General features: G+C 40.1%; 8 protein-coding genes and 2 pseudogenes across 11 annotated transcripts in view; 6 read left to right on the top strand and 4 right to left on the bottom strand.

The window, feature by feature from the left end:
• The window catches only part of LOC143845605 (single myb histone 4-like), a 23,844-nt gene extending 22,101 nt beyond the window's left edge, over positions 1-1,743 (top strand). The window contains exons 5-6 of the mRNA XM_077353984.1: positions 1,082-1,367; positions 1,451-1,743. Of these exons, the coding sequence (XP_077210099.1) occupies positions 1,082-1,367; positions 1,451-1,482 (318 nt within the window). The 3' untranslated portion in view covers positions 1,483-1,743. The remainder of the gene's footprint in view (positions 1-1,081; positions 1,368-1,450) is intronic.
• A 12,279-nt stretch (positions 1,744-14,022) lies between these two features.
• Positions 14,023-14,857, top strand: LOC143891835 (protein IQ-DOMAIN 30-like; annotated as a pseudogene).
• Positions 14,858-15,218: 361 nt separating this feature from the next.
• On the top strand, positions 15,219-15,929 carry LOC143891834 (uncharacterized; annotated as a pseudogene).
• Positions 15,930-23,914: 7,985 nt separating this feature from the next.
• On the bottom strand, positions 23,915-28,496 carry LOC143846962 (transcription factor MYB32-like). The gene is made up of 3 exons (XM_077355583.1): positions 28,165-28,496; positions 27,906-28,035; positions 23,915-24,741 (listed from the first exon to the last, which is right to left on the bottom strand). The coding sequence occupies exons 1-3, from the start codon at positions 28,295-28,297 to the stop codon at positions 24,108-24,110; spliced, it is 897 nt and encodes a 298-aa protein (XP_077211698.1). The 5' UTR covers positions 28,298-28,496; the 3' UTR covers positions 23,915-24,107.
• Positions 28,497-38,414: 9,918 nt separating this feature from the next.
• LOC143847326 (transcription factor MYB12-like) lies at positions 38,415-42,294 on the bottom strand. The gene is made up of 3 exons (XM_077356123.1): positions 42,047-42,294; positions 41,787-41,916; positions 38,415-39,244 (listed from the first exon to the last, which is right to left on the bottom strand). The coding sequence occupies exons 1-3, from the start codon at positions 42,219-42,221 to the stop codon at positions 38,713-38,715; spliced, it is 837 nt and encodes a 278-aa protein (XP_077212238.1). The 5' UTR covers positions 42,222-42,294; the 3' UTR covers positions 38,415-38,712.
• Positions 42,295-75,095: 32,801 nt separating this feature from the next.
• LOC143891833 (uncharacterized) lies at positions 75,096-76,921 on the top strand. Its single transcript, XM_077396344.1, has 4 exons — positions 75,096-75,736; positions 75,861-76,063; positions 76,171-76,748; positions 76,820-76,921. The coding sequence occupies exons 1-4, from the start codon at positions 75,096-75,098 to the stop codon at positions 76,919-76,921; spliced, it is 1,524 nt and encodes a 507-aa protein (XP_077252459.1).
• Positions 76,922-81,351: 4,430 nt separating this feature from the next.
• On the top strand, positions 81,352-87,089 carry LOC143845359 (eukaryotic initiation factor 4A-15-like). Its single transcript, XM_077353668.1, has 5 exons — positions 81,352-81,510; positions 83,346-83,415; positions 83,534-83,640; positions 83,837-84,267; positions 86,190-87,089. Exons 2-5 carry the CDS (start codon positions 83,348-83,350, stop codon positions 86,823-86,825), a joined length of 1,242 nt encoding a protein of 413 aa, XP_077209783.1. The 5' UTR covers positions 81,352-81,510; positions 83,346-83,347; the 3' UTR covers positions 86,826-87,089.
• A 6,277-nt stretch (positions 87,090-93,366) lies between these two features.
• On the top strand, positions 93,367-93,705 carry LOC143891832 (uncharacterized). The gene has a single exon (XM_077396343.1). The coding sequence runs from the start codon at positions 93,367-93,369 to the stop codon at positions 93,703-93,705; it is 339 nt and encodes a 112-aa protein (XP_077252458.1).
• Positions 93,706-94,652: 947 nt separating this feature from the next.
• LOC143893127 (eukaryotic initiation factor 4A-11-like) lies at positions 94,653-111,048 on the bottom strand. 4 transcript variants are annotated; one of them, XM_077398109.1, is made up of 7 exons: positions 110,883-111,048; positions 108,628-108,697; positions 108,389-108,495; positions 107,848-108,278; positions 105,915-106,349; positions 105,316-105,550; positions 94,653-94,893 (listed from the first exon to the last, which is right to left on the bottom strand). In XM_077398109.1, the coding sequence occupies exons 2-6, from the start codon at positions 108,693-108,695 to the stop codon at positions 105,350-105,352; spliced, it is 1,242 nt and encodes a 413-aa protein (XP_077254224.1). In that variant the 5' UTR covers positions 108,696-108,697; positions 110,883-111,048; the 3' UTR covers positions 94,653-94,893; positions 105,316-105,349. The 4 variants fall into 4 exon arrangements, with proteins under 4 accessions (XP_077254224.1, XP_077254225.1, XP_077254223.1 ...); XM_077398110.1 differs by lacking the exon at positions 94,653-94,893 and adding an exon at positions 104,969-105,108; XM_077398108.1 differs by lacking the exon at positions 94,653-94,893 and having other exon boundaries at positions 105,180-105,550.
• An 8,311-nt stretch (positions 111,049-119,359) lies between these two features.
• On the bottom strand, positions 119,360-120,306 carry LOC143845652 (uncharacterized). Its single transcript, XM_077354044.1, has one exon. The coding sequence runs from the start codon at positions 120,192-120,194 to the stop codon at positions 119,550-119,552; it is 645 nt and encodes a 214-aa protein (XP_077210159.1). The 5' UTR covers positions 120,195-120,306; the 3' UTR covers positions 119,360-119,549.
• Positions 120,307-144,179: the final 23,873 nt, after the last annotated feature.

Below are 144,179 nucleotides of genomic sequence, written 5' to 3'. Positions count from 1 at the left end.
GGAACCTAGGATTGAGCATCATAGGAGATCGGCAAATGAGGCGGCCGATAGTCTATCATAAACAGGAGCCCTAAGGGAAGAAATGTTGGTCGCATCTTTTTTGTAAACCCTATTGGGGCTAAGGATTATGATCCTGTTTGTACTCTCGGGGGCGGGGGTGCCTTGTCCCAACCATATTATAATAAATTGTCAATTTTAAAAAAGAAAAGAAAAAAAGAACCAAAACGCCAGGAGGCCTATCAAGGGTGATAAATTCTGTGCAAAACTGAATCCGGTTACTAATAATATCTTTCACCACTACATCACCAAAATGTTGTCTTTAGAAACACGTTTAAAAATTTCAACAATAATCCATCTAATTAATTTACTAAGCGGGTTCAATCTATCTATAAAAATCTGTAATTTTGATGGATCTAGCTTGGGTAACCTTGGGCGTGCTAGCATTGGCGCACCATTAGGGATCATGATGGGTTGGCTAGTTTGGCCTAATCTGGTCCACTTGGGTTCAAAGACTAATGGACAGAGGTTATGGTGCTGAAGCAGGGAATCAAGCTATAATTGACAGAGGTTATGGTGCTGAAGCAGGGAATCAAGCTACGTGTTTCCCTTCACGGCATTGTCAGCCATAGGGTATCCTTTCATCACATCCTTCCCGCAGCTAACGAGACTGCATACTCCCTAGCTTGAGAGGTTGTTTTTGAGTATTGCTATATCACTCCTACCCTATAAACACTATTACAAGGGTCTTGGTGCCCTATCTTACGTTGTCTTGTCCTCTTGCTTGCGACAATCCTGATCTTTGAGCAACTCTTGTAGTTTGCGGTTGTTCGTCTAACAAGCTCTTTGTTACCATTTTGTTATTGCTTTTTTTTTCTTTAAAAAAAAACTGTCATTGATTATTGCCTGAACATCAACATTCCGCTCTTAGCCTCAATTCTGATGTCATAATTAAAGTTCCATCTTGGGTTTCAATTTCCATTAATCTATTTTCGGAGTGACTATAGTCCACAAGTAGCTTTTATAACTGTGCTTGTGCTCATTTTTATTCTTCTAATCTTCTGCAATGCCTTTGATGTAATAGGTCCACAATAATACCTACAGGCTCATAGACCCGTCCTTTGCAACAAAAACCGCCACCCCAAAATCTAAAGATACGGTTCACCGTTCACGGCCAATTCAGAACTCCGGTATTAATACCTCCTATGGCATGGAAGAGGAAGCAGCAATGGCCGCTGCTTACAAAATTGCCGATGCAGAGGCTAAGTCATTTCTAGCATCTGAAGCAGTTAAGGAGTCGGAGAGAGTCTCGCGGATGGCTGAAGAAACAGATTCCATGCTACAGCTAATAGAAGACATATATGACCAATGTAAAAATTACTAACCCATGTTTTTTTTTCTTTCTTTTTCCTCATTTCTGTTTAGTTATACCCTCATTTCCTACATGTTACAGGTTTTCGGGGCGAAATCGTGACCATTGCCTAAGTTGTGGATTTGAATGTGACTCCAAAGTTCATCAGCAAGTTTATGTGAAAAAATGGGTCCTCTAGGCTTGTGAGAAAATCTGTAAAGTTGCCTTTGTTTTGCCAACTTCCCAGTACCATATTTCTCAAAGCATGAATTTGAGGTTGGTGGTGTAGGAAATGTTCCTATCTGAAAATAAGGTAAGCTGTTGTAGAAAGCTGTTCTTTGGTGCTGAAAAACTTAATTCTTACCGTCCAAAAGGGGAAATTCCACGGTTTAAAACCTCCTATTGTCAATTCTTGACTCACCCGAGTGGACTCCCTTTTGCCTTGCCAAGTTTGCGCTTGAGTCCGAGTTTTTCCCAACCAAGTCAAAACTCATTTGACTTGATGTGATTTATGAAAAATTGACTGCATAAATCACTGACTCGCACAAGTTGACTCTGATTGAGTTCTTGTTTGAGTTCGAGTTCTGAAACACTGGGATTTTCAGCCATTGGAAGTAGGGTTGCAACTCGGGTCGGGCGGGTCAGGTTTTCTAGAACCCTACGATACCAAGAAAGTATCTCGGGTTGGGTTATGGGAAAAGCCGAAATTCATAAACTGGACCCTACCCAAGATAGTTTCTCAGGTCGGGTCAGGTCAGATTTTTAATGAAACTTGGGATAGTGGCTAATTCTAAATAGGGTGATAATATAACTGCACCCCCTGTAGGATGATACGCACCCCTTATGACATGGTTTTGACATCAAAAAAGCGTTAAAAGTCTGCTGCAATTCACATTTTAAGGGGTGCGAATTTATCATCTCCCTAACATTGTAGAAAACATCAAATCTTCAAACCAAAAGTTTTTAAATTTTAGTAAGCAGGTGCATAAAGGAAACTAATTTTTCAGGTCACAAATCTGATCACCTCAATAAAAACAATTATATGAATATACTGGAAAATAATTTGTGAGATATTTAAGAAAATCATAGTACACCTATAAGATTCGGGTTTCGGATTTCTGGTTTTCATTTACCTTCAACCTGGCCCGACCCAAGATTGGATTGGGTTTTCAACTTGAAACCCGACCCGACCCAACCCAACCCAAGAGTCAACTCATGATTTCTAAACCCAACCCAGAGTATTTTATGATCTGGTTGATGTAGGTTGGTTAAAACTCAGTCGATGCGGATTGTTTAAAACCCGACCCAAGTTGCAACCAAGCTCTCGGGAGTTCTTTCAAAACCCTCGTGTCCTTTTATGAGGTACCCACGGTATAATTTATTATCTTAGAAGCAGAAAAACTATGACAATGCAAAATGATGGGGTGTAAAAGCTCCAGCCTCTCACAGGCTGCCACCTGTCCCGGAGTAGGTGAGCTCCAGCCTCTCACAGGCTGCCACCTGTCCCGGAGTAGGTGAGCTCCAGCCTCTCACAGGCTGCCACCTGTCCCGGAGTAGGTGAGCTCCAGCCTCTCACAGGCCGCCACCTGTCCAGGACACCTGTCCTGGACACCTCACCAGGTTTTCCCCTATAAATAAGGGTTCAAAGCTTAAACCAACGGTTAATACGAAAAATCCTCTCTCCACCCAAAACTCTTAAGACTAGCTCTGCACTCCTGCTCATACTGACTTGAGTGTCGAAGGGCCTGTCCGGAGTAAAACCCGGGTTGGTCTTCTGACCTCGCTTGCCTTGTGCAGGACTTAGCCCTCATAGCAGGACTCAGCCACTTCGCTCTCCTTCACTCCGGTCTCTCAGGACTCAGCTCTTTTGGTCATCCGGCTCAGCTCTTACGTCACTGTCGTACCTGTTACCGATTTTCGGCCTAACAGATTGGCGCCATCCGTGAGACCGCAGAACTAAAAGCCGTTCTCAAACATCTCACAAAAAATGGCAGGGCGCAAGAATGCGCGGGTACCAGCTGCACGGACTGATCAAGCCGTGCTGCCTCGCAGGACCCGAAGTGAACGAATCGCCTCGCTGGTAGTGGCGGCCTCTGCTACAGCTGAGCAGAGCCCTGCTAGCTTAGAGCACCTGAATCCCTTACCCACTCCGGAACAAGTTCAAGCTCTATTTCAACAGATGACAGCTCTCGTTGGGCAGTACCAGCAACTGCTTCAGATGCCTTCACAACCTCCTCCAGAGGCTCCACAATCTGTCCAAGAAAGGCCAGACATCCATAGGGGAGAGTCATCGCGCCATGATGAGGATCGAACTCACCACTCCATCAGACAAGTCCATCACCCCCCAGCGAGGCATGCTCAAGCAGAACCTCACCGCCGTCAAAGGTCACGGTCCCGCTCCGCACAAAGGCCCCGAGCTCATGAAGACCGTGCTCCACCAGTGAAGTCCCGGTCTCGTCGAAGGAGTCCGGAGAGCCAGTCCGGCTCCGCGGCGAGCCGATCTATGGGAAGAATCAGGTCCGCGGAACATAGAACGGATCCACTCCTACAGAGAATGGAGGAAATGGATCACCGGATAGAGGAATTGGCGAAGGATCAGAGCCGGCCCGCCTCCAGGGCGTTCTCAAGCAGAACGCCGTTCACTGATGATGTTCTGGGTGCCCCAGCACCCAGGGGGTTTAAAATGCCCGCTGTCCCGCAGTACGACGGGACCACTGACCCCGTGGACCATTTGGAGACATTCAGAACAATGATGCTCCTCCACGGCGCATCCGACGGCTTCATTTGCAGAGCGTTTCCAACGACGCTAACTGGCGCGGCGAGAGACTGGTACTCCAGGATCAAACCGAACTCCATCAGCAATTTTGATGATTTCGGAGAGGATCTGGTCCGCCACTTCATGAGTAGCCGCAGGCCGAGGAAAACGACAGCATCCCTGATGGCTTTGCGGCAGGACGACAATGAGCCTCTGAAAGTGTTCGTCCGCCGCTTCAACAGGGAGGCACTTTAGGTGCCCAATTTAGATCCCTCAGCAGCTATGAATGCGCTCCTCGCGGGTGCCAGGTCTAACGACTTCCGTCGGGCTGTAGCGCGACAAAATCTGCACTCACTGGCGGATCTCATGGCCGGGGCAGAGGAGTACATAACGGTGGAGGAAACACTGGCAGCCCTTAATTCAAATCGGAGGATAACCTCTGAAGAGAAAAATCCCCCCAAGCAGCGCAGGGAGGATAAACCTCCCAGAAGAGAGAAGTCTCCACCTCCGCAAAGAAGAGAAGGGAACTTCACACCTCTCAACACCTCCAGAAAACATATATTGGCTGCGATCAGCGAAGAAGAATTCGTAAAGTGGCCTGCTAGAATGATCTCCAAAGGGAACAGGAGAGATCCATCGAAATACTGTCGGTTCCATAAGGACCACGGTCACGACACGGATGAGTGTTGGCAGCTCAAAGAGGAAATTGAGCAGCTGATCGGCCGCGGTTATTTGAAAAAGTATATCCGAACTGACGGCCGCAAGCAAGAACGAAGAGAGAAGAGCCCCCGAGGCCGCAGTCCTCGAAAATCATAGCCGCCCCCTGCTCGCAACAAAACTCCTCAGCCGCCCAGTACACAGCAGGAGGCACCTCGATCTCAGCCAAGGAGGGTCATTGGCACAATCATGGGTGGACCGGCCGCTGGGGGCATGTCCTCCGCTGCCCGCAAAGCGTATGCACGACGGATCAACGCCGTGCACACGACCAGTAAGAAGACAAGAACAGAGAATGAGATCTCTTTCTCAGATGCCGATTTGGACAACCTCATACTGCCCCATGATGACGCACTAGTGGTAACCGTGCTCGTCGCCAACTGGGAAGTAAAGAAAATCCTCGTGGACAATGGGAGTTCAGCGGATATCTTATACTATCACGCCTTTCAGAAGATGATGATAGGTGATGACCGCCTGAAGCCGGCAAGCTCAGTCCTGTTTGGCTTCTCCGGAGAGGTTGTGAAAGTAGAAGGGCAGATTGAGCTCCCAGTCCTTGTCGGAGAGCCACCTCGTCAAGCGTTCGCCATGGTCAACTTCCTGGTAGTAAAGGCCACTTCGGTCTATAATGCTATCTTGGGACGGCCTGGCCAGAACCTGATCCGTGCAGTGGCTTCGGCTTACCACCAAAAGATGAAGTTCATAACGCCTAATGGCGTGGGGGAAGTTCGAGGAGATCAACCTCAATCCAGGGAGTGCTACGCGATGGCACTGAAGGGCAAAAATGCAGTGGAATCACTACCAATCGAACTACTCGATGTAAGGGACGAGCTCAGGGGGACTCAACCCACTGAAGACCTCATCTCCATTCCGCTCTCCCCAGGAGATAAGGAAAAAGTCGCCCTGATCGGTTCCTCTCTCAGCAGCAACATTCAGCATCAGCTCACCGAGTTTCTCCAAGATAACGCAGATGTCTTTGCATGGGTCCGTGCTGATATGCCCGGTATTGACCCAGAGATCAGCACGCACAGACTTGGTGTTGATTCAACTTGTAGACCGGTTAAGCAAAAGAAAAGGCATTTCGCTTTTGAAAGGCGACAGGCAATAAAAGAGGAAGTGGAGAGGCTTCTGAAAGCTGACTTCATTCGTGAGATTCGATACCCGGACTGGTTGGCAAACGTAGTCCTAGTCAAGAAGACCAACGGAAAATGGAGGACATGCGCCGACTTCACCGATCTAAATAAAGCCTGCCCTAAGGATAGCTATCCACTCCCGAAGATCGATCAACTTATCGACGCCACCGCGGGTCACGAATTGTTGAGCTTCATGGATGCCTTCTCCGGGTACAACCAAATCAGGATGTACGAATCAGACATACCGAAGACATCCTTCGTCACAGATCAAGGGACTTATTGCTACCGTGTTATGCCTTTTGGCCTCAAAAACGCCGGAGCTACTTATCAAAGGCTAGTGAACTGACTCTTTCAACACCAGATCGGCCGCAATATGAAAGTTTATGTGGACGATATGCTGGTCAAGAGTCGCAGTGCGCAGGATCATGTATCTGATCTCAAAGAAACATTTCAGGTCCTGAAAAAGCACAGCATGAAGCTTAACCCCACCAAGTGCACTTTCGGAGTCAGCTCAGGAAAATTCTTAGGGTTCATGGTAAGCTAACGAGGGATAGAAGCAAATCCAGAGAAGATTAAAGCTGTGATGGAGCTCACTGCTCCAAAAACTATCAGAGAAGTCCAGCGGCTCACGGGAATGATAGCCGCACTGGGGTGCTTTATCTCCAAGTCCGCGGAGAGGTGCCTGCCTTTCTTTAGTGCGGTCAAAGGACTCAAGACTGCGCCCTGAACGGAGGAATGCCAAACCGCATTTGAGGAGTTGAAGAAGTACCTGTCCTCCCCACCACTACTAACAAAGCCGGAGCCGGGCGAGGAGCTATTTCTGTATCTCTCCATTAGCTCCACGGCTGTCCTCGTCTGCGAAGAGCATCGACAGCAAAAGCCTATCTATTATGTTAGCAAGGTTCTTCACGACGCAGAAATAAGGTACCAGCGGGTCGAGAAACTGGCTTACGCGCTGGTAATGGCGGCCAGGAAGCTAAGGCCTTACTTTCAAGCCCACCTATAAAAGTCTTGACTGATCAGACACTCCGGCAAGTACTCCATCGACCAGATATCTCCGGGCGACTTGTGAAATGGGCCGTGGAGCTAAGCGAGTTCGATATTCAGTACGTGCCTAGGCCAGCCATCAAGGCTCAAGTACTCGCAGACTTCGTGGCTGAGTGCACCATCCCCCAGCAGTTCGTCGATTCTGATGCTGTGCAGCTCCCAGTTGCGGAGGAAGCAGCCCCTGAAGAATGTATAGCAGAGGGAACTGAAACAGAAACCATCCATCCGCCAGCCGAGCAAGGCTCTGCGACCAGCGCACTAATTTGGGAAGTACATGTCGATGGGTCTTCAATCAAAAGTGGTTGTGGAGCTGGCCTCATCCTCACCGGACCTGATGACTTCATTGCGGATTATGCCTTAAGGTTTGGATTCCGCGCATCCAACAACGAGGCAGAATATGAAGCTCTCCTAGCAGGGATGAGCCTTGCAATCCAAACCGGCGCCCGGGACTTAAAAGCATACTGCGACTCTCAGCTGGTTGCAAATCGGATTCAGGGGGTCTACGAAGCTCGAGACGAGCGTATGATCAAGTACATCGCCAAGGTCCGCCAACTCGCCAGCAAGTTTGAAAGTTTTGAGGTTATCAGGGTACCCAGAACAGAAAATGCCAAGGCAGATGTGCTATCAAAACTGGCTGCCTCCGGATATGGAGCATACGCATGGAGTTCCTACCAAGATCCAGCATCAAAAGTAAAGCCGCGGAAACAATGCAGGTAGAGAATGAGCCGTGCTGGATGGACGAGATCATCAGTTATCTGCGCGACGGTAAACTCCCCGAGGATAAAAAGGAAGCCCGCAAGGTGACACAGAGAGCTGCCCGATTCTCCCTCAGCAGTGACATCTTGTATAAGAGATCCTATACTCTCCCATATCTGAAGTGCCTTAGGCCGGGCGAGGCAGCATATACACTCCAAGAGACGCACGAAGGAATTTGCGGGGAACATCTGGGGGGCAAAGCCCTGGCGATAAAAGTGCTGCTCAGAGGACTGTATTGGCCTACCATAAGGCAGGATGCACTGAGTTTGGTTAAAAGGTGTGAGAGGTGTCAGAAATTCTCTCCCACCATCCACCAGCCCGCCGTAGCAATGGCTCCAATCATCAGTCCACTCCCCTTCGCAGTATGGGGGATGGACATCTTAGGCCCTTTCCCACCGGCCTCTGGAAGGCGCATGTTCGTGGTAGTGGCGATCGACTATTTCACTAAGTGGGTGGAGGCAGAACCTCTAGCCCAAATCACAGAGCAAAATGTGCAGAACTTCTTCTGGAAATCAGTAGTTTGCCGATTTGGGATTCCTCGTGCCTTGATAACGGACAACGGCAAACAGTTCGACTGCCGTAACTTCCGGAAGTTCTGCTCTGACCTAAAGATCGAACAGAGGTTCACTTCAGTAGCTCACCCCCAGACCAATGGGCAAACGGAAGTTACTAATAGAATCCTGCTTCAGGGGATAAAGAAAAGACTGGACGACAAAGCGGGCCGCTGGGCAGACGAGCTTTATCATGTTCTATGGGCATACCGCACTACTCCTCGCACGCCAACTAGTGAATCGCCATTCAACCTCTCCTTTGGAACAGAGGCTGTGATCCCGGTCGATATAGGCACTCCGTCTCCTAGAATCACCAGCTTCAACGAGCAGCTTAACAGTGACGGGCTCCGCGCCAATCTCGACCTATTAGAGGAGATCCGGGAAGAATCTCGAATCCGAGTCGCCGCCTACAAACAGAAAGTATCCAACTATCATAACTCCAAGATACGCCCCAGGGAATTTCGGACAGGAGATTTAGTCCTGAGGAGGGCAGCAGTATCTCAACCAACTAAAGTCGGGAAACTCTCCCCGACTTGGTAGGGGCCATATCGAGTAAAAGAAATCATCCGCCCCGGGAGCTACAAGCTAGAGACACTGGAGGAGCACTTGTTACTCTACGCATGGAACTCCAAAAACCGTAGAAGATATTATCAGTAGACACACCACCCGGCTTGACAGGTGATTTTGTTAATTATGTTTATAATAATATGAATAAATAATTCTTTTTGCATATTCAAATTTTCCTCTTAGAACTGGAAACCCAGTTCACAAAACTTGGGTACTCTCTGGAAACCCAGTTCACAAAACTTGGGTACTCTCTGGAAACCCAGTTCGCAAAACTTGGGTACTCACTGGAAACCCAGTTCATAGAACTGGGTACTCTCTAGAAACCCAGTTCACAAAACTTGGGTACTCTCTGGAAACCCAGTTCACAAAACTTGGGTACTCACTGGAAACCCAGTTCACAAAACTTGGGTACTCTCTGGAAACCCAGTTCACAAAACTTGGGTACTCACTGGAAACCCATTTCATAAAACTTGGGTACTCTCTGGAAACCCAGTTTATAAAACTTGGATGCTATCAATCGTCTACAACCCCAGGTTATTAAAACTAGGGGGCAAGCCGGGCAAGTCATTCAACTAAAGCTTATCAGAGACAGGAGAAACAGATATGGACAAATATAATTTCATTCATCAAAATGTAGGGCCTCGAGGACCATTACAGGGATGGCCTTGAAGGCCGCCAAAAAAAAAGAGGAAGAAGAAGAAAAACAACAAAATAAACAAGAGATCCTAGGGTCTCAAAGACCACTACAGAAAGAAGAAAGAAATACTAAGAGGCATCAGGGATGGTGGCGGTGTCAACGGCGGCATCAGCAGCAGTATCGGCGGGGGCCTCTGGCTCCTCGTCAACAATTGTCGGCCTGGAAGGTAGAGACAGATTGACCATCACTAAGTTTGGATTGCACGCCTGGAGTTCTTGGAGGCAGTCGTAATACCCAAGACTATAAGCCTCACTCGACAGGCTGAATAGTTCGGCCTCTTTCGCCTCGACGGCTCCCTTTACTGCCATTTCCTGCCTCTCTTTGGCTCTCCTTCTGTGGGCATCCATGGCTTCGGCAGCCTTATCCAGCTTCTGCTTTTCGGAGGCCAAATCCTCCGCCAGTAGCTTCTTCTCGGCCTCTACCCGTCCGATGCTCGTCTGAAGCTCCTTGACCTCAATGGCCAGCTTTCCGTTCACCTTTTCAGATTTGGTGATGGCCTCGGAGAACTTCTTGCTCTTCTCCTTAAGATCGTTGTAGTACAAACCAATCTGCAGACAGAGACAAGCATCAGTATAGGAAGAAAGCAAAAGACGGACAGAGAGTAAACAAATTTATCACCTGATAGAGTGAAGAGAACACCGCCTCTTCGCCAGTAGCCGGCGGCTCGTGGATAACTTGTTGCTTATCCTTTACAAGGAGACACTTGCTCACAATCTCAGCCGCGACTCGACTCTCGCCCAGTCCGGTGTCATCCTTCTGAACGGCCCAATTGGGCCGAAAAACATTGTCACTCGACCTCACAGGAGGACGGGCTCCAACCCCAGTTCCAATGGATGTGCCATCAGATTTAGAAGAACCACCTCCCTGAGCGAAGGGGCCCACTAGGTTCACTGTGGTTTTTGCCTTCTGAGCCGGGCGTGGCGCAGTGTCTTGTGAGGGGGCCGGGCTCGCCAGCTCAGACGCCTTCCTCTTTTGGCGCTCTTGAAGTGCCTGTTGAGCCCCTTCCTGCGCCCTGGGCTGGGCTCCTTCCCTTATCTTCTCGACCGTCGATTGTTTCTTCATTTCTGCAAGTAAGGAAGGAGTCAGAAGCACATAAACAAAAAGCAGCAGATTTTGAGACAAGTCTAGCTACATACGTGCCGGAGTCGCGGTACTTATACCAAGTCCGACCAGAATATCTTCACTTGAAAAATCCGAATAGTGAATGAGGCCTGTTCGTTCAACCTCCTTCCGCATCAAGGCGAATGTTCTCGCATCTTCACCCTCAAGAAGCGGTTTGCGACTCAGTCCGGTGGTATCCGGAGTGTCCCACACTAAAGGGACCGGCCAGGCCTCAGTGGCTTCCTTATCCTCGACGTAGAAGAACCTATTCTTCCACGTATGTATTGACGAGGGGATGCCAGTAATTATTTTCAAATCAGGGCGCTGGCTAATATAAATCCAGCCCCCCTCCTTGTGTCTCTTCAGATGTGCACAAGCACGGAATAGCGGCAAGGTCACGCTCCTCTCTAGCCGGCCGTGGACAAGGTACAAAAACCCAGTCAGTAACCTCCATGAGTTCGGAGCAACTTAGGCTGGGGCCAGTCCGTAGTATCGGAGCACCGCTGTAAAGAACGGGTGCAAAGGAAATCGAAGTCCTGCTCTCAACGACTCCTCATAGATACAGAGGTCCTGACTCTCATTACAGGCCCTATCTCCTTCTATAGCCGCCCTCAGCTCGAATCTTAGGGGCACACAATATTTATCTCTAATGTCCCCCAGCATGGACTCGGTGAGGTGATTTTCCTCGACTAGAGCCCGCATGTTGTACTTAGGGTTGGCCTCCATCCGTGCTCTAGCGATGACCTCTACAGCCCGGCCAGGGAGAAACGTTGTCGACGCTTCAGCAAAGTCACTACCCCCACTCCCCCCTACTCGGTGGAGAATATCAGTCGGGAGTGGGGTGGCGTTCAGGTCTAATATCACTTCATCCCTGTCCCCGCCATCATCGCTGTCTATAATATCTACTCTAGTGGCCGGACTAGCCATTACAGGCTACTGAAGCGGTCTAAGTTCTGAGCTACTACGGGAACTGGAAGACTCAGAACCGGACTCGACACTCGAACTACTATCAGACATGTAGTAAAAAGAAAGGCTGAGAAAAATACCAGGGAGGGTAGAGAGCTCCTAAGGATCCACGCGCAAACTCCAAACACGAACTGCGAAGACCGAACTCGCAGAGGAGAAAAAGGAGAGAAGAGGGAGAGAAGATAAAAAGTGAAAAGTGAAGAATGAGAGGTAAAAAACCTCATTTTATAACTTTTCAAAGGCAGTGGGGCATTAAATGCGATGCACGCATCTCGAGGGCACTCAAAGGACGCCACGTGTCCCTTATTTATGACGGACACCTTCTCCCAGACAAAAAAAACTGATTGAGCACGCGCGTACGAATACACGTACCTCCACCACCAAAGCACTCCGGACTGAATCTCCGCCCTCCGGACTGGATATAACTGTAGACACCCCATTTTGACCGAACACTAAACCGTTGTTTTTGTTAAAAAAATCCTTTAAATAGGTGAATTTGATGTCCCAAAATCAGTCCTAGCATAGGTCAGGGTCCCATTTAGGTCCCTCTAAAATTTCAGAAAAATCCATCGCGGTTTGCATAGCAAACGAGAGGGGTAGGTAGTGTTGTGTGAATATAGTGTCGCAGAAGGGGTGTGCATTATCCTGACCAGGAGGTGGCCTGGTGGGAATAAAACGTGGGTATTTTGCAGTAGATGGGTGTCCTAGGGCAATTAAAAGAGCACGAATTTATTCTCTTGATTTTCATTTAACTCTTTTCCATGGGCCACCCAACCCATTTAAAACCAGGTTAAAATGTACATGGGAGGGTTGTCCACTCAACTTAAGGGGCTAAAAATTATCCCAATCACCTATAAATAGAGAGCAAGTCTCTCATTTGAGCTCTCTCATTTTCGTTGGAAAATTAGGGCAGAAGAGAGAGAAAGTAGATCTAAGAAATCCAAACCCTAATCCTCTTCTTCTCCGGCAAGATCTCATCGGAATCCGGCCGTTCCGCCGGAGATCCGGCCGTCGGAGTTTCTCCACATCATCTTCTTTACATCCTCTCCACTCCTATGGTCTTCAAAGTGTTAGATTTTTACCCAAGAACTCTAGATCTATGTTATAAACCTTAGATCCAAAACCAAATTCATCTTCTCCGGTCTGAACTATAGATCTCCTTTTACCTTCTCTAATCTCTTTACAAGTCCCAAGTGTTGTTAAAAACCCCCTCAATATCCTTCAAACCCCCTGTTGATTCCAACAATGTTGCTGGAATTTGGGCAATTCTGTTACTTCTTTGTGAGTTTCGGCAAACGTTTGCAGAATCCGCCACAAAACTCCATGGATTCCGGTGGGAAGCTTGCCGGAATTTGATTTCCCAAACCTGTAATCTTGGTGGCTTCTAGAGAGGAGGAGCTAGACAGATCTTTGAGGAGTTTTTTTTTAGAAAGCGAGGAGTAGTTTTTGTTTGGCTGAATATTTAGTCAATTCATTCTAACTCGAATCTTGCTTCGATAACAGTACATGAAAACTCTTTCTACAGCAGCCATGGACATGAGAGACCTGAGATCCAACCTTTAATTTGTTCCTCTCTTCACCATCACCATTGATAATTCCATAGAAATAGAGAACTGGGCAAAGAGAAAGACAGATTCGAGACTGAGAAATGAGTTGGGAGAAAGAGTACGGAGATAGAGAGATCGGAAAGGGAAAGAGCTGAGATTGTCTCCTCCGGTTGAATTTCAGGTGGCCACAACTCGTAGGCCAGTCAGAGCATCTTTTACCATTGCTATCTCTTCTTTTTTCCATTGTCATTTCTACGTTTAAACCCATCTCAAACCCCTGTTATCTCTATCTCTCTCACGCCTGAGTCAGCATCCTTCAAATCTGAGTTACATCGCCATTTTCACATCAATTTCTGGCAATCGCAACTATTCTGGCGAGGTTCGCCATCTCCGGATATTGTGAGAGTGGCAGAAATCCCTGAAGGTTGAAGAGGATCGTTATGCTATAGCAATTGTACTCACAGAATTTTCGTTGGAATCTCCACTGAATTAAACAGAGAAGGGAGTGCACACATGATCCCCATGTTTTAGATGTCTCAAAAGATGAACTGGTTGGGGAATTCTGTTGTGCACTGGAGGGGATGCATTTTTTTTAAAGACAGCACCTGCTGGAGATGATGACCATATCCAACTGGAGAAAGAAAAACATTTACTTGATGAGGCTTTGATGGAAATAGAGAAATCTGGATGCAAAACGACTAATTGTAATAGTCTGGCTGAAGTATTAAAAACAAGAGGACAGCAGTTTCCAACCAGATCCACAAATATATTGAAGCAATTGCAGGCTGTAATAAATCTATTGAAATAGATCCAAGTTACAGCAAGGCATATCGTCGCTTGGGCATGGTTTATTATGGACAAGAGAATTACTGTGATGCTATTAACAAAGGATATCTGAAAGCATTAGAGTTGGATCCAGCTAGCGATTCCATTCGCGAAGACATCCGAGTAGCTGAACAGAAATTGAAGGAAGAGATACAACAAATAGAAAAAGATCAGAACACAGCACCAGATCATCATACAGAGGAATCAGACCTTTGATGCTTGCTCACTAAAAGTCAAGTCACGTTCTCATTGTCATAACGATCGACGCTCCGGTCAGTGGACTTACTGCCATTAGGGGATATTTGGCTTAGAATGTTCTCTGCATGCTCAAGAATATAGTTAAGTTGCAAGCTGTTGTACGCGGGCATTTGGTTCGGTAACAGCCGTGGGAACCTTGTGTTATGTTCAGGCCATTGTCAAAATGCAGGCATTGGTGCGTGCTCGCCGTGTTCGTATGTCACTAGAAGGGTTAGCTATTCACGAGAAGCTTGACAAAAGGTTCAATACAAATAACCAAACTGCGAGCTCCTTGGGGAAAGAGAATTCTGGCATGGAAGCAAATGGAACACATTCTTCCACCAAGAAGTTGCTTGCCAATGGGTTTGCTCGTCAGCTTTTGGAATCAACGCCAAGGACGAAACCAATTTGCATCAATTGTGATTCTTCTGCATCCAATTCGGCATGGCAATGGTTGGAGAGGTGGATGTCTGCATCCTCATTGGATGTTCAGCCGCAAAAACCATAATTAAATCTGGATTCTCAGGAAGAAGAAAGAAACACTAAGCTAGCTGATCTTGAAATTATCCAGGAGTCAACAGATTTGAATTATGCTGGAAACCCAAAAACCCAATAGCCATTTTAGTTTATTATAAGCTTGAGATGGATAGAGAGAAGTCAAAGAGTACTACAAAAAGGTCGGCCTCTGAACAGCTTGAGACTGAGGGCAGGAAGTTCGTGTTTGGGTCGAGGAAGGCAATCAATCCGGCATTTGCTGCTGTCCAGTCAAAATGAATTGGCTGTAGAATCAATTCAAGTAGGTTAGTCAGTTCTACTTATCGTGATGTCGGTATAGGATCAAGGTTGAATTCTCCTCCATCACAGCTTGATTATGTTACAAAGACTAAAGAACTTAGCTTGATGGAAGATTCGATATCTTAAGATCCGAGAATACATATTGGGGGTTCGAATGTGACATTGAATTTTCTATTATTTCCATGCTTGATTCGCCAGAGAGGTCTGAAATTGAAGGTGGGGACATTCTACATGAAATTCGAGGTACAGATAAAGAAAATCCTGATCCAATCAGCACTAGTGTTGATGAATTTAATCATGGGAATCTGGATGCCGTTGTGGATCATATAAAGAAGGATCTCCAAGAAGCCATATAAGTTTTCTCGAGTCGCAGGGGGCACCATCAAGTTAGATTTCTGTGAGCTTTAAAAGGAGCAAATCTGATAACAATAAACCCAAGCGAAGGTCACAGTCAGTAGGCAAGAGGTCTCCATTGAATGAACATTGGGATTTAGCTGCAAAAAAAGTAGTACTGAATTGCCAAAGGAGTAGAAAAATGGGAAGAGAAGAAACTCTTTTGACCATGAGCCAAGAATTAGTAGCAGTAACTCTCTTCCCAGTTACATGCAAATCACGGAATTTGCAAGGGCTAAGGCCCACATGAACGACTTCCCAAATCAAGCCGAGATGTGCAGGACTAGGACAATTACAACAAGAAGAGATATTCCTTACCTGTCGCAAATGGAAAACAAGTTTCCCCTCGAATGCAGCGATCAATGTCACAAGCCCAACAAAATGAGAAAGGGAACGCTGCAAATTCTCCTCATACCGAAGAAGAAGAAAAACTCAGATTCAAGGCAGGTAAGCAAGAAGAAGGTATGTCTTTTGTCCTCATCTTGGTTTTTCGATTTTAGTCTTCTGTGTAGCATTTTGATCTTGTTTTCTGGTTGAATTTTTGCTTCACTACTTGTGCTTGCATAAGACTGATATTGTGTTCGAATCGCTTGATCCATCGCTTGTTTGACTTCCATATGAGATGAGCTCGGTTCTAGAAAGGTGTTATCCTTTGAATTTTAGTTGTTTTAAAATTAAGTTTTTTTTTTTATGCTAAATGAATGGAACCCGTGCTGCATGTCGACCTAGACATCTAAATTTCTAGGATCATTTCTAAATCATGTCTAGATCTTTCAAATTCCATGAGTTTTCCATTTAGGAGACCATTGTGGTCTCATTAGAGAGTCACATTAGGAGATAAGTCTTGTCTCATTAAAAGAGTTAGCCTCATTTGTAGAAACCCCTCTAACTTGTACCCTTTCTTTAATAATACATGCTTAGATGTTTGTATAGGAGTTTATCCTTAGTGTTGTTGTCATTCCTTAGAGAGTTTTGTTAGAGCCTGCCTATTTGAGATCTAACTTTCATAGTGGAGACATTAGTTTACTTGTTTGTGTGCCCTTGCTATTTTTGGAAAACAGGTTTGCCGTCTTTAGGTTTTCTCTTTTAGCCTTAGAGTTTTTACCTTTTGGTGTTTACACTCTTCCACAATTTGGATTACAGAGTGTGTTTTCTTATTTGTCCTCTTTGGCTAAAGGTTTAATCATTTAAACATCAAAAACATTTAAATTTTGAATCACAAAAAACATGGAAACATTTTAAAAATCCAAAAAACATGAGAAAATTTAAAGATTTTAAGAGCGTATAAGGAAAATATATTTTCGAACTACGTTGGCTTGATCCTCTCTCACGAGGTACGTAGTGCAGCTTGAGATTCTTATCTCAGGTCCAGTCAAACCATTGTAAATAAATCATTCAAACTCTTTAAAAAAGTACAAAAATATTTCATAAACCTGTTTTTTTTTTTTTTTAAATCTTCCTCTAGAGTTAGGACTTTGTCCTAGAAGGAGAGTTTTAGAGTTAGGGGTTTGTGTTTGGTTTTAGTCTTTGATTTGTTATGTGCTTGTTTACGTTTGTTTTAGAGTTAAGAGTTTCTCCTCGATGTGTTGTTTGATTGTTGTGTGTGGTTTGTGTTAGAGTTAGGAGTTTGTTACGCCTCCGTCCGGTCAGTCGGCGATCCGCATCGCCGAGTGATGACTAGAGTAGGATACGCTAGTCCACCTTTGGTTTTCCTTAGGAAATATAGCCTAGTTACACATAGGTTGTAGGAACCACCTGCATTAGCCTAGGGCTAATCTGCATTTAGTTAGGGCATATAGGGTGTCCTAAAATCCACAATTCACTGGAATTTAAATAATCATATAATAAACTTTAATAACTAGTCCGGTCTTTTAGATCGAGTCTAGGATAGAGGTCTAGGTGTCTTAGGCATCATAGCTTAGAATAGGCGCGAAGAACTACGTTGCCTTGATTCTCGTGGAGGCGGGGATACGTAGGCTTCTTTGGATGAATACCAGACCATCCGAGGACTCGGGCTAATAATTTAGAGTCTTAGGATTTGTTGTGCAGTTATTATATGATTTGATACGTTTTCTTACTTTTTAGTATTGATCCTATACCTTTAGCTATAGCTTGCATGTGTTTGCACATCAGAATTTAGACACCCATTAGACATGTCACTCATAATCTAGCTTTGCTTAGGTGACACATTTTTCATTTCATTTTGTATGCTTATTTCTTTATCCTCAGGAAATGCATGCCTAGGTAGACGATTCCTGAGAATTGTTCCTATTTCATATGATATTCGCCCGAAACTCTTTGAAGTTAATAATAAATGGCATAAGAGACCAAGTGCTTGCACTCGGACGAATTGGGGGTGCTCTCAGACCTTCTCCATTCGTAATCAGGCACGAACCCATATATATTTCTGGTTATCCATGGTATACAGAGCATATTTTTGTTTAAAGGATCCATGGCCGTATACCGTGGATGGCGACTCTGAGTTTGTTTAGATACGTTTCGAATCCGGACTTGTTCCCGAATCGAGATGTATCTCTTTTATATCGCCACTCGTGCTATGCTATGAGGGTGGCAACCGTTTCAAGAGTTCCTTGGTAAAGCTCTCCTTCACACGTGGATGATCCAAGAGGCCGCTGGGGGCTCGTCCCCCACCTCTCTCCCGGATCGGGGTCCACAATAACGCGTTTCTACAAAACGACAAAAACCAGTCCGGCCCAAGCCGGACTGGACGCAAGACGACAAAAACCAGTCCGGCCCACGCCGGACTGGATATAACGCGTTTCTACAAAACGACAAAAACCAGTCCGGCCCAAGCCTTCCGCCGGACTCCAGACTGACGAACTCCGGACTGTGCCTTCCGCCGGACTCCGGACTGATGAACTCCGGACTGTGCCTTCCGCCGGACTCCGGACTGACGAACTCCGGACTGTGCCTTCTGCCGAACTCCGGACTGACGAACTCCGGACTGGGCCTTCCGCCGAACTCCGGACTGACGAACTCCGGACTGGATTTCCGGTGCACTACTACACGGCGTCTGCCCGTCCAGACAAGCGATCAACCACACTTTCCCAAGTCACTCAATGGCTTGGAAAACTGGGGGGCAACTGATGGGGTGTAAAAACTCTAGCCTCTCACAGGCCGCCACCTGTCCCGGAGTAGGTGAGCTCCAGCCTCTCACAGGCCGCCACCTGTCCCGGAGTAGGTGAGCTCCAGCCTCTCATAGGCCGCCACCTGTCCAGGACACCTGTCCTGGACACCTCACCAGGTTTTCCCCTATAAATAAGGGTTCAAAGCTTAAACTAACGGTTAATACGAAAAACTCTCTCTCCACCCAAAACTCTTAAGACTAGCTCTGCACTCCTGCTCATACTGACTTGAGTGTCGAAGGGCCTGTCCGGAGTAAAACCCGGGTTGGTCTTCTGACCTCGCTTGCCTTGTGCAGGACTTAGCCCTCATAGCAGGACTCAGCCACTTCGCTCTCCTTCACTCCGGTCCCTCAGGACTCAGCTCCTCTGGTCATTCGGCTCAGCTCTTACGTCACTGTCGTACCTGTTACTGATTTTCGGCCTAACACAAAACACTCACTAGGGTTTATATGTACAAAGAATGGGCAACCCTTCATGTGTTATATCAGAAGACATGGAAAGGGATGTTTTTATGCCGGCTACAGTAACCTAAGTCAAGGTGCAATTTCGGTCGGGTTGAGCCTTTATTAAAAACTAGTAAAAACGCACGTGCGTGCAACTAAGGTATTTTGTAATGAAATTAGTATAAGCATAGAAAACTTATTTCGAATTTTATAGAAAATTTCCATTTTTCAATTAATTACAATAAGTTGTCAAGTAATTAAAATAAGGTGATCGAGACAGAGGGGTGCCAATATCCAATAAGGTGATTTTAATACAAGCTTTCTATAATTTTTTGGAGTCACTACTATTATGCCAAAAAAACAAAATTAAAATCCTGCTGCTCTCTACCATATATTGGTACTATAGATCCCAATATTCATGAAACTCCTGATTATAGGGGAAATGATATGTTGCATTCTTATATTTTGATAATGACACTCCTTAGCTGTCATTATTAATTAAACTATTTTTTGAAGCCGTAATTTATCTCGGAACCCAGGGCAGTACCTTTAATTTTATTCATAAGAAAAAATAGTTAGAAGATGACATAAAACCTTGGCTCTAGTCCAACAAGATACATGAAGAGGGGAAAAGAAAACTTCTTTATCCCTCTACACATTATTTATGAAACTTGAATAATGAAAGGAAATTGATATACTGCAGTGCACTCCCATACTATGACGATTACTATGCTTTATTTGTACACTTCTCTAATTGAAGTAGGCCTAACAGCTGCTAAACTCAACAATCAGATAAGGTTTGATACCATGCAATCCAAACAGGGCCTTGTGTCATTCGTATTGATTTTCAAATGAAGTTATCCAAACATGGCCTTGTGTCATTCGTATATACAAAATACCTTAGTTTTGATAGTTATACAATACTTTTTTTTTAATAGGGAGTTTAAGAAATATTTTTTTGGTTTGCTAGCTTTGTCACAAAATTCTTGTTGGAATATATATATCGTGTAAGCCCATGTAGTGAAGTATTTTTCAATAAGCCGGTAGGGGTCCCCACAAAACCCCAGCTTACCTATTAAAAAAGAAAAAAAAAATGTAGCGAATATTTTACGGCCTACACCATAGGATGATCCAAACCGTCCATTTGATCATTCCCATATGATGATTGCATCCCTACAATCTATAGAGGAATGACATATTTTGGAAACCTCGTCACTGTGTTGGGATCATCCTATGGAAATGATTTTTGGCTTACAATCTATGGTGTAAGTCCGTATAGTGAAGTATTTTTTAAAAGTATCGTACGCCCTGTACCATAGGATGATCCAAACCGTCCATTTAATGCGCCACAATATAAATTGGTTGTTCCCAAAAAATCATTTCCATATGATGATCCTAGCCCTACAATCTATAGATGAAGGGCATATCTTGGAAACCTCTATACTTATATTATATTATATTATTGAACACAAGTGGCGGTAATAGAAAGGAGTAATTTGGCTTTCTTTTTTGTCGTATTTGTAGGATCAGCAAAAGAACGTGCCGAAAAAATTACGATTCTCCCTGTTTAGTATAGTAAGGATTGAATTGGAATCAAGCTGTTGAAGCAGACCCGATTTTATGGCAAAATGTTACGTGCCTATGGGTCCCACTTTTGTAGAATAAATTAGTTTCTATTTTTTGGTATTTTCTCTCTCTCACTGTCTCCTCCCATTGATCCATTATTCCTCTGATTTACTTCTATCTGAAGTTGGATCGTGCTACTATGATACAATGAGAGGAAATAGTGAGGGGGGAAATACCAAAAATTACAAACTAATTTATTCTACCAAGGTGAGACCTATAGGGATATAACATAAAAGAATTCCCAAAATTCAACCGAGTTACACCCTTCTAAAACTAGAATGAGTCTAAACCTATTAGATTCCCACTTTTGACTATCCTCTCCCACAATACTAGGAGAGGAGAAGAGGAGAGAAGAAGAAAAATATCTTCCTTCACCTCTTTTAGTTAGTTAATGATACAGTGGTCCCGTCTCTCATATGAATAGAGACAAGACCATGTAAGAAGACTGACTACACTAATGGGGAGGAGGAGGAGATGGCCTTCTTTGGATATGTAACTTGTTATGTGGAGGTGGACTGGGGGTTGGGGAACAAAACATGTAATGACAAGTCAGTCTTCAATTATGGCATTAAGGGCCACTGCCTTTGCTATCAACCCAACCAACTTTCCTTTGCTTCCTTTGAATTTTGAAAATTTGTTGGGAAGTTGTTATCTAATTCATTTTGGCCAAATATTTATTTGTTTCAATCCGAAATATCTTGCATGAGTGTGACGTTTGGGTTAATCATTCGTCACTACTAGGACTGTCAATCGGGATGGGCAAGCTCGAAGCCCGCCCATAATTAAAATGAGAACAAGCCAAACCAAGCTTGGTCAAAAGTTGAAGCCCGAACTCTAATTTAGGCTGAGCTTGATCAAGGGTCGTCCAGCCCGTTATAGGCCCGGGCCCGATAATATATTTACTATATAATTTTTCAAGATTTTTTATGCCCTTAAAAATCAGTAGATATTAATTAAATAGGTTACTTAAACATTATTATCCTATAGGCTATAGTTCGACATTAAATAGGTATTTTTTCTTTCTTAATTTTGCCACTCTTCAGCCCACTCCATATGAACAGTTTGGATCATCATATCCTATAGGCTATTGTTTGACCTCAGATTTATTAAATGAATAAGACAAAATCTGGCAAAAAATCAATCGGTGTGGCTTTTCTCACATGCCAAAGCCAACAAGTTTAATGGCTTTATATGAAATTGGCTTTTCTGTGTTTGGCTTAGTCTTTTCTCGAGCAGAAAATAAGAGGTGATGGGCAAGCTCGAACTCGGCCCGAAGCCCGTTGTGGAGTTTGGGCTGAGTTTGGGCAAGCAAATTTCTAATTTAGTCAGGCCCGAACTCGGCCTGAAGCCCGTTGTATAGACATGGGCTGAGCTTGAGCACCTCAGGCTCGCCCAAGCTCGGCCCGATTGACAGTCCTATTCACTACACATACCTACCTATCCTGTTCGATTATCTCAACCATCCATATAACTCAATGGTGTGAAAACAACAATAATTGAACAATAATTGTAGATTTTGGACTATGCACTTGTCCCGATGGAGGTGAAACAACCTCAGAAATCCATACTATACTAAAAGCGAGAATCACAACTTTTTCGGCACGTTCTTTTCGTCAAATATATACAATGCAACCTCACAAATATATACAGCACGCCTGATTTTGGGAGACCCACTTTAAAAATCAGAAATGGAAGGTAAGTTACAGGTGGAATGCGATTCCTCTAATGTTATTTCTTGGGCCCAAGGTACGACTGTAGGCGCTTGTAGATTGATGAAGTAAAAAAGATTATATAATGCCTTCTCCAATGGCTTAAGCTTTTTGGAGTAATTGGTTGTTTCACATGCTATCAGAGCAAAAGGTCCCGAGTTCAAACCTCCTTAATATCACACATGCAATGGCCAACCGGAAAGAGGGGCCACATGTGCCACGTGTAGGCCAACCCTAAAAAGGGGCGCCGCAAGTGAGGGGGAGTGTTAAAGTAAAAAAGATTAAAAAACGCCTTCTCCAACGGCTTAAGCAGCTTTTGCAGTAATTGGTTGTTTCACATAGATTAGTTAGGTTTTTTGATGAAATTATGATGACAAAATACTTTCCTTTGTCCATATTCCTAGGAACGCCACAGATGAATTGGGCCATACAGGGGCATTATAGGACTCCTTGTATATATGTTTGGCAATCCTTGGCCACCCATTCCACCTGCAATCTTTTCTCTCTTACAATTTAGTTATCTTTGGCTCAATACACACAATAAGTGTGTATGGATTGGATGACTGCTTCTTTCCTAAAAGCACCTTGTTGATTAAGGTTGTAGGAGGATCATCCAATTAAAGTGGGGTCCTTTGTAATGAATAGATTATAACTTTTTTAAATACCCTTGGATGGCTACACAAGTTTGGGGGACGGATGTATGGGCAGCAATGTTTTGATAATGGGGCAAACTCACCTTGTTTTACATGTTTTAATGACCTCTAGAAGGCAATTACAATATTAGAAGAGCTCTCAGCAGCCAATAAGACAAGTGTAAAACAAAGTTATTACACCAATTATCAAAAAATGATATATTAATAGCCTGAGGCTATAAATATTCTCACTAATATTTCGATAATGTGGCAAACTCACTCATCTTTTGTCTTTTATTATTCAATTGACTGCTTTGCTCATTTTGGGAATTGTAATAGCCCTTGATAGGTGGTTAAATAATAAAAGGCAAGTGATCAGTTCGTCCCATTATCAAAACATGTGAGTTCGTCCCATTATTAAGACATATCTGTAGCAAAACAAACTTTACTATTCAACGAAGCAAATTAAAACAAACAAAAAGACTAAAATGAGGTGTGTGAAACATCAGCACCCAACCCTTATTTAAAGCAAAAGGAGTTTATTATGTAAATGCACGAGATAGGACAAGTAGATTAGTCTCCTAATGTTCATGTAATACTTATTTACATATTCTAAATCCGTGATGAGTACTAATCAACCACTAATACACCATTCCCGTTGAGCAAAATTATCACACATACTATATGTTAGAAACAGTGTATGTAAATCTGTAATTACGGGAATACTAAATAGATTGTAATCAAATATTACCTTGTAGATGAAACTACTGAATAGATCCAGTAAGAATAAATCTGTAAATAAAAAAAAAAACAGAGAAGATTACTTATCAAGTTGAGGCACGAAGCGTGTTCGCTATCCTTAAAACAAATATCGCCCCTACTATGAGTAATCAATGGTGCAGATGGGTTTAATGGCGTATGTTTCCAGGATACACTTTTCTTGTGGTGATCCAAACCATTCACTTTGAAAGGCTCCACGAAGGACAAACCATAAAGTAAGCCACAAAGGACAAACCACTAGATGACAAAATTATTCCACCATTTGTAATTTTTAATTACAACTTGGTTTTTCACTAAAGAAAAATCAACACTATATACTCTAATGGAGTTTTTTTTTCTCAATCAAGAAAACAATGGTTGGAGATCCGAAGTGACACAAGTGTGCATGAAATCATCCTCCATCAATTCTTCTCCAATCTTCAATTCTTCTCCAATCGTCAATTCTTCTCCAATCGTCGCATTGCCATGAATCAATAGGAATTGATCGGAAGACGGCAACGAGTAACTGTTCTCACATTCTCCCCTTATCGCATTATCGTGACCGTCTATTTCGCTGCCACAGAGTTGAAAGAAATTGGAGTCTGGAAGGCACTTGATGAACAACTCTCCCATTTCAAAATCCATAATCAAATCATGAGAAGAGTTGTTAACTTGAGGAATTTCATGAGCTTGGGCCATTTCAAAATCCATAATCAAATCATCAGAAGAGTTGTTAACTTGAGGAATTTCATGAGCTTGAGGCAGAATTTCTTTCTGGGTTATTAATATTAGAGCTTCATTGGTTTTAGCCACATTGCTTTCGGAACTTGAAGGTGGCGTTGGTGCCTTCATGACCGGCAAATTCTCCTTCTCCTTGGGCTTGCTTTTGCGTGGTTTCGGAGACTTAGTGACACCCTTCTTTGCCAAATTTGTGTTCCAGTAGCTCTTAATTTCATTATCTGTTCGACCGGGTAGTCGTCCTGCTATGAGAGACCATCTAAACAAAACAAAAGGAAGATGGAGGGTTAGAATCATCCGATGAGAGAGGATTTTGATTCAACGCATAAGATATAGGAAAATGAAATGGAGACCTAGAGTAGGACCTTAAACGGGACCTGCAATGAAAATATGCCATGTGTTAAAGAAAAATTTACTTTTTGATTATTTCCCTAAACTAAAGGGATTGCTCTCGTCACTAGTGATGTTGTGGCGTGAAACAATTTGTTCGGTCCCCTTTTAGGTCCTACTCTCGGTCTCCCTAGCATTACTCTAAGATATAAATGGTTTGAATTATTGAAAAAGTAGGCCCAACTTTTAGTTTTGTAGGCTCATATTTTTCCTTAGGCCCTATTTGGATTACAGAAAATTTCTTAAAATGTCGGAAAGCAAAATATTTCTAAAATTTTCTACTTCTTTACCCACATAAATAGATAACTTGTACCAACCCTATTCCATTTTTATTTAGAGGGACCTTCAATTTATGATGATATCTCTCTAAATAAGCCATAGCCATATCATTTCCCTCCAAATCATGGAAAGAAAGAACTTTCTCAAGAAAAAAATTCCATCAGAAATATATTTCTTACAATCCAAATAGGACCTTAAGGGCATGTTTGGCAACCGTGAAAAATTATTCCATAGATAGTGCGGGCCCAATTGTGAAATTGAAGCTGAGAAGGAGAGAGAGACTTTTGAGGGCACGAGTGGTGAACAAAATGACAGTAAAGCAAACTCTTCATGCTTCCCTCACTCCCAAAATAGAGCTTTAAAAATGTGCTCAAAATTGTTTTATGCACATTTTACATTTGCAGAAGGCTATTGTGCAAAATTATCTACTCTCAAAAAAAAAATATGCTAATCAATTTATAAGAATCCAACAAATGAAAGGTCCAAACAAAGGAAATGACAATAATTAAAGATAGCTTTAATGAAGACATGAGGGTGTCAAGGTTGTACCCCACAGCCTTTTCATTTCTACCAATTTTTCAAAGATACATTTTTTAAGACTTAACTTCCTCTATTATTTAATGAAAGAGGAAATGGTTTGTATGCAGTCCAAAGCATTCATTTGGAAGGCCCTTTCGTCGATAGGGTGTGTACCAAAAATCCGTCCTATAGGATCATCCTAACCCTGTCATTTGTGGAGGGGAAAATGGGTAGAAACAGTGTCTGTCCATTTTCCCCTCCACCTTTGATTGGGTTAGGATGATCCTATAGGGCTGATTTTGGTACACACCTTATTCATGGAAGGATCTTCCAAATGAATGCTTTGGATCCCCAAAAAAATGTGCCCCCCCCCCCCCCCCCAATGGTTTGTGAGCCATGCACAGATAACTTATCTGTGCAGTTGCACACAAACCATTTGCATTACAAAGATATCCCTACTTTGATACTGTGTTTTAAGAAAATGATATCAACACTGCAATGTTTTGATATTTCCGGCCAAGTTTCTTGTCTTTTAGTATTTAAAGGGCTTGGAGCGCTGATATCATTTCCCTTTTCTTAATCAAATAACTATCAAAATATGGCTCACGGGTGACTAATTCAAATAGAAAAAAAGCAAAAATGTTTCTAATTGGAAGTGATGAAATAGATGGTTAAATTAACAAAGGAAGTGTCAATTTTCCATGATAAAATTATTTTTTTTTCAGGAATTTCAGACCACGATTCCAATAAACTCGGATTTTCAGCTAGCCTGGTTACAACTCTTCGATATATTTTGGATGGAGGTATCCCGATCCCGTTGCTAGCAAGTGGGACCAAATAATTTGATGGGAGTAATTGCTACACATACAAGGTGGACCAACTTGAGGGATGATTGAAATCTTATGGCCACACAACTAAGGTTGTGCCACACAACTAAGGTTGTGTTCCTTAACCTTCTCGGTAGTGTTTTTGTGATTTTTTCCATGCGGAGAACGAAAAATAAATAAAATTAAAAACTAGAGATTGGTATTTGCCAACCCTAATTCTGAGTGACTAAAACGGCTGAATTCGGGAAGCAAAGCGGAGTTGCTCCAATCAATTCTCTTCCACCTGCTTTGCCCCATCTAAAAAGCAGAGAATGAGGAGAGTTGGAGAACTATTTATTAAAAATCTAAATTGTCTTGGTGCAATTATTAAAAGTCTAAGATGTGGATTCGCTAGGGACCATCGCAAAAGGCATTTTGCAGAATGACTGTTGCATGAGAAAGCAGCCACATAAGCTTAGATTTCGTCTTATTCATTTAATTCATCTATGGTGGGCAAGAGCCGTTCCCCGAAATGCCATCTACAATGGTCGACCCTAGCAAATCCCATATATAAATTTAAGACATTCTTTGATTACTCCCATAACCATGAAGCATGGAGATTTAAATGATGTCATGAACTAACAATAAACCCTAATTAGCATGATATATCGATAATTAAAATTTATATAGTTGATTTTTATTATTGAATTATTTAAAAAGAAAATATTAATAATTCTCAATTAGATAAGAAACACATTTAAATAAATAAAAATCTAATCTAGCGACTAGGGTACGATTGAATGATTTCATATAACGTGTCAAAATGATTGAATATATAAAGGATAAACTAACCTTAATATTCAAATGCCAGAATTTATATTATTATCATTGAAAAACTACATTTGAGGGGGTTTCCTTTGGTAATTATAAGCTTGTAATAAATAGGGGTGCAACTTGGGTCAGGTCAGGGTTGAGCTTTTGCTGAAAAATGAATTGGAATAAAACCGAATCCGACCCGACCCGACCCGATTCAATTCTAAGGTAAAAGCTCAACCTGAAGTCCAAAAAATCGACCCGATTACACACATAATAATAAATTAGAATTAATGAAAGGAAAATGATAGTGCCACCCCTGTCACTGCATTTCCAGGCATGGATTTAGATAGACCTCAGGACAAAGTTGATCCTATTTTGAGCAGAGTTTTTTTATTTCGTGATTTTTAGCCACACTCTCATTGCTTGGAGACACTATGTTCCTGATTTTTGTTTCCTCATTTTTAGCCACACTCTCATTACTTGGAGACACTATGTTCCTGATTTTTGTTTCCTCATTTTCAGCCACTTCACCAACCTTACCCCTCTCTCACCACTTGGATGAAAAAAAAAAAAAAAAAAAATCATGGTGGCCAAAAGTGCCCATAGAGGAAACCTGTTTCCGAGGAGGTTGTGGAGTTTAATGATGAGGTCATCTTCTGCCTCTGAAATGTTACCCCTCTTTATGTCTGGCTTCAGATAATTCACCCATCGAAACCTGCAACTCTTCCCACACCGATTTAGACCTGCATTACATATGAAATATAGGATAGCTTATATTAGCAACAACTAGTTTTGATAAAAGCACTCCATTCTTGATTCTTATATATCTTTCTCTTGTGAAAATTGTGAAAGAGTATTTGTGTGTATTGCACCAGCTCTTTTGGCGAGCAGCCTCCATTTGCCTTCTCCATGGTCTTTAAGGTAAGAAGTGAGGACTGTATCTTCCATGGCACTCCATGGTCCTCTTTTCAGTCCCTCCTTTCCACAGCACTTACACTTACCCATCTCCACTCTTTCTTTAGGGGGCTCTTTCTGATAACTCCACAGACTCTCTCTCTCTCTCTCTCTCTCTCTCTCTCAACGATCAGAGACACGTTGCTGCTGTTCTCGATCAACAAAAGTTATAAAGGCAGATGGAAAATCAATATATTCACAGGGAGATTTCGATATTGACAACCCATAGTACAAGTGAAGTCACTTGTTCAATGATCCAAAGCAATTATGGACCTTGCTACACATGGGTCAATGGTCATGCATCAGAATATATTACTCCATTTGGATTATTCTAAAACCCAAATTTGTGGTTGTGAATCCAAAACGTCGGTTCTTTGTTTTTTTCACCTTCATTTTGTGGGCTCTACTAATTTTTTTTCCTCTCATTTTTTTGAATAATGCTACGGTGACGGATTGGGATCCCAGAACAGAAACGAACTAATAGACTCTTCATACCACAACTTCCTCCTCCTATCTTTTTTACTCTTTTAAAAATGGCAAAACTATCCCTTCTTTCGCCTTGTGGCATATGGAATTTTTCGGTTCTCGGTTAGGCAGCGGGTTTTCTTAGTAGCTCCATTTTTTCCATTGGCTCCGTTGCTTTCGACTTAAAATGAACGTAATAAAATGAGGGCAAAATTTGTTTTAAGCCCATTCTACGCCAAATGAAACAGAGACTTGAAAATATGTGCATAAATAGATATGAAAACTCACTAGATGATTATATCTTATAATTTTATGTTTGATGACTGTTGAGGTCCAAATCTGATTAAGTGCTCGAGCGGGTCCTTCCTCCAAGCTCTTGAACGTTCAGAGGGTCTGCCAAATGATCCTAGGAGAGGGACATGCGCTCAAAGACAAAGAGTTAAGGTCATCCAGAGTTTGAGAACTCTAGAGGAACCCTTCGACACTCAAGTCAGCACGGGAGGTAATAGATGAAACTAAGGTCAAATCAGGGACTTAGACGTACCTCGGTTACACTTACTCTACTCTTTTTTTCTCTCCCCTCCTTGGCTGTGTACAAGTTCCTTTTATAGGTGAAGTTCCCTTGTATTGTGGGAGTGCCTTGTGTTCTTGTCGAGGGCTATCATTGGTGCCTTTGCCTGCGTTGCGTTGCCGGTCTGCTCAACCTTTTTAGGGTAGCTCTGACCATGGATGGGCCTTTCCAGAGATTGCTATGTGTGGCACTATGATGCGTCTTCCCCTAGGTCTGTCGGTGGCTCTTGATTTGGCCAGTGAGGTGGCGCGTGGCCTTTGGTGGTATCATGCTGGAGAAGATTACTGTGATGGTGTGAAGGGGTCATCATGCTAGGTAGTGACATGTCTCGCCACGTGGCCTCAAGGCTCCTTGTGGGCCCAGGAGCCACGTGGCGCCGTGCGACTGGTGATCTAATTTGAACCCCAACAATGACATTTGTTCTTATTATGTGCTCCCTTTATCAACGCCATGTGGAATTCCTACATGTACCAAGGAGATGAAAGAGATCAAAAGTATGTAGATCTCAAACAAAATTTCATCTAGTACTCCAAGTGAATCAACTTCATTATGTTCTTTGATGTATGAGAAGGTCCAGTTCAAGACGAAGCTCCAAATGTTCTAGTAAAGAGTCATCAAGCCATGAAGGAGAGGTCTTCTTGGAAGATTCTAACAAAGAAAACAAAGATCAACAAACGAATTGTGAAAGTAAAAGAATTCAAGATGTCATAGAAATATAGAAATTTAAAGACTCGAACATGGGTAAAAATTATTGAAATATTGCTGAATTCTTTCTGTCAAGTCCTATGGATGATTGTAGACCTTGTCATATGAAGAAGCGAGACATAATTAATGGAAGAAGATAGATCGGCTCTCAATAAAAGTGAAACGTGGGAATTATTTTCCCAGCCAAATAATGTTGAAGTAAATGGGTCTTCAAAGTGAAGCATAATGCACATGATTTAATTGATAAAGCAACGCTTGTGGCAATTCACAATATGGGATATACTATAAGGGGACTTTTGGACTTGTAGCTAAGACAACAATGGCTTAAACCATAATCACATTTCTTTTTGAATGATGCAATTTTATTAAAAGAAAGAAAAAACACCACGACAGAGAAGGTCAAAAGATTGGAAAAGAACACAAAGAGGATCAACTAGCTACAAGAAAAACAATCATCAAGCGAGTAAAAAATTAAAAATCTCCAGAAATGGACAATCCACTCTAGATCTAACAAGTCGGTCTGCCTCTCCATTATCCGACCTCATGCTGCAAAATCTTGTCTATCAGCTCTGAGAATCTCTGAGGGTGAGGATGCCTCTTATCCAACCATATGACAACATTGAGGGAGTCTCCCTACATGACAAGATTATCCAAATCAGATCTGACTGTCAATCTAATTCCTTGAACCTCACACCATCATCATACTTATGGCATGCAAATGATGGAAACTTTCGCAACTTGATATATGAAGAATGCGTTACCTTATCAGAAGATGGATTGTGAGATCTACATGAAACAACTACCAGGATTTGAAAATAAGAAGTTTAATCCTAATCCAACCCGCCACTAAATCTCTCAACCCATCTAACCCGAAATCGGGTCGGATTGGTTCTGGTTCACATTGGGCCAAATAGAAAAATAGAATAAGACAAAGAAAATCAAGATAAAATTAGAGGACGGGTTCAAGTTGGGTCGGGTTGCCAAGGGCTCAACCCTAACCAACCTGAAATTAAATCGGGTTGGCTTTTCCCAACCCAGCCCAACCTGAGCCAAAATCGGGTTGAATCTGTCGGGTTCAAGTTGAGCCCGACCCAAGTTTTTTTTTTAATCGGAAAGCTGGGGTTAGGCAGGACCCCAACCAGAGTATATTAGAAAAATAAAGAGTTACAATTGCATGTAAGCGAACCCCAGGAGTCAACAGAAATAATAGATACATGATCAGGGGGGATATGGGAAGGATGCATTGCAACTCCTTTAAAAGGGAAGTCATGCTTAGAAAGAAAGTCAGCAGCCATGTTTGCCTCACGCCAGATATGAGAAATCTTCCATTCTAGGAACTTGGACAGAAGGATATTAATCTGAGCTATAGTGGCAGATTTGGTCCACGGATTCGGGAATTCTCCTTCGATAACCTTGATTGCTAATTGAGAATCAGATTCAATCCAGATTATATTCACGCCACATTCTTTTTTCTTTTTTCTTTTTTTGTGACGTAGGGTGTCCCCACCCCCTTTGGAAATAGGACTATTCTCTACGGGGCTATTTCAGTGGAAATTTTGGCTATTTCGGTGAATATTTCATAAATTTCGGTGGACTTTTTTAAAATTTCAGTGGATCTATTTAAAATTTCGGTGGAAATTTTGTAAAAAAGGCTAAAAATGAAATTTCGGTTGACATTTCAGCGTCGCCGAAATCATGTAAAGAAATGACTTGATGTAAATTTCGTTTCGGTCGCGGCAGAAACCGAAATACGTTTCGGCCGAAATTTAAAACCATGACGGCAAGGAGGGAGGGGGCTGGGGTGTCGTGAGAAGAGGGAAGGGGGTACGACAAGGAGGGAGGGAGCTGGAGGTGTCGTGAGAAGAGGGGGAGGGGTTACAGCAAGGAGGAAGGGGGTAGGGGTGTTGGGTTGCCGTAAGGGAGGGGGAATGAAGCTACGGGTTACGGGTGGGGCTAGGTTGCCGTAAGGGATGGATTTGGCTTTGGGTTGGGGCGGTAGATGGATTTGGCTTTGGGCTGAGATTGGTGAGGAGGGCGACGATTATGTCCATAGGGATCAAAACCCTAGGGCTCTGATACCGTGTTGGAGAGGAGATGAATCAAAGAAAAGTGAGTTCAGCGAGCTCCCCCTCACTTATGTAATATATATAAGTAGATGAAATGTACAATGACCATCATACCCTAAGGCTAATTACCCATTCTAACACTACTAAAACATGGAATGAAAAGAGAAATAAAATTACCCTAAATTCATCCAACTCAAAAGATAGCTTCATAAACTTTTCTCAAATTCCTAAATCTTCTACCACTTTTCCTAAAACTTCTCACATCCTACCATATCTAAAACTCTCGGCCAATTTGGAGGAAATTGGCTACATATGAAATTCTAAGAAAACCAAAACCTATGATTTGTGGACACTGACACGAGTGTCGTGTGTCGACACGGCAAACCCCCAAACTTTGAAATCGGGACACGGCTAAAATAGAAAGTATATGTGATGATTTGTGGATATGGATTCGTGTGTCCAGTTTCGACATGGATACGAGTTGTCTAAATGAGGTAAACACAATATTCAATAAAAACAGAATGTCACACTTGACACGGTACAAAAACATGTCCAAAGACCCACATTAAGTCTAACACTTCCAGCAATACAAGTGAAAGTGTCCAAAGGAGTGTTGACACGTGTGTCGTGTCGGACATGGCCAGACACATGAGTCGGCAATAAATTTGAAGTGTCGGCCAAATCAGACCAAAACTAATGGACTTTTGGATCCTTGTGAAACAAGGACCGTTGATTTCGGCGCCATCCTTTATCTTTATAATCTTGCATTGATTGGCCTTGGAAAAATATCATGTGGCATAATCTCCATATCATTCGTCGATCCGTGTTACATGGGCATGATCCGACGGTCTAAAATTGCTCGATCATTGATTTGATGTGCTCGGCCTACGAACGGCGTAGATGCACCTGCATCAAGATCTCCCATGAGATATGGACTGTCTGGGTCACATGGTGACGGCTCATCAAATCAACGGTCCTAATCACAAACACGTGTCATATATACTGTCCTAATCCCTGACTATGGTCTGGGGACATCTTGTCCCCGCCCCCTTTTCTGTATTGATCTTTGTTCTATGGAATGGATTGTTAATTTCCATATATATATATATATATATATATATATATATATATATATATATATATATATATATAGAGAGAGAGAGAGAGAGAGAGAGAGGGAGAGAGAGGGAAGTGTTTCTAGTCGGTCGGCTAGAGAACCTTCTCTAGTCTGCCGACCAAAAACAGTGGGCCCATGTTGTTTGGATGATCCAAACAATCATTTGATGAGCCCTGGAATAGATACGGTGTGTCTAAAAAATCAGCTCCATAGGATCATCCTAGCCCTTCGATTTGTGGAGGTTAAAAATGGACAGCGGAGGTTAAAAGCACAGTAAGCCCACGTTGTTTTGATGATCCAAAGCAATCATTTGATGGGCCCTGACATATATAGGATGTGCCTAAAAAATCATCTCCTTAGGATCATCCTAACCCTTCGATTTATGGAGGTTAAAATGGACGTGTATAAGCTTCTCAACTCTGTCTATTTTTAACCTCCACAAGTCGAAGGGTTAGGATGATCCTATGCAGCTGATTTTTTGGTCACACCCTATCTATGCCAGGGCCTATCAAATGAATGTTTTGGATTATCCAAATAATGTGGGCCCACTGTGTTTTCTGGTCGGCGGACTAGAGAAGGTTCTCTAGCCGACCAACTAGAAACACTTTCCTCATATATATATATATATATATGAGGAAAGTCCAAAGATAGATAGAGTGTGCACAAAAAATCTGTTCCACAGCATTATCCTAACCCTTCGATTTGTGGAGGTTAAAGTGGATGGGTATAAACCTCCACAAATCTGTCCATTTTTAACCTCCAAAAATCGAAGGGTTAGGATGATCCTATGGAGCTGATTTTTTGGGCACACGCTATCTATGTAAGGGCCTATCAAATGAATGCTTTGGATCATCCAAACAATGTGGACCCACATGATTTTTTGAGCTCTTGCTCAGATAACTTATCTGAGGTATCGCGCAGAAAACGTTCCCCCATATATATATATATATATATATATATATATATATATATATATATATATATATATATATTATTGTGAATCGGGGCAACAGGACCTTGCTATTTATCTCTTCTTTTGGTGCATTTATTAGTTCAGTCAGACAAAAACTTGAGAACAGAGTCTATGACTTCACTTGACTGGAGATGATATCCCCATCCTATTGTTTTGATAATGACACTCTTCTATTTTATACATGGGAGTCCTACATGAGCTATTATAAAAGGTTGCAAAGAATGAGGGACGATAAACCTTCCTAACAAAAAAATTTTATTTCATTGGATTGCTTTCTTCTTTTTATATTGGACTTATTACTGCAACTATACTATCTCTCCGCTCTTTCTTTACTTTTGCCACTTTCATTCACTCATGGAAAATTATAAAAGACATCAACTTCTTTATCAAATTGCATTTTGGGAACTCCGAACAGTTTACAAATAAAATGTTTGCAGGGTCAATATGTAGCTTGAAGTGCCTATGGACAACGATCCCAGACACAGGTTGAAAATATATCATATAAAAATACGTATAAGTAATGTCTGAATTTGAACTATATGTACAGGTTATTAAAGAAGTTGTGTCTGTACTGTTAGATGTCTCTTTTCCCTTTTATTTTTGTTTAATTGTTAATTGATGCAAGCATCCTATCTCGCTCTGCTCTTTCTTTACTTTTGCTTGTTTCTATTTTGCTTATTTCCCTTTCCCTTCCGACACATGAATATGAAGCATTGTTAAGTCATTGTTCTGCTTACATCAATGATCGAGTTTAATTTTTATTTATTTATTTATTTATTTTATCTTCTCTTGTGGGTGGGGGGTAGGGGTGGCATGTAAAAGAATACCTATGTATCTTTTTCATTTGTATTTTTAAGTTATAATTTAAAATACCCATGTCTATTTTTCCGATGTTTTTATGCTGTTACTAGATAATATGTGCTGGGGAGGTAGGAAGGATCAACACTGGCATATACTAATTACAATTTGGAGATGAATTCCTCCATTCAAAAAGAAATAAAGAAGACTATCTAACTGTAAGACTAAATATATGGACTATGAATTTCTTGGGTTTTCTGAATTTGATGTCATACAATTTGCAGATGCTTAGTTCATCATTTTAAAATTAGTTCCATGAGTGCTTCCAAATATGGGTATGCAAATATAGTTCTTTTTCTCACATTTTTTTCACCACCACTTATGTTATGAACTTAAATATTCGAAGGACTTTGGTATCTTTGATCATTTTTGCATGTAATTTTTCATCTGTCTGAGTGTATGTGCAAAATTCCCAATGACGTGAAGTTATAAACATGTAGTTTCCAGTATATTTTACTCATTGAATCTACTCCTCATCTCAAATAATTGGAATGCTTGATTGTCATCTCATAAAATTATCTTTTTTAAAACTATTCTGTAGCTAAATCATGCAGGTTGAAATTTGCTACTTTATTCACATTTTTGTGAATTTCAGGTGTTCTTTCCACCTACATCTTTTTATGTGTGTGATCTCTTTTTATATATTTTTTATGCATCTTTTTACGATTTATTTATTTTTTTGCGCCCGGGTTGACCCACTAGTTTATTATAGAGTATTAGACTCTTACCTGTTCTAATTAAAATAGGAATCTATAGCCAAATCTCTTCTTGAACTATCTAAAGTAAAGTGTGAGACCATATAGAATTATAGATATTAATTTACTTAGGCAATCGGGCTACCTAGATTCAATTTAGGGGGCGTTCCTTTTAATTTGTTTCTATTTTTACAGATATTTGTAGGTTTCTAATTGCATTTTTCTCATTTGATTTCTGTTTCTTTTGCAACTATTCGAAAGCTACTTTTTACAACTTTTATTTTGTTCTAATTGTTTCTATTGTCTACAATTATTTGCATGTTTCCTCATTTCATTTTTTGTTCAGAGGGTCATATGTTTTCTTCGGAGTAAACAACTTCGTTTCTATTTTTAGAGTTATTTGCAGGTTTCTAATTACCTTTATCTCAATTGATTTCTGTTTCTAATTACATCTTCTTCTATAAATACAGGTCCAAATCAAAAGCGTTGTGAAAGAAGCAGAAGATGGGTGGAAGGAAAAGGAGCAAAATCAGCGATTTGCCAGACGAGATTCTTCTCCACATCCTCTCTTTCTTGTCTATGAGAGATGCTGTAAGAACCACTATCTTGTCAACAAGATGGAGATATCTATCGACTTGGATTCAAAAATTGGAATTTGATGAATCCAAGTTCTACGGAAAAGTGCGAGAATTCGTCGAGTTCGTAGAAAGAGACTTGTCGCATTGCCAAAAAGCAACCATACAGAGTTTCAGGCTTCATCTCCGCTATCCTTTGAGGGCTGGTCGTGTTTGTGTCAATCGATGGATAGAATTCGCAATCAGGAGTAAAGTGGTAGTACTCGATCTTTCCTACGATGGTCGAGATTTTTGTTTGCCTCAGAGTCGCTATGAGCATGGATCACTAAGAGTTTTAAAGTTTAAGGGTTTTTAGATTCAATCCCTCTGGTGGTATGAATTTTAGCTCTCTGGAAACTCTTTCTCTAGCAAAAGTGACTATGAAAGATGAGATACTTGATCTTCTAATTCGTAAGTGTGTTCTCCTTAAGGAATTGAGTTTAGATGACCTTTTTTGGAGGAAAATTTGTCTCCTATCCTGAGCGGCACCAGAGTTTGATTCCGAGATCATCAGGTATTCCACTCTATCCTGCACGCTCTTACTTAATCCTAAGAGGCACTCGCAAGTTCACTCATTAAATTCCTTCCTAGTCCCCTATCTGGCATAGGGGTGCAACTTGGTGTTAGTGATTTTGGATTTTCAAAATCATGTAATAGTGTTTTGGAAAATGTTTTATGAAAAGCGTTTGGGAAAAAGAAAATGTTTTCTTGGAAAGATTTGCTTTTACAAAAGGATGTAGAAGTGTAGTTGAAAAGATAGTCCCGTACCGGATGAGAGAAAAGAAAGAGAATAGCTTATAAAGCACTACACTTTTCTATTACTTGTTTGATTGCACATTGGGTTGAACCCATGGTTGGACCCGCGGGACGGTGCAACGCACCGTTCGCTCGCACGCGGCGTGGGCAATGGGCTATAGGGCGCATAGTGGCGCTTTATTGGCGCTTTTTTAGGCGCACTTTGCGATCTAGGATCTAACATACAGTCACATCTAGGATCGATCAGGACCGTTCAATATCAATGGGTGCGATCTAACAGTCAGATTTCAAACATTCTGGAAAGGTGCCCTGTAGAGGTGTTTTTCACACTGAAAAGACACCAGGTGGTTTACAAAATGTGCAGAATTCGGTCATTTCATATAGAAAAACGAATTGAAAATTCTGACAGACTTTACACTCTCTTCTACACTCCTACAAAATCCCCAAGTATTTCTACATACTGTTTTTCTTTTGTTTACTGTTCTAGATACTGTTTTTCTGCAGAAACATTATCTAGAAATTTCTCTAAGGCTTGAAATTTTGGAAGGGCATTTCGGGTTTGATTCCGCTAGTGCTACGCGTCATCAAACATTAGTAGGGCTTCCCTACTAGGCTTCATTGTATCTTGGAGGCAATTCGCGGATCCCCTTTGCACACTACTAGTGGGGGCGAATCTTGTCTTAAGGAAAGTGATATCACCCCTTGAAGCAACAAGTTTCTGTTTTCTATCAATAACAGTACCCTCAATTTCCTCAACACTTGGGAGTAGGAACTCTTTTCTCTAAATATATCTATCCATGCATGACAACAAATATTTTGTTCTATATAGGGAAGGGATATTGCAACCCCTTGTTTTGATGTTCACACCCCTCTTCATGTTGAGCTCTCCCATTGGCTGTTACAATTCCCTACAAGCTCTCAACCATCAATGAGACAAGTTAAACAATAAAGTGGAAAGAAGAAATCAAAACAGGGGAGTATAAACATAGCTATTTGCAATATTGAATATAAGGTCACGTTTGGACACCCACACGATTTAGATTTGGATCTAGTTGATATTTTGAACTGGATCAGATCCTTAGATTTCCAAATCAGCTACAACAGTGCAAAAAATTCCAATTTTCAAATCTATACTGTGAGACATTATTTGGAAATCAATATTTGTGGCAACTTCCTTCACCATCGCAGTTCTTCGACGTTGCTCCGGCAGCAGCGAGACACCCCTCCCTCCCTCCCTCCCTCTTAAAACATGATCATGAAGATGATTGATGTATTACGTATCCAAAACTCAAATCCAAATCAAAATACAAATGCAAGAGGTATCCAAACGGGCCCTAAATGCACGAGATAGGATAAGGAGAATAGTCTCCTAATGTTCATGTAATACTTATTGGGCTTTGTTAACGAGTGATATTTTACACATCTTTTAATAATAAATTCAAACAATATGAGCATTTTTATCAAACAGTGTGTAAAATCATTTCCAATGCACCTTAACGGGTGCCCTAAGGGTACCCGTTAACAAAACCCATACTTATTTACATACTCTAAATCCGTGATTAGCCCTAATCAACCACTAATACAACATTCCAGTAGAGCAACATTATCACACATACTATATAATCTAATGGAGTCTCTTTTCTCAATCAAGAAAACAATGGTTGGAGATCCGAAGTGGCACAAGTGTGTATGAAATCATCCTCCATCATTTCTTCTCCGATCATCGCAGTGCCGGGAATCAATAGGAATTGATCGAAAGACGGAAACGAGTAACTGTTCTCACATTCTCCCCTCATCGCATTATCGTGACCGTCTATTTCGCTGCCACAAAGTTGAAAGAAATTGGAGACTGGAAGGCACTTGATGAACAACTCTCCCAATTCAAAATCCATAATCAAGTTATCAGAAGAGTTGTTATCTTGAGGAATTTCATGAGCTTGAGGCAGATTTTCTTTCTCGGTCATTAACATTAGAGCTTCATTGGTTTGAGCCACATTGCTCTTGGAACTTGAAGGTGGCGCTGCTGCCTTCATGACCGGCAACTTCTCCTTCTTCTTGGGTTTGCTTTTGCTTGGTTTTGGAGATTTAGTGACACCCTTCTTTGCCAAATTTGTGTTCCAGTAGTTCTTAATTTCATTGTCTGTTCGACCGGGTAGTCTTCCTGCTATGAGAGACCATCTAAACAAAACAAAAGGAAGATGGAGGGTTAGAATCATCCGATGAGAGAGGATTTTGATCCAAGGCATAAGATATAAATGGTTTGAATTATTGAAAAAGTAGGCCCAACTTATAGATTTGTAGGCTCATATTTTTCCTTAGGCCCTATTTGGATTACAGAAATTTTTTTAAAATGTCAGAAAGGAAAATATTTCTAAAATTTTGCACTTCTTACCCACAAAAATAGATAACTCGTACCAACCCTATTCCATTTTTATTTAGAGGGGCTCAGGGACCTTCAATTTATGATGATATCTCTCTAAATAAGCTATAGCCATATCATTTACCTCCAAATCATGGAAAGAAGAAACTTTCACAAGAAAAAACATTCCATCAGAAATATATTTCTTACAATCCGAACAGGACCTTAAGGGCATGTTTGGCAAACATGAAAAATTATTCCATAGAATAGTGCGGACCCAATTGTGAAATAGGAGCTGAGAAGGAGAGAGGAGAGACTTCTGAGGGCACAAGTGGTGAGAAAAATGACAGTAAAGCAAACTCTTCATGCTTCCCTCTCTTGCAATTAATTAAAGATAACTTTAATGAAGACATGTGGGTGTCAAGGTTGTACCCCACAGCTTTTTTCATTTCTTCCAATTTTTCAAGGATAAATTTTTTAAGACTTAAATTCCTCTATTATTTAATGAAATTACAAAGATATCCCTACTTTGATACTGTATTTTCGTATCATTTTCTTAAGGGAAATGATATCAGCGTTGCAATGTTTTGATATTTTTGTTCAAGTTTCTTGTCTTTTAGTATTTATAGGGCTGTAAAAAGGTTATTACAGTTCCCAAAACGCTCTTAGAAGCCCATTAAATACTAAAAGACAAGAAACTTGCGCGGAAATATCAAAACTTGCGCGTTTTCTTAATCAAATAACTATCAAAATATGGCTCACGGGTGACTAATTCAAATAGGAAAAATAAGCAAAAAAATTTCTAATTGGAAGCGATGAAATAGACGGTTATATTAACAAAGGAAGTGTCAATTTTTCCATGATAATTTTTTTCGGGAATTTCTGACCACAATTCCAATAAACTCGGATTTTCAGCTAGCCCGGTGACAACTCTTCGATATATTTTGGATGGAAGTATCCCGAGTTGATAGCGGGTCGGACCAAATAATTTGAAGGGAGTAATTGCTACACATACAAGGTGGACCAACTTGAGGGATGATTGAAATCTTATGGCCATGCACACAACTAAGGTTGTGTTCCTTAACCTTCTCGGTAGTGTTTTTGTGATTTTTTCCATGCGGAGAATGAAAAATAAATAAAATTAAAAACTAGAGATTGGTATTTGCCAACCCTAGCCTGTTTTTCTTGTTTCTCCAAATCCCTAATTCTGAGTGACTAAAACGGCTGAATTCGGGAAGCAAAGCGGAGTTGCTCCAATCAATTCTCTTCCACCTGCTTTGCCCCATCTAAAAATTAAGCAGAGAATGAGAAGAGTTGGAGAATTATTAATTAAAAATCTAAATTTTCTTAGTGCAATTATTAAAAGGCTAAGATATGGATTTGCTCCGGACCATCGCAGAAGGCATTTTGCGGAATGACTGTTGCATGAGAGAGCAGCCACATAAGCTTAGACTTTGTCTTATTCATTTAACTCATCTTAAGTGGGCAAGAGCGGTTCCACGAAATGCCATCTACAATGGTCGACCCTAGCAAATCCCATATATATATAAGTTCAAGACATTCTTTGATTACTCCCATAACAATTAAGCATGTACATTTAAATGATGTCATGTGAACTAACAAGAAACCCTAATTAGCATGGTATATATATTGATAATTAAAATTTATATAGTTGATTTTTATTATTTAATTATTTAAAATGAAAATATTAATAATTCTCAATTAGATAACAAACACATTTAAATAAATAAAAATCTAATCTAGAGATTAATGAAAGGAAAATGATAGTGCCACCCCTATCACTGCATTTCTAGGCATGGAATTTCGATAGACCATAATGTAGTTGCAAAGTGGTAGCTATAATTTTCCTTGAAAGGGTTGTTTCTATGTGCTGTTCCTTTCTCTATTTTAATTTAATTAAAAAAAAAAAAGTGAGAGAGAGAAGCCATAGACCATGTCTAGCGGCCAGGAATATTTTTTCCATTATAAATCGGTGTATCCAAGTGGTCAGAAAGGGTTGTTTCTATGTGCTGTTCTTTTCTGGTTGATCTTGTGGCTGTTGTGGTTTGTTCTTGGTGTTGATTATCTTTTTGTCTTTTCTGGTTTGGCGCTGAATCCCCTGAGCCTTGTTGTTCGGTTTTGTTTCTCCCTCTGCATGTGGAGGGCGTTCCCTTATCTAATATATCTGGTCGGGGTCTGCCTAACCCCAGCTTACCCATAAAAAAAAAAGAGCAGAAGTGGCTAAAAATCAAGAAAAAGTCGATCCTAATTTGAGTATAGTTTTTTTGTTTCATCATTTTTAGCCACACTCTCATTACCAATTGGATGAGAGAAAAAAAATTCATGGCATGGTGGCCAAACCTGTTTCCAAGGAGGTTGTGGAGTTTAATGATGAGGTCATCTTCTGCCTCTGAAATGTCACCCCTCTTTATGTCAGGCTTCAGATAATTCACCCATCGAAACCTGCAACTTTTCCCACACCGATTTAGACCTGCATTACATATGAAATATAGGATAGATGATATTAGCAACAACTTGTTTTGATAAAAAGCACCCCATTCTTGATTCTTATATATCTTTCTCTTGTGAAAATTGTGAAAGAGTATTTGTGTGTATTGCACCAGCTCTTTTGGCGAGCAGCCTCCATTTGCCTTCTCCATGGACTTTAAGGTAAGAAGTGAGGACTCTATCTTCCATGGCACTCCATGCTCCTCTTTTCAGTCTTTCCTTTACACAGCACTTACACTTACCCATCTCCACTCTTTCCTTAGGGGGCTCTTTCTGATAACTCCACATACTCTCTCTCTCTCTCTCTCTCTCTCTCTCTCTCTCTCTCTCTCTCTCTCTCTCTATTTATCAACGATCAGAGACACGTTGCTGCTGTTCTCAACAAAAGTAAAGGCATATGGAAAATTCATATATTCCGAGGGAGATTTTGATATTGACAACGCTAGCTACAAGTGGAGCCACTTGTTCAATGATCCAAGAAAGCATTTATGGACCTTGCTACATATGGGTCCTGCATCAAAATTACTCCATTTGGACTATTCTAACCCCGAAATTTGTGGCTGTGAATCCAAAACGTTGGTTCTTTGTTTTTTTCACCTTCAATTTAATGGCGACAAGTGGGCTCTACTAATATCTTTCCTCTTCTTTTTTTTAATATTGATATGGTAACCGAGTTGATATGGTAACCGAGTTGGGAGTCCAGAACAGAAATGAACTAATAGCCTCTTCATACCACAACTTCCTCCTATTCTTTTGCTCTTTTAAATGGCAAAAGTATCCCTTCTTTTGCCATGTGGCATATAGGGATTTGTTCAGTTACACTCTCGGTTAAGCAGTCCGTTTTCCATTGTAGCACTCCATTTTTTCCTTGGTCTCTGTTTCTTTCGACCTGAAATGGCTGTAAAATAATGAGGGAAAAATATATTTTAAGCCCATTTTACGTCAACAGAAACAGACTTGAAAAAAATGTGCATAAATAGATATGAAAACTCACAAGATGACTATATCTTATAATTATATGTTTGATGACCGTTGCGGTACAAATCTAATTAAGTGCTCGAGCGGGTCCTTCCTCCAGGCGTTTAGGGGTTCAAAGGGTTTGCAAGATGATCCTGGGAGAGGGCATGCGCACAAAGACAAATGCTTAAGGTCACCCGGAGTTTGGAAACTTCGGGAGAACCCTTCGACACTCAAGTCAGCTCTGGAGGTAATAGATGGAACTAAGGTCAAATCAAGGACTTAGGCGTACCTTAGTTACTCTTACTCTCCTCCTCTTTTTACTCTCCCCTCCTTGGCTGGGTATGGGTTCCCTTTTATAAAGGTGAAGTTCCCTTGGATTGTGGGAGTGCTGTGTGTTCTCGGCGAGGGTTGGGATTGGTGCCTTTGCAGGTGCCGCCGGTCTGCTCAGCCTTTTCAGGGTGGCTCTGACAATGCATGGGACTTTCCAGAGATTGCCATGATTGGCACTGTGATGCATCTTCCCTAGGTCCGTCGGTGGCTCTTGATTTGGCCAGTGAGGTGGCACGTGGCCTTTGGCGGTATCTTGCTGGAGAAGATTACTCTGCTGGCATGAAGGGGTGACATGTCCTGCCACTTGGCCTCAAGGCTCCTTGCAGGCTCAGGAGCCACGTGGCGTCGTGTGACTGGTGCTCTAATTTCAACCCTAACAATGACATTTTTTTCTTGTTATATGCTTACCTCTATCAACCCCATGCACAATTCTTACATGTACCAAGGAGATGAGATAGATCAAAAGTATGCAGATCTCAAACAAAATTTCATACGGTACTCTAAGTGAATCAACTTAATTATTTTCTTTTATGTATGAGAAGGTCTAGTTCAAGAAGAAGCTCCAGATGTTTAAGCTCATCATATCAAGCCATGAAGGAGAGAGGTCTTCTTGGAAGATTCTAGCAAAGAAAACAAAGATCAACAAACCTTGTGAAAATAAAAGAACTCAAGATGTCATAGAAATATAGAAATTTAAAGACTTGCACATGGGTACAAATTATTGAAATATTGCTGAGTTCTTTCTTTCAAGTCCAATGGATGATTGTAAACCTTGTTATATGAAGAATTGAGAGATAATTAATGGAAGAAGATAGATTGGCTCTCAATAAAAGTGAAAAATGGGAATTGTTTTCCCACCCAAATAATTCTGAAGTAATGGGCCTTCAAAGCGAAGCATAATGCACATGATTTAATTGATAAATACAAAGCCAGGCTTGTGGCAATTCATAATACAGGATATACTACAAGGGGGCTTTTGGACTTGTAGCTATGACGACAATGGTTTAAACTATAATCACATTTTTTTTTAATGATGCAATTTTATCAAAAGAAGGAAAGAATGCCACGACCGAGAAGGTCAAAAGAATGAAAAAGAACACAGACGATCAACTAGCTACAAGAAAAACAATCATCAAGGGAGTACAAAATTTAAAAATCTGTAGCGATGGACAATCCACTCTGGATCTAACAAGTCGGTCCACCTCTCCATTATCTGACCTCATACTCCAAAATCTTGTCTATCAGCTCTGAGAATCTCTAGGGTGAGGATGCCTCCTATCCAACCATATGACAACATTGAGGGAGTCTCCCTACATGACAAGATTATCCAAATCAGATCTGATTGTCAATCTAATTCCTTGAAAAATAGCCCTCACACCATCATCATACTCATGGTATGCAAATGGTGGAAACTTTCGCAACTTGATATATGAAGAATGCTTTACCTTATCAGGAGATGAATTGTGAGATCTACATGAAACAATTACCAGGATTTGAGAATAAGAAGTTTTAAAATCATGTTTATCAACTCAAGAAAATACTCTATATATGCATTCAATCAAGCTCTTGGTATGGTAAGTTAATGTTACTTCAAATTCTGCTTTTAGTATATTTTTTAAGGAAGATTTGGATAAACATGAGATAGTTCAATTGTATGCAAATAGTTGGTAATTACATGAGGTAATCTTAAAGAGGTTATAAGGCCTAGGAAAGAGTTTGAATTCCAATCAAGACAAAGAACCAAAAATTTTAGTTATACATGAGATAGTTTGAAGACCTTAGAATATGATGGTTGTGAAAACTCAAGTTAGCGCAAAAGGGGAGTAATGAAATTGTCCTAACTTAAACGAGATTTATATTTAATTGATCACGTTATCTCTCACACACATATATAGGGTTAATAGCTTTTATCCGTACCGAATAAAGAATGGGATTCCTGATCCAATCTCTCTCTTGCATTTTCATCAAAATGGGCTGCTCTGGCGCTCTAGCTCTTTTGGTCTCTTGTGCCTTACAGGCAGTCGAAGAGTGTTTCTGGTTGATCGAGCAGATAAGCTATTTGGTCAATCAACCAAATACAGTTTCCTAGTGTTTGTGTACCCCCTAACGCAAATACTCACCGTTAGGCGAGAAACACTTTTACGAACCAGAACCCTTGCGAGGAAGAAAGAAGAAACCCTGGGGGAGAGCAAAGTATAGTTGATTAAGGTTTTGGTTTTTGCTTTGCTGCCCAAAATGTGAGTTCTAAATTTTTTGCAGAGAAAAGAAATCCATCTTCATGGGAAATACTTACAAATCCATCTAATGGACAGTTTGGATCATCCTGGGTGCGGGCCATACTGTACTTTTAATAAAGTGAGGAGCGCCCTCATCAAAATACAGTAGTGCTGATAACATTAGTTTCCCTATTTCTTTTATCATTTTATACGGGGTAAGAATGTGTTTATAATTTTCCTTAAATACTGGCATGAGCACTTTTGTCATTTTCCATTAAGATTCTGGTCATTTTATATTGGAGGAATGTCACACTGAAAGGAGCCCGTTTCTAAATTGAGATGGAAGTCAACAAGTGTCAAACGTGAGTGTGAGCTAAACGTGAATGTTTCCTAATAATTCTTATAATCTGTCTCGACACCTTAAAAAAGGAAAGGAAATGGAAAATGGCCCATTTTCTATGGAAAATAAAAAAAAGTAGTCGTTTTGTTGCTAAAATCCACGGAAAGTTGCTAAAATCTTCTAAGATTCCATCTTATCAGTGCATAGAATCCAGAAAATCTCTCACGTTATAAATTCCTTCTATAGTCGAGAACCTCGAAAGCCCCAACTTCTCAGCCCCCTTACAGGTGAATCTCTCTCTCTCTCTCTCTCTCTCTCTCTCTCTCTCTCTCTCTCTCTCTCTCTCTCTCTCTCTCTCTCTATAGGACATCAACTATTGGGGATTAATTAGGGTTTCATACATCTCTCTTTTGTCACTGTTTCAGTCATCTATCTCTCTCTCTCTCTCTCTCTCTCTCTCTCTTCATCGTCTCCCTTGTCTCTGTTTTCATATGTAATAAAGATTACTAGTGCATTTCAGAAGTTGGTTTTTTTGGTCAACAATTTCTATGAATATTGGTTAATGTATATGTTGAATAAACCAAGTCTTTCATTATGCTCCTACTTTAGATTGAAGGATACATGTGATCCTTTTATATTGTGCAGGATACATTGTTATATTCACTTGTGTAGGATACATGTGCTCATTAGAATTTCTTATACTTGATTTTTTGCTGCAATGCAATTCTATTTACCTTGGTAGTGGTTTTTTTGTTCCTATGCTCTCTGTCAACTTTAATTTCGATAATGGTCAAATCTCCTTGTGGAAAATTTGGAAACATAGGTTGGATGACCCAGGTATTGAATACTGGTTGGTTTGGGGTATGTTTCATTTTTTCTAGTTATAATATTTGCCTTTTAAATTATTGCATGATGAGTGTGAAGTGGAACACTTAGTAGAGCCGTACATGGCCCGACCAGGGCTATACATATTATTACATGGATTCTTCTAAATGGACTACGTCAAGATTCTCCGAGACTCTTCAAGATCTCTTTTATCCGTTTTTGTCTGAATACCACAACTTTACAATTATCATATGTTTTGTGGTATACCCATCCTAATATTTATTTTTTTAAATGGAGCTAAAATATTAAATCTACATAACCAAATAAAATATTCAATATATTGCTTGTTATAACCATATTACTTTGTAAAATAAAATAAAATTTTAGAATTGATTAAAATATTTTGGTGAACCCACGAATCATTCTTTTTAGGTTTGCCAAATCCGACACTCGATACCCTTTTCGGATTCCGATACTCGTATCTGTATGGAACTTTCTCGGTTCTTTCTATCCAACTTAACACCAAGTTTCTGGCTATTTTCTCTTCCGTTTCTTGACAACTGAAATCACACTGCTGCTGTTTTCTTATCCTTTTCTTTTCCTTTCCTTTTCCATTTGCCATGCCATTTCCTTTTCCTTTCCATCCGAGTGGAGCAATTGAACAGACTCTAATTGCCGATTCTTATTAATCCTATGTGACATCTCCATTTCTCAAAAGTCTAATGATTTTCTCTCCTTAAATTTCTCTCAATTAACTTTTCTCTCTCCCACTCACAATTGCCTTCTTTAATCTTTACCGTATCTTCCAAATCTCTCTCTCTCTCTCTCTCTCTCTCTCTCTCTCTCTCTCTCTCTCTCTCTCTCTCTATTACCCTTGTTATCTTAATTTTTTGTCAATTAACTCTAATCTATCTATCTATCTATCTACAATAAGCAAAGGAACGACGTGGCACTCTCCCCTTTGCCCAAATCCTACATGGCATTTATCCTTTTTTTTTATTAAAAATTCTATCTATTATATAATAGCAATAAGCAAAGGGGTGACGTGGGAGTCTCCCCTTCGCCCTACGTGGCATTTATCCTTTTTTTATTAAAGAGTACAAAAAAATCATTTCTCTTTGTCTCTCTCTTATTAAATCTCCCTCTTTCTCATGTAAATCTCCCTGAACTTTTCAAATTACAAGGTTAGTTAAAGCTTTTAAAATAAAATACCGAATAAGTAGGGCCTTCCTTTTAGTCGGTTTTGGCCTAGAAAGGAGAATTTTAACGAGGCATATGGAGGGTGAACATAAAAAGGGAAGACTTCAGAGTTTTCCTAAACAAGTTTTAGAGCGAGATATATCCCCCTCTTGCGTTCTCTCCTGCAGACCCTCCTAAAATCTCTCTCTCTCTCTCTCTCTCTCTCTCTCTCTCTCTCTCTCTACAAACCCTCCTTAAATCTCTCTCTCAAATTATGATTACATAGCACCTCTCTCCCTCTCTCAACTGTTTGTTTAGGCTTTCTAAATCCGTCTACCATGGTAGGAAGTTTCCATAAACAACATCATGAACTTAAACATACTAGCAAATCCCCTCCTTTTTATAGTCCCAAAATACCTTTATCCTTAGCTTGCAAAACAACCACCCCAACATTTTATGCCTTTACTTTCGCTTATTTTTTTAAATAATTTTGATCTACACAAAAGACGATGTTATTATGTATAGAGTTCATGGGGATTTCCTTACTAAACCCCATCATTTTTAGAAAATTTGAATTGAATAAAAATCATCTCTCCCTTTTCTTCTTGGCAATAAATCGGGATGAACTTCTTTGTATTCATGTAAATCATCTCCGTCTCTCTATCTCAAGCATTCTGCATCATTTCAGTTAAAAGAGGAGGAAGAGAGATGTAGAGATCAAACCCTCAAGAATCCTCCTCCCTAGGTGCCAGAACACAGGCCCATAACGGTTGGATGTTTTTGTTTGGCTTGCAAATTTTTTTATTAAGATATTGTTACAACTTTGTTATTATTATTTTTTTAATGTTGGTATCCATCCATGGTTATTCATTTATTGATTTGGCTGTTGATACAAATTTTGGATTTTTTTTTTGTAATGTCTTTATGAATCACTGGTTTTACATTTTATGTGACTACAAATTTAGGAATTTTCTCCATGTTGGATTGGACATATCTCAAAACCTGACTAATTTTTTTCTTTTGGTAATTTAATTTGTATATTTATATGTTTAGAACTTTTATTATTTTTATATGAATCTTGATCATATAATCAGGATCTATTATAAAATATCTTGGGTTTCAAACCATCAAGATGAGGTAGATTGTAGGCCCAATAATAGGCATATTTGCCCATTAGGACTTTTACGAATTTATTTCCATGTTATTTACCTTTTAAGATTTTATTTCCATGTTTTTAGTTTTAGGGCTTTTATTTTCCATGTTATTTAGAGTTAGGGAAGTTATTTACTTTCCATGGAATTTTATTTTAATTGCTTATATATAGGCCTCATGTATTAGGGATTTTAAGTTTTGATGACTAATTGATTAATTGAGTGAGATTTCTTTCCCTGCTGAGTTCTTCTTCTTCTTCTTCTTCTTCTTCTTACATCTCAAGAAGTCTACGACATTGAATTGTTAGATCAATTATTCAGCTTCATGAGATATTGGTTTTGTAGGAGTGGTGGCGGGTCGAATTTGAGATCAGGAACCATGCTTTGGACATTGCCAAATTTGACTCCATTCGTTCAAGAGTATGTTCTTTTTCTTGCAGTACAAGTTTTTGGTGTGTTCTGTTCTTGATTTGGGTGTCCAATTAGCGAGAATATACTGGAAAACTGGATTCTAAACATTGTTTACTTCTCTTTGAGAATTTAAGACTGCACAAGCAGGATTTTTTTTTGTATACTTAATGCAGGGGTTCATAAGATATATCAGTTGTTTGATGGAAAGCCTGCTAGAATTTAGTTGTTTATTGTTGATATTATATTTCTTGATGTTATTGTTGTTTATAAACTTGCAATGCTGTTCTTTTTTGTTATAAACTTGCAGTGATGTTATTGTTGTTTATAAACTTGCAATGTTATATGAAAAGCTTCCAGAGATAAGAGATCGAAGCCCTTTGATCAAGTGTGATAATGTAGGTATCATTTTGGGCTTCTCCAAGCCATTAATTGTCCAATACATCGATCCTGTGGGAGGGATCTGATGCGGGGGGGGGGGATTGCGGAAGCTTTGATACCAATTGATGTAGGAATGTTCTTGCGGAACTTTAAGGTTAATTGGTGGTCTTATAAAGGTTTGGTTGATGTTTGGGAATCCTACAAGTAATCTAATGAAATATGAAAGGCATGCTAAAGACCCAACTCAGTTGGATTTCAAGAATGGCCTCAAGAAGTATCTAGTGTGGTTAAAGATTGTGAAATGACTTTGAAGAAGATGGTAAGAAGTGGGCTAACAAAAGGCCTGAGAATAGGTATTAATGGGTTGAAGGGGATGAGGAATCCAGGGCTGTTCTGAAGGGTGGTTGGTTGAAACTAAAGGAGTTAGGGACTGATACACAACAATAATAGGGGTGTTAATCAACGGGCTAAGAATCAAGGGAGAATATGGGGTTGGCTGTTATGGAAGCTTACGGATGAAAGGGTGGCCCAGGTAATAAAAGGGAATGGGTTTCTTTGGGTAGAAAGATGGTGAGGGTGAGCATAAACGTGTGAACAGAAGGTTTATTTCGGGGATGTCGCCTATATTATAGGGTGAAGAAAAAAACAAGAAATTGGGGATTAAACCAGTTTGGTGTAGGGGAATATTGATTGGCCAACAAAAGGGAATTCATGGCTGGGTTTGAAGAGATTTGTGGAAGGTGGTTTAGGTGTAAGGAACGGCTATTTTTTGGCATGAAAATACAGTAAGGGTTCTTGGGTTCAGGGACTGTTTTAGGGCTGGAACCTTGTGTACTTGCGGCACAAGAACTCGATCAAGATTGGTGTGGTAGTTATGGCGAATCTTGATTGTTGAAGCAGAAAATGCTGCTTCAATGGATTGGAAGTGCTGTTGGAAACCAAACAAGCAAGTAGATGGATGGGGATGAAGATGATAAACTAGAAACTAACTTCTGTTTTGCAAATTCAATCCAAGGAAGAAGATGGAGATAGAAAGTGGGAATTTTCCCTAAAAACTCAACTTTTATTCAAAATAAAATCCAGCCACTAAAAATGTTTACATCATATGAATTATAAAGATTTCATTGGTTTCCTAATCCTACTAAAACATGGAAAGAAAAGAGGAACAAAATTAACCTAAATTCATCCAACTCAAAAGATAGTTTCCTAAGCTTTCTCAAATTCCTAAATCTTTTTTTTGAAGAAGGCAACAGAGTTTATATTTATATATATGAATAAGCAGAACCGAGATGGTCCTGTCGGAACAATGAGCAAATAAAATAGCAAGACAATGACTCAAGGGGGGAGATAGTCAAAACACTCCATTTCGGCCCGAGAAACACCACTTTTAGCCAGAGAGTCGGCTGCCACATTGGCCGATCTCCGGACATGCTGAAAGACCATGGAGTAGCCCTTTCCTCTATCCTCTATCTCCTCAAAGAAAGGCACAAATCTCCAAGGGGGAGAAGCATCTCCCGAAAGCCAGCGAATAACATTTACGGAATCGCCTTCGACTATCAGACTGTTGCACTCCAAGCGAGGCATGGAAAGAATCCCACTGTGAACGGCTCGAACCTCCGCCTCAGACGAGTCGGCAAATCCAAGAGGCCCTGAATAGGCCCAAATGACTTCCCCTTTGTGATTCCGACATAACCCCCCCACTCCAGCCGCCCCTGGGTTACCGATAGAGGAACCGTCAAAATTGAGCTTCAGAGACCCCGGTGGCGGGGGGGACCATGAGGGTCGAGATTGCACTTTGGTAACCGATTCCATGCATATGGTTGACCACCCTTCCCAAAGGGCATACGCAGAAACAAACCGAAAAAGAGGAAGTGAACGGGCCCAGGAGATGACCGCTGCTACCACCTGTATATAAATCGAATATGGAGACCTGACTTTCCCTTCAAAGACCCGCGCATTCCGCTCTTTCCACAAGAACCACCAGGAGGCTAAGAGACACATCTTCCACAAAATTCTACCTTTCCTCTTCCACGGAGCCCAGTCCCAACTCCTAATAAATTCGGCCATAGAATTGGAAGCAACCCAACTGACTCCAAATCTAGAAAAGAGCTGACCCCAAATATATGAAGCAACCTGGCAATGTATAAATAGGTGGTCGATGGATTCCCCGGCGGATAGACATAGGGGGCAGTGATCAACCAGCCACATTCCTCTTTTCCGTAAGAAATCTATCGTCTGAATTCGTCCCCTGCTAACCGACCACCCAAAGAAAGCAACTCTTGGGGGGCATGCGAGGCGCCAAACCGCGGAGGACGCATGCTCCATTAGATTGGGGATCAGATGGAGATAAAAAGATTTAACAGAGAAAATCCCCGACGGATTCCAAATCCAAATACGACGATCTATGCCCGAAGACTTGATGAAGTAAGAGTTCAATAAGGAGATGAGGGCGCTGTAATCGCTTAACTCCCGGACAAAGAAGGCTCGACGAAACTTAGGAATCCACTCCACTTGCCCTTGGACCCGTTCGAAACATTCCGATACCCAAGCTTCTTTCTGAGAAGATACAATATATAAGTCAGGAAACAAAACTCGGAGAGAATGGGACGAACACCAAGGGTCCTGCCAAAACCGAATTCGATCCCCCCTATAGACTCTGAAGCGAACTCCAGGGGCAAAAACGGTCTTCAAACGCAATATGTCCCTCCATACCGTGATTCCTTTGATTTTGAAAGTATCAACAGAGTCCCAATTCCCATGAGATGAACCATACTTACTGTCAATGACCCGAACCCACAAAGAGGATTGTTCTTCTCCATATCTCCACAACCACTTACCCATAAGGGCCTGATTAAAGAGCTGGACTCTCCTGATACCCAAACCTCCTTTTTTAATTGGAGAGCAGACTAAACTCCATTTAAGAAGGGAGACCCCTTTGGAAGTCCTTGAACCGCCCCACAGAAATCGTCTCTGAATTTGCTCGATGCTCTCAGCAACAGAAGCTGGACAATGAAAAAGGGATAGAAAATAAATCGGCATATTAGAGAGAACAGCCTTTATAAGCACCAATCTACCTCCTTTGGAAACCAAACGGCGCTTCCATGTGGCCAACCGACGCTCAATCCTTTGTATAATAGGAGTCCATAGGGTGTGTCTCGGACGGCCCACCCCGAGAGGGAGACCCAAATAGGTAGCGGGAAAGACATCTAGACCACACCCCATAATTCCGGCGAAGGATGAAGCCTCACTCTCAGATACATTAATCGCATACAACCGAGATTTACCAAAATTGGATCGTTGACCTGAGACCATCTCATAACACCGAAGCATGGCTTTCAGATTGAGAAGCTGGGAGAGGACCGGGGAACAGAACAGGAGGGTATCATCCGCAAACTGAAGCAGCGAGACTTCCACCTTATTTGTCCCAATTAGGAATCCTCTATATAGCCCCATATCACTTCCCTTTTTCAGTATACTGCATAAGGATTCGGCCACTATCAAGAAAAGAAATGGAGAGAGAGGATCGCCCTGCCGCAATCCTCTAGAGGATTTGAAGAATCCTTTTGCTGAGCCGTTAATTAGAACGGAAAACCATGCAGATGATAAGCAATTCCGGATCCACCCTCTCCACTTTTCCCCAAAACCCATACGACCCATAAGATAATCTAAAGCGGCCCAATCCACACGGTCATATGCTTTCTCCATATCAAGCTTACATAAGATGCCGCCTTCCCCTGACCGTCGGTAATAGTCAATTGCCTCATTTGCTGTTAAGGAACAATCAAGAATTTGACGCTTGCCTATAAAAGCACTCTGATTTACCGATATAATGGATGGAAGAACCACTTTGATACGGTCCGCCAGCACCTTCGCAAGCACCTTGTATAGGCTGCCCACCAAGCTAATCGGACGAAAATCTGATACTTTGGATGCTCCATCAATTTTTGGAATAAGGACTAGAAAAGTCGCCCCCGTCCCCTTGTCGAGAATAGCACCCTCAAAAAATTCTAGGAAGAAACGAATAAGATCCGATTTGACTGTGTCCCAACACGTCTGAAAGAAAGCCAAGCAAAATCCATCAGGGCCAGGGGCTTTATCCTGAGCTAGAGAGAATAGAGCGATTCGGATTTCCTCCTCAGAGAAGGGGATTTCCAATCCAGCAGAAGCTTCCAGGCTCAAAGTTGAGAAACAAATGTCTTGGGGTATTGGGCGAAGAAGTCCGTCAGCGGAGTACAAAGAACGGTAGAATGCAATAGTTTCCGCAATAATCCTCTCCCGGTCCGAGATAACAACCCCTTCCACCTTTAAAGATTCAATTCGGTTCCTTCGTCTGCGAGTACTGGCTATGGCATGGAAGAAGGCTGTATTTTTATCCCCCTCCATCAACCACTTGACTCGGGATTTTTGCCGCCATGAGATTTCTTCAAGCCTTAACAACTCTTTATGTTCTTGGATAAGCCTGCCTTGTTGCTCAAAATCCTCCGCCGTTGCCGATCCACTATCAGCCAATGAATGGATCTCCAACAATCGGTCCTCAAGGACCCTCTTCCTGCCGAGGGTAATCTCTTTCTGCTCCTTATCCCATGCTTTTAATTTCCCTTTGATGAACCTTAATTTTTTGCCAATGACGACATCACTGGGTCCCGAGAAGGCACAGTCCGCCCACCAACGGACTAATTGAGCCTCCAACAGGGGATTTTCCAGCCAAGCTAATTCAAATCGGAAGGGAGGGGGGCCCCAGGACTCCATTTTAGGGGACAAAAGAAGAGGGCAATGATCGGAGACAGAATGGGGTAATGCCTGCTGGTAAACTTCTGAGATACCTGCCAACCAGTCGCCCGATAAAAGAAACCTATCAAGCCGGCTCCGGTTCGTACCTCTTGCCCATGTGAAGGATGCACCGCCCAACGGTAAATCGACTAGTTCGTTGTTTGCGATAAAATCAGCAAAATTTCTCATACCTACAGTAATGCGCTGACCCCCAATTCGATCTCGTGAATCTAGAACTTCGTTGAAATCCCCCCCAATACACCAAGGAGCGGAACATAGGCCACGCCTCTGATTTAATTCTTCCCAAAAAGAATACTTGTCGGAAGGGGACAAAGGACCATAGACGCCTGTGAATAACCATTCTGATTGATCGTTACATTTGCGGAAGGCTACAGATAGTGAGAAGACCCCTCGCCAAACATCCGAGCTGGCCCACAAGACTGTATCCCATGCCACCAAGATACCCCCTGAAGCTCCTTTAGATGCTACGAAAGTAAAATTCCAATCAGAGTTGAACCCCATGCTACTCATATCTATGGAACTGATTTGCTCCATCTTAGTTTCCTGTAGACACACCACCTCGGGTCGCCGGTGTTTAACTATTGCTTTTATTTGAATTCGTTTCTCTCGAGAGCCCAAGCCATTGATATTCCAGGATAGAATCTTCATCAACAACTAGAGTGCGGTTAGATCCTCCCCTCCCCAACTCCAATTTTTCTTCCTTTTTTCGTACGCTTGAGACCACTGCTATGCGAGCCAGAGTCATAATTGATATCTGAATGAAGCCGTATCAATTCTCTCTCCGTACGTTTCAGATTTGCGTCGGATATAGGTGCAGGAGATGACACTACATCGACCTCCCTCAATTCTGCCGCCTTTATGTTGGATCGGTAATCTTCAGCCGGCCCCGGATAAACTAGGCCCAAGTGGGAGCTGATAGACACTGTATGATCCACCATCAATTCAATCACCTGATGGATAGTAACTGGGCCTGAGTCAACCCGAGAAGAAGAGAGTGATGGGGCACAAAGCAGGGGCTGGAGGACTGCCTTGCTACACCATCTTGGAGAAGGAGGATGGGAGTAGTTGCCGATTGAAACCTGGACCAGGGAACAAAAGGGCCGCCCCCTAGGGGTACCGTAGAATAAGGAACTCATATCACCCCAGCAACGATTGTCAAATAGCACCACCCTTTGTCCCACCCGGCACTGAAGGGAAAAACAGTCTTCTCTAGGTAAAAAGAAACATCTGCTGGTGGGATTTATTGTCTTAGGTCCTCCCAATTGGCTGACCCCAGTCTCCTCTGCTGTCGCATAATAAGATCGATTGTTACCCGATATACTGAAATTGGAAATAAGATTCATCTGGGTAGAGCTCAAAGCTGCCGAAGAGGAGGGGGTGAGTGAGCCAGGACATACGTGATGAGGCCCGAAATCCCTCTCCCCTTCCTGGGACCCAAGATCCGCCAGCGAAGAATCCCAGCTGACTTTGTCGCCAACCCCTTGTGTATCAATTTCCTCGCGCTCCGAATCGAGCACGAGACTAACACCCACTCGAGAGGAGTCTCTTTGATACGGAGAAGATAAGATGGATAAAATATCTGCGTAGCTGTGGACCTGGGAGTACGGAGAATCGGAGTAGGGAAGTCCCTGAATAGGCCGATCAGCACTGTGCCACCTGATTGCCTGTGTGGGACCCTCTGTTTGAATTGGAACATTTGCCTCAGATGAAAGGTGGAGATCCGGCAAGTCCTGCTGAACCCGAGTAGAGGCGATTGGAGGGAGCGCGGAATCCACCAGTCCGGGGTTGGTGACATTGAAGGCTGACTCTGAGAGGATCTCTGTGACGACAATGGGTGCATTAAATGCATGCTGGACTTCATTGATGAACGGTGGGTCTTCATTGATGGCACAATGATGATTTACCTCCTCCTCCTCACCCGGCATCTCATCTGTAGCAAAAGCTGGTAAATTGACAGAGTGCTTTTCACCTTCATCAATTTCCCGGGAGGCGAGAATCCAGCGAAGGGTGCCATCGATAGAGCTCTGTATAGATAGTTCATTTCCAGGGCGACCTGCAGTTACGATCTTCAACCTTCCCACCCCATATCCGGAACCAGCATAGCATGAGACATCCACCTCCACCACCTGGCCTAATTTTTTACCGATGCGCCGAAAATTGTCTGCACACCAAGCTTCAGGCGGAACGCCTTCTATTTTCCACCAGGCCGACTTCCCCCCCTTAGGAAATTTTATATCCCAAATTTGCAGGTCTGCCAAAGGAGAATCGGAGGAAGAACTCCAGTCTCTGATCAAATTCGAACGATTAGCACCTGCAGGGATGGCAATGTGTAGTTCAAGAGGAGCAATTTTATACACCACTGCTTCACTTCCTTGACTGCTATTCTGAACAAGCCATATCTCCAAGGCTTCCAGATCACCATCCCAACCCTCCTTCATCTTCCCCCATAACCCCAAATCTGCATTACTGATAGATTTAAGGGGGACTACCTCAATGTTGAAAGCTACCCCTTCTGAAGTCGCAGGAAGCAAAAACTCCGATCTAACTGTCTCAGCAGGGAGCTCCTGTGGGTGAGGAGGAAGCGGACAACTCACCACCGGAGCCGCTCTCTGTAAGTGTCGTCCGGGAAAATTGAAGTCCAAACTGGACCAAGGTTTGTGACATTTCCAGCAGCTGGCCCTCCTGCTAAAATTCCGGAAAGTACACCTGTGGCATCTCCAGTCTCCCAAGGCTCGACTTTGTCTTCGGTGGAAGGCATTCTCCAGACGTCTGTTTTTCCTGGTTCGTACGGGAATCCAAGCCGCCTCTTCAGCTCGGAGAAGCCGGAGACTCACCTCATCGGTCGGCCCCGGCCGTAACGGATGCCCAAAGTCCGTCCGGGCGCCCAAATTACTAGGTTCAGGTTGGAGTCTCCGGACTCCAAGCGGGGTTAGATTCGCCCCAGTGGCCCATCTAGAGTTCGCCCCCACTCCACGGTTGATCCCGCCGGATTTCATATAACCCACCACCCAGCAAAATTTGTCGCCCTCCAAATATTGTGAAACCGCCGGATTCTGAATCGGATCCCCAGAAGGAAACCGAGAGGGAGGAAGACACCGAGTCAGAGGGAACTGGAGACGAAGAGGAAGATGATACAGAGGAGGAATCCAAAGATGCCACCGTCTACAAGAATCCCTGTACGGAACTCTGATCCCGGAATCTAAAGCAAATTCCGGCGATCCGCCCAACGTCGTGAGTATGCTTGCCGTCTGGAAATCACCGGAGTTGAATCTACGGTGCCGGATTCAGAAACAGGGCCCGGATCTGGATGGAATCTCTTCGCCGGAGAGCACCTGCCGGATGCCGTCGCCGGTGCTCGGAGCGACGAGGCCAGATCTCTCGGTAACCTGTCAAGCCTTCGTGACTGACATGGCAGTTGAGGAGATAGATGAGGAGATATTTCCTGCCTCAGATCTCTGCACACGTGTGGTGGCCTCCGGCGCCGGTGATGGATGTTGCTCGCCTCGCCGTCGATTCTGCCGGAGATCCGGTTGCCAGTCACAGAACCCTTAAGATCTATAAGATCCTATGACGATTTTTCATCAGAGAGATGTCAAAAAAGGATCAAATCTCGCAGATCTGAAACTTCCGACTACTTTTGGCAGCTCTGGATCGTTGAAAAATCTGGCCGATCTACAAGATTCTGCGACGATTCATCAGATCGGGGTCGAAAAAGGATCAGATCTCTCAGATCTGGAACTTCCGAATACTCTTCACAGCTCCGGTGAACAGTCAGATCTGAAGATTCCGGCAGGGAAAGGCACCGATCTGAAGATTCCGACAGGGAGAAGCAGGTCGACGGGGTAACCTCATCGCTTCCTTTCAGAAACCTTACTTTGAACTGACATTTCGTGGATGGTCTGTTTCCTGATTTTGGATGTTGATCCCTTGTTTTTTGGAAGAACTAGAATTGACAGCTTGAACCAACCAATTTGAGTCCGATGATAGGTTTGGGGCTAACAATCACAATCTCAAACGAACAGGGCCTAAGCTTTCTTCTTCTGCTTCATCTGATATCTTCTCAAAACTTCAAATGATTTCAGAAATGAAAACCCTAGAGAAGGAATGGAGAGATACGAAGAAGGTTTTGGTTTTTTTTCGCACGAGGTGAAAATAACCCTAAATCTTCTACCACTTTTCCTAAAACTTCTCACATTCTACCATATCTAAAACTCTTGGCCAATTTGGAGAAAATCGGCTATATATGAAATTCTAAGAAAACCAAAACTAATGGACTTTTGGATCCTTGTGAAACATGGACTGTTGATTTCGGCGCGGTTCATTATCTTTATAATCTTGCATTGATTGGCCTCGGAAAAAATATGATGTGGCATAATCTCCATCTTGACTGTCAATCCATGTTACATGGCGTGATCCGGTAGTCTAAAATTGCTTGATTATTGATTTGATGTGCTCAGCCTACGAACGGCGTAGATGCACCTGCATCGGGATCTCCCATGAGATATGGACTGTATGGGTCACATAGTGATGGCTCATCAAAACAACGGTCCTAATCACAAACACGTGTCATATATACTGTCCTAATCCCCGACTACGGTGTGGGGGCATCTTGTCCCCTCTTTCTGTATTGATCCTTTTTCCATGGAATGGATTATATATGTGTGTGTGTGTGTGTGTGTGTGTGTGAGAGAGAGAGAGAGAGAGAGAGAGAGAGAGAGAGAGAGAGTAAAGTGTTTCTGAGATTGAGCTCAGATAGCTTATCTAAGCTCAAGCGTCAAAAACTCATGTGGGCTCACATTTTTGGGGTGATCCAAAGCATTCATTTAAAAGGGCCTTACATGGATAGAGTGGCTACCAAAAATCAGGTCCATAGGATCATCCTAACACATCCAAAAGTGGAGGGAAAATGGACAGATATTGTTTCTCACTTTCTCCACAGATCTGCCCATTTTTCCCTCCACAAATGGAAGGGTTAGGATGATCCTATGAACCTGATTTTTGGTAGGCACCCTAACCATGTAAGGGCCTTTCAAATGAATGCTTTGGATCACCTCAAAAATGTGTGCCCACATGAGTTTTTGAGTTCGAGCTCCAAAACACTCTCTCTCTCTCTCTCTCTCTCTCTCTCTCTCTCTCTCTCTCTCTATATATATATATATATATATATATATATATATATATATATATATATGTGTGTGTGTGTGTGTGTGTGTGTGTGTGTGTGTGTGTGTGAGTTAAGTGAAGCTACACATACGTGTAGCTAACTTAGCTACACCGACGGCTTAAAATACAGTGGGCCCACATTATTTGGGTGATCCAAACCATTCATTTGATAGGACCTCACATTGATAAGGTGTGCCCAAAAAATCAGCTCCATTGGATGATCTCAACCCTTCAAACTATGGAGGCAAAAATGGACAGGTTTGTGAAGGTTTTTACACGTCCATTTTTGCCTCCACAAATCATAGAGTTGGGATGATCCTATGGAGCTGATTTTTTGGGCACACCCTATCTATGTGAGGGCCCATCAAATGAATGGTTTGCATCACCCAAACAATGTGGGGCCCACTATATTTTAAGCCATCAGTGTAGCTAAGTTAGCTACACTTCTCTCTCTCTCTCTCTCTCTCTCTCTATATATATATATATATATATATATATATATATATATATATATATATATGAGGAAAAGGATTGTACGCTCGACCGTACCTAAAGTTAGGTACGGTAGAGTGCCAAATCACATGGGTCCTACATTTTTGGTGAGCATCTAAACCATTCATTTGCAAGGCCCCATCATAGATAGGGTGCATACCAAAAATCAGCTCCATAGGATCATCCTAACCCATCCATTTGTGGAGGCCAAAATGGACAGACAGTGTTTGTCCACAAATCTGCCCATTTTGGCCTCCAGTTTTGGAGGGGTTAGGATGATTCAATGGTGCTGATTTTTGGTATGCACCCTATCTATGATGGGTCCTTGCAAATGAATGGTTTAGATGCCCACCAAAAATGGGGGACCCATGTGATTTGGCACTCTACCGTACCTAAAGTTAGGTACGGTCGAGCGTACAATCTTATTCCTCTATATATATATATATATATGAGTTAAGTGAAGCTACACATACGTGTAGCTAACTCAGCTACACCGACAGCTTAAAATACAGTGGGCCCACATTGTTTGGGTGACCCAAACCATTCATTTGATAGGCCCTCACATTGATAGGGTGTGCCCAAAAAATCAGCTCCATTGGATGATCCCAACCCTTCAAACTGTGGAGGCAAAAATGGACAAATTTGTGAAGGTTTTTACATGTCCATTTTTGCCTCTACAAATCGTAGGGTTCGGATGATCCTATGGAGTTGATTTTTTGGGAACACCCTATCTATGTGAGGGCCCATCAAATGAATGGTTTGCATCACCCAAACAATGTGGAGCCCATTGTATTTTAAGCTGTCGGTGTAGCTAAGTTAGCTACACGTATGTGTAGCTACACTTTTCTCTCTCTCTCTCTCTCTCTCTCTCTCTCTCTATATATATATATATATATATATATATATATATATATATATATATATATATATATATATAGAGGAAAGTGTTTCTAGTCTCTCCCCTAGATAAGCTTATCTACTCCTCCCTTTAAAAAAACACAGTGGGCCCACGCTGTTTGGATGATCCAAAGCATTCATTTGATAGGTCCTAACATAGATAGGGTGTGCCCAAAAAATCAGCACCAAAGGGTCATCCTAGAACTTCATTTTGTCTGGCAAACTGTGTCCAAAATGGACGCATATAAACGTGGACGTTTATATGTGTCCAAAATGGGTACCACAAGGCACCACAAAACGAAGTTCTAGGATGACCCTTTGGTGCTGATTTTTTGGGCACACCCTATCTATGTTAGGACCTATCAAATGAATGCTTTGGATCATCCAAACAGCATGGGCCCACTGTGTTTTTTTAAAGGGAGGAGTAGATAAGCTTATCTAGGGGAGAGACTAGAGACACTTTCCTCATATATATATATATATATATGAGGAAACTTATGGTGAGCTAGCTTGCCCAATCACATGGGTCCCACATTTTGGGGAGTGATCCAAACCATTCATTTGCAAGGCCTTATCATAGATAGGGGGTGTACCAAAAATCAGCTCAATAGGATCATCCTAACCCCTCCATTTGTGGAGGACAAAAATGGGGCAGATTTGTGTCTGTCCATTTTTGTCCTCCACAAATGGAGGGGTTAGGATGATCCTATGGAGCTGATTTTTGGTACACCCCCCATCTATGTAAGGGACTTTCAAATGAATGGTTTGGATCATCTTAACAAAGTGGGCCCCCATGTGATTGGGCAAGCTAGCTCACCATAAGTTTCCTCATATATATATATATATATATATATATATAAGGGGGCGAGGTTTCTGAGCTCTAGCTCAGCCTGAGCTAGAGCTCATAATACACCATCTCCCATAGTTGTTTCACTCATCCAATCCATCATCCTATAGGACGTCACATAGATAGCGTGCTCCTAACAAACCATCTCCATACCAGTTTATGAGATATATATATATATATATATATATATATATATAGAGAGAGAGAGAGAGAGAGAAAGAGAGAGAGAGAGAGAGAGGAAACTCACCAAACTTATGGTGAGCTAGCTTGCCCAATCACATGGGGTCCCACATTTTGGGGAGTGATCCAAACCATTCATTTGCAAGCCCTTATCATAGATAAGGGGTGTACCAAAAATCAGCTCCATAGGATCATCCTAACCCCTCCATTTGTGGAGGACAAAAATGGGGCAGATTTGTATCTGTCCATTTTTGTCCTCCACAAATGGAGGGGTTAGGATGATCCTATGGAGCTGATTTTTGGTACACCCCCCCCTCCCCCCCCCCCCCCCCATCTATGTAAGGGACTTTCAAATGAACGGTTTGGATCATCCTAACAAAGTGGGCCCCCATGTGATTGGGCAAGCTAGCTCACCAACAGTTTCCTCATATGTATATATATAAATATATATATATATATATATATATATAGACACACACACACACACACACACACATATATATATATATATATATATATATATAGAGAGAGAGAGAAAGAAAGAGAGAGAAAAGTGTTATTTTTTGGTGCGCTTAAGTGGTTATAACGCCTCCCATTCGTTTAAATGTTTGGGTCCCACATACAGGAATCAATGAGAGGCGTTATAACCACTTAAGCGCACCAACGTTTTTCTCATATATATATATATATATATGAGGAAAAGGATTGTACACTCGAGCGTACTAAGCTTATGGTACGCTCGCTCGAGTGCCCAATCACATGGGTCCCACATTCTTTGTGGTGATCCAAAGTATTCATTTGCAAGGCCCTATCATAGGTAGGGTGTGTACCAAAAATTAGCTCCATTGAATCATCCTAACCCCTCCAAAAGTGGAGGGCAAAAATGGGCAGATTTGTGGTCTATCCATTTAGCCCTCCACAAATGGATGTGTTAGGATGATCCTATGGAGGTGATTTTTGCTACACATCCCATCTATGTAAGGGCCTTTCAAATGAATGTTTTGGATCATCCTAACAAAGTGGGCCCACATGTGATTAGGCACTCGAGCGTACCGTAAGCTTTGAATGCTCGAGCGTACAATCCTTTTCCTCTCTCTCTCTCTCTCTCTCTCTCTCTCTCTCTCTCTCTCTATATATATATATATATATATATATATATATATATATATATATATAAACAAGTCCTGCGCGCGAGTGCAGAAAACAAGGGTGAGACCACATTTTTTGGGTGATCCTAAGCATTCATTTGAAAGGCTATCATGGATGGGGTGTGTACCAAAACTCAGCTCCATTGAATCATCTTAGGGTGTCCATTTGTGGGTGAGAAAATGGACAGATACTGTTTGTCCACAAATCTGCCCATTTTTTCACCCCACACATCTAAGTGTTACGTTGATCCAATGGAGCTATTTTTTGGTACACACCCCATCCATGATGGGGCCTTTCAAATGAATGCTTAGGATCACCCAAAAAATGTGGGCCCACCATGTTTCCTGCACTTGAGCTCAAAATAGCGTACTTGTTCTTGAACACATGAGTTGTTTCCATTATATATATATATATATATATATATATATATATATATATATATATATATATATAAAGGTTTCTGAGGTCGAGCTCAGCCTGAGCTAGAGCTCAGAAACCCCATCTCCCATAGTTGTTTTAGTGATCCAACCAATTTAGTTTATAGCTTATAGTTAGGGTTATGGTTATGGTTAGGATTATGGGTTATGATTTGTAGAGGTTTAAAATGGATGGCTAGAAATTAAGCGCCTATAGATCGAATGGTTAGAATTATGGTATGGAGATGGTTTGTTAGGAGGACCCTATCTATGTGAGGTCCTATAGGATGAATGTGTTGGATGACTGAAACAACTATGGGAGATGGTGTATTATGAGCTCTAGCTCAGAAACCTCGCCCTCTCTCTCTCTCTCTCTCTCTCTCTCTCTCTCTCTCTCTCTCTCTCTCTCTCTCTCTCTCTATATATATATATATATATATATATATATATATATATATATATATGTGTGTGTGTGTGTGTGGGGGGGGGGGGGGGAGATTTGCTAAGGTCCAATGCAAAAGGCTTTTCTCGGCTGGTCTGTTGCACTTCATACCAACCACCTCGTGAATGGAGACAACAGCTTTTGTCTTCATTCATGAGGTGGCTGGTCTGACGTGCGACAGACCAGCCGCGAAAAGCCTTTTGCGATGGACGCTAGCAATTCCCTATATATATATATATATATATATATATATAGAGAGAGAGAGATAGAGGAAAGTGCTCCTGAGCTATAGCTCAAAAACACATGTGGCCCCACATTTTTTGGGGGATCCAAAGCATTTATTTGGAAGGCCCTTCCACGGATAGGATGTGTACCAAAAATCAGCCCTATAGGATCATCTTAACCCTGCCATTTGTGGAAGGAAAAAATGGGCAGAAACATGACACACATTGTCTGTCCATTTCCCCCTCCTTTGATTGGGTTAGGATGATCATACAGGGCTGATTTTTTGTACACACCCTATCGGTGGAAGGGCCTTCCAAATGAATGCTTTGGATCCCCTAAAAAATGTGGGGCCACATGTGTTTTTGAGCTATAGCTCAGGAACACTTTCCTTACACACACACACATGAGGAAATGGTTTCTGTGCTTGACACAGAAACAGGGTGGGGCCACATTTTTTATGGGATCCAAAGCATTCATTTGATGGGCCCTTTCATGCATAGGGTGTCCACCAAAAATCGGCTCCATTAGATCACCTTAGGGTGTCCATTTGTGGGGCAAAAAATGGACAGATTTGTGCACAAACAGTATCTGTCCATTTTTTGCCCCACAAATGGACACCCTATGATGATCCAATGGAGCTGATTTTTTGTAGGCCCCCCATCCATGATGGGGCCTTCCAAATGAATGATTTGGATCACCCCCCAATGCCCCCTCCCCCCTGTTTCCACTATTTGAGCGCAGGAACCCTTCTCTCTCTCTCTCTCTCTCTCTCTCTCTCTCTATATATATATATATATATATATATATATATAGAGAGAGAGAGAGAGAGAGGAATAAGAGCGTGCGGTCAACCGCACCTAAGCTTAGGTGCGGTCAAGGGCCTAAACACATGGGTCCCACACTTTTTGTAGTGATCAAAACCATTCATTTGCAAGGCCCTATCATAGATAGGGTGTGTACAAAAAATCAGCTCCATTGGATCATCCTTACCCCTCCAAAAGTGGAGGGCAAATATGGGCAGATTTGTGGCAAACGGTGTCTGTCCATTTTGCCCTCCACTTTTGGAGGGGTAAGGATGATCCAATGGAGCTGATTTTTTATACACACCCTATCTATGATGGGGTCTTGCAAATGAATGCTTTGGGCCATCCTAACAATGTGGGCCCACATGAGTTTTTGGCCCTCGATCGCACCTAAGCTTGGTGCGGTCGAGCGCACACTCTTATTCCTCATATATATATATATATATATATATATATATATATATATATATATATATATATATATATATATATATATATACTGTTCATAAATTATTGTGAATCATGGCAACAGGCCCTTGCTAATTATCTCTTCTTTTGGTGCATCTATTAGTTCAGTCAGACAAAACTTTTGAACAGAGTCTATGACTCCACTTGAGTGGAGATGGTATCCCCATCCTATTGTTTTGATAATGGCACTCCTCGATTTAATACATGGAAGTCCTACATTAGCTATTATAAAAGGTTGCAAAGAATGAGGGACCATAAACCTTTCCTAACAAAAAAATGCATTTCATTGGATTGCATTGTTCTTTTTATATTGGACTTATTACTGCAAGTCTGTAACTATACTATCTCTCTGCTCTTACTTTTGCTGCTTTCATTCACTCATGGAATATTATAAAAGATATCAACTTCTGCATCAAATTGCATTTTGGGAACTCCGAACAGTTTACAAATAAAATGTTTTCAGGGTCAATATGTAGCTTGAAGTGCCTATGGACAACAATCCCAGCCACAGATTGAAAATAAATCATATAAAAATACATATAAGTAATGTCTGAATCTGAAGGTGACAATAGGTACAGCCATACAGGTTATTAAAGAAGTTGTGTCTGTACTGTTAGATGTCTCTTTACTCTTTTCTTTTTCTTTAATTGTTAATTGATGCAAGTATCCTATCTGGCTCTGCTCTTTCTTTACTTTTTCTTGTTTCTATTTTGCTTTATTTTCCGTTCCCCTCCGACACATGAATATGAAAGCATTGTTAAGTAGTTCTGCTTACATCAATGATCGAGTGTTTTTTTTTCTTAGAGGGAGGGGGAGCCAACATGTAATAGAATACCTATGTATCTTTTTCGTTTGTATTTTTTAAGTTTTAATTTAAAATACCTATGTCTCTTTTTCCGATGTTTTTATGCTGTTACTAGATAATATGTGTTGTGGAGGTAGGAAGGATCAACACTGACATGTACTAATTACAATTTGGAGATGAATTTCTAAATTCAAAAAGAGATAAAGAAGACTATCTAACTGTAAGACTAAATATATGGACTATTAATTTCTTGGGCTTTCTGAATTTGATGGCATACAATTTGCTGATGCTTAATTCATCACTTTAAAATTAGTTCCATGGGTGCTTCCAAATACAGGCATGCAAATACAGTTCTTCTTCTTACATATTTTTTTCACCACCACTTATGTTATGAACTTAAATATTCAAAGGACTTTGCACGTATCTTTGGTCATTTTGGCATGTAATTTTTGCATCTGTCTGAGTGTATGTGCAAAATTCCCAATGACGTGAAGTTATAAACATGTAGTTTCCAGTATATTAATCTAATTGAATCTACTCCTCATCTCAAATAAGGGAAATGATATCCCCCCGACGCCCACTTTAACGTTATTCGTTAAGTTTTAAAGGCAAAGAAAAACGTTAAAAGGAGTGAATTTATTCTGAAGTAGTGAACCATTCTCACAGAAACCTCTGTGTGTGTGAGAGGGGGGGGGGGAGGGGGGGTGGTTACGTATCATTTCCCCTCAAATAATTGGAATGCTTGATTGTCATAACATAATTGGAATGCTTGATAAAGCCCCGGGACCTGATGGGTTCCCAATCGCGTTTTACCAAAATTACTGGGACACCTTGAAAGAAGATGTTATGGCAATGGAGACGGAGTTCAATGAAAGAGGTATTCTAAACTGGGAAGCTAACACCAATTTTATCACTCTTATTCCTAAAAAACATGGAATAATCAGTCTAAAGGATTTCAGACCCATCAGTTTAACCCACAGTATATCCAAGATTATTTCCAAAATACTAGCTGGGCGACTGAAGACAGTGATGGGCAATTTGATATCGAAGTTTCAAGGGGCCTTTGTAGAACGGTGTTGAATTCTTGATGGCGTGCTGATTGCTAACGAAGTCATTGATTCCGTTAAGCACAGAGGGAATACTGGCTTGCTTCTAAAAATCGATATCGAGAAAGCATATGACCATGTGGATTGGGATACATTGTCATTCGTAATGAGGAAAATGGGTTTCGGTATGCGGTGGATAGAGTGGGCCAAAGCATCTATCACAACCGCATCTTTTTCGGTGCTTGTAAATGGGTCTGCTGAGGGCTTCTTCAAAAGTAGCAGAGGATTGCGGCAGGGAGATCCTCTATCTCCGTATCTTTTTATCATGATAGTCGAAATTCTCTGCCTTATGATATCAAGAGCCGAGGAACGGGGTTACATTAAAGGGTTGAAGCCATGCCTAAACTCCAAAGCAATCACTCATCTTCAATTCGTGGACGACACTCTACTCCTTACTGAAGATAATTAGCAATATATTCAAAATGTGAAAAGGTCGTTTCGATGGTTTGAAGCTTTTTCGGGTTTAAAAATTAACTTCAGCAAAAGTGTGATGGCTGCGATCAACATATCAAAGGAAAGGGTTGACATGTTTGCAGCTATTATCGGGTGCAACTCAGAAGAATTCCATATCTCTTACTTGGGCCTGCCACTGGGATATGGTATTCCGTCTGTCGCTCAATGGGATCCGGTAGTGGAAAGGATTGAGAAGAAACTTGCTACGTGGAAGAAGAAATACATATCTTTTGGGGGTAGGATTACCCTGATAAAGGCGACCTTAGCAAATATGCCGGTCTACTTTATGTCTTTGTTCAAAATCCCATCTCAAGTCGCTAAAAGAATAGAGAAACTGCAAAGGGACTTCCTATGGGAAGGTAATGGTAAATCTCAAAGATTTAAACATCTCATTAATTGGAAGAGGGTGTCAAAAATGAAGAAGCTGGGGGTCTTGGCATTGGGCAACTGAAACTACGTAACAAATCCCTAATGGGGAAATGTCTGCGGAGGTATGGGGAGGAGAAAGGGACTGTATGGCTTTCGGTCATTGGAGATAAATACGGGAGGGAATTGGGTGAATGGAATGTGAAGAACCCCCGAAATGGAAAAGCATCGGGTGCTTGGAGATCATTCACATCCAGCAAGTGGGAGTTTGAAGGTCTAACGCGATTCCGAGTTGGTAGGGAAAATAATGTTCGTTTTTGGTCAGATTTATGGGTGGGTAAAAAGACTTAATGTGAGGCATTCCCCTCTCTGTTCAACCTGGCTGTAAACAAGGAGGCCATGGTCTCTGATTACATGTTAAGGAACCAAGATGGTGGGCGGATTTTCTAGGATATAAGGCTTCGCAGAGATCTGGAGGAAGAAGTCAGAGCCTGGCTGAGATGCTTCACCTTTTACAAAGCCAATATTTCTCACCCTCCAATGCCGATGAGAGAATATGGATACCTGAAGCTAATGGGGAGTTCACCGCTAAATCATTCTTCTCTGAATTGAACAACGGCGCAAAAAAGGCCTCTCGGCGGGCTGTTATTTGGAAATCTGTTGCTCCACCGAGAGTGAAAGCTTTCGCTTGGACGGTGGTTCACAAAAACATTAACATGTGCGATCGTCTCAAAAGGAGGACTATTCTGATGGCTAACTGGTGTGTGATGTGTAAGAAGGCGGAAGAGACGATGGATCATCTGCTACTACATTGCTCTTTCATGCACCACATATGGATGGGAATTATCAGATCTTTCGGTGTCAAATGGGTCTTTCCGAAATCGATCAGGAGATTGCTCATTAACTGGACGGGTAACGTTTTTGGTGAAACAGGTAACCTACTTTGGAAACTACTCCCATACTCTGTTATATGGAATGTGTGGAGGAAAGAAATAATCGCATATTTGAAGATAAATCCAAATCTCTGGATCGAATTTGCATTAAAATTAAGGTGGAATTGATTTGATGGGCCAAGAATTCTAAAGGTGGTATTTTCACAGTGGGGGAAATACTGAGGAATTAGTTCGCAATAATTTGGGAAAGGAAAGCTAAGCATCGCATAACTCCAAAATGGAATCCTCCACGGGCGAGATGGATTAAGTTGAATTTCGACGGAAGTTCCTTTGGAAATCCGGGTCCGGCTGGTATTGGCGGTAGTTTTCGGGATGAAAAATGGAGTACGGTGATGTCTTATTCGGGACCGATCGGAATTTGCGACGCTAGCGAGGCGGAAGCTACTATTTGGAATTAAGTGGTACTCTACTTTTTCTTCTAAGTCGCTGATTGTAGAAGTGGATTCGTCGAATGTCATCGCATGGGCTTCGGATAAATCAAAGGGTCCTTGGCGGCTTTGGAACTACATTGCGGAAGTAAAAGATCTACTTCACTCAATTCGGCCAACTATAAACCACAGACGGCGCACGACGAACGACGAGGCGGACGAGTTGGCTAAGCGGGGAGCCACCTTAGAATCGATATGTATTAACATTTCCTGGAAATGTAATGGGGGAAGGGGTTGAGTAGATTTTAAGTGATTAGTTTGTAATTCCTTCTGTAATGGCCATGCATTAATAGGCCTGGGCTATGTGTTGGGGACATCTTGTCCCCTTATTTGGGTTTCTGATTAATAAAGTCATCTTTCAAAAAAAAAAACTATTCTGTAGCTAAATCATGAAGGTTGAAATTTGCTACTTTATTCACATGTTTTGTGAATTTCAGGTGTTCTTTCCAACTACTTCTTTTTTATGTGTGTAATCTCTTCTTCAATTTTTTTATGCATCTTTTTATGTAAAGTATAAGACTCTTACCTGTTCTAATTAAAATACGAATCTATAGCCAAACCTCTTCTTAAACTATCTAAAGTAATGTGTGAGACCCTATAGATATTAATCTACTTAGGCGGGCTACCTAGATTCAATTTAAGGGGAGATCCTTTTAATTTGTTTCTATCTTTACAGATATTTGCAGTTTTATAATTGCATTTTTCTGAATTGATTTCTGTTTCTTTTGCAACTATTTGAAAGCTACTTTTAGTTTGTTCTAATTGTTTCATTGTTTCCAATTATTTGCATGTTTTCTCATTTCATTTTTCGCTGAGGGTCATATGTTTTCTTCAGAGTAAACAACTTCTTTTCTATTTTTAGAGTTATTTGCAGGTTTCTAATTACATTTATCTCAATTGATTTTTGTTTCTAATTACATCTTTTTCTATAAATACAGGTCCAAATCAAAAGCGTTGTGAAAGAAGCAAAGATGGGTGGAAGGAAAAAGAGCAAAATCAGCAATTTGCCAGACGAGATTCTTCTCCACATCCTCTCTTTCTTGTCTACGAGAGATGCTGTAAGAATCACTATCTTGTCAACAAGATGGAGATATCTATCGACTTGGATTCAAAATTTGGAATTTGATGAGTCCAAATTCCACAGAAAAAGGCGAGAATTCGTCGAGTTTGTAGAAAGAGACTTGTCACATCGCCAAAAAGCAACCATTCAGAGTTTCAGGCTTCATCTCCGCTATCCTTTGAGGGCTGGTCGTGTTTGTGTCAATCGATGGATAGAATTCGCAATTAGGAGTAAAGTGGTAGTACTCCATCTTTCCTTCGACGGTCGAGATTTGTGTTTACCTCAGAGTCTCTATGAGCATGGATCACTGAGAGTTTTAAAGTTAAGGGGTTTTAGATTCAATCCCTCTGGTGGTACGAATTTTAGCTCTCTGGAAATTCTTTCTCTAGAGAAAGTGACTATGAAAGACGAGATACTTGATCTTCTAATCCGTAAGTGTGTTCTCATTAAGGAATTGAGTTTAGATGACTGTTTTGGAGGAAAATGTGTCTCCTGTCCTGAGAGGCACAAGAGTTTGAGGTTGAGATCAGGTGTTCCAAAAGAACTCTATGCGGCAAGCTCTTACTTAATCCTAAGAGGCACTCTTTCCTAAACTCATTCTCGCAACTTCACTCATTAAATTCCTTCCTAGTCCCCTATCTGACATAGGGGTGCAACTTGGGCTGGGCACGTCCCGAACACTGTCTGTTCAGAGAATTATTGGGTATCTGAAATATATGATCTTTTTAAAGAATTCAGAGGATTATGTAGCTATGCTTGACAAAAATACCAAAAATCTGATGGGATCACCATAGCTTTCTTGTTTTTTCTTTTATTATTATGTAAAGCATTTAATCATTCAACAAGAAAAAAAGCATTTAAACCTTTTGGTGGCAATCACCCTCAGAGATTACAAAGCCATGAAAGCATGTCTGCCTATAAAATTACATACAAAGAGTGAAGGAGTTGCTACAATAAATGTATATTGCACATGGTTCCATAGTTAGCGAAACTCCGTTTTAAATGGCGTTTTTTTTTTTTTATAAAGAAAACGCCATTTAATTGGTGTGCTGTTTAAAACTTTTACAACGAATAAAACTCCATTTTTTAAGGCCAACGTTTTAAACATGTTTTAAATGTTTTAAACACATTTTTTTGGCCAACTTTCCAATTTTACGCCCACCATATTTGTAAATGACAAAATTCTAAACTCATTATCTTGTGTTTCCGTTTTTTTAATAAGTTTTTTTGAACCAGTGCCGTATTAAACTCGAATTTTTGCCGTCCTGTTTTTTTGCCGAATTACATTTTGCTAACTATGCATGGTACATATTATTGGATTTGCTAGCCCGTCAGACCAGCCACCTTACTAGCAATTCCCACATATTATTTACAAAGTACTATATGAGAAATTATATGGTGCCCGATTGGGCATGCTCATGTAAGGAGGAGCCGCCCTTGATACTTGATCCAACAGCAAACCCTTAATGCTCTGTTTGGTTGCTGGGTTTTTTTTGTTCCCAGGATTTATGTGGGTAAAGGTTTAGTGGTCACATCAGCTTTTTCTTGCTGACATCAGCAAAATCTTGTCTTGAAAATGGTGTTCTCTCTCTCTCTCTCTACCCTCTCTCTCCACTCATCATAATATCTTTCTCTAATTAATGCTTGTCCCCTCTTTTGTCTCCTACCTTTACCCACATAAATCCCAGGAAAAAAAAAAAACCCGGCATCCAAACAGAGCATAAAAAGATGAGAAAGGGGGCTGTTGTTGGATAAATATCAAGGGCGGAGCCTCTTGCATGACATGCCCGATCGGGCACCAGATAAAATCTCGCACTATGTGAGTTAAGATGTGTTTCCCATTCCATTTATAATACCATCATATGAATAATTGGGATCATCTGACCAACAAGCCATGTACAGGGGTGATGTGTAATGAACCCAACTCAGTTCATTGGGCCCAAAACAACACAGCCTACGTAAATAATTTCACTAAGGGTGCATTTGGTTCTCTGGATCACTAAGGGTGCATTTGGTTCGCTGGAATCGGGTATCGGTATCTGATACCTGTTTAAGCAATTCCAGACTTTCCAGTGTTTGGTACTTTGGTTTCGTTTAACAAATGGAATGGGAAACACATCTCAACTCCTATCGGAAATAACACGGGAGTTTTGGAGTTTTGGGCGCATTTTGATACCGGTCGTAAGGGGTGGTATTCTGATTCCCGGAATCATAGCGAGAAAAAAGGCGTGAAATCTCTCCGTATTAGCTTCTGTGTTTGCTTCTTAAACTTCGATCTCTCGTCTCTTCTTCTCTCAACACCAATCTCTCCTCTTTCAACCTCCTATACTGAGCAACCAGGTTATGCATCTCTCTCTCTCTCTGGTCAAAACCCAAATAGGGGGTTTTCCCCTCTCCGTCTCTCTTTCTTCATTCTGGAGTAATTGCTTGTTTCATAGGTCATGGCGGCCGGCCATCTCAATTAGAATGGCCGGACGAAAAATTGCAGAGACCTCTGAGCTCATTCAATGGCGGTGATTTGGAGGCCGGCCACCTCGAATAGAACGGTCAGAGCAAAATTTGCAGAGATTTGGAGGCCGGCCATCTCGAATAGATCGGGCGGAGCAAAATTGCAAAGATTTGGAGACCGGCCATCTCGAATACAACGGGTGGTGGAAAAATTGCAGAGACCCCGAGCTCATTCAATTGCGTCAGTGATTTGAGAGGGTCTCTCTCTAATTATTGACGAAACAGAGAACGGTCTCTCTCTATCTCCATAGCGTGTCAGTTTCAATCTTAGCCCTAATTAATGCCCATAGAATAGAATTTTGATGGTGGCTAGAATTTGTTTATAACCATCCATTTGTAGCTAGTCCATTGACTTGCTGCACTATTATAGAACATTAAAATAGAACATTGTGAAGTAGGAAAAGTTAGATAGACGATTAAGCCTCTGGCTCAATGGTCAAGGTTTTGGTCTTCAATCTAGAGGTGGGAGGTTCAATCCCAGCTTACCTACCAAAAACAAATAGTTAGAGAGAAAGGAAGCAGAGGTAAGAAGAGGAGCTGGGGTAGGAATATTCAGTTGAATTTATTTCCCACAGGCAATGGGCCCCAAGCCCTATCTAAAACTAAATGAAGGCATATAATGAATAGACAAATGACTCCTTTGGGAGTTCATAAAAACAAATATTGACAGTTCTAGCAATCCTAACGAAGGTGCCATATTTCCTAAAAAATTGGAACATGGATAGTTTTTGAATAAAAAAAGGGTGATGATATTTCCAAACACCCGAGGGAGGGGGCATTACTTGCACTCTCCCCTTATAACGTGATTTGACATAAAGTTGCCCACTTTTCACGTCAAATCAGATTATAAGGGGAGCGTGAATGTAATGCAGGGGGAGTGAAAATATCATCTCTCTAAAAAAATTGATACTGATTTTTACCACCTACGGCAAAATTAACTTGATCACAATTACAAATGTATCCGGGAATTAACTACCCATCAGCTCTTTTCCAAGTAAAATGATGATCAGCCACAACATGCTTTACTCCATCACATGGTTTTAAATTTCGGTTTTGGATTAAATTTATTTCTATATTTTAAAAAAATTCAGTTTCTCAAAATTTCAGCCGAAATGTTCGAAATTTAGGAATTTCGGTCTGAAATTCCGAATTTGGTAAAACCCAAAATTTCGGATTTCGCCAAATTTCGGTTTCGATCTCAACTGAAATCCGAAATTTTTGGATTTCGGCCGAAATTTAAAGCCATGCTCATGTGAACGTGAGTCACCACTGACTCTCTTGAGTTTTTAGCTTTTGGTTTTATTTTAAAAGTAGTCATATATTAAGGGAGTGATAAATCGACTCCCAAATATGATAAATCGACTCCCCATGTGTCTTTCTCTCTCCTATGGGTTAGAGAGAGATAGACACATGGGGAGTCGATTTATCATTTTGGAGGGTCGATTTATCATTATGGATATTATTAGATAGGTATTAGGAAGAGTTTGTTTTTAAGTTGGTTTCTTTTATTTTGGTTACCGATTCACACAACGACTTGATATATATAAAGAAGTTGAATACGAGAATAAAAGTTAGAGTGCAGCTATTACGTTCTTGAAACGGAGTCTCTTTAACGTTCTTTTAATTCTTCTCTCCCTTGTTTATTCCAATATTGTTTTTCTTCTTCATGAATACCAAAGAAGGTTTACAAGTGGTATCATAGCAAGGTATTCGATCGGAATACCGGTTTGTTCTTGGATCTGCTTCGAGGGGGATATCGAAGTGGGAATACCGGTTTGTTCTTTGGTTACTTCGAGGTGATATCGAGGTTGGAAGAAGACATGGCGGAAAGTGTTGCTATGTTAGCTAGGATTGAAAAGCTCAACAATACCAATTGCATCTATTGCAAGTCGTGCTTGGAGTCGTATCTTCAAGGTCAGGATCTATGGGAGATAGTGAATGGCAACAACACCGAGACACCAGAAGAGGGAGCGGATACGCTACGGAAGTGGAAGATCCGTGCTGGAAAAGCGTTGTACGTATTGAAGGCGTCAATACAGAAGGAGTTGATTGAGCATATTAAAGATGCGAAAACTCCGAAAGAAGCGTGGGAGGCACTCTCATCTCTCTTTTCACAGGCGAACGATGCACGGTTGCAGTTCTTGGAGAACGAGATGGGCTCATTAACACAAGGTAATTTATATGTTTCTGATTATTTTATGAAAGCTAGAAACTTGTGTAGTGAGATATCTCAATTAGACGAGGAGTCTAAGATTAGTGAAAGCCGTATGCGGAGATTGATTATCCGCGGCTTGAGGCTCGAGTTTAGCGGATTTATCACCGCTATACGTGGCTGGCCAATGCAGCCGTTTCCCCTGGAGTTGGAGAATCTCTTAATTAATCAAGAGATGTTGGCAAGGCAGATGGCCGGATTGTCTGTGAAAGAAAGTGAGGAAGCGCTTGCGGTGAATAGCAAGCGGAAGTGGAATAAAAATAAGAAGCCAAAGGATGGCTATAAGAGAGATGATCGGGCTAATAACAATGAAAATTCACAAAAAAAAAAAGTGTTTTTATTATTATGGATGTGGGAAGCGTTGTCATATTAGAAGAAATTGTCGGACTAGGATTGAGACCGATGATGAGAATGTTGTCATCGAATCCAAAGACAAGGAGGAGGATGACATTGGTGAATGGGACATGCATGCTTCTTTTGCATGTGATGTGGCAGTGGAAGAGACTGCTATGGAATTTGACTTTGAGGGAGAGATTTCTTTTGCACTGAATGTTGCAGAATCTCCTGTTGTGAAAAGTCAAGTGTGTGCAATTAGTTCTTCAAAAAAGAAGACTATTGATTACGAGAACGATTGATTGATTGATTCTGGTTGTTTGCACCACATGACTGGAAATCGAAATAAGTTTATGCGGTTGCGAAATATGATGGAAATCATGCGGTTGTCACGGCGGATAATTCTATCCATGCTGTGAAGAATGTGGGCGATGTGACAGTTACCTCATGGTGTGGTGAGGAAAATAGCATCCTCAAATATGTGTATCACGTACCGGGTCTGACGAAGAATCTAGTGTCGGTAGCGCAGATCACATCAGCAGGAAAATATGTGCTATTTGGACATGATGATGTAAAGGTGTTCGAGAAAGTGGATGTTTCTGGCAATCCGATCATGCGTGGGAAACGAATGGAGACGATGTACGTATTATCAGCAGGAACGACGTATGTTGATAAAGCTCGCCGTAATGAAACACCCGAGTTGTGGCATGTGCGTCTTGCTCATGTCGCATATGACAAGTTAAAAATTATGGTGGAACGAAACCTTGTCAGAGGTTTACCACTTCTTGAGAACGGGGGGGATACGGTTTGTGCTGGATGTCAGTTTGGAAAAGCACACCGTCAACCTATTTCTCGATCAGAGTTTCACTCAAAACGACCATTGGAGTTGGTTCACTCCGATGTATGCGGTCCAATGAAGCAGAAGTCTGTAAGTGGAAATCGTTATTTTCTTATATTCGTTGATGATTTTTCGAGATATGTATGGTGTATTTTCTACAGGAGAAATCTGAAGTCTTTGAAAAGATCAAAGATTTCCGTGCACACGTAGAAGCCGAAACAGGATTTAAGATCGGTTGTTTGAGAACCGATAATGGTGCATAATACACTTCTCAGATTCTTTCCACTTATTTGAGGGATCACAAAATTAGAAGGCAATTAATTCACTTGTCCTGAAACTCCACAGCAGAACGGAGTTGCAGAAAGAAAGAGCATGCACTTAGTTGAGTCGTGCCGGAGTATATTACATGGGAGGAATGTTCGTCCTCAATATTGGGCGGAGTGTATACGCGCGGCCGTATATGTAACTAATCGTCTTCCGCAACAACGACTTGGTTATGAGTCGCCTTATCAAAAGCTTGCTGGTACGAGGCCGTCTGTTAGACACTTTAAAGTGTTTGGTTGTGTTTGCTATGTGCTTGTATCAAAGCAAATGAGGACAAAGATGGAGAAAATAGCGGTTCGAGCTATGTTCATTGGTTATGATGAACAAAGGAAAGTGTGGAGATGCTTGGATCCATGTATGAAAAGGTATGTGTCAAGAGAAGTGGTGTTCAATGAAGCGCGATCTTGGTGGTTCATGGAAAACACCGCAATGCCGGACTCAACAGATTTGATTGGCAGTTTGAAAGAGAGATTGGATTCGATTGTGCTACCATAGGAAAATCATGGTGTAGCAAATTCGGATTCGATCCAAAGGGTGAAAAGCACAGCTAACCTCTCACAGATGGATGGAGATGTGTTAGAGCCAGAACAGGAGGCCATCGTAACTTGAAGATTTTGAAGAACGTGAGTTTAGTGCATCTAAACCATGGAGATCGACGCGTATTGCGAATCCGAAGTTCACAAATTTGGCTTGTTTTTGTAAGGCAGAAGATTTAACATATTTTGAAGATACAAAACGTGTAAAGGAGTGGCGAATTGATAGATCGCGAAAATTTTCTCGGAAGGAACTTAGCGTGGCTTGTGAAGAGTTAACGCTGAAGGGGAGTGCTAGAGTCACTGATGTCTCGTGCACGGCGTCGGAGGGGTCGGGCCGATGGGGTTGATTCATAATGGGTTTGAGTAGTTTGGCGAGCCGGTGTTGAGGGGGAGAATTGTGAACGTGAGTCACCACCGACTCTCTTGAGAGTTTTTAGCTTTTGGTTTTATTTTAAAAGTAGTCATATATTATTAGATAGGTATTAGGAAGAGTTTGTTTTTAAGTTGGTTTCTTTTGTTTTGGTTACTGATGTTGACTTTTTATGTGAAAAAGTCTTTCTGTAATTCAAACTTACAAAGGGGTGTTTTTAGTCATTATATTTGTCCTTCTTTGGGACTTACTTCATGCTTTTGGGCTTGTCATACAAATTATTTGGGCTTCCCTCCAAAAGGACTAAAGTCATGAGAAAACTTTAGTCCTAGATAGGAAGTGTGAGAGGATGAGAGTGGCCATATATATACTTTCACTCTCTTAGCCTTGTCAATGAGCAAGAGGTCATGGGGATCCTACGCGCACGGATCGCCCACTTGGGTCAGGCGGGCTTTAGGTCTGACCACACACGCGCGCGTGGGCCCAAGGATTTTTCTTTTTCTATTATTTATTTTCTTTTAATGGTTCAAGAGTTTATTTATTTTGTTTTAACTCTTTTTACCGTTTGAGATTCCTTAATTGTGGTTTAATGACCGTTTGGGAAACGTCTCTCGCGCACTAAAAGAGTGCGACGTTTCACCCTAACGTGTCGATTGGTTTTCTATAAAATTGGTTTTAGAGAAAACAGAAAGATATCCTTGATAGATTCTTCTTCTTCTCTCTTTCTTCTCTGGTTTTCTGATATTTTTCCCCAAGCTTTTTTATCAAGGCTTTTGGCACATATAAGCGAGCTCTTAGGCATCCAGGCTGCGTGAGTGCACACCCCTGGAGCAAGAGTTGTTGTATCCTGAAAGCATACGCCGAGACGCCCATTTGCACCATTGATTCGTCATAGTGGGGGCAAGATTTGCCTTAAGGACAACGAAGATCCTTCGTGCCTCAATTCGATAAGTGGTCTAACTATTTCTCTATTTTATTGCAATTGATTATTGCAGAATAGTTACTGTTGATTTTTGTCTTCTCAAGTTAAGGAGTTAATTCGTTATAAGGTATTCTCGAATCCTAAATTACAGATTTGCAAATCATTTTTCTAACAACTGATTCACACAACAACTTGTATATAAAGATGTTGAATATTAGAATAAAAGTTAGAGTGGAGCTATTACGTTCTTGAAACAGAGAGTCTCTTTAACGTTTTTTTAATTCTTCTCTCCCCTGTTTATTCCAATAGTGTGTTTCTTCTTCAAGAATACCAAAGAAGGTTTACAGCTCCTGCTTGAAAAACTGGACATAAGCAGTTTGATGTACTTTGGTTCACAATGAAGAACACAATCTAGAACTTGATATTGAGTAAGAATATGGGATTTGATTTTAGCTTCCAACTCTTTCCTAAGTAAAATGGCGATGAGATTCAAAGCGGGTGGTCGATTCTTCTATCTTCCCCGAGCATATTAGAAGCCGACAGACTTGAATAGAGTGCCTGGAGCTCTTTTATTTTCTCCCTCCTTATAGTTTAGTTTTGATTGTCTAGCAGCTGGTCTGTCGCATGTCAGACCAGCCACTCGTGAGTTGTCTCCATTCACGAGGTGGCTGGTCTGACATGCGACAGACCAGCTGCGAAATGCCTTTTGCGATGGACCTTAGCAAATCCCATCTCTTGTATAGACCACCTCGGTTGCAGCGCTTCATCTTTTCCACTCTTATTAAGCTGTTATATCATTGGAAAAAAATAATTTAAACATTCAACCGATCCAATTAGGATCAAATCCACTGTGTGTGGTTCATGATTTGTTTGGATCTTATCCGGATCTTACTTTTAGTGTACGGGTCATTATCCATTTTGACTCAGACCTTTCTATCGGGATTGTCTTAGGTCCTACCTATGAAATACAAGGTTATAATTATGGAAAAAGTTAGAATGCTCTGTTAATGCTTGTAAGCAGAGGAATTAATTTGTGATTAATTTAAATGTCTAATTAAGTAAGATATTGCTTGTAAATAAAGGAATTAATTTGTGACTGGTCTAAATGTCTACGCAAGTAAAATAATGCTTGTGAACAAAGGTACTAATCTAAATTGCATATACCTATCCTCTGGGCTTAGATTAATGCCTAACGGGTTAGATTACTCACAAAATAATGGTTAGATTACGCAAGTAAAATAATGGTTAGATCTCTCTCTCTCTCTCTCTCTCTCTCTCTCTCTCTCTCTCCATTTTCCTTAGGGGCCGTTTGGATATGCGGATTTTAGAATTCAGGTTTTTAGTTTGAAAAAAGTGTAAAAGAGGGTTCATGATCAAGCTGTTGTATGCTATTGTATGCTTTCCTGACAACGTTTCTTGGATTTTAAGTGAGAAAATCACATTTTAAAAATCTCTCCTGCATCGTGAGATTTCTAAAACCTTGAAATATGGGAGGCTCTGCTACTCTTTTGCTGACGGAAAGAAGGGCGAGAAGTAAAAAACGACGGCTGGTCCGCTTCTTCTCTTGTCTCTTAGCTACAAATTTGAAGAAATCTCTGATTCTAAAATCCGCGTATCCAAACGGCCCCTTAGCCTCCATTTGGTCATCTCTCCTCACTTTAATTTCCTTTCAACCAAGGGAAGCAACGAGAAGGAGCCTTGCCTAAAACATACGATGATCTTTTAAATAGAGAATTAATTAATTATAGTCACATCCCATAAATTTAGACTATAAATTAAAAGAGAAAACAGTTTCTACACACTAGTGTAGATAAATTATCTACACACTAGCTTAAAAATACAGTGGGGACCACATTGGTTGGGTGATCCAAAGCATTCATTTGATTGGCCCTCACATTGATAGGGTGTGCCCAAAAAATCAGCTCCATAGGATCATACCAACCCTACGATTTGTAGAGGTAAAATGGACGTGTATAAACCTTCACAAATCTGTCCATTTTTTGCCTCCACGGTTGTAAGGGTTAGGATGATCCTATGGAGTTGATTTTTTGGGCACACTCTATCTATGTGAGGGCCCATCAAATGAATGCTTTGGATCACCCAAACGATGTGCCCCCATTGTATTTTAAGCTAGTGTGTATTTTAAGCTAGTTTCTACACTAGTGTGTAGAAACTATTTTCTCGAATTAAAATATTTTAAAATTTCTAACTAATCAAATGCAATGTAACATTTGTTCATCCTACTATAATGCAATGCCTATTATACCATACATGTGCAACTTAATTTGGACCATCCACTTAGTAGGCCCCAACATAGATTAGAGGTCTTAGCCATGTAGTTTAGACCATGACCTCTATTTTCTTTCTCATCCACTTAACAAACTCTAATTTGAACGGTTAAGATCATTTCATTATATCAAAATGTTGCACCACAACATAATGTTAGTTCAACTTAGATCCACCAATAGGTACCATAGATCAATTATAGTCTCGCAATGAGTCCCCCCTTTGAGTGGTTTCTAGGGTTTGGAAGGGTTCCAAACACTTTCTTTTTTTAATATAAATATTTAAATTCAAGGAAGAAATAAGTCAATTTTTACTTTATTGGCGTTTTCTTTTGTCTCCTCTCTTCTCTTTGCAAAAGAAAACTCTCCGAAGTTCGAACCCTAACCCTAATCAAAATCTCTACTACTTCATCAGGTGATTTTTTGATCCTTTTTTACTTTGTATCGATTTCTGATGGTTGATATTCGAGATCTTTTTTTCTTTGTAGATATCAGTTTTCTGATTATTTCCTGATCATATACTTTTAAATCATGGATTTCTTTTGTAATCTAGAATTTTATTGTTCTTATCACTTTGTACCCCTGGTTTCTGCTTTTTTTGCTGTTTCTAGGGTTAGGTTAGATGTTTTTTTTTTTTTTTTTGTGTCTGATTTTTCATCTTGCAAGGGTTTGATTCTGTTATCAGCATATTGATCTTATCTTCGAATCCTGTTTGTTACTTCATGTTTATGTGATTGGATTCGGATTTTCATGTTTGGGTTCGGTGGGGATATTAGAATTTTAATTTTTTCTCTCTATATGTTGGCCTTCTGCTTTATTTTAATATGCTAGTGTTAGGTGCCTAATCAATATGCCCTAGGCCCCTTTAAACCTGTCCCATGCCTGGTCGGGCCCTACGTAGTTCCATACCTTGGGTGGCCCCGATTTAGGACCGTAACATTCCATCACTCTTCCACATCTACCTCGGGGGCCCACTCTATGGAAGCTTTCACTTTGGTCTTTTCCAGATAGCCCTTTCTATAGGTCACCCCTTCCGCGGTGGCCCACTGTGTGGTAACACTCACTACACTACCTAACCAATACACCAAAAGCTCCAGAGTAGATGGAACACATTAGGCTAGGCCCTTTACACCTGTCCCATACCAGGCCCCCCAAACCAAGCTGGGTCCCACCTAGGGAATACCTAGTCAGGACCCTGTACACAAAAGCAAAAACTCTGCAATGGTGTTCTTTTAGACCATATCTTTCATCAATTACTGGTATTTAGTTATGTATGGAGTATTTTCTAGTGAGAACACTCTCTATGCTTAAGAATAAGGGAATTTTAAGGGTCACTTGCAAAATTTATTCCCATTAGTCCTTGAGAATCACGATTTAGCCAAAAAGTATTTACTTTTTGACAAAATTTCCATTAAGTTCCTAAATATTACTTATGTTACATATATTAAACATTGAAGGTTCTTTTTGAAAAAATGCAGACCCCAACTAGTTTGGGACAAAGGCTTTTTTGAGTTGAGTTGAGTTTATTCTCTGTCCCTATGAAAATCTAGTTGTTTTTCATATTAGAAGCAGTTAGACTAAAATAATTTTAAGCAAAAATTCATGATTTTGGAGTTCCTTGACATTTTGTAGACAGAAGTTTGGTGTAGTATTTAGTAGGGACATTTTGATTTATTTTTTTTCGAAAACTTTTTTCCTTTGGCCTTTTGTCTTGATTTTTGAGGATCAATTGGGATATAATTTTAAATTTAGGAATTTATAATTAAAAGAATCCTGAGAATATGTAGACATCCTTGTTTAAGTGGAGCATGAATGCCTGTTTGAGTCTGCCTTCTTTTTGGCGTAAAGCCTTTTGTTTTATGGTTTACGGATTGGGTTAACAACATGGTTAGAAACTCATTAAATTGACTTGGTTTTTATTTAGACCTGTTACCTCCATTGAATGGGAGCAATGTTTGGGTTGTTGGTTTTGAGGCATTGTGAGTTTCTTTTCTAATGGGGATTAGGTGCTCATTTGATACATGCATAATTAAAGAAAGTTTATTCTGTTGCCACAAACCCATGTTGATTTATTGGCATGCATGACTTCTGATAATTTATAAGAATTGAATGCAGTCTCACTCTTAACATGCTTCACTAGTACTCTAGAGAAAATTTTATGTCAATATGGCTACAATTTTTGTAGGCTATATTTTGTAAAAGCTTTTGTCACCCTGTTGTTGATAACACATTTTCTTTTCTTGCTCATAGCCATGGCAGGATCAGCTCCAGAAGGTTCACAGTTTGATGCTCGTCAGTATGACGAGAAGATGAATGAATTGTAAGATGCTTTTTTCATTATCTATTTGTTTTCTTCTGAACCTTTTTTTTCTTTCCCTGGTTTAACATATTAAATAGCCTGTTGTGATTTCTGAGGTATGGGTGTCTTGTGAAAATAGGCTTGCAGCTGAAGGAAATGATTTTTTTACGGAATCTAATGAGGTCTATGATACTTTTGATTCAATGGGTTTACAAGAGAACCTATTGAGAGGCATCTATGCATATGGTAAATATCCGTTTTTTTAATGTTTGGACTTATTTTTATGAAGTTTGATGATTACTTTGTTGCCATTTTTATATGCTAGGATTTTTTATGTTTGGACTTATTTTTATGAAGTTTGATGATCACTTTGTTGCCATTTTTATATGCTAGGATATGAATACGTGCATGAGATTTTGCATTTTTGTTTCTTTTTTTGAAGGATTTGAGAAGCCCTCCGCAATTCAACAAAGAGGAATTGTGCCCTTCTGCAAGGGCGTTGATGTAATTCAGCAGGCACAGTCTGGTACAGGAAAAACGGCTACTTTCTGTTCTGGAATTCTTCAGCAACTGGATTATGGCTTAGTGGAATGCCAGGCTTTGGTCCTTGCTCCTACTAGGGAACTTGCGCAACAGATTGAAAAAGTTATGCGTGCCCTTGGTGACTATTTGGGCGTTAAGGTTCATGCCTGTGTTGGTGGGACTAGTGTTCGTGAGGATCAGAAGATCCTTTCTAACGGGGTTCATGTTGTTGTTGGTACTCCTGGTCGTGTCTTTGACATGTTGCGAAGACAATCCCTTCGCCCCGATTATATCAAGATGTTTGTATTGGACGAGGCCGATGAAATGCTCTCAAGAGGTTTCAAGGACCAGGTTTAGTCTTTTTTGCCTTTGTTTCTACATTTATGGTTTTTTTAATGGCTACATTTATGGTTTATGTTACTGAGATTTGTGCTTGTATTCCTTTGTAAGTGATATGGTTCATGTTGTTTGGTTGAGACAATTCGTCGTTTTCTACGTTTTCCCTTTCGTGACAACCCATTTTTTGTGAATGTCATTTTGTTACACTCTTTGCAAATTCCAATTTCTTGAGTCCATAGTACTTCTTTTACTTATCCTGGAGGACCTGTGCACATTGTGTCCGAAGTGTTTGTTGAATTCTTTTTGAAGGAGTTTGTGGAATAAGTGAAAAATCTATAAAGAACTTATTGGTCTACTTTAACGATCATATGATTAATGTTTCCAGATTCTATTGACTGACCTGCTATTTAGGCATTCAATATCTGTTGTTTTGTTTGTTTTTTGTGGCTGAATTAGATGTGAATCCTGAGATGTTGTACAAGCTACGGGGTATGAGTTCTAATTGGATTTTTCTGTTTCAAGGAGCTGCAAAAAATTCTATGCAATATTAAATTGACTTAATGTTTCATTCTACTTTTAATACTTGAATGCTTTTCAACGGGGATAGAAATCCTTGGGATTTGTTTATGTGGTGGTTAATAAGTGAGATTTGTGATGCTAAATCATTTCAGATACTTTGAGTAGCCAAGAATGACCCAGTTGGTATTGGTTGGGTGGGTAATTAGCTGAAAAGGCAAAGGGCTATTGAAAAGAAGCTGCCTTTAGGTCTATTGACACCTATTTCATTAAAAAAAGGTGCATCGACCCCGGACACTGAAGAAAGTCGTCAATGTTCTTTGTAAAAATAATTAATGTGTTTTAAACAGCATAAGTCTCCACTAGTTCGATCGAATCTTAAACATGTCACATGAACTTCTTCATAAGTTTATTGGATTTATTTCTACGAGTTGTTACGTCATTAAATATTAATTACAATGTTTCTTAGATTCACTGGAAATGGTTGTTGTCATGAGAACCAGTCAAGGTTTTATTGTCAATCGTTTGGACTTGACATTTGTACTTGTTGATGCCTGGTCTGTGATTTGCTTTTTTAAATTGCTACAAGATTATCACAAGAGGTGTTAGCTTGGATGCTTAGATTACAACGGACAATTGCCTGACTAAATGGTTTTTGTCCACTGTCCACACTTTTATCACTTCTGCACTTCCAATTTATTATTTGAAGTTGCAAACTTCGAATGAAATAGGCTTCATACAAGGTTTCTATTTGTTACCTAATTGTTTGGCTACTCAGTCCAGCATTATGTTTTGTTGTTGATATTAGACTACCATAACACCCTTTTTTGTTAGATATAATCGGTTGGTATCCATCTTCTCATTGAGGTTTGCAGCATGGTGTGCAATTGCTTCATTTCCTGTGCTGTGTATTTGCTCATCCTTGTCGGTCTACTTTTTTTACATTATTTTGCATTTAATTGATCTAGTCCATGATGCTAAAGACATGAAAAATTCCTTAATTTTGGGCATCAACAAACCTCAAGGTTATGTGTTACTATTCATAATTGATGTTATGCTGATAGTTTGTGCTTGATCTAGTTCATTTTTTGTCACAATGCAGAGCTCCGTACTTTCCTTAGCTTTCTTCCTCTCGACCAACTTTGAACCTCCAATATCATAATGGAATATATGTTACAACCAACAAAAATAAAGGTTTCTAAGACACTCATATTTTTCATACATCTATACATGTATGTATGCATATATATTGCATTCCCCAATTATGTGAGTGGTTTTGGTACTGCACTGTGTTTCATTGAGTTTTTCTGGCCATATCCTATATGATGTCTATGGGCAAGGGAAACTTACCCTTCTCTTTGAGCACAAATTTAGATATCTTATTTTCCTTTTCTTCCTCTTTTTTTGTTTGCTTTCAGATCTATGATATTTTTCAGCTTCTTCCAGGGAGAGTTCAAGTGGGGGTTTTCTCTGCCACAATGCCACCCGAGGCTCTTGAGATTACTCGCAAGTTCATGAACAAACCCGTGAGGATTCTGGTGAAGCGAGATGAGCTTACCCTTGAGGGAATTAAGCAGTTCTATGTCAACGTTGAGAAGGAAGAGTGGAAGCTCGAGACACTCTGTGACCTCTACGAGACATTAGCTATCACACAGAGTGTCATCTTCGTAAACACCAGGCGCAAAGTTGACTGGTTGACGGACAAGATGCGGAGTCGGGACCACACAGTCTCCGCTACCCACGGAGATATGGATCAGAATACAAGGGATATAATTATGCGTGAGTTCCGTTCCGGTTCATCACGTGTGCTCATCACAACAGATCTCCTTGCTCGTGGTATCGATGTTCAACAGGTCTCGCTGGTCATAAACTATGATCTCCCCACGCAGCCAGAGAACTATCTCCACCGTATTGGGCGTAGTGGCAGATTTGGGAGGAAAGGTGTTGCTATCAATTTTGTGACGCGTGATGATGAGAGAATGTTGTCTGACATTCAGAAGTTCTATAATGCGGTGGTTGAAGAGCTGCCTTCGAATGTTGCCGATCTGCTCTGAAGCGGTGGAGGTAATTTGTTTGTTTGTTAATTAGTAATTAATGGAGTTGTGTTTTGAAGTTATAGGTTTTTTATGTTGAGGTATCAACTCTAGTTTGTGCCTCTGCTTGTTTTTGCATGGGCATTTGGGATGATCCCACTATTGCAAATTTTGTATGGGTAGAGATATTTGTATCTTATGGTGGATCTGTTGATCAAAGGAGGCATTTTGACATGATTTTAGTTTTTTTTTCCAGTTATATTATGATTCTTATCTTGAGTTTTATATTATTTTTTTCAGTACATTATATGCTATTTTAGTTTTATTTTAGTTTCACATGTTGTCTTAGAACATCAGACAACTCATGCAGCCATGGGACGAAATAAACCCTATTGTCCAATGAGAGTTAATTTATGCAAAATCAGTGTGAATGCAGTTTTCTTTGATAGCTAGGATTATTTTCAATCTCAAATTAGCTTTCCATACAAAAAATTTGCGTGATAGATCTTAACTTCCTCACTATCTGAATTTTAAGATCTGTTTTCCTTGAGATTTTTGCATTTTTTTTCAATCACAGATCAGCATTGCATAAAAAAAACTTTGTTAAAAAACTTGACTTCCTCAGCATCTTAAATAGTGAGATACTGAGATCTGATCTAGTGTGGAAAATGCTCTCTTATCAGAGTCTTCCAACCTTAGCTCCTATTCATCTTCTCTTGAATTTTTCAAATAATTGATTTGCCCCTTAATCTATGAAAAAAAACGCTTGTTTTAGTCACTCCTATGCAAGGATCAAAGAGTGTCTGTCCAGACTCGAGCAAATTTTTCCTGTAATTTTCCTACACATCCTTTTTATGGTTTTCCACTGGAGATTTTAACCTACAATCTGCGTCGATGTCACGAAAATATGCCTCGAAAATTGTAAACCCCTGCTTGTGGTGAAAATCTAACTTGATAACTGTTGCCAGACCTAGAAAGTCTAAAATCCGCCACTGAATTGAATGAGTATCCTCTGATTGCTCTCAACCTGTTGTCATTGAATGAGATTTCTACACTAAGATCATCCACGACCAGTTGCCCTAGGAACCCTTTGCCCAAATTGCATCTTGAAAACCGGTGGACAACAGGTGGTGTTCGGAAACATTTTCTGGTTGCATACACATTAGTGATTTGCTTCAATTCTTTTCAGGTCTACAGGGAGGCCTTTCTATGACAAAAAAAATCACATCCTCAAGCTTAATTGAGCTAGGTATCTATCAAGGTCTTCCTTAAGACATTAAAAGACTGATCTACTTTTAGTTTTATAGTAATAAATATAATCAATTGTGTTTATTATTAGTTGCATATTTTATGTAAACTAAGACCTGATCTGCTATCTCAATGGAGAACATCTTTTCCCTTAAGAAGGTCCCATAAGTATGATTTCAGGGCTAAATGGATGGTTTATATATTGTGCCCATGTTCCAAATTAAAGTGTGTCTCCTCTGCATTTGTCTGTGCTGCTGGGGAATTAGACAAGAAAACGAGAATCAATTCGATTCGTACCTCGTACACATTTGGATTGTGGAGGTGTATTACTGATAAACACAACCCAAGACAACAACATAATTGACTACTTAATCTAATTTTCCAAGACAACAACATAATTGAATACTTAATTCTTATCTCATCTATTATCCCTATTATTCTATGATTTAACTGTATCTATCTAAGCAATTTTGTATCTACCTTACCAACTTTATTAATCTAAACATTAATCCTCTCCCTACCATGGGTTTAAATTTTGACCGGTGTTTCGGTGGGGAGACCGAAATCAAATCTGTAATAGAATCAAACCTGTAATACCCCGAACGTTACATTATTTCAACTGAAATTTCGGCGGTAATTTCGACTGAAATTTTGTATGAGATAAAATATTGTATTTTATTGTTTCATCAGCTTTCGGCCGAAATTTCGGTTTCGGTGAGGATCGGAATGCATTCTGAAACCGAATTTTGAAACCATGCTCCCTACAAGCTGACAGATTATCCCGGGCGGGTGGTAGGCAGAGAGGCTCTTCGGATTTTTTATTATTGTTTTATGTCTTGCTTGTTCTTGCATTTGGTTTTTCATGTTCCATCCACCTGGTCGTGGATTGATCTCATTTCTCTTAATAAAGCTTTCTTTACCATTCAAAAGGGAAAAACTCTTTCCATATGCAAGTAAGGGAGAACAGTTTCAACAAAAAAGGAAAGTGTTTCAACTCTAGTTTGCCATTTGCTGTTTTAAATTCTAGCTAAACATGACAACAACAAACAATAGGAACCCTGTTCAAATTTTACTCATCACCCTAGGCTCTTTCCTCAAAAAATGTTTGACGATTCGTATGTCTCACATCATATATTCAGCCACTCTTGTAAATTTTCCTCACTTTCCTAATACAATTTCTTCTTTTTACCATTAAAACAGAGTATGGTCACTGATGCAGCCCAACAAGGCCCAAAAGAGAATAGCAACAGAAATGGACAATGAGAGACGATAGATAAGAAACGGGTACTTCGGATGCCTTAAACGTAAACTAAGGCCATGTTTGGCAACCTTGAAAAAAATTTCAAATGGAATATTTGTGGGTGCAATTTGTGAAAGATGGGAAGAAGATGGAGAAAAACATCAGGAAAACGAAAAATCAATTTCAAATGGTTAATTTAGGGAAATATTATCAGCACTATTGTATTTTGATGAGGGCACTCCTCACTTTATTAAAAGTAGGATATGGCCCGCACCATAAGATGATCCAAACCGTCCATTAGATGGGCCATTAGCCTAAACAGGTTGTGCCTCAAAAATTATATCCATAGGTTGATCCTAACCCTCTGATCCATAGAGGGTTAGGATAAACCCTCTAACATTCAAATCGGAGGGTTAGGATCAACCTATGGAAATGATTTTTGATATCTTTGAACGATGAGTGTTCCTTGAATCCGTCGGTGTACTTGATATCCCGGCTACATACTCTAGAATCCGGTAGCATTATTAGCCAAAAGAGATTAATGTCGTCGTTCTCAACCAACAGAGATGTAAACCAGAATCCTGGAGGATGTGGGTGCGCCACGTGACACCCCCTCAAAAAATGTAAAACTCTCTCTATAAGGTGATATATTTGGATTGTAGAAAAAATCTTACCATATCCCACGTTTTTAGCAAAATTGTTTCTATTACTCAATATCCCACGTATAATGCCAAAATTGTTTCTATTTATTCTAGAAGAAATCTCAACTATGTCCCATGATTTTAGCAAAATTGTTTCTATCTCTCAATAACCTACGTATATTAGCAAAATTTTGGCGAATTAGTTATATTTTGCTCCGTGCACTGTTGTCCACTAGTATTCAATAACCAAACCAATAACGTAGCCGGTTTTGCCCAAAAGATAAGTGAGAAATAACTTAAAAGATAATGATTGACGTTGGGTTGTGAATTTGTCAGGAATGACAACATACGAGGACTCTGTTGATGTCAGAAGGGTATTGGGGTCTTTTTACCACCCATTTTTTTAAGAATCACCCGTGTTTGATGCTAATTTTAAAAAGTAGCCCTAATTTCTAGAAACTCGTGCCCCATTCCATACTTTTCTCAAAAATAAAAAATAAAAAATCTGAAGGTCCACATGCGGCTATAATTGTTTATTGATTGTAGGGTTCGGATCGTCCTATTGAGAAGACATTAGGGGCAGTTGTCCATTCATGGTGGGACCTACCTGATGAATATTATGGATCACAAAAAATTGTCTACTGATCTTAGGGTTAGGATAATCCAACTGAAAAGACATTTGGGGGGCGATTGTCCATTCATGGTGGGACCGGTGGGTCCGACCTGCTGAAAATTATGGATCATTTAAGTGGCTGTATTATTCAAGAAATATATTCTGAGGAGATATTTGCAATTGTAGATTATGATTAGAGGGCAGTCATTATCACCGGACTATTCTTCTCCCTTTGGCCAATATTCAAACTTCATGAATTTGCCCAACTCCAATATTCAAATTCCTCTCTTTACAAACTCGTTTTCAATTTTAAGCTTCTTCTGGTCCAAAGAGAATTTGGATCATGATTTAATCTTTGACCACAGCTAAGCACACTCATGCTTTGCTTGTGGGCCCACTGCACACATGCCCCAATTTGTCCAATAATCGTGGCCATTGATCTAGTGGGCCACCACCACACTATAGGAAGAAAATCAGTCCCATTATGCCAAATGGATAATCCTAAACCCGTGGTTCCGACATCATTTTTATCCAAAAAAAAAAAAAAAATCTAAAATCTTTTGTTGATATTTGATAGACTTGATCGAGTGGACCGGATCTCCACATGGGGTCGTAAAATCTAGTGGTTCCCCTACTAGATCAACGGCCCCGATTACTGGACAAGCAAAAAACGTGCCAGCGCGAGTGGGTCCTCCGTAGAATTGGGTGTTCCCTGCCCATTGGCTGCTGAGGGTTTTTTCCTAACCACTGATTGAGCTTTTTAAGAGAGTTAATAATACTTGGTACTGATTTTTAAAAAAAAACACATATTGGCCTGTGATCAGGTATGGTGTCTCTCCCACCACTACCATAATTATAAAGAAGCCCACCGGTGAGAATGTCTATTATTAGGGAATTAACTTCATCTTCAATCCTTTTTGGGCAAATTGACTCTAGGGAAAAGAAAAGGAAATTGATATTTCCGCTCCCCTTTTAGACCAATCCACTACGACTTGGAGTGGATTGGTCTAAAAGGGGAGCGGAAATATCGACTCCCCTATGCTTTGGATATTTCTGCTCCACTTTTAGACTAATCCACTCCAACTTGGAGTGGATTAGTCTAAAAGTGGAGCGGAAATATCAGCTCCCAAAGAAAATTATGGAAAATGACATTTTCCATAGAAAAAAGCCATGGAAAAATAAAATTCCAGGGTATAGTTGGTTTTCAGTTTTCCTTGAAAACAAGAAAAATGTTTTATTTTGGAAAAACATTGCATAGAAAACGAGTGTACCAAACACTAGAAAATTCATTTTCCATGGAAAAAGTTTTGAAATTCTTTTCCCTACATCCAAACAACCCAAGAAATGACAAAGAAGACTACAAGAGGACGGAAATGCTGCAAGAGGAGTGGAAATATCATTTCCCATGTCTATATTTATGTTTGTTTATTAACTATATTAGACTTGTATACTTAGAGTTTGGGTTCATTAACCTTTTACCTTGTGGTAGAAGAAATTCAAAAAGCTAATTCCACACTCAACTCCTTCTAATTGGATTTGTAATATCAAAAAATCAAGTTAGAGTTTTCGTATTCAACTAAAGTAATAACTCTTAAATCAACTTTTCTTTTCTAGCTTACCTCCCTTTTATTTAAGGAAAAATTGCCAATGGGTGACACCAAAATACAAGAATTGTGAACGGGGGTCCAACTTTTGAGAAGTTGTTAGAGAGGGACGAAATGGGGGTTATCTAGTCTCTAAAAGGGGGTTTCCAACCCTCAAAATGGGGTTATCGAGCTCTCAAAAGGGGGGTTATCAACCCTCTTTAACAATTTTTGAAAAGGGTGTCCCCAGTTCACAATTCTTGTATTTTGGTGTCCTCCGTTGGCAATTTTTCCTTAATTTAAATCAAGTGCAACTCCTCGTTTTTTCTTTTGTTTAACTGTTTTACTCTCTTTTATTTACTTTTTTCTTTTGTTTAACTGTTTTACTCTCTTTTATTTACTTGCCTTCTTTGTTTAACACCATATTAAAACCAAAAAAATGATAGAAAAATCAAAGTAGGGCGCAGTTACACCTAGAATAAGAAAGAGAGGAATGCCGAATTTTCTTCCCACCTTCCAATTTCAATTCTACCATAGTTTCTTGGTCCAACTTTCCAACCTAGCAGTAGCCCACCCAATAAAAAAAGAATTTAACAAAGTGAAGAAGTACCATCATCAAAATAAGGGAACATGTCATTTCAAAGAAACAGCTAATGTAATAAAAAAAAAACACTACCATGTTTTGATAATTGCACTAACCCATCTTGTCTTTTATATATTAAACAGCTGTCAAAGGTTATTACTAGAAAGGAGATATTATTAAAACATGGTAGTGCCAATATCAGTAACCAAGACAGCTTCGAACATTATGATATTGGCACATGTTTTAATAATTGCACAATCTCAGCTTGTCTTTTCTTTTTTTTATTGGCTTATATTTTCCTGTGAACTGTAATAACCTTTGACAGCTGTTTAAATAATAAAAGACTAAGATTTAGTGCAATAATAAAAATCATCGTAGTGCTAATATTAATTCCACCCAACCTCCTCTCAAAAAAATAAAATAAAATAAAAATTACAACCGCACTCTTGATATGGATTTTAACTTTTAACCCTCCAAACTCTCCCTTCTCTCCACACACCATTTTATTTTAGCAACAGCACAATAGAGTCTACAAATCCCCCAGAAATAAGAAGACCAGGAATAGGTTGTGCTGTTTCCAATTCAGGAGAAAAAAAGCCCATCACCTTTCCTCTATCTTTTCCTTTCACTTCTCTAGAAATCTTTCTGGTTTTCATGGAAGATTTCAGATCAAAGTCATATAATGATGGGTGGATGCAGATGGGAAGTTATAAAACCATGCCTGTTTCTGGTTATGATCTCAGAAGCTACAGCACTTCTTATGCTTCTGCCCAACAAACCCATATCCCCAAACAGATAAAGCTCAAGAAAGTGAAAACCACTGGCAGTTCTTCTTCCAAAATTTGGAACCTTAAAGACCCTGAGTTTCAGAGGAAAAAGAGGGTTGCAAGCTACAAGTTATATGCTGTGGAGGGAAAGATGAAGGGTTCTTTTAGGAAGAGCTTTAGATGGCTCAAGAATAGATACACCCAGATGCTCTATGGATTTTGGTGATTTTTGGGTATTTCTAATTTATGCATGCCTTCTCTCCTTTCGCCTATATTTGGGATTTTGTTTGTGTTTGAGATCTTTGAAGTTGATATATTTAAATCATAGACTTCTTGGTCTTCCATGATATGGTGATCTGGGTGTTTGATGATGATCTTTTTGCTTTGTCAAGTTACTTACTGAAAGTTCTGTGAATTTGGACATCTCTTTTTTGAAGATATATACCTTTCTTTCTAGGTTGTGGGTTTTTGTATATGCTTGATATTCAATCATAAAAATAATCCAAGTTTCTTGGGGTTTCTTAATATTGGGTGGTTATTTGGTAGAATTTTTTTCTCTGTAGATTTGGTTATTACAGTTGTTATGAATTTGGGTTGTTTAATTATGTATTGAGTTGGTGGTTTGGCCATGGACATATTTTATCTTAGTTTGTTGAAGGATTTCTGATTATTGAGCTTCTTTAATCCGAAAATTCTTCTTTGGAATTGTTGAATTCTTGGTTACTTCTTTCTAGGTTTTAGATCCCAGGAGCATTCTCTTCCGCCGGATATTCACACTGGTCGATTTGTATACGTTTTCTTTGGGTTATGACAATTAAAATTTCGTCTCAGGATGGGATTTGGTACTAGTTTTTGTCTCTACTTCCTAGGATCAGTCTTTTACCATTTCTCCTCTAAAGTTTGAACCAAGTTTCTTCTGGTGCTTAAGTCAGGGCTAGAAATGTTTGGCCTCCTTCCTCCTTGAATTTTTTTGAATGGTTCCTTCCCCCTTGATAGGGCTCTTTTTTTTTCTGTCCTTTTAGTTTTATGTCTGTTCTTTCTTGAGCTTTGTATCTGTGATTATCTTCCTTTTGTATTGCTTGGTTGACAATCACTGTCTTTCCTTTATTTATCAATGAATTTTGCTACCATTAAAAAAAAGAGTTTTTTTTTTTTTGAAAGTTGACATATTTGATTAATTACTAAAAAAGCATTCGGGGCCAGAAGTCCCGGCCTGCTATACAAGAGTTTCTTCTGGTGCTTATGCAGATACAGTTGTTATATGAATTGTTGTCCATTATTTTGTTATTGTGCATGCAATGAAAAAAAGGTGCGTGTACCGGCCATAGTTGTAGAACTTTCTCACGTCATCGTGGACTCCGTGGACTACCCTGAATCAACTCCTTTTTACCTTGGCCGTGTTCTGCGTTTTGCCCTGCGTTTTGCCCTGCAGAGTCAACAAAAACTCCTTTGACTCTCTTGAATTATGACCGCATCAACTCACGAGTACCAGCATCACAACATATATATAGAGAAATTTGCACTTGATATGTTAACCTTTAAATTAAGAGAGGAGGATCCTTGCGCCACTGCAATGTCTGTGGCGTAATAGTGTTGAATAGTGATTGGTTGTATTTCATAGTCAAAAAAGGATTTCGAACATCTGTGTAATTGGTAGTTCTGTTCTCTTACCCAAGCATTTTTTGAATCTGAGAATCACCTGTATCCATACGAATCATTTATTCACCAAACAATTTTAGGTGTTTCTTCATGGCCTTCACATTCTTTTTACAACTCAACATAGGATAAATGAGATAATGCTCTAGAGCTATGGGTGACAGAGGATCGGCCTGTCGGCTCAATTATATATGATGCTTTGACCTTTTCAACCTGATCTGTTCCACTCGGACAAATTTTATTGGTTGTCTAAGCCATCTTTTAGCCTTTGAAAGGTTGCACCTGCTCAGATGTATTTGTCTAATTGATTGAACCTGGTTAGCACTCATCTGGGACAAATGATTGGGGTTTATTGGACAAGTTCTTAGCTTCTAGGCCAAATGTGATCTTTGGCATTTCGTTAAGATTGTGTATTGTGGAACTTAAGCAAAAACATTGCAAGAGATCCTCACCAATGATCCTGAGAACTTTCATTTCTAGATTGATGAATGGTTGATTAGTGATGTCGAGAGGTATGGTGTTGAGCCCATGCAAACTTGATTCAAGGGATGTGGCATCATCATTCACAATGGATATTAACTATTACTTATTAGCAATCACTTTTTATTAGGATTCATTCTTATGAGTTGTGTTTCACGAAGACCTTAAATTAGAAAGGCAATCTGCACATTGTGTGATAGCTTTTATGGGATGCTTGAACAAATTCATTAAGCATGTAATGGCCTTGCTCTTGATTCTCTTCCATTTTGAGAAACCTAGGCAGGAGTGAACCTTGCACTAACCTCTAGAACATCTTATTCCCATCTTAAAGAAGTGGCATGTGGCTAACCACGCGATCCATGGTTTCCTCTGCTAGTTTAAACAACAAGGTCAACTTTGATTGGGGGTACGGGTGAAAGGTAATATGAGATATGTTTTTTATGGAGGCGTGTTTAATCATGCTGGGATTGATGGCAATTGTTAAACATGAAAGCTCTCTGGATAATGCTCACTAGTACTGAATTGGGACTTCAAATCTGCATTCCTATATTGATGATGGAGACCCGTAACCGATCCCCCTTTCTTAAGATGCTTTCTATCTTTGTTTTTTGGCATGATACTGGGTTTATCACCCAATTAATAAGAAGAATGACTGACACTGACATGATTGACTCAATTTTCACCCAATGCATGAATAATTCCTATATTGAAATCCATTCCCTACCAACCACATCACAGTGAATTAGAGAGATGAAATTCTGAGGGAATAATACCCACCAAATAATTCCCTGGTTCAAGCACACCCCAATTAAGATGGGTTTCAGCCTCAAATTCCATGATTCAAGTGTGATTCCAACAATCTAGAGTGGTAGTCCTTGGGGTGAGCATATATTTTGCTTATATCTTTCCAATGGGAGAAAAGAGAGTAAAAAAGCAGGTGCTTTCATGTTATATCCATTTTAATGCTTTTATTTTTTTGTTATGAGTCTCATATCCATCCTTGGCATCCATTAAACAAAGAATTGTACAAGCCACATCATAGGTTGATCTAAACCGTCCATGTGATGGAACACAACATAAATAGGTTGTGCCCGTAAAATAATTTCCATAGGCTGATCCTAGCCCTCCAATCTATAGAGGTTTCCATAATTGTTGTTCCTCTTAAGGGGCCCAGAATTCATCAATATTTTTACACATGTCCTGCATTCGTAATATCAAACTTTCCGTAATTTGACCCGCACATAATGAATAAAGAAAAGTAGTTCCCGATTTCCAACCCGACTGGGTTCAACCCGACCCAACCTGATTTGTAATTTCCTCAACCCGACCCAACCTGATTTCCAATTCGGGTTGGGTTGCGTTGGGTCGGGTAGACCCGATTTGATATGGTACCAATTGTTGACCACCTCAACTCAAGCCGGGTTGTTTTGGATTTTGAGAACCAATAGTGAGTCACCAATAATCAGTTTTTAACTTACAATCGGTTCTCAAAATTCAAACCAAACAGGGACTAACAATTAACAAAAGGAAATGTTATCCGCACTACTATATTTTGATGATCACACTCCTCACTTTATTAAAGTACGGTATGGCCCGCATCATAGGATTATCCAAACCGTCCATTGTGGATTGTGGAGACTATTTCAATGTCGTAAAAGAAAAACACATAAAGAACTTCTTCAGATGGAACCCAAATTCGGGTTTCGGGTTGGGCCGGGTTGCCCGACAGCCCAACCCGACCCGACCTTATTTCCAATTTGGGTTGATTTTTTCCAACCCAACCCAACCCGATTTGCGAAAAAGCTTAACCCGACCCAACCCAAATTTGGGTTGAACCCGACCCGCTGGGAACATCCAAGTAACAACGATGGTTTCAAATTATATATAGTGCTAATGTCCTAACTACCATATTTTATAATGGCACTACTCACCGTATTTTGGTGATCACACTCCTCACTTTCTTAAAATGTACGGTATGGCCTGTACCATAGGGTGATCCAAACCGTCCATTAGATGGGCCACTACCTACATAGGTTGTGCCCCAAAAATAATTTTCATAGGTTGATCCGAACCCTCCGATCTATAGCGGGTTATAGGTTGATCCAAACCGTCCATGTGATGGAACACAACATCAATCGGGTGTGCCCGTAAAATCATTTCCATAGGTTGATCCTAGCCCTCCAATCGATAGAGGTTTCCATAATTATTGTTCATCTTCAGGTGCCCGGAATTCGTCAATATTTTGCAAGTGTCATGCATGAGTAATATAAAGCAGTTCTTTCGTCATTGTCATATGTCTTTACCTCTTCTTGGTAGTTTTCTTTTCGTAATTATCACAGACAGGTACCCAGGTCAGTACTTTTCGTATGTAGATTACGATTTTACCCTCAAATAATTTCTCATAGAGATAGATGTTAGATATCAGCAAAGGGGTTAATGGTAAAAGAGTAATGCTGATGTGTAAATCTCACAGAAAAAGAAAAGAAATTCCTTTTTTCGATGGAACACAACATAAATAGGTTGTGCCCGTAAAATAATTTCCATAGGCTGATCCTAGCCCTCCAATCTATAGAGGTTACGATAATTGTTGTTCCTCTTAAGGTGCCCAGAATTTGTCAATATTTTTACAGGTGTCCTACATTCGTAATATCAAACTTTCCGTAATTTGACCCGAACATAATGAATAAGGAAAAGTAGTTCCCGATTTCCAACCTGAATGGGTTCAACCCGACCCAACCCGATTTGCAATTTCCTCAACCCGACCCAACCTGATTTCCAATTCGGGTTGGGTTGGGTCGGGTTGACCCAATTTGATATGGTACCAATTGTTGACCACCTCAACTCAAGCCGGGTTGTTTTGGATTTTGAGAACCAATAGTGAGTCACCAATAATCAGTTTTTAACTCACAATCGGTTTTCAAAATCCAAACCAAACAGGGACTAACAATTAACAAAGGGAAATATTATCCGCACTACTATATTTTGATGATCACACTCCTCACTTTATTAAAGTACGGTATGGCCCGCACCATAGGATTATCCAAACCGTCCATTGTGGACTGTGGAGACTATTTCAGTGTTGAGAAAGAAAAGAAAAACTTGTACAAACCACATTATAGGTTGATCTAAACCGTCCATGTGATGGAACACAACATAAAAAGGTTGTGCCAGTAAAATAATTTCCATAGTCTGATCCTAGCCATCAAATCTATAGAGTTTTCCATTATTGTTGTTCCTCTTAAGGTGCCCAGAATTCATCAATATTTTTACAGGTGTCCTGCATTCATAATATCAAACTTTTCGTAATTTGACCCGCACATAGTGAAGAAGGAAAAGTAGTTTTTTCGTCAACATTAGGGGTGCAACTTGGGTCTCAACCCGACCCAACCCAACCCAACCCGATTTGCAATTTCCTCAACCCGACCCAACCCGATTTCCAATTCGAGTTGGGTTGAGTCGAGTTGACCCAATTTGATATGGTACCAATTGTTGACCACCTCAACTCAAGCCGGGTTGTTTTGGATTTTGAGAACCAATAGTGAGTCACCAATAATCAGTTTTTAACTCACAATCGGTTCTCAAAATCCAAACCAAACAGGGACTAACAATTAACAAAGGGAAATGTTATCCGCACTACTATATTCTGATGATCACACTCCTCACTTTATTAAAGTACGGTATGGCCCGCACCATAGGATTATCCAAACCGTCCATTGTGGACTGTGGAGACTATTTCAATGTTGAAAAAGAAAAACACATATACAGAACTTCTTCAGATGGAACCCAAATTCGGTTTCGGGTCAGGTCGGGTCGCTCGACAGCCCAACCCGACCCGACCAGACCCGATTTCCAATTCGGGTTGATTTTTCCCAACTCAACCCAATCCGATTTGCAAAAAAACTTAACCCGACCCAACCCAAATTCGGGTTGAACCCGTCGGGTTCAGGTTGAACCGGACCCGCGTGGGAACATCCAAGTAACAACGATGGTTTCAAATTATATATAGTGCTAATGTCCTCACTACCATATTTTATAATGGCACTACTCACCGTATTTTGGTGATCACACTCCTCACTTTATTAAAATGTACGGTATGGCCAATACCATAGGATGATCCAAACCGTCCATTAGATGGGCCACTGCCTACATAGGTTGTGCCCCAAAAAATATTTCATAGGCTGATCCGAACCCTCCGATCTATAGGGTTATAGGTTGATCCAAGCCGTCAATGTGATGGAACACAACATCAATCAGTTGTGCCCGTAAAATCATTTCCATAGGGTGATCCTAGCCCTCCAATCGATAGAGGTTTCCATAATTGTTGTTCCTCTTCAAGTGCCCGGAATCCGTCAATATTTTGCAAGTGTCATGCAAGAGTAATATAAAGTAGTTCTTTCGTCATTGTCATATGTCTTCGCCTCTTCTTGGTAGTTTTTTTCCGTATTTGTCATAGAGAGGTACTCCGTGTCGGTACTTTTCGTATGTAGATTATGATTTTACCTTCAAATAATTTCTCATAGAGATTGATGTTAGATATCAGCCAAAGGGTTAATGGTAAAAGAGTAATGCTGACGTGTAGATCCCAGATAAAAAAAAAGAAATTTATTTTTCCTCCCGTTGTAGTAGATACCATTCACTTGTGGTTGTGAGTTTTCAATGTAGATTGGTCCTGATCAATGGTACGTGTCATATAGTAATGATCACCCTCTTTTGATCCATAATAGACCGCTAGTGTTCTACAACATACTACGCCTGCCCCGGCGTGTGTGCGCATGGTGGTTTGTATCATCCTATGGCCCAGCAATTTGTAAAATAGGAAGATAAAATTCTTACAGGCCCAAGGAATTTTAGTGATTTTATTAGAATTTTTTTGACATTTTTCAAATACTTTAAAATTTGTAAAACAACACTCAACCTGAATAAATTTAAAACCGAATTACTTAATAAAAAATATAAAAAATATCTCAAAAATAGTATTTTCTATTAAAATATGAAGGTAAAGGTATGGGATTTTAAAATAAATTTTGAGAATTTTTATTTTTTAATGATTTTGAGAATAAAAAATATCTCAATTACAATAAGACTGCACCAATGATCAACTCTAAGCCCGTATCTTTTTACGCTAGTTATGGATGAACTTATAGAGGGTATTTAGGACGAGGTGCTGTGGTGTATGTTATTTGCAGATGACATAGTATTAATTGACAAAACCAAAGCAGGAGTTAATGGTAAATTACAGTTATGGAGAACTACTTTGGAATCCAAAGGTTTTAGACCGAGCAAGACTAAGATAGAGTATATGGAGTGCAACTTTTGTAATGTAAGGAGGCAGGGCGAGGATGTAGTAAATATGACTGGACGGGAGGTACTTAAGAGGGATATATTTCGCTATCTTGGTTTAATCCTACAGAAGGAATGAGAGATTGAAGAGGATGTTAACCACAGAATAACAGCAGGTTAGTTGAAGTGGAAGCATGCTTCAAGAGTTTTGTGCGACCGTAAAATACCTACCAAGTTGAAGGAAAATTTTTATAAGACAGATGTGAGGCCAGCCATGCTGTACGGCTCAGAATGTTGGGCCACCAAGAAGCAGTATTATGCGAATTCTTAGATGGATGTGCGGCCACTCAAGGTTAGATATAATAAAAAATGAAGACATCTGTAAAAAGGTGGGGTGGTACCAATTAAGGAGAAGATAAGAGAACACCGCTTAAGATGGTTTGGGCATATCCAACGTAGGCCATTTGTATGCTCCAGTGAGAAGAAGTGACTCGTGCCAAGTTGATGGAGTAAAAAGAGTTAGGAGCAGACCGAAAACAACTTGCGTAGAAACTGTGAAGAAAGACTTGATGGCCAAGAGTATAACAGAGAACACGACCTTAGATAGGAGAGAATAGAAGAAAATGATCCATGTAGACAAACTCAACTAGTGTTAGGATTAGACTTAGTCAATTTGAGCCGGGTAGATACTTTCACCTTCTTCATGTAAATTCTCTAAAGGATTCGTTAGCCAACCCCAACTAGTTTGGGACAACGGCTTAGTTGAGTTGTAGAATGACTTTTCCGATTCGATGTTACCTTGTTAACCCGCTGACAACTCTCAAAAAGCTCTCTATCAAAACTTAGTCGTGAAAAAACCATTCTATTGAAAGCTATTACAATTCCCCGAAAGCTATCTATCATAACATGGTTGTGCTAATATAATCTATTCTCATAAAGGTGAGCGCACTCGGCCGAGTAGATAAGCTTATCTACTCGGTCGGGTTAAAAACAGTGGGGGCCCACATTTTTTGGGTGATCCAAACCATTCATTTGAAAGGCCCTTGCCTAGATCGGGTGTCCACAAAAATCAGCCTCATAGGATCATCCTAACCCATCCAACAGTAGAAGGAAAAATGGGCAGATTTGTGGACAAACTGTGTTTGTCCATTTTTCCTCATTTTTCCCTCCACATTTGGATGGGTTAGGATAATCCTATGAGGCTGATTTTTTGTAGACACCCTATCTAGGTAAGGGCCTTTCAGATTAATGGTGGGCAGATTTGTGGACAAACTGTGTTTGTCCATTTTTCCCTCCACATTTGGATGGGTTAGGATAATCTTATGGGGCTGATTTTTTGCGAACACCTTATCTAGGTAAGGGCCTTTCAAATGAATGGTTAGGATCACCCAAAAAATGTGGGCTCCCACTGTTTTTAACCCGACCGAGTTGATAAGCTTATCTACTCAACCGAGTACTCTCACATTTCCCTCTCATAAAAGTGTAAACACAATGTGTAGTACCAGTATTAATCCCACTAAATAATAATACTTACATCTTAAATGCGAAGAAATCGGGAGGAAAGTTTATTCACAAGTCACAACAAACAAGTGGTTTGGATGGTAGAACAAAGTGGGAACAAGTGATTTTTTTTTAAAAAACAAAAACCTACACTGTTTTTTTAAGGGAGATGATATTTTCACCCCCTCTGCAGTACGCAAGCGCCCCCTGTTAAGTTTTAACGTGATTTGACGTCAAAAAGCGTTAAAATTACCCACTGTTCACTTTATAAGGGGGCGAATGGGTACTGAGCAATGGTAAATTCGCACCCCTGGAGTACGCATACGCACCCCTTATAACGTGATTTTGACGTCTAAAAGCCTTAAAGTTGAGCCTGTTCATGTCAAATCAGGGTACAAGGGGTGCGTATGCATACTGCAGCGGTGCGAATTTATCATTGCCCTTACTGTAGTACCTTCCAGTGATGCTAAATCAATCAAAGACAACTTTAATAATAAAATATTATTAATAAAGGTAGTAGAGTCTTAATTCCCACTATGTTTTTGTTTTTTTGTTTTTTTTGGGTAGAACCAAGACAACTTTATGTAAACCGAGGAAAATGATATTGCCACTCTTATTCCACAAATGATACTCCTTTTATTTTACACTAGTAAAAATGCACGATACTCCTTTTATTTTACACTAGTAAAAATGCACGTGCATCCATTTAAAATCCTACAGACTACATCATAGGTTGATCTAAACCGTTCATGTGATGCAACACAACATCAATAGGTTGTGCCCATAAAATCATTTCCATAGGCTGATCCTAGCCCTCCAATCTATAGAGGTTTCCATGATTGTTGTTCCTCTTAAGGTGCCCAGAATTCATCAATATTTTTACAGGTGTCCTGCATTCGTAATATCAACATTTCTGTAATTTGACCCGCACATAATGAATAAAGAAAAGTAGATTTTTCGTCATCGTTAGAGGTGCAACTTGGGCGTCAACCCGACCCAATTCGGGTTGGATTGGGTCGGGTTGGGTTGACCCGATTTGATATAGTACCAATTGTTAACTACCTCAACTCAAGTTGGGTTGTTTTGGATTTTGAGAACCAATAGTGAGTCACCAATAATCAGTTTTTAACTCACAGTCGGTTCTCAAAATCCAAACCAAACATGGACTAACAATTAACAAAGGGAAATATTATCTGCACTACTATATTTTGATGATCACACTCCTCACTTTATTCAAAGACGGTATGACACGCACCATAGGATTATTCCAACCGTCCATTGTGGACTGCGGAGGCTATTTCAATGTTGAAAAAGAAAAACACACATATACAGCACTTCTTCAGATGGAACCCAAATTCGGGTTTCGGGTCGGGTTGCCCGACAGCCCAACCCGATTTCCAATTGGGGATGATTTTTCCCAACCCAACCCAACCTGATTTGCGAAAAAGCTTAACCCGACCCAACCCAAATTCGGGTTGAACCCGACCTGCGTGGGAACATCCAAGTAACAATGCCGGTTTGAAATTATATATAGTGCTAATGTTCTCACTACCATATTGTATAATGGCACTACTCACCGTATTTTGATGATCGCACTCCTCACTCTATTAAAATATACGATATGGCTCGTACCCTGTGTCGGTACTTTTCTTATGTAGATTACGATTCTACCCTGAAATAATTTCTCATAGAGATAGATGTTAGATATCAAGAAAGGCGTTAATGGTAAAATAGTAATACTGACGTGTAAATCCTAGACAAAAAAAAAAGAAATTTCTTTTGGATGGGCCACTTCCTACATAGGTTGTGCCCCAAAAATAATTTTCATATGTTGATCCGAACCCTCCGATTTATAAAGGGTTATAGGTTGATCTAAACCGTCCATGTGATGGAACACAACATCAATCGGTTGTGCCTGTAAAACCATTTCCATAGGTTGATCCTAGCCCTCCAATCGATATAGGCTGATCCTAGCCCTCCAATTGATAGGCTTTTCCATAATTGTTGTTCCTCTTCAGGTGCCCGGAATCCATCAATATTTTGCAAGTGTCCTGCATGCGTAATATAAAGTAGTTCTTTCGTCATTGTCATATATGTGTACCTATTCTTGGTAGTTTTTTGCCGCAATTGTCATAGACAGGTGCCCTCTGTCGGTTCTTTTCGTATATAGATTACGATTTTACCCTCAAATAATTTCTCATAGAGACAGATGTTAGATATCAGCAAAAGGGTTAATGGTGATAGAGTAATGCTGACTGGTGGATAAAAAAGGTGGGACACAAGCGGAAATAACGGCAAATGACACAAATGCCCTTACATGTAGGATACAATTGGAATTATGGCAGTGGGACACAAGCGGAAATAACGGCGAAGGGTGGAAGAACTTAACCCATCATTTTGCCTTTATCATAGTAGTTAGATTAGATTAGATTAGATTAGATTAACCAGCCAAAAAATAAAAATCAAACAGCGGGTACAATGTAAATAAGATCAGCTAGTTATAGCAGTAGTTGAACATAAACCAACCACTTTTCTCTCACAGAAAGAAGAGCAGAAGAGCAGAAGAGCAGAAGGGCATAAACAGTCTGATCAACATAAAATCAAGAACCATGTTCTCTTTTAAGCATAAACAGAGCCCTCTTGAAAACCACCATCAATAATCAAATCTCCTGCTTTCAGGAAAGAAAAAAAGGCATCGAGATACAAAACCTACCTGCTACCAAATTTGCAAACATAAGATTTCATATAGGCCCATCTGAAATGGGCACAAAAAAAAAACCCACATTGCAAATGTGGTGCAGCCACCCAGATCACTTCAATAGTAAGAAAAGTTTAACAATGTCAAATAAGATCATGCTAAAACTGAGAAAGAACAATTATAAAATATAATAATAATTACTAAATAAAAAAAGCATCTTACCTCAATAAACAAAAGGAGAAAAAACAAAACCTCATCACAGGAGGTCGGCAACATTCGATGGCAGCTCCTCAACGACCACATTGTAGAACTTTTGGACGTCAAAGAGCATTCTCTCGTCATCACGGGTCACAAAATTGATAGCAACACCCTTCCTTCCGAAGCGCCCACTACGCCCAATACGATGGAGATAGTTCTCAGGTTGTGTCGGCAGATCATAATTTATAACGAGCGATACCTGTTGAAGTATAAATGATTAAATAAGACCAACTCATATAGCTTAAGCTTTATAACAAGTGATGCCTGTTGAAGTATAAATGATTAAAAAACAACAATGCTAATAGCTTAAGCTTTTGGAGTAATAAGTTGTTTCACATGGTATAAAAGCTCGACAGGTCCCAGGTTCAAAACCCACCAACTCCTTTATATTAAAAACCCACGTGTAGGCCAACAAAAAAAAGAGGAGGCCACATGTGAGGGGGGAGTGTTGAAGTATAAATGATTAAATAACACCAACTCTAGTAGTTTAAGCTACCTTTTCGAAAAAAAAAAAAAAAAAACTCTAATAAAAGCTTTTGGAGTAATTGGTTTTTTCACAATACCTGCTGCACGTCAATACCACGGGCCAAAAGATCAGTGGTAATGAGCACACGTGAGGATCCAGACCGGAATTCACGCATGATAATGTCCCTTGTGTTCTGGTCCATATCACCGTGGGTGGCAGAGACTGTGTGGTCCCTACTCCGCATCTTGTCGGTCAGCCAGTCAACCTTGCGCCGCGTATTAACAAAGATAACACTCTGTGTGATGGCCAAGGTCTCATAGAGGTCACAAAGCGTCTCTAGTTTCCATTCTTCCTTCTCTACATTCACATAGAACTGCTTGATTCCTTCGAGGGTGAGCTCATCTCGCTTCACCAAAATCCTCACAGGCTTGTTCATGAACTTGCGAGTAATCTCAAGGGCCTCAGGTGGCATTGTAGCAGAAAAGACCCCCACCTGAACTTTCGAAAGGAGAAGTTGGAAAATATCGTAGATCTGAAATAGGAGACCACACTTTGCAAATTTAGAATATGTAAATATCTGGATATATTGTCTCTTAACTTATAAGCCTTATCACAGATAACATATCAAATTAGGAAAAAAAGAAAAAGAAAACAGACACACTGAATACACGAGTGGGACTGAGCCAATAAAACCGCTCACGCTCCAGAGATATGCTCAAAAGCCAACCAGCAAACATGCAGGTATTGGAACATATTGCCTTTTTTCAGCATCAGGGATTCGAGAATCAAGGGATAGCTGGAGCATATCCCTGAATTATTGTGCAGAACAGGACCACTAAGTAAAACTAATCAAGTTTTGTAAACCCCACAAATCAAAACTAGCAACAATATGATAAAATAAAGCAGTATTATCACAACATATATAATAATATAGTAAACCCCACACGGTCTGCCAGTAGAAAACTAATCAAGTTTTGTCCATGTGCCGGTGAAGTTTGAACATCTCAAAAGATGGATGAAAAGGTCTCGATCACAAGACAAAATAGTATAATCTCAGTACTTCAAGCAGGAATCTTGATTGGTCACCTTTAGAGAGAGCCCTTACTTCCACGGGGCAAGAAAAAATCTGAACACGGGTTGAAGAGTCCTTGTCCACAAGGGATTTTCTGTTTTTTTCAGTCAATAGATAAGGACAACATGGAAAATATCAAGCACAGCAAGCAGAAGAAATCTGTAGAGTCCATTGGGACCGATTGGGAGAAATAAGGTTAAGGCCACTATGGATGGGGAATCAGAATATCTAGAAAGCAGGACAAGGTCGAGGTCACAAACAACACCATGGTTTCAAAGATAAGAATTTGGAGTCAGCTTCTGCAGATTTTTGTCTTAAGCATGTCTGTAGGTGGTACATACAGTACAAATCTAAAGCCTCTTGAGATTAACATTAGCATATCGAAGCTTAAGAGGAATGCAGCTTTCGGCTTTAGATGTCAAGAGCTCAATTGGCAAGGAACAAAGAGTTACCATCAGGTTTAAAGACTTCCCACTCAGAGGCTTAGCTATGGATGAAGAGATCCAAGAGCCTCCCTCCGAAATTTTCACTGGAAACCAGTTGGCAGGTGGTCCTAAATCAAGACGGAGCGGCAAAAGAAACCTAAATAATCTACTGCAGCAATGCCAGATGTTTAGACTCTGAAGGAGCTATTATAATGTGTTACAAGAGGTTTCTCTTGCCATGTTGCATTTTGTTCTAACTTTTAAATGAAAGTTTAACGTCAATGGATTAATGTGCAAAACAAAAATATATGCCGCATACACGATGAACTATAGCATATACTTTAATACAATGTCTCTGCTTCAATGAAATCCACATCTAACAAGCTTTAGACTTGAAAGAAGGCTAGTTCTAAAGTTTTACTAATTTATTTCAAGAGAAGAATACAGCACCTCAAGGACATGATATAGTTAAGAAAGCTGGAAAACAAGCAACATAAAGTTGAGGAATATAGAGTTACAGGTTAAGTGAGGACCTGATCCTTGAAACCTCTTGAAAGCATTTCATCAGCCTCATCAAGCACAAACATCTTAATATAGTCAGGACGAAGAGATTGTCTTCGCAGCATGTCAAAAACACGACCAGGAGTGCCAACAACAACATGAACACCACTTGAAAGAATGCGCTGATCCTCCCTGACACTAGTACCACCTACACAAGCATGAACCTTGACACCCAGATAATCGCCAAGAGCCCGCATAACCTTTTCAATTTGCTGGGCAAGTTCTCGGGTAGGAGCAAGAACCAAGGCCTGGCAATCAACCAGACCATAATCAAGTTGTTGCAAAATTCCAGAGCAGAAAGTAGCTGTTTTCCCAGTTCCAGATTGTGCTTGCTGGATTACATCAAGTCCCTTGCAGAAAGGTACAATCCCCCTTTGTTGGATTGCTGAGGGCTTCTCAAATCCTTCAAAAGATTAAAAAAAAACACATCAATTCAATATTCCCCCCTTCAACATTAAAAAACGAAAAGATCAAAAAGAAAGAAGAGGATAGAAGAGACAGGCATCCATTTACCATATGCATATATGCCTCTCAAAAGGTTCTCTTGTAAACCCATAGAGTCAAAACTTTCGTAAACTTCATCATATGATGTAAAGAAATCTTGTCCGTCAGATGTAAGCCTACATCCATTCATAGGTCAAGGTAACCATTGCCATTGCCGTGGAAAGCAAAGAGCAACATATTTAGATCACAGCAGTTTATGCTTAAGCAATCACACAAAGAAACAATGCAAATCAAAATATCAAGCTTACAACTCAGTCATTTTGGCATCATATTGACGAGCATCAAATTGTGATCCTTCTGGTGACAATCCCGCCATGACTGTAAACAGCACAGTAAGATACACATAAGAAAATATAACGTCACACAAGATTCATTCAATATAGACAGGGAGGACAATGTGATGATGGATTAGTACCACAGAAATATATCCAAACTGAAGAACAAGATTCTACTTCCCACATCTTAGAGAAAAAAAACGTGAATTGGAAAAACAGGGGAAAAAAAGGCAGGAAAAAAGTGCTAGATCAATTGCGATATTTTATGATAAGGAACTGAAAATAACGCTATATTTCTGACTCTTCTTCTATAGAACCAAAACAGTGACCAAAGCGAAGCCCTACAAAGGATCCTTCCTTTCTTCGCCCAAGGTGTATAACATCAGCTATCCAGGACCAGGAGGTCAGACAGCTGGCGAAGGAAAACCCATGGCATCCCAAATCTCCCAAGAATACAATACCATACCTCTTTGAAAAACTTAGAGCAATAGAGCAAATGGTCTACAGATCAGATTCACCTGCCTCCACAAAAGAGAGCAGTGAGCAATGATCGGGATGCTAGGGTTGCATGAGTGATTAACCATCAGAATCTTATCTTGGAAACCAGTTCACTCAAACGCGCACAATCTAGGAGGTGCGGGAATTCTCTAGACTCTAGACATTAGCGATGACAATGGGCTAGAAGCAATATGGAGATAGGAATTTAAATTGAACTTCTTAGATCAAGTCCAGATTCAAACCCTTTTATCACTCTCACTCTTTTCAATATAAAAAGAATTGAGGATATGTAAAAGTTGAGCCACTCTGTCTACCTCCCTATCAAAGAAGTTACAAATGAAGTTTATCTTGTATGAGAGCCGGCGCTCTACCCTCTCAAAGCAACCCTTGTACAAATGTCTTCGTTGGATACCACACCAAATACGTCGAGGAACAAAACACTTAGAACTGTACCTGAGCATCAATGATTGTGTCAAAACTTATATGTTCCCTTTGAAAACTCTGAAACTAATGCCGTCTGCCGACAAGGACACCGATTCCACATTTTTATACATTGATGTCAGAACCCTCCCAACCGTCCACCCAAAGAAACTAAAATGCATTGTACGCAACAACCAGACCATCTTGAAACACTTAGCAACAAAGACTGTCCCTCATATATTAAGGCAATAAAAGTATCTAATGGATGACAGATACATAATGTTCATGCAAGGATGAAGGCCTAGCAAAATCGTTATATACCCTACTTTTAAGGAGGAATATGATCTCATTAACAAAAACAAAAACAAAATTATATTGTTGAAAAATTAGCCCTCTATGAGAAGCCACAAACTTCCTTTTTACATAAACTGTAGAGAATTGTAGAAAATGTAAACAAGATAAACAAGCATGAGAAGAAAATATCAATAGATGCAGTTAAGGCAACTCACAAAACACAAAGCGATATATAGGGATGCTTTAAATTTCTTTTAAAGTGGTTGAATTTTGAACTATGGTTGTTTTGCCTATACATTGAGATCAACCCGCAACCAATCTCAACAAAGAACACTCATTATCATATCATACAATATCAATGTGGAAATCAATCATTGTAGAGGTTAATGGACAGCCCATAAGTTCTAAATTGTAGTTAAGAAAAGCTCCTCTTTTGATAGATTGCCAACCATCTAAAGAAAACAACACATCTCTTCTGCCCTATTTCAGTTACAATACCAACCTTTTTTCAAAGGAAATCTCTAATCAGACAAGTTCACACAGACTACTAATTGCTTCAAGCCTTACACTATATAAAACAAACAAAAAAGCATACACAGACACCTATCCAAACATAAAACTCCTCAATTTACCAAATAAGCGTACAAACATAAAACTGACAACATCACACAAATCCCCAAAATCAATTCAAACATGAAAACCTAACCCCGAATCAAAACAAAACCATACAAAAAAACACAAAATCTAAAACCTACACCTTAACAACAAACTACAAACCCTAGATCCACTCTTCACAGAAAAATCAACTTGTAAGCTGTTCGATCAACCAATTACCGAGAAATATCCGTCGAAACACAAAAAAAAAAACAATATTCAGAGACTTAGTAAAAACAATAATCGCAAATTATCCATTAAAAACCACAAATCTGAACAAATAACCAAAAGAGATCCAAGAAAAAATAGAAGATAGAATGCAGAAAAAAAAAGGAAATATAAGAGCGAGATTGAGAAATCACATTTCTGTTATGAATTAGATGAACGATCTCAGAGAAGAAAAACAGAAGAGCGACTGAGAGAGATGATTAGAGTTAGGGTTTTGTGAAGAGAGAGAGAGAGAGAGAGAGAGGGTTTTCTCAACTCCTCGGAACTAGGCCGTGGAGTTGAAGGACGGAGATAGAATAGGAAAGGGGGCGTTTTTAGTTTGGTAATGATATTTTCACCCCCCCTGCAGTACTTGCACAGCCCGCTTATAGCGTGATTTGACATAAAGTTGCCCACTTTTCACGTCAAATCAGGTTATCAGGGCGGTGTGAACGTAATGCAAGGGGGTAAAAATATCATCTTCCTTATTATTAACAGTGCTTTGTAGAATTCCGATTTTACCCTTAGAATGAAGCTCCTTGGAAGGAAAGTAAGCTGGAGAAAGGAGGTATTTTTGGTATTATACAATATCTTGGAATTCCGAATTTACCCCTGCATTACTTTCTTTTAAAACAAGTTGGCTTCGTATAATCGTATGTGATCTCCTTCTAAGTTTAAGGGCAACGATGAATTCGCACCCTCTGTAGGATAATTCGCATCCCTGTAAACGTTTAAGGGTGTTAAAGTCTGCCACATACCCTCATTTAATGGGTGCGAATTATCCAAAGGGGGTGCGCATTTAGCATGAGTTTATCTGCCCTCATATTTTTGACCTCTGATGCGTACGGTGTACCAACCACGTGTACATTATTCCTTTGTTGAAAGGTATTACACGTGGCAGATCGATATAAACTCACGTGGCATGGGCACCACATATTCTTCTAGGAATGACACGTGTCAAGTGATTTTTGGGGCTTATGCAAATAGTTCGAGCGTGGATCAGGAAGAAACATGTAAAAACACTTGTTCCTATGTCTTTACTCATGAAGCAATCTAGATGGTTCAATTAGCTGCCCACCATGATTAAGGGCTAAGATCATGTCCAGACGAGAAGAGTAATTAGGTCGTTTTGGTAGCTCTCTAATTGTCTATTCCTGAGCTCTTTATGTGATGCCGGTATGTCTGCCCTTATTGTAGTGGAGCCCACCTTGTTCGAAGATCCAAACCATTCATTTGTTAGTCCGACCTGTAAGAAGTTTCTATACGGTGATGTCTCTTTGCAAATAAGATGGTTAGGATGATCTTAGGCAATGATTTTTGTAGACAACCTATTTACTACGTCTAGGGCCAACAAATGAATGCCTTAGATCTTTGAACAAGTACGGCTCGTTGTATTTTTTAAAAGGGATTTGCTAGGGATCATCGCGGAATGCATTTCACGGGAGAGATGTTGCATGAGAGTGCAGCCACATAGGCTCAAATTTTGTCTTATTCATTTAATTCATCTGACGTGGCTTCACTCTCCTGTGTTGCTGTTCTGTGAAATGCCTTCTATGATGGTCCGTAGCAAATCCATTTTTAAAATATATACAACTATGTGCGGACTGTTGGGAAAGTTGTCATGTCTCCTATCTAACCTGGGATCCTCCACCTTATAGAGAGAGACTTCCTTTTTATGTTTGTTTCCTACTCGCACAACGAGAGAGTGAGGGTAAAGGTTTCTTTTATGAGACAATACCACACGGATAATTTGTGGTGGTGCTTGAGAAGAGAGAAAGAGAGAGGCTCTTCTTAGGTTTTCTCTGGGTTTTTTTTTTTTTTTTAGTTTCTCCTATGTACGGTCTTGGTTGAGAAGCAAGGGAAAAGAGTAGTGGTTTGAAGGTCTGCACGTTAGTCCCTTGTAATCCTTGTATTTTTGCTTTCTCATAGTGGAAGATCATGTTCTCGCCCGTAGACATAGGCATCTTGGCCAAACCAAGTAAGAATCTCGGTGCTCATCTTGTAGTTAGCTTTTATTTCTACTTTTTCATTTGTTTATGCACGATTAGAATGGATTTGCCATGTGGATTTCTCAACTAGTGATATCAAAGTTATGGTTGTTATTTTTTAACATTACTTCAATGATCCCACTGGATCTTTGGAAATGAAAACAAAGAAAAATTCAAATTCAATGAAATGGGTTTGTAGTACCTTGTGCCATGGTTGTGCTTGAACGTGTGTAATCCGAGCAATTTTTGTGGCTTTTCCGAGTACGACATAGACCCAGAAACGCCTCTCGAATCTTCTCTTCCTTAGCACACCAATCAGTCTAAGGGAAACCTCTCAAAGATGAACTCTCACTCTCTCTTATTGAGTTCTCAAGTTATGGTGTGTAGAAAAAGAGACCAATGATCTCCTTTTATAGGCAAACTCCCATAGAACTTCTATTCTAATGCCCAATTTGTTTGGCTATTTTACACTCCAATTAGCAAGTGTAATTGAGTTAACTTTCCTTCTCTAAACATTTCTAAACTCAAGGAATTACCCTATGAACATGAAAGGTTCCTAAATATGCAAGGCCACAAAACTTTGGTAACTCTAGAACATGGAAACAATAAAGTTTAGAAACTCTAAACTTTAGAAACTTTCCAACAATGGTTTGAGCAATCAGGGGTGTTGTAATTGGATTGCGGTTATAGTGATCGTTTGATGCATGTAGAAAGATTGTCCGAGAAATTCTTGTTCAGGGTGGAGCTTTCCATCGACTATGGCCAGAGATGACGGTAAAATCAATTTCTACCGAATTAGACATCGACAAGTTTAACGGAAAGGGTAGTTTGGTAGATGAGGGTGAATGACGTTTGTGTTTAATAAGACATGGCTAGGGTGTTGAACGAAAAGGATATGAAGCTGAAGAACATGATGGATATCAAGGGTGACAGATCATATCGTCTAGTTGGAGACACAATGACTAGATGATGTGGACTAGATTTGAGGTCTTAGCAAGGAATGAAAGGAAGTGAAGGAAAAGAGTCTTGAGAGAGTGGCATAATTGTAATAAGTCTCTAATGGATAGCATCATTTGTAATTCTTTAATTTAGTAGGCTGTAATTGTAAGTAGGGTATAGTTATAATAAGTGTGAACTTGAAGATCCTTGTAAGGGGAGGTGAATTAGAATTGGACACCCACTACCTATGGGTATTTCACTTGAAATTTAGGGACTTCTAGCTAAATTTGAAGAATCGAATTGTAAGCTCCAACTTGGAGAAGAACTTTTGATTGTAAGGAGTACTTGGTGAGATGTTGGAGAGGAATTCCTATAGATTGAAGGCATCTCCTCATCCTCTCAGCTTGAGGTTTCGGCTGAGCTAAGAATCCGCTTGTTGTGTTTCATTACAAATAGAATAAAATCTCAATTTCTACATATGTGCTCTTGTTATTGATCATCTTGCTTTTTATTTTTTATCAATTCTCAGATAAATTCCTATATATTACTGCTCATACCCTGTTTCTTGACTTAATTGTTATTTTGTGATTGTTTTTGAGTGGTTTTGCATGCACTTTTTTTGTTCTTATCTGTTTCTAGCTCAAATCTTTCAATTCTTGATTAGATCTACATCAATTTTATATCATTAATTTTCCTATGATTTCAATGTCTAGTTGTAATCTTGCAATGAGGAAGACAGATTGAGATCCCAATCCAAGGTTGATTGGATGAGTCAACGAGTTGGAAACTAAACATATAGATTGGCCTTGTTGATTGTGGAGTTAGAACCAAGATGATTTAAGGGTGTATAACTGGTACTTTAGAAGGTCAATGGTGATTTTCAAAGACAACAGACCAATGGAGACATCAACAGAAATTCATCAAGTGCCCGGGAAACATGCTAAGGTGGAGAATTTTGGAAAAGTTGCCTTGTTTCCCATTCCACATGGGATTCTTCACGTGAGAGAGACTTCATGTAAAAAAAAAATGACCTCATAGGTGGGTAATCATCGGCCATTACACATTTTCCGTGAGTTAATCGGGCATGAGAACATCTTGCATAATGGGGCTTACGCGATTCGAACCCGACGTTGAGCGTAGATTGAACGGCTTTCTACCACTAAGCTACCGCCTCAGATGTCAACAAAAAAAATGAGTAGATATACTTATATATATTGAATATTACCAATAGTCACTATTCAAATTAATGAGCATTGACACTATTTTACATCAGTATTCATATTTACTATTCACAGTAGGACCCACCAAGTACTATTCACAAGCGGCCCCACCACAAGCGGGTCCTACCACCAGCGCGACCCACCACAAGCGAGTCCTACCACTAGTGGGACCCACCACAAGTGTGGTTGCGCAGAAAGAGAAATGATATATGCGCCAAGTGTTTTTTATAAACATGCGCTCCACTTGTTTATCGTGTAGTAGTTAAAGGGATGTCAGAGGATATTACGGTTCTCAAAAAGCACTTAAAACCTATAAATGCTAGACGACAAACAAGTGCAGCGCTTAAAACCCGTTAAATGCTAGACGACAAATAAGTGGAGTGAATGTTTATCAAAACACTTGGCGCAGATATCAATTCTCTTTCTACATTTGTGCAGTTCAAAGTTAGAGAAATTTGTTATTTTTTATTACCGGAAGAAACATGTAGTGTTCATTTTTTTTTTTACCATTACATAAACGGTAAACCTTTCATATTTTGAACCGGGTCAATTTTGTTAGATCTTAGACGGTCCATTATGAGTGGGGTTGGATCCAAATAACTTGGATAGGACCTGGCGAGGATCCGAGTAGATGGTGGTGACATGGGCAGCTGAAAATCCTAATTATTTTAGGCTTTTCATTATCTTATAAAATTACATATGGGAATACGTAATAAATCTATTATATAAGGACAGGAGGATCGTTACAGCTTAGATCCAAATCTGTATCACGAAACTCCCTCTGTAGCCCACTAGTACTCCGTTAGAATGATTAAGTTGAAGAAAATTGTTGGGGTACACCATTTTATCAACATTTGAAATGATTTTTGAAGGCTTTAAGGACTTTTCCTGTTTTCCTTTGACGTGTTAACTACTTCAAAAAATGATCTTATCTTACTCATTTGGTTTTTGTCAAAAGGTCGCAATCGGTAGATATTTGTAAAATATCTGTTTTAAATTCAAGATATCATCACCTGCCACCACTACTTGGGAAGGTTTCAAGCTGCATCGAATGCATGGGTTGATTTGCAAATTTACGCAAATTGATGGTAATTATAGAAAAGAACATTTGAAAGGGTTTTAGGTATTTAAAATGTAAAAGACACCTTGTGGATGTCAAAAAGGGCATGTTTAAATAATAATATATATTCCATTTAATATATGTGGTGTCCGGCTATCACTTATGAATCGAGGGTGAGAAATGGCTAAAAAACAAGAAACAAGTCAATCGTATTCTGTTTCCTGGCTTTTCTTGCCCTCTCCTCACTCGGTCTCTCTCATATCTATCCCTCTCCTACCGTCCCTCACCATTGGGTAAGCAAATACTTTAGGAAAAATAACTTCATGATAGCCAAACGTGATGGAAGTAGCGTGTTTTTTCACTTTTTTTTTGGGATTTAATTAGAGATTTCAATTACCGGATTTTTTTGCATCTTTTCTTCATTGGAGAGGTCATCTCCGGGATTATGTTTCCTGATTTCTCTCCAATTTACACTTGGAGATTGCGATTTGTCAGGAAAACATTTCCTGGCAGCCAGATGTGCCCTTCGAAAAATTGGAAGGGGCATTGATTGGGCAATTCACTTTCTTGGGTGATATAAAACCTTGATTCTCGATGAGCATGAGTGGTTTGATTGGGAACCATACTAGGCGACGAAAGTGGCCTCCTCAGTGCCAATTGGGATACGGATTCCAACTCGGCTGAGTTGTGACTCGCAATGCTAGGGTCAGATTTTGGGTTAGTTTGGAGCTTGAGCCGCTAATTATGGAAGGAGACTCCAAGAATGTCATCTCAACTTGGCTGAGTTGTTGACTTGCAATGATAGGGTTAGAATTTGGGTTACTTTGGAGCTAAGGAAACTCCAACATTGTCATCTAGTGGCCAAGACACCTTGACATGGTGGAGCCAGGAATTGACACTTGGGGGGGCCAGATTAATTTACACAATGCATGCATTGGTCATTTGGGGGGGGGGGGCAACTACTTACTAAATTTTTGTTATAAAATAGATTTTTCAATAGCCTCAAAAGGAGGGTATTGAAAAAGTGGCATGGAGATTCTTTGAATTTGATGGACGAGGTAAAGAAGAGGACCTCTAGGAAAGACTTCTCTTTTAATCATCCATGTTTGAACCCATGTCTGAGCGTGTACCCCACACGGCTTTCGTAGTTTTGGACGAGCATTCAGATGGCCAACTAATTGGATTAGGATGGTCTTTTATGCTTTCCAAAGTCCCTTGCTCTATGGGTCAATGCTAGGTGGTGGCCCCACTACTCTTCAATGGACCAATGTGATTCTTCACTGGTCTCTATAGCTACCTTGGTGTGTTTGTTAACCATTCTCCTTGGGGCTTCTCTAATTTTAGCCAATGGTCCAAAAATCAAGTCAATCAGCCAATGTTTGCACGGTCCATCTTGTTTTTTCTTTTCTAATAATAACCTTATGACAAACTCTTTAAATACTAAAAGACAATATGTTTTAGTGAAAATATCAAAATATGATAGTGCTGATATCATTTCCCTAAAATTATATATCCAATTGTAGTGGCTGTTTGATATCAAACATACATAGGGCCTATGAGATGGACAGTCCACATTAACCAAACGTGGGGCCCTCCTTGCCTAAGAGTAGGCTTATCCCATTGTACTACAAATCTACAATGAATAAGGTCGCACCCTACTGACGGAGGGACAAAATTTCCCACAACTGCATCGATGGAACAATAGGTATTTGCTTGTATACACCGACCTTTAGTGTATATCTCACAATTAAAGACTTTTTCGTGTTGCATACGGCAAAAATGCATCATCGTTAGGTGGCACGTCCATTTCGTGGTGTAATCTTTTGTCGTGCACTGCCTAGACAATGGTGATGGTTATACAAGGAACTACAGTATATAATTCGCGCAGGCAAAGTTAATTATGTAGCTTCCCAGTGCCGTGACTGATGGTTCTATAGCAGGTCCGGTCCATGGTTTTAAATTTCGGTTTCAGTCCCGGCCGAAGCCCGAAATTTCAGACTTCGGCCGAAATTTAAAACCAAGGTCTGGTCCCATTGAGCAGCCGACAGGGCAGTCGAGACGGGTTGTACACTAAAGTTTGGTGTGTACTCTTACAAACTTAATTAGGTCTAGAAGGATTGTACGCCAAAATTTGGGGTATAGTCAGCAAATTTAGATACTAGAAGATATTCGCCACAAATATTAAAAATCTAAACGCCACAAAAGAATCAACGACTCCTGCAATTTTTTTTCCAAAATAGAAGAGAAAGACAACAACAAGGAGAAGAAAATGATGTTCATACCGACTTGTTTTGAAAAGTGCACTACACACTTTATTAATAGTCTTTTTATTAGCTGTTAGCAATTTTTATGTTGGGGATTGTAATGTAGTTGAGTAACAGCTTTTAATAGCTAATTATAAAATGATAGTGATATTGACACTACGATGTATTGATAATTGTACTAACTCATATTGTCTTTTATTATTTAAAACGGTCCCGAAAAGCTCACACAAGTCCACTAGAAAAGAAAAGACCAGCTGATTTTGTGCATTTATTAAAACAGAGTGTCCCAATATCAGTAGCCTTATTATTATTTTTTGAAATGGTGACTCTTTCATAAAATGAAGCAACAATGAAAAAGACGTTCAAGGAATTAAGAAATACAAACAAAGGAACTGATTAAAATATAGACTTCCCGGAAAGGAAATAAAAAAGTTCTAGCTACTCTCTAACCACTCCTACTCCTGCTCATGATCCGCCTCTCCATTGGCAAACCTTGTGACATGATAAAGCAAACCAAATGACCCTCAACCCGATCCAAGATCGACCTTCTAACATGATGAAAGGCAACAAAATGACCCTCAACCCGATCTTGGATCTGATTAAGGAACTCCAAAAATCTATATGGTGAGGGATAGGCCTACCAACCATCTGATGACATTCAAGGACGTTTGGCAATTATGAATTTGTTTTATAAATTGATTTCTCCAACTGGAGATGAGGGTGAAGTCGTTAAAAATCAGGAAACCAGATCCCGGCAACCCTGACGATTAGATCTGGCTAAAAATAGGAAACAAAAAACTATACTCAAAATCGGATGACCATTCCTGATTTTTAGCCACATCTAATGGCCAGAGATACTAGTTTCCTGGATTTCGTTTCCTGAGTTTTACCAACTACATCCTCACCTCCACTTGGAGAAACCGATTTATAATGAAAACAAATTCATTTTAGCCCCTTAGGAATCACCCTACGCTATGAGATTGTCTATTTCTCTTTCCGACATCAACCTCATGCAGGATTGTTTCTTAGTTCCTGTTAGAGTAGCATGAGCCTTATAAAAGAGCAAAATAAAGAAAAGAGTGCTATTAAAAATGATGGAGTGTGGGCATCAATTCCCTTAATAATAATGCAAATGGTTAGAACTTAGAAACTCTAGACTACTTGAGATAAGATGTATTTTATATCATCAAAGAAAAGAAACAAAAAGAAAAGAAAAGGAAAGAAAATTCTTCCCCCGAAAATAAACCTTGAAATTCTATAAAAGTAAAGTATAATTCCCAACAGCATCAAACACTTAACTCTTAAAAAAAAAAAAAAAGGACCAAGATGAAAGAGAAAGGGAAGAAGAGCCTCACTTTCCTCTATTAAGCATATCCTTGTACCTCCCAAAGGACGCGATCCTTTGCAACTTAAGCTGCTGCCTGAACTTGTTAATAAAATCATCTGCTTTCGAATCCACCTCATCATCGCCGGACGTTTTTCCCTCCCTCATCGTCGCCGGCCGAGTCACCCCCGCTTCCTTCTCAAAACTCCCCGACGACTGCGACCGGTAACTCGCCGACTTCTTCATCTGAGCAATCTTCACCGTCATTTCACCCAACATAGGATTGATCGTCTCCGATGCGCTCCTTCCTAAATGATGTTCTACGTTTTCCGTCACCGTGTCTACGTCTTCCGTCACCGTGTCTACGTCTTCCGTCACTGTTTCTACGTTTTCCGTTACGGTTTCTACCGTTAATTCTGCGATGGGGTTTTCAAGCAAGGTGGTTATGGGGGGAATATTAATCTCTTGGGATTTGTTTCGGAAAAGGTTGATGGATTTGAGTCTTTCCAAGAAGGAAAGAGTACGTATGAGTTGAATTTTCTCGGTTATTTCTTCTTTTTTGGTTGAGAAAGCTATGGTTACGACTACTGCGTTGATGAGGACGAAGAGAACTGTGTGTGTAAACCAACTATAGATAAAGGGCCAGATTGCAGGAAGGGATTCTTCTAACATTTTTCAGGTTTTTTTCCTTCTGAAAAATGAGAGGGTTTTGGGGGAGAAGAGAAAAGGAGAAAGGAGGGATTAGAGGGGTATGGGTGCACTGAGAGATGGGGTGTGTGTGGTTTTTATCTGCAGGATATTTTTTGTTTGTTTCTGTAATTTTGTGAAATTTTTTTGAAGAGATATCGAGACACACATGTTATACGTCGTAGATGGGCATGTCGGAGAAGCGGACAAGATGTAGGTTGGGGTAAACTATGGATGAAGAAGTTTTTCTTTGCTAGCGTTCACACCCTACTTTTTATGAAAAGGATATGGATAGTTTTGGAATTTTAGAATCGATTATGGTTTCAAAAATTATTATTGGACTTAAGGCCATGCTTGTTTTGGATTTTGAGAACAGACCCATAGACATTAGGGGTGCAACTTGGGTCGGGTTGACCCAAGAGACACATTTTTCCAACCCAAACCCTATCCGACTTGATTTCCATCCCGACAAGGTTCAACCTAACCCGACCCGAGGAACTCGTTTTCCCAACCCAACCCGAGTTCAACCTAACCTAACCTGAATTTTTAAGCTTACAAAAAAAAATTTTCATACAAAATGTCGGGTTTCACTCTAGTCGGGTTTCCCAAACCCTCATCTTGAACCCGACCTGAAATCAACCCAGCTTGGGAAAACTCAACCCGAACCCAACCCAAACTCAACCTGACCTGATCCGACTTTTTTTCAAGTTGAACCCGACCTGAGTTGCACTCATACCCATAGTTAGCGCGCAAAACATGATTCTGCAATAAAACTGGATGGCAAAAATTCGAATTTAATACAGTTTTTGTTAAAAAGATGTAAGTAAAAAACGGAAACACAAAAAAATGCATTTAAAATTTTGTAATTTACAAAATATAGTAGGGGTGAATTTGGAAAGTTGGCAAAAATCATGTTTAATACCTTTAAAACGGGTTTAAAATGTTTTCCTTTGCTGGACAAGTTTTAAACGGTGTTTCTTTTTTGGGCAAAAAAACTCCGTTTTTGCTAACAATCAGCCAACCGTGAGTTCAAAATTGATTATTTGATTCAAAATTAAATCTAATAATAAGTTTTGTTTTCATTTGGTACCATAATCCGTTTTGGGCCCTATTTATTTTAGGGGATTTGCTAGGGACCATCGCAACAGCCACTGGGCCGACCGGATTGGAATGGGGACTAGAGGGGTTCGGGAATGAGTGTTTTTATCTTGTTGGGACTAGTAAGAAATGCACGTGTGACTAAGGTATTTTACATAGTTTAATATACCTACGAAAGACACTTTTTTTCTATGAAAATCATCATTTTATTAACCAACTAAAAGGACAACTACTATATAAACTAATGTAATATATAGTAGTTATAATCCAAACACTACCAAAAGCACAGTGGGCCCACATTGTTTGGATGATCCAAAGCGTTCATTTATTGGGCCTTGACATAGATAGGGTGTGCCCAAAAAATCAGCTTCATAGGATCATCCCAACCCTTCAATATGCGGACGAACCGTCAACTGAGGGGGTCTACCTTACAGAAATTGAAACCACAGGGGGTCTACTTGTAACTTTTTAAACATTAGGGGTTAAGTTGAATGTGTCAAAAACCACAGGGGGTCTAAGTGTATTTTTCCCTAAGCTAATTCATGTGACTTCAATATCTACATTTATGTTGAAGGTATATGAAGAATTATATGTATTCACTCTTGAAATGGAATCAGCTGAGAAGGAAAAGAAAAAAAGAGGGCACAAGGAGAATTTTAAAGCAGAAAAAGTGTTGACGGTATATGAGGAATTATATGTATTCACTCTTGAAATGGAATCAACTGAGAAGGAAGCGAAAAAAAGAGGGCATAAGGAGAATTTCAAAGCAGAGAAGTGCGAATTCAATCAGAGTTATGATGGGGAAAGAAACCTATTGACTGATAAAAAAGTGAAGACCCGGGTCAAATTTTGATCGTTTCTGCCACAAGAAAAGGTGGGGAGAACTCAGTTATCAGATGAAAAGAAGCTTTGTAAAATCACACAAAACCAGTCTGAATTAGGGATTGGGTCTGTAGTTCAATGGTTGAGGCTCACTATCTCAACCTTGAGTTCGCAAGTTCGATCCCAGCTTAACTACCAATAAAAAAACCACTCTGAATTGGTTAGTCTTGGTTTTTACGCAAACCACCAATCTCACCATAAATTTATTATTGATCGAAAAATTAAATTAGGTTTTAGGAAGAAAGAAAAGAAATCTCAATGCCCAACAGCCAATAATAATAGAACTGAATCACGGCAAACAAAACCTATAGAAGGAGAAAGAAAGAAATCCCAATACTCAATCATGAGAATGCCCAACATCAAATAACAATAGAACTGAATTACAACAAACAAAAGACGTAGAACTAATCTTTAATTAAAGCACCATCATAGAGAAAGATCGCACAAAGAAGCTTCATTTCAATGAAATGAGAAAGTTGTGCATAGAAATAATAATGGAAGAAGTCAGCTATTATATCCGACTGTTGGTTATTTTTCCATAAAGCAAAGAGAGGGATTTTCAATGCCCCAGCGGAACCAACCCTCAGAAGAAGCTAGCTTACATCGTTTTTGTGAAGGAGCTAGGGTCCTCCTTATATTGTTGTTGAGCTCCCTAATCAGCTCTACATTTCGGCATAGATTGTTTAGGATATTTGACTTGTGGTTCTGGTTAATCTCATTGATCATCTAAGATGTTTTAGACTTTGAACAAAGCTCTTCTGAAAGGTCTGTAACACCTTGTTATCCATTTGGGTTCCATTGCCAAGGCCTAAATGTATCCCTTTCTATTTTTCCAAGTGAAAGTCAATCCAATCAAAACCAATCCTCCATAAATAAAAAACAAAAGAGTGGAAAAAAGGTTAGAAATAAGGAAAAATGGAAGTTACTCAGTCAGCTTTGTAGTGGGTACCCCTCATTTTATCAGCAGAAATTGAACAAAACAATTAAACTATATAAGTTACAGAAACTCTTTATCCCTGTAAAACAACAACAATAACAACAACAACTAAATAACAACAAGAACGGGAAAAAAAGAAGAATAACAACAACAGTCCCCACATCAAAAAACCAAAGGAAATTGCTTATAAAGGGGCTTTACCAAAACAAAGCCATGGTTTTTTTTACTCATTTGAGGTTTTTTCTTTTCTCCTCAGGTATACAATTTTTGTTCACAGTTGTCCTCTGCTTTACTAAATTGAAGCCATGATTTTTTTGACGAATTTGAGATGCTCTTGCTTCTCTTTTCGGGTAGACAATTTCTGTTCACAGTTTTTCCACCATCTTCCATTGTCTTTTTCCTCGTTCAATTTCTTCTTAAGAAGAGAAGAACGTGAAGAAGTGAATGAAATAAATAAAGCCCAAAAGAAGGTGGGAAGAAATCCTAAGTAGCAACTTTCATGAAAGAGTAGGACAATAGAGCGATGTGCGAAGAGGAGGAGGAGAGCCGGAGCAAAGGAAAGGATATTAATGTTTTTATCACTTTTTACATTATCCTAAGAACTTTCCAAGCTAATCAGATGATCAAGAATGTGATATGGTTATCACATCAAGTCTAGTATTTTATAACAAATAGTGGAGCCCACTTCATAGGATGATCTATGCGGTTCATTTGTTGGGCCACAAAGTAATAGACAGCACCGCAAGATAATTTAGATAGGATGATCCTAACACGCCGATCTATAGGCTTCAGTCCCTCTACATACCGGAGGATTAGGATCATCCTATCGAAATTATCTAGGGATGCAGCCTATTTACGTTGTGGCCCAACAAACGAATGGCTTGGATCATCGTATGAAATGTGCCCCACTGCACGTTTTTGAAAAATACTGAACTTCATGCGCAAACAGCATTTAAAAATTCTTCTTATCAATACTAATTGGTGATGAAAATAAAATAATAATATTTCTAACCAATTTTTTGCAGTTTAAATATGTACTTAGGTGGGGCACTTAGCTAGATTTGTTCATAGATAACAATTCAAAATTTTCTAATTAACTCATGATATACAGATTTAGATTGCAAGAATGGATTTGTTGGATTATTAGGACGAAAAATCCAGTAAATTTGATTTATCCATATTAACTGGGCCCCACTTTTGCATTATTTACACAATCAGATCCGTTGATCGAAAGGGAATCATAAGTCCAACCAAATGCGGTTTAGAACACCTTGATTGGATTATCATAATTAAGCCCTTGATCTATCAAGCCTTATTTGGGTTCCCCTAAGAAATGTTAATCTCCAAGCTATTCATTTGTCGAGGCCACGGTGTAAATAAGCTGTAAACTGGAACCCAAAAATCATGTCCGTAGGATGATCTTAGTCCTCCGATCTATAGTGAGACCGCACATTATAGAAACATTTATAGATCGGAAGGTTAAGATCCTCCTATGGATATGATTACTGGCTGCAGTCTATTTACGTCGTGGCCTAACAAATGAACGGTTTGGATCATCCTATGAAGTACTGGATCCCAAGAAAAATACTTTAAATTATAATACTTAAATCTGTCACCAAGAAATTCACCCCTTTGAAAGAAGAATACACCCCACTGGGAAAGAAGAACACGGGGGCTGTATTCTTCTTTTAAGAGGCGAATTTATCACTGCGTATATTATTGAAAGAACGCTCAAGAAAGACCCAAAGAAGAACCGTTCCTTGACTTATTGAGCTGTGCACAGTGTCGGAGAAGCGGACAAAGACTTAGGTGGTTGGGGGTACTCGAAGAAAGAAACTACTGATGGAAAAGTTTTCTTTGCTAATGTTCACACGCTACTTTTTATGGAAAAAAAAGGCTACCGATGTTGCAACTACCATGTTTTGATAATTGCACAAGCTCACCTTGTCCTTTATTATTTAAACAGTTGTCGAAAAGTTATTACAGTTCATAAAAATATCTCGGTTGCCAATTAAAAATAAAAATCAAACTGAGTGTGCAATTATTAAAACATTGTAGTGCCAAAATCAAAAGCCAAAAAATATCGATAGTTTTGGATTTTCACCAGCGATTACAGTTCCAAAACTGTTTATTGGACGTAAAATTAAGGTCATGCTTGTTTCGGATTTTGAGAGCCGAATTGATTATTCAACTCAAAATTAAATCTACTAATAAGCTTTGTTCTCATTGGGTCCCATAATCGATCTGTTTTGGACAAAATTGAAGATTCTCAAAATCCAAAGGCTATATTTATTTTGGATTTTGAGAACTGATTCCAGTAGAAACTGACTGTTGGATTCAAATTTACGTTTAATTTTGAGTCCAATAATTAGTCGCCCTCTTTTTAATAAAATTTGCTACCATTTCAAAAGGAAAAAAAAAATTGAGTCCAATAATCAGTTCTCAAAATCTAAAACTAACAGGCCTAAGGATGCTTGGGGATGTTACATGGTCATACGGATCAAAATCATAGGAATGTTAATGAAAAGGACTTGAGCACTCTACTTGGATCCGAACCGAACCATATGCATTGAATCTATATCTTAAGGTCCGAGATTGTTTAAAATAATGATTCAGACAGCCACAAAGTCCAAAGGAGTGTCACAAATCCGAAAGAAGGTGTGAATGTACAAAAGACCTTGCATATTGTCATTCATTTATACCTGTTTACGAGGGGCTTTGTTAGGAATTTAACCGGGTAGAACTCACCCCTAAAAGCTAGCCTTTAAAGGGAGGGCCCATTCCCTTATAACCCATCCCCATCCATTTCACTTATCCGATGTGGGACTTGCTTTTTTGCGTGGAATTCCAACAATCTCTCCCTCCACACGGAAGCAACGTGGACCATCTCGCCCTTCCACACGGTGGCAAGGTGGGAACCACGAGATAACTACACTGGGGTTTTCGAGATCTTCCCCGAAGGACATTCCCACCCTCGGAGGCAAACCGGGGTTACCACGTCCTAAGCTCTTATACCATTTGTTGAATTTAACCGATTAGAACTCAACCCTAGAATGCTAGTTTTAGAGGGAGGGTGCCCATTCCCTTATAAGGCATCCCCATCCATTTCACTTATCCCATATGGGATTATTGTTTTTTTCGTGGAACCACAACAGGCTTCTTCCTAACATTTAAATATCTTACTAAAAATGACAATAACATTTTATTCTCTCATTTTTTTCAGTTATGATTTCCCTCAACTCTCTCCCCTCTCTTAACACTAAGCCATAATTGTCTATTCAACATAGGTAGGACCTAGGATACTTTGATGGACAGGTCGATTTAAAAGAGAACGTGACCTAGATTCATACAGTATTAGTCAATTTGAGATGGATAGATTCTTTCACCATATTCATGAAAATTTTCTAAAGGATTCATTAGATAACCCCAACTAGTTTTGGACAAAGGCTTAATTGATCAGTTGAGCTGAGTTGAGTTGAGACCTAGACTCATACTGTAGGATCCTTTTCCGAAAAAGAATGTGACCGATAAAGTAGTTGAATGGATCATGAGCTAGACATAGGTGGATTCTATTTGAATTTGATCCATTTACACCCTCCCTTATGGACGTACACTTACAAATTGCAATCTTGATCTTCTGCTTGCAATTTGGGAAGCTTATTGCAATTTGGGTTTAATTACAAAAACTTCTTAAAAAAGATAACTAAGAAATAATTATGGGGAATGGATATTTCCAACCCCATTGCAAATTTGCAACATTTCCCCGTCCTTTTTCTTAGGGAGATGATATTTTCACCCCTCTGCAGTACGCATTCGCCCCCTTGTAGTGTGAAAAGTGGGCAACTTTAACGCTTTTTGACGTCAAATCACGTTACAATGGGGGCGAATGCGTACTGCAGTGGGGGTGAAAATATCATCGCCCTTTGCTTATCCTAGAAATGGTTGGTTTCCACTCCTTACTTTTTGACTTTTCACGAAAGACAAACACTAGTGGTATATAAATCTGGAAAAGTGGGTGAACTATCATTTCCCTAATTATGTTGCTATGTAGGGAAAAATAGGGTGACGATAAATTCGCACCCCCATATAGGATAATTCAAACCCTTCTAAGTGATTTGACGTTACAAAGCGTTAAAGTCAGCCACATTCCCTCCTTTTTACGCTTTTTTGACGCCAGTATACGTTGAAGGGCCACGGATTATCCTACAAGTGGTGAGAATTTATCAACTCCTAAACAATATTGTTATCTATAAATCCAGGAAATTTTCACAAGAATATTATTGTTGGGGATCTACTGGGCTCGATCGCAGAAGGCATTTCGCTGCTGGTACAGTTACCAATGGGATCGCCATTTAGAAAGAATGCGGTTACTGGGCACGCGGCACACGCAATATGCTGGGGCGAGGGTTGGTTATGACCTGGCGGAATATGGAGGTACTTATGGCAGAACGGGCCGATCTGGTTCAACGTCTGACTGTGGTGGGGTGCTTGCTTTAGGTTGGGAGGCATGCCTTCCTTGCCTGACCGACTAGTAGCACCTCGTGAATTGAGACAATTTGCCTCGAAATGCCTTTTGCGATGGACCCTAGCAAATCTCTTACTGTTGAAGGCCTATTTTCTAAGAATTAACAAGAGGAAATTATCACAAGGATATTATTTTTAAGGAATTTGCTAGCGTCCGTCACAAAAGGCATTTCGTGGATGGTTTATTGCATCTGACAGCAGCACACAGGCTCACTTTACAGATGTGGCTGTTGTAAGATGAAACAGACCATCCGCGAAATACCTCGCACGTTGGGGGCTAGAAAATCCCTATTTTAAAGTCTCTGTTCTTCAACCTTGGGGTCAGAGGTTCAATCCCAGCTCACCTACAAAAAAATTCTTAAAATATCTAGAAGATATTTCAGATGTATAAATGTAGTAGAGTCTACGCATGGATTCGTGTACATTCTAAGGACCACTCAATTTTTGAATAAACACAAGTATGAATATAGACTATAGCCCTTCCCAATGTCACTTACCCATGTCGTGGGTATTCCATCCGAATACACTGTACTTATCAGTGATAAAGTGACCCCTTTAACGTTTTATGTTAGGGCGATGATAAAGTCGCCCCTTCCAGAACCTATTCCCCCTCCCCCTACAGTCAATTTGTCAAACACCGTACATAGGCCCAACAACTAAATGTGAAATGATATATTCAATTGCCCCCTGTTTTTACTTTGGATAACCCCTTCTAGCCTAAAAGAGAAGAACTATATACACTAGAGTAGCCTGTCCCAGGTAAAAAAAAGGTCGAATCTTTGAAAAAAAGGTAGATTCACCCCCTTCTACTTGGGAAAGAGAAGTCCTAAATACATTAGAGGGTGCTGTCCCAAGTAAAATACGGGGCAAATATATAACTACCCTTTGGATCTTTGAAAATGTAGACCCCACTGTCGTTTTAAAAAAATAGGTGCATGTGGAGATCAACTACTTGGGCCACTCTGCTCTCGAAATCCAAACCATTCATTTGTTAGACACCAATGTAACTACGCCTCGCTCATAAAATCATCTCTATAGGATGATCCTAACCCTCTGATATATTGACAGACGACATCATATATAAATCTCTATAGATTGAAGAGTTACGATCACCCTATGGAAATGATTTTATTGGGAAGGCTTATTTGCATAGGGCCCATCAAATGAACGATTTAGGTCTTCGAAAATGGTAGTAGTGCTCAATAAATTTTCTAATAAATACCCATTATACAGTGCCCATACATCACTTAGGGCCACTTGTTCGAAGATCAGAACGTTAGGATATATTTTTTAAATAGAAGATAAAATGCACTAGTAATTCGTGAAATCATTCTTAATGCAAATAATTGACTATGCAAATTAGTTTCTAGATGGCAGGATAATGAAATATTTTGAGATTGTAATTATAAGAGCATGTATCAAAAATGAAATGCGGACCTCTTTCTCCCATCCATCCATTAATTTCTTAGTGATAATCCGACTAATTCACACCGAATCGACAACCGTAGTGAATCCAATCCCTTTAATCTTCTGCGCTAGTCTCCGCTTTAAGTAGATGAGTTATCATAACTGCCAAATGGAAATAAATGTAGAAATAGAAATTTACCATCAAATTTATTCAATTTCTCGAACTCAACAATAGGAAATTTCATACTGCTTTTTACCATTGGATTAAAGAAAATACAGATTTAAAATTGTTGGGAAATAAGCTAAAGAAGTAAACAGATTTGAAAAATGGTGGTGATGGGAGGAATAAAAATATAATAATAATAATCAAATTAAGGGCAAGACACGACACTTAAGGTACTGTCTTTAAGGCAGAAGATTCCTCCACAAACAGATTATATCTGAAATTATAAATGCGGTTGGCTCTTAGGATCTCTGATCCTGAGATGCAATGCCCGACACACTCTTGTAAAATCAATGGCCGCAATCAATTGATTCACAATGAATCAATCGCCTAAAAACAAGTAAAAAAATGATATTGGTAGGGATAAAGTCAGCAAGAGCACTAATAATGGGGTGAGAATGAGATAGAACATAATTAGGGTGGGGCAACTCTAACAGAAGGAGCATATCCTTTTTGAAGTATTTTCTTCTTCTAATTTTCAATGATTTCCAGTCTACTCTATTGATAGAATTAGAGTGTTCTCCCACAGATTCCTACAACTCTCCTCTTTTTTTCCATCACATCTAGGAGAGGAAGTTATTGGTAGTTAAAGATTTTTGTGAGCACCATTTTCATCCATCATGTGAGATTCCCCATCAATGGTTGAGATCACCCATAATGAGGAGAAATAATTCAAAAAGTTAATTCTTTTGAGACTTGCTCAAAGACCTTTAATATAGAAAATCTAATTACTTACCATTATACACAAATGTTTTTCATGAAAAATCAAATAATACTATTAATTTGAAAATACCCTAACACAAATGGCAAAGGAGGGTAATTTTGCCAATTTAAGGAATAAAAGCTAAAAATCAAGGGAAAGATTGCTAGGTTGGAAACACTTAGGGCATGTTCGGCAACACTTCTCATTCTCGCCTAAAGAATCGGGTGGAAACGGAGTGATGAGAAATTTTAGAAACGGTTATTTATCGCTTCGAGGAATCCTATATTTTAGTCGAAAAAGTAGCAGAAATTTTGGAAACGGACCTTAGCGGGTCACGCAAAAAGAAACCCATAATTAAAATAAGGGAATCTTAATACTACTATAAACCATACTATAATGTGGTCAAGGCTTTATTTTTCAACCTAGAGATCGGAGGTTCAATCCTAGCTTACCTACCAAAAAAATACTTGCTAAAAAGGAAGTTGGCTCTAGGCCCATCCGTATCACGTATATATAATCCAAGTCATTGATATGATATGCAACTACGAGTCCAAAGCCATGATTAGATGATTCTAGAACTTTTATCAAAAAGATTAATTAGAGACTTACCAAAGCTAAGTCATCCATATTTTGTAGGCAGTATTCAGCTGCGATGTCCACGGGCGTAGGACTAAGACAATATGTCAACTCATAGAGACCAAATACATGTGCTAGGATTAGGCCATCAGGGTGTCTTTAACGTCTTCTTTTTCTTCTCTTCTCATCAAGTATTAATGTGATTCATGCCTTCGTAGCTTGGACCCAGTTTAACGTCTCCAATTCTTGTAAGAGATTTGATAGGGAACACTACAGAAGGCATTTCGCGGGAGGGCTGTTACATGAGAGAGTAGCCACCCACCCGCGAAATGCCTTCTGCAATGGTCCCTAGCTAGCAAATCCCTTATTATAATACCATATAACATACCTCAACAACACCTGTAAGCAAGGTTTAAAATTTCAGTTTCGGTACCGGTTTCGGACCTTGAAATTTCAAATTTTCGGTTGAAATCTGGTACGAAACCCGAAACTAATATTTTATCCAATATTAAATTTCGGTTGAAATTACCGAAATTTTGGCAATTTCAGTCGAAATTTCTGTGAAATATTAAATTAATATTAAAAAAAAAAAAACAGATTTTTTGGGGCAAATTTCGGAAAAACCGAAATTTCGGCCGAGATAAAAGACCGTTCCGGTTTTTATGGATTTCGGTGTCGGTCTCCACCGAAATCCAAAATTTCGATCGGATTTCGGTTGAAATTTAAAACCATGCCCGTAAGAACCTCACATTTACTTAAAATGCTTTCAAAATAGCATAATAACCCTTGAGGTTATACCTAAGAGGTTTTTTTCCTACCTCGCAAAAAGTAGCCCATAATCCCATGTATCAATTCCGTTGTAACCAAACACGGGTTGCATTCTAATACGCGAAATAGTTAGTGTGAGATGCAAAAGGAGATGAATTTAGACCGAAGAAAGGTTTTGATGAATCCCCAAGATTAGGAGAATATATTCCTCTATTTACTAACGCTTGTCTTATAATTGGAAAATGAAACACAAACACATACTATTTTTTACATTTTTAATGTACAGAACTGCTAAAGTCAAGGGCACCCTGGCAAAAACCAGCTACAAGGGGGTGCAAGTAATGCAGGGAGTGAAATTATGGGGAGTGATAAATCGACTCCCATATATCTTAAATCGACCCCCATGTGTCTCTCTCTCCTCTTTCTTAAATCGACCCACATGTGTCTAATCCAGAGGAGGAGAGAGAAAGACACATAGGGAGTCAATTTAAGATATTTGGGAGTCGATTTATTGCTGCCCTATTTTATTTGTTACTATCGTAAGTGACCTAAGAGTCTACCTTAGTGAATTGGTTAAGTACCCAACATTCGGTATCAATGGCAACACTACTTCTTGTGCTCGAGTCATGAATTAAAGGGGTGACTTGTGAAAATAAATAGCTACTCGGAGCAATTAGAGTGAAAGTCGTCTCCGTGACTTCAGCTGCAGTGCAGGTGCACTGTTACGATTTTAAGTAACTTAAAGGACGAGCTTTGGCGGATTGGTTTGCCGTCTCACATGAATACACACAATAGAATAAGGTAAGTGATATTTACGCCCCTTTTCATCACAGGGACACCCAGCGTCAGTGTATCAATGGCAAAAAGGGGGCTCATGTACTTTATGTCAGAAAAATCCAGAGGCTTTGATCGCACAGTACACTGGTGGCGAATGGGTGTCCCTGGTGATAAAAGGGGCGTAAATATCATTTCCCTAGAATAAAGGACAAAAAGAAAAAGTGAAAAATACAATATATTTAGGGCAATGATAAATTCGCACCCCCTACAGCACGCATACGCACCCCTTATGCCATGATTTGACGTGAACAGTGCTCAACTTTAACGCTTTTCGACGTCAAATCATATTTTGTAGGCAGTATTCAGCTGCGATGTCCACGGGCGTAGGACTAAGACAATATGTCAACTCATAGAGACCAAATACATGTGCTAGGATTAGGCCATCAGGGTGTCTTTAACGTCTTCTTTTTCTTCTCTTCTCATCAAGTATTAATGTGATTCATGCCTTCGTAGCTTGGGACCCAGTTTAAACGTCTCCAATTCTTGTAAGAGATTTGATAGGGAACACTACAGAAGGCATTTCGCGGGAGGGCTGTTACATGAGAGAGTAGCCACCCACCCGCGAAATGCCTTTTGCAATGGTCCCTAGCTAGCAAATCCCTTATTATAATACCATATAACATACCTCAACACCTGTAAGCAAGGTTTAAAATTTCGGTTTCGGTACCGGTTCGGACCTTGAAATTTCAAATTTTCGGTCGAAATCTGGTACGAAATCCGAAACTAATATTTTATCCAATATTAAATTTCGGTTGAAATTACCGAAATTTTGGCAATTTCAGTCGAAATTTCGGCAATTTCAGTCGAAATTTCGGTGAAATATTAAATTAATATAAAAAAAAAAACAGATTTTTTGGGGCAAATTTCGGAAAAACCGAAATTTTGGCCAAAATAAATGACCGTTCCGGTTTTTATGGATTTCGGTGTCGGTCTCCACCGAAATCCAAAATTTCGGTCGGATTTCGGTTGAAATTTAAAACCATGCCCGTAAGAACCTCACATTTACTTAAAATGCTTTCAAAATAGCATAATAACCCTTGAGGTTATACCTAAGAGGTTTTTTTCCTACCTCGCAAAACGTAGCCCATAATCCCATGTATCAATTCCGTTGTAACCAAACACGGGTTGCATTCTAATACGCGAAATAGTTAAATTGTGAGATGCAAAAGGAGATGAATTTAGACCGAAGAAAGGTTTTGATGAATCCCCAAGATTAGGAGAATATATTCCTCTATTTACTAACGCTTGTCGTATAATTGGAAAATGAAACACACACACATACTATTTTTACATTTTTAATGTACAGAACTGCTAAAGTCAAGGGCACCCTGGCAAAAACCAGCTACAAGGGCACCCCCATTGGACAATCTCACCGAATTACATTTATAGAAAAATATAAATTAAAAGAATATTATTAAACGCATTTTGGTGAGATTGGCGCCGTTGTAGCTGTTTCTTTGCAAGGGCACCCTTCAGTCTAGCACTCCTCAAAATAAGAGGTATTCTACAGTGGAGGTATGCTAAACTGAAAGGTGCATTTGCAAAAGTCCAACTGCAAGCTAGGGCACCCCATTAGATCCATGTTGCCTAACCACGTTTAAAATGACAGTGCAAAATGAAAAATTAAAGGAATGATAAAAGTGATTGGGTGAGGTCGATCCAATGATAACCCTTGCTTCTGGATTTTTGCAAGGACACCCTTCAGTCTAGCATTCCTATTAAAATAATATCACGGGACACTTAATAATTTTAACTAAGTAAAACTTTTTTTGTGATAAATGGTAAACTCAAAAGCGCCCTTGTAAAACTCAGGTGAAAGGGCACCCCCCATTGACTGCACTTCACCATACCCTTTGACTTCAGCACTATTAATTCACGTTGGTGACATGCCACCATTGGGGGCGCCCTTTCACCTCATTTTTGCAAGGGTGCGTTTGAGTCTAGCATTCCACTTTATACAGTCATGTTGGCAAATCTATAGAGACATCACATGTAGCAAAAGCGTAACAGTCATAATTAATAATTTTGCTCAAATTTGTTGCCTGATTGTGATATAAGATTGTTTTCTATCTTTCTAATAAGCAACTAATATGTACCCAGTGAGGCATCGGAAATCTTATGAAAAGATGACTAAGAGCACGTACAGAGTAAAACAATGCATAGTGATAATATAATTGGTATTATTTTAGGGAGATGATATTTTCACCCCTGCATTACATGCACACCGCCCTTATAACCTGATTTGAGGTGAAAAGTGGGCAACTTTATGTCAAATCACGTTATAAGGAAGGGGGCGTGCAAGTAATGCAGGGGGTGAAATTATAGGGAGTGATAAATCGACTCCCATATATCTTAAATTGACCCCCATGTGTCTCTCTCTCCTCTTTCTTAAATCGACCCCCATGTGTCTAATCCAGAGGAGGAGAGAGAGAGACACATAGGGAGTCGATTTAAGATATTTGGGAGTCGATTTATTGCTGCCCTATTTTATTTGTTACTATCGTAAGTGACCTAAGAGTCTAGCTTAGTGAATTGGTTAAGTACCCAACATTCGGTATCAATGGCAACACTACTTCTTGTGCTCGAGTCATGAATTAAAGGGGTGACTTGTGAAAATAAATAGCTACTCGGAGCAATTAGAGTGAAAGTCGTCTCCATGACTTCAGCTGCAGTGCAGGTGCACTGTTACGATTTTAAGTAACTTAAAGGACGAGCTTTGGCGGATTGGTTTGCCGTCCCACATGAATACACACAATAGAATAAGGGAAGTGATATTTACGCCCCTTTTCATCACCAGGGACACCCAGCGTCAGTGTATCAATGGCAAAAAGGGGGCTCATGTACTTTATGTCAGAAAAATCCAGAGGCTTTGATCGCACAGTACACTGGTGGCGAATGGGTGTCCCTGGTGATAAAAGGGGCGTAAATATCATTTCCCTAGAATAAAGGACAAAAAGAAAAAGTGGAAAATACAATATATTTAGGGCAATGATAAATTCGCACCCCCTACAGCACGCATACGCACCCCTTATGCCATGATTTGACGTGAATAGTGCTCAACTTTAACGCTTTTCAACGTCAAATCACATTATAAGCGGTGCGTATGCGTGCTGCAGGGGTGCAAATTAATTATTGCCCCATATTTAGGGCAGTGATAAATCGACCCCCAAATGGGGGGTGCTTAAAGAGAGAGAGACAGAGAGAGACATGGGGGTCGATTTATCACTGCCCTATACTTAGTGAAATGATATCAGGGCTGCAATGTTTTGATATTTCTCCTCAAGTTTCTTTTCTTTTAGTATCTAAAAGGCTTATAAGAGCTTTTTGGGAAGGGTGATAATAAATTCGCACTCCTGTAGGATAATTCGTACCCCTTTTAACATGATTTGACGCCAAAAAGCATAAAAAGTCCACCACAACACACATTTTAAGAGGTGTGAATTATCCTACAGGGTTCGAATTTATCATCTCCCTTTCAGGAACTGTAATACCCTCTTCACAGCCTTTTAAGTACTGAAAGAAAAGAAACTTGAGATGAAATATCAAAACATTGCAGGGCTAGTATCATTTCCCTATGTTTAATATTGAGTGAAGGAAAAATTGGTCCTGCAGTTTGAACCTACATTTATTTATGGCTACCTTCATGTTTTGATAATTGCACTAACTCACCTTGTCTTTTACTATTTAATCAGGGGATTTGCTGAGGTCCATCACAAAAGGCATTTCACGGCTGGTCTGTCGCACGTCAGACCAGCCATCTTGTGAATGGAGACAACAGCTTTTGTCTCCATTCACGAGGTGGCTGGTCCGAGGTGCGACAGACCAGCCGCGAAAAGCCTTTCGCGATGGATCTTAGCAATTCCCTTTAATCAGCCTTCAAAGGTTAATCATAATTTCTAAAAGAGTTCGCATAAGCAAATCAAGAAAGAAAAAGACAAGATGAATTAGTGCAATTATCAAAACATAGTACTGCCAATATTAGCAAACATCTAAGTAATTGATTTTTGGGACATACGGAGAGTAGGGGTGCAACTTGGGTCAGGATCAACCCGAACCTAACAGGTTCAACCCGATTTTGGCTCGGGTTGGGTTGGCATTTCCTCGGGTTGGGTTGGGTTGGGTTAGGGTTGGGAAATGCAAACCCGATTTAATTTCGGGTTGGGTTAGGGTTGAGTCCTTAGCAACCTAACCTGAACCCGACCTCCGTCCTCTAATTTTATTTTATTTTCTTTGAGTTATTGTATTTTTTCTATTTGGCCCAAGGTGAACTTGACTCAACCCGAAAACCCAGCCTGATTTCGGATTAGATGGGTTGGGTTCGGGTTGAGAGCTTTAGAGGCGGGTTGGGTTAGGGTTGAGCATCTCAACCCGAGGCTCGGGTTGGGTAGGGTTAGGGTTGAGGGAATGCTATCCTGGGTTGGCTTAGGGTTGGCCTCGTCCCGATCCAACCTGACCAGAGTTGCACCCCTAAAAGAGGGATAATTGAGTAAGGGCAAAGTAGTAAAATTAATGATAGAGAGCTTTTTTTTTTCTTTCCAAAAAACATCTTCCAACATTTCGCTTGTGACTGCAGTTACTATATAATTCCCGCCATTTTTGTGTACTAATCAGCAAAGCATAAGGTAGGTAACTTCTTTTCTGGTGGGTAAGCTGGGATCGAACCTGCGACCTCAGGTGAAAGAACATGGTTCTCTACCAGCTGAGCTAGCGGCTCAACCCCAAGGAGTGATAACCATAGTAAGCAAGAAGTGTTTCGGAAAAAAAACGACGGGACGTAAAAAATTCGAATTTATTACGACATTGGTTTAAAAAAAAACATATTAAAAAAATGGAAACACAGGAAAATGAGTATAGAATTTTGTCATTTACACAGGATGGTCGGAGTAAAATTCAAAAGTTGGCTAGAAAAAAAGTGTTAAAAAGTAGTGTTGAAAACGTTTTGCCTCGAAAAAACATGTAGTTTTTTCAAGGAAAAATTATTAAAAAAAAGCAAAGTTTTGGTTATATTGTAAACAAAGAGTAGACGTTTCAATTTTATAAAAAAGGGACTGTCAGTGACAGAATATGGCTTTTAGGACAAATATACCCTCTTGCTTTTTCCCACCACTTTTTGTAGTTCTAATCCCTATGTTATTCACCTACCCATTTGACCTTATTCTTTCTTCTTCCCTAAGCTTTCCTCCTTCCAACGTGAAAACTCCATTGCCATACTGGCTACTCTCTCAAGAAACTCCACCCACGAAATGCCTTCATGAGAAAGTCCCTACCAAATCCCATATTATAGTTAGACAGACGGTGGAGGATCTGAGGAAAAAAATATAGTGGGGCCTGCTTATTTTAGTGATCTAACCATTTACTTGCTGGGCCCTTTCATGTAGTGCCATAAAATCTTCTCTACATGATGATCATAACCATCTGATTTGTTAACGGTGTTTTTATCTGATCCATTCATTCTAACCCTCTATAATCCTAATGGTTCAGATCATCCTACGGAGACCAATTTGGAAGCAAGTCCTATCTATCTACACCAGGGCCCAAACAAATATATGGTTTATGTTCACTTGGCCCCACCTGTGTCCCACCTAAGAAATATGGGATCCATAAGTTTGATTAGATTATCCTAGACCCTTAATCAAACAAGTGGTTCATCTAAGTTTGTTCCAAAAGATCACATCTTATACCCTGGAACCACTAGGGAACAACATTTTATACCCCGGAACCACTAGGGAACCACATCTTATACCACAGAACCACTAGGGAACCACATCTTATACCAAGGAACCACTAAGGAACCACATTTTCTACCCCGGAACCACTAGGGAACCACATCTTACACCCCAGAACCACTAGGGAACCACATCTTATACCACAGAACCACTAAGGAACTACATTTTCTACCCTGAAACCACTAGGGAACCACATTTTATACCCCAGAACCACTAGGGAACCACAATTTATACCCCGGAACCACTAGGGAACCACATTTTATACCTCAGAACCACTAGGGAACTACATCTTATACCACGGAACTACTAGGAAACGACATCTTATACCCCGGAACCACTAGGGAACCACATTTTCTACCCCGGAACCACTAGGGAACCACATTTTATACCCCGGAACCACTAGGGAACCACATTTTCTACCCCAGAACCACTAGGGAACCACATTTTCTACCTCGAAACCACTATGGAACCACATTTTATACCTCGGAACCACGAGGGAACCACATCTTATACCCCGGAACCACTAGGGAACCACATCTTATACCCTGGAACCACTAGGGAACCACATTTTATACCGCGGAACCACTAGGGAATCACATTTTATACTCCTGAACCACTAGGGAACCACATCTTATACCATGGAACCACTAGGGAACCACATTTTATACCTCGAAACCACTAGGGGACCACATTTTATACCCTGGAACCACTAGGGAATCACATTTTATACTCCTGAACCACTAGGGAACCACATTTTCTACCCTGGAACCACTAGGGAACCACATTTTATACCCTGGAACCACTAGGGAACCACATTTTATACCCTGGAACCACTAGGGGACCACATTTTATACCTCGAAACCACTAGGGAACCACATTTTATACCCCGGAACCACTATGGAACCTCATTTAATACCCTAGAACCACTAGGGAACCACATTTTATACCTCAGAACCACTAGGGAACCACATTTTATAACTCATAACCACTAGGGAATCACATCTTATACCACAGAACCACTAAGGAACCACATTTTATACTACGGAACCACTAGGGAACCACATTTTCTACCCCGAAACCACTAGGGAACCACATTTTACACCCCAGAACCACTAGGGAACTACATCTTATACCCCGGAACCACTAGGGAATAGGGCTGGCAATTTCACCCGAAAAAACGGGGATCCGCCCCGCCTCGCCCCGTTTGGGGCGGGGATTCCCCGATTTGAGAGGGGAAGGGGATTTTAAAAATTCCCCGGTGCGGGGAGGGGAAGGGGAAGGGGATGGAGTTGTCCCCTCCCCGCCCCGCCCCGCCCCGCCTCGCCTCGCCCCGTTAATCAATGCCATTTTTTTGTATATTTTTAAGTGTTTTGTTTTTTAGAAAAACTACTAGAAACTCTGTGAATCGGCTACAAGATTCCCCCAAACATAGAGTTAGCTTGTCTTTTCCTTTTAATTAGCTTCTGAGAGCATTTTGGGAACTATAATAACCTTTTGACAGATGTTGAAATAATAAAGACAAGCTGAGTGAGTGAGTGTATGCAATTATCAAAAAATCGTAGTGCCAACATCGGTAGCCAAAATAAATTGCATTTTATTATTAAAAGTATGGTATGGCCCGCACCATACGATGATCCAAACCATCCATTAGATGGGGCACACCCTAAATAGGTTGTGCCCCAAAAATCATTTCCATAGGTTGATCCTAACCCTCCGATCTATAGAGGAATAGGATCATTCAGTACCTCTACAGATAGGAGGGTTAGGATCAACCTAAGGAAATGATTTTTTGGGCACAACCTATTTAGGGTGTGCACCATTTAATGGATGGTTTGGATCATCCTATGGTGCGGGCCATACCTTACTTTTAATAAAGTCAGGAGTGCGATCATCAGAATACAGTAGTGCTCATAATATTTCCCAAAATTAATGATCCAAAATGGGGTTTGGATGTTGGGTACTTTAAGTGGCAGGCCATGATACCACTTGATCTAAAATTGAAGTTGGATCGAATCCAATTAGCAATGTGCGGAAATCCCATCATCCAACAACAGCTACTGTCGGTCCAATGGGTCCATCCATCCATCGTCCACACACAAATACCGAATATGGATCTGCCCTCTCTTATTAAATCTTCAAGTAAAAAAACATTGCAAACAAGTGAAATCTGGACGTTCGTTGCTGCCCAGAATTTCAATCAATATATAAAGAAGAGAAGACAAACTCCTTATACTAATCTCTTGCTAATTTAATTAACAGCTAGCCTATCGATTGTTAGTTTATAACATTTTTATATATTGAAGTTGCATCAAGTTGATTAGGGACACCCAGCATTAGTGTATCAATGACTAAAGAGGGGGTGATGTTGGGGCGGGGTGGGGATTTTGTCCCCGAAGGATGCGGGGAGGGGAAGGGGATTAGATATTCCCCGCGGGGAGGGGAGGGGGATTCCCCACCATCCCCGCAGAGGGGAGGGGGGAAATTCCCCGCAGAGGGGAAGGGGTAGGGGACCCCAACATCCGGCCCCGACCCGCCCCGTTGCCAGCCCTACTAGGGAACCACATCTTATATCTCGGAACCACTAAGGAACCACATTTTATACCTCGGAACCACTAGAAAACCACATTTTATACCCCCGAGCCACTAGGGAACTACATTTTATACCCCGGAACCACTAGAAAACCACATTTTATACCCCCGAGCCACTAGGGAACCACATTTTATACCCCAGAACCACTAGGGAACCCTACCTTAAACTCCGAGTCAGAAATTCGAACCAATGGTCGGACTTTCGAATGGAAGCCAGTAGAAATGGCAAATCTACTGGTTTCCGTCAGAAATCCTAAGGTTGGTTCGGACTTCCGAGTCGAAAGCCCCGAAACAAACATCGGAAATTCAACAGAAACCAGTAGAAATGGAGCTTTACACGTTGGCAATGGAGTTTTTCTTTTCTTTTCAAAACTACAATGGTAATGAAGCTTTATCAGGTTGCAAATGGAGTTCTTTTTCAACACTACAATGGCAATGGAGTTTTTTTTCAAAACTATAATGGCAATGGAGCTTGGAAACGTTGTCAATGGAGTTTCACGTTAGAAAGCCTGTAGAAGGTTTAGGGAAGAAGAAAACAGAAAGGTGATGTGGGTAGGTGAGAAACATAGGAATTAGAGCCACTAAAAAGGGTGGGAAAAGCATGGGGGTATAGTTGTCCCAAAATCAAAATTTTCGTACCTGACAGCCCCTACTTTATGAATTTGAAATGTCTACCCTTGATTGACAATAAAACTAAAACTTTGTATTTTTTAAATAATTTTTCCTTTTTTCAATTGTAAAAATTTTAAACAGAATTTTCAACGGAACACCAATAAAACGTCCTTTTTCCTAAAAAAAATAAAAATAAAACGCCTTTTAAAACGGAGTTTCGCTAACTACGGTGAAAAGTGAGTTGGGGCAAAACAGTAAAATGTGTGAAAGACAGCTTTTTTTAATCCTGAAAAGCGTCTGCCGACATTTCAAGACGAACAGACTGCTTCGTCTGGAAGCAGTTACTATACAATTCGCGCCATATTTACGTCCGTGACAGGGACTACCCGCCACGTCAGCTCACAAAAAAAAAAAGAGTAATGCCAACGGAGCCGTTTCCCTTTACCGAAAAGAGTTTTACCACGCCTGTCAGTGCCTTTCGTCCTACGTGGCAAACATACCTAGCCACGCTGGCACTCTCACTCTCTCTATTTATTCGCCCCCCTTTTCACCCTTTAACCTCTCATTCGTTACACCCCGCCCTTTTTCTCTCTTTTGTTTCTCGTGCTTTTTTTTTGGGTCTTTTGTAGAGAATGGAGGAAGTGGGCCATAGGAAGCGGCCGGAATCTGACTACGCCGCCGGCGAGACTGAGAAGAGGGCAAAGATTCCGGCGATATTCGAAGAGGTGGAGATAAATGTGGGGGATTTTCCTATAGAGGATATGATGTTCAAAGACGTGATGAAGAGACTAGAGGACGAGATTAACGGCGTGGATAAGATATCATCCGTTTTTAGTGTTGTCAACGGTGGCGATGATACTTGTGGGCCCCTCGTGGATATAGGTGGGCTAGATAGTTTGGATATGGTGGGACCCGTTGCCGGTCCGGCAGTGACGACAACGGCAACGACGGTGACCGTAAACAATACGGCCGAGCCGGTGGCCGGAGAGAAGCTTCCGTTTGTTTTGGAAGAGGAGGAGCTTTTCTGGCCGTTGGATGATATTCCCGGCGGTGAGGTTGTTGGTGAGCCGGAGGACGGCGATTGGATGACCCGTGTCCTTAGTGGGTCCCCCTTTGTGTTTGAGGAGTAAAGCCATAGTGGGCCCCACCTTAGGCTCTTAGGGTTTTGCCTTTTTGAAGTATATAATATGAAATGGGGTTTTTTAATCTTGTTAGTTACTGTTGTTGTGTGTTGTTTTTTCACAGAAGGGGGGAATAGACAGTTTAATTTTGGGTTTTTTTTTTTTCTTGGATGTCTTTTGTCGGTGTTTTCTCTTGAAAGCTTTGAATGCTTTCAGCTTCTACTTTAAAATAGATATTTTTCTGCTTGTAGCTTCACAGTATTGTTTCAGAGTATTTCCCTGTTCTCTTTTGCCATTTTATCAGGTTTTATTAGGGACATGATATTTCACGCCTCTGTAGTACGCATTCGCCCCCTTTTAACGTGAACACTGGGCAACTTTAACGCTTTTTGACGTCAAATCTCGTTAAAAGAGGACGAATACGTACTGCAGAGGGGTGAAAATATCATCTCCCTTTTATTATTATGTTTTGGTGGGATTTTTTGAGAGAGAAAAAGCATAATTCTCTAGATATCCGGGCAAAGTCTCACCATTTTTTATAGTTTTTTACTTTGATTTTATAGCGAGGAGATATGGGTTACACATCAATAGACATGCAATGATTAACTAGGAGGGAGACATTCCCGTTGGTCTCAGGGATTTCAATGCTACTTTGCAACCAAACAAGGGTTTTGTTAACATGACACCCAAATGCAAGTTTTTGTGCAAATAAACATATCCTAAGGTTAAGGTTGGGATAGGATCCGGCTTAGATGTAGTTACAGAATCAACATGAGCATCCTATAATCATGGTTTTAAATTTCAGCCAAAATCCTAAATTTCGGCCTGAAATTTCTGATTTCAGTTGAGACCGAAACCGAAATTTAGTGAAATCTGAAATACTGAGTTTTACAAACTTCGGCCAAAATTTGGTAAATAATTTATTTTTAATATTATTACCGAATTTCAACTGAAATTTTGGGATTTAAGCCGAAATTTCCGTTTTGGCAAAGGCTGACATAAACCGAAATTTAAAACCATGCCCATAATCTATTGGAGACATCTAACCTGTTAAACCGATTATTGGACTGAAAATTAAGTTTAGGCTCTTAGACTGTGACAGGTTGACAGCCAATTGTGAGATCCAAACCAATTATTGCACGGCCTCAAGGTCAATCGACTATGAGTCTAAAACAATTATTGCACTCAAAATTAAACAATTAAGCATAATTTTGTGTTCAATAATTGCTTTTGGACTCAGTTGATTGTCATTACGAATAGGGGCTTATTAAATAATTGGTTTTTGACTAACAATAGGTTCTCAAAATCTATAACTAACATGGATGTATGAAAATATCAAAAGAATTGACTAGAGACCATGGTTTGAAATTCTGGTTTCGGCATATATTTCGGACCTAGCTGACACTAAAATTTCAGCCAAAATTCAGTAAAGACGTGCGAAATATTGGTTTTTTGGGCTGAAATTATTGAACTTTCGTCCGAAATTTCAGTATTTTCGGCTGAAATTTTTTAAAGGAATAAAAAAGGGAAAATTATTTTAAAAATGTGAAAAGTTGCTGAAATTATGAATCAAAGGCAAACTTCTCAAAACCATGAGAAAGGGGTGTCAAGTACATTAGAAGATGTTTTAGGACAAGAATACCCATCTCTGTCTTTTCCCTCCACCTTTTTAGGAACGGATCCTAATGCACTTCACCAACCCTTTTCACCTTTTTATCTTCTTCTTCCCCAAACTAAAACTCCACTGCTGTTGTCATTTACAGTGCTCTCTTTGTTTGCTTACATGTTTGTTTTGACCTCTCTCTCTGGAGTAAAACTCATTTTTAACCTACACAAATGGTAGGGTTAGAATGATCCTATGAAGCTGATTTTTTAGGCATACCCTATCTATATGAGGGCCTATCAAATGAATGCTTTGGATCATCCAAACAATGTGGCCCACCTATGTTTGTGAGGTCTAGCTCGTA

Source organism: Tasmannia lanceolata, unplaced genomic scaffold, assembly GCF_043159265.1.
Source record: "Tasmannia lanceolata isolate RefF3 unplaced genomic scaffold, GAP_Taslan_0.1 ptg000015l, whole genome shotgun sequence".
Lineage (NCBI taxonomy): Eukaryota > Viridiplantae > Streptophyta > Magnoliopsida > Canellales > Winteraceae > Tasmannia > Tasmannia lanceolata.
This window is presented reverse-complemented; position numbering and strand designations above follow the sequence as displayed.

Excerpts from the sequence above, each read along its gene's own strand:
- LOC143846962 (XM_077355583.1), bottom strand. The coding sequence starts at position 28,297 with ATGGGTAAGTGTAAGTGCTGTGGAAAGGAGGGACTGAAAAGAGGACCA. Across the intron at positions 28,036-28,164 it reads GCTGCTCGCCAAAAGAGCTG|GTCTAAATCGGTGTGGGAAG; the intron begins GTGCAATACACA and ends TATGTAATGCAG. Across the intron at positions 24,742-27,905 it reads CACAACCTCCTCGGAAACAG|ATGGTCTCTCATAGCAGGAC; the intron begins GTTTCCTCTATG and ends TGTTTTGTTTAG.
- LOC143847326 (XM_077356123.1), bottom strand. The coding sequence starts at position 42,221 with ATGTGGAGTTATCAGAAAGAGCCCCCTAAGGAAAGAGTGGAGATGGGT. Across the intron at positions 41,917-42,046 it reads GCTGCTCGCCAAAAGAGCTG|GTCTAAATCGGTGTGGGAAA; the intron begins GTGCAATACACA and ends TATGTAATGCAG. Across the intron at positions 39,245-41,786 it reads CACAACCTCCTTGGAAACAG|ATGGTCTCTCATAGCAGGAA; the intron begins GTTTGGCCACCA and ends TGTTTTGTTTAG.
- LOC143891833 (XM_077396344.1), top strand. The coding sequence starts at position 75,096 with ATGGCGGAAAGTGTTGCTATGTTAGCTAGGATTGAAAAGCTCAACAAT. Across the intron at positions 76,064-76,170 it reads AGAATCTCCTGTTGTGAAAA|TTTATGCGGTTGCGAAATAT; the intron begins GTCAAGTGTGTG and ends AATCGAAATAAG. Across the intron at positions 76,749-76,819 it reads GTCCAATGAAGCAGAAGTCT|GAGAAATCTGAAGTCTTTGA; the intron begins GTAAGTGGAAAT and ends TATTTTCTACAG.
- LOC143845359 (XM_077353668.1), top strand. The coding sequence starts at position 83,348 with ATGGCAGGATCAGCTCCAGAAGGTTCACAGTTTGATGCTCGTCAGTAT. Across the intron at positions 83,416-83,533 it reads GACGAGAAGATGAATGAATT|GCTTGCAGCTGAAGGAAATG; the intron begins GTAAGATGCTTT and ends TTGTGAAAATAG. Across the intron at positions 84,268-86,189 it reads CAAGAGGTTTCAAGGACCAG|ATCTATGATATTTTTCAGCT; the intron begins GTTTAGTCTTTT and ends GTTTGCTTTCAG.
- LOC143891832 (XM_077396343.1), top strand. The coding sequence starts at position 93,367 with ATGGAAGATTTCAGATCAAAGTCATATAATGATGGGTGGATGCAGATG.
- LOC143893127 (XM_077398109.1), bottom strand. The coding sequence starts at position 108,695 with ATGGCGGGATTGTCACCAGAAGGATCACAATTTGATGCTCGTCAATAT. Across the intron at positions 108,279-108,388 it reads GAGAGGCATATATGCATATG|GATTTGAGAAGCCCTCAGCA; the intron begins GTAAATGGATGC and ends AATCTTTTGAAG. Across the intron at positions 106,350-107,847 it reads CAAGAGGTTTCAAGGATCAG|ATCTACGATATTTTCCAACT; the intron begins GTCCTCACTTAA and ends CTCCTATTTCAG.
- LOC143845652 (XM_077354044.1), bottom strand. The coding sequence starts at position 120,194 with ATGTTAGAAGAATCCCTTCCTGCAATCTGGCCCTTTATCTATAGTTGG.